Consider the following 144,179-nt stretch of genomic DNA (forward strand, 5'->3'; position numbering starts at 1 on the left):
GTTTACAGAGCTTTGAGCTGATAGAGTAATGTGGAGAGGTGGTTTACACATGTTTGATACGCTTCACACTGAACCAAGTTGCACTCTGGGATCAAAGACCACCATATTGAAAGAAAGACACAAAAACAGTAAAACCAGTGTTTGCAAAAACCTCTTAAAGTCACACAGTTCCTGGACACCAACAAAAGGAATGCACATCAGCTGTAGGAGACATAACATTTAACAAAAATACACCCAAGGAAACACAGAAGAGGCTCTGTCTTAGCTTTGCTACCTCTGGTGCTGATCAATTAAGAGATAAAAATGTAAAGATAAACATGACAGTTTAGGATGTGATGTGTTTCCCAGTGACAGAAAATTTGGTTTTAAGTTAATTTCTTTGATTGTTTTTCAGTACAGTGACCCACAATTCACAAAGATACCATTAAGGCACAGATGAAAAGGAAAAGATAGACTGCATCAAGCAGCAGAAATGGTAAATAGACAACATTCCAGCATTAAAAATGCTTTTCAACCATAATATTGCTATCCAGGCTGAAAATTACCACCAGTGTGTGTTAAATGTCTTAACCAAGGGAACTTCAGCACATGGACTGGGGTGACCAGAGATTGACCCACCAAAATTCTGATTGGCTCCACCTCCTAAACCCCAATTTAACGAGTCCAGAGAGAGCTGAAATCTGCTTTTACAAAGGGGAAATTTTGTAGACAAAAAGTCTGAACACATATGTCATTTTTCTATTGTGTTACAGTTCATCTGTACAGAGTCAACTCTTCTCCGCTTTGTTTGTCCACTGCAGATAGTATCCTTCTTGATGTGCAGGATCAGCAGTTTACCACTGTTCAGTGTTCATTTCACTGTTCTGAGACACTGCAGTGCTGTAGAAATGGGACACTAAATACTGTTTCTTTGAAAGTGTGCAGAGGGTGTTTGACATATTTTTAAAAATTCACCTCTGGTCTGAGGAGAAACAAAGCATCATGTGTTAGTTTGTCTAGCACATGATGCAGCCCATTTATGGAGGTTTGATTATTTACAACTGAGAGAGCAGACCCATTTTTCTGCTCTTGCTGCTGTCAAGAAAGGTCACTGGATACCATAAAATATTTTAAATATATATTCTTGGTTTATAAATGGTACCAGGACTTGTAATTTACGTAAACGGACATTCTTTTGGTGAAATGTGAACACATATGATAATATCTGTATCTTATGTTTTATCATTTTTGCAATCTATAATTGCAGTTTTGTAAACTGTGGGTGCAGATTTCCAGATTTGTGTGTGGGTGTGTTGTGTTGTGTTGTGGGTGTGTGTGTGTGTGTGTGTTTGCAACAACATCATAAATCTATTCCTTATTTCAGCAGCTCTGCACCTTCCTCATCTCTGTTAAAATGATTTGCTGGAGAGATCCAGAGGCAAGGCCAGAGGGGGAACACAGACCCACTCTTAATCTATTTGGCCACCCTTGCATAATAAAGTTATCAAACTCCCATCTGCTCCAGGTGTTCAGACTCTGACAAAAGATTCAAATTAAGCAGCCAAAACCAGGTCATCGCTGCTCTGATACAGACAGGATACTGTATGTTTGGTGATGTGTAGTTATCATCACATGCGGTAGCAGGTCGTTTCATCCCTCTCGCCGTCTCACTGATATCCCTTAGCACAGCCTCTTTAAGTGGGCTGCAAGAAGAAATCAAACAATCTTTAAGGATGGATGATCAGTCTTTACATCTGGGTGCTTTTCTTAACTATCTTTCACAATAATGAGACTCCACTTTCCTCCTCATCTGACAGAGCTATCCTCCACTGCAGTTGGTGTTGAAGCCCAGCTCAGACTATTCCAGTCTGCGAACAGCCTGCTGCAGATTCCTCCAATCCCTCTTCATAGTCATCTTATCCCAGTCCTCCTCACCATCCCAAAGCTCTGGCAGTCACCGGCTGCACAGCAAATGTCCACTGAATCCAGAGCGTCTCCAGTAATGTGTTTAGCAAGCTGATCGCAAATATCACGGTTCACTGGGGAAGCCTTTTCTCACCTGGTTTTCAGGGAGCGTTCCTCTGAAAGTAAAGAACTTATTTTTGCAAAACTTCTGATTCATTTTCTCATTTTCTCTTTTTGAGGTGAACTCTGCCCTTTTTAAAGCATCTCTTTCTTTAGTTATCTCTTTCACTCTCATTTCAAACATTAGTGTTCACACTTCATATATGAGGGCTTTGATCAGTTCTGTGTAATACACATCATCATGCAAGTCGTTTCACAGAGCCGGGGGCCACCATCATTACTATCAATCAAAATACAGTCCAGAGGAATGCAACATGCCAACACCCATCTGCATTTTTTTTCAATTATACATCAAAAACAAAGTCCTGTAGGCTTCAAAAGACGAGTGTGATTCTTTGGATAATTTGCTGTATCTGGACTCTAGCACTTAGGTGTCTCCCTGACGGCATTTGAGAGCTTAAGCTTAAACTCCAAACCTCCATATTCTGCTCCATCAGTCGCCCTCGTCCTGCTCTCCGTTGTGATGTGTTATGCCTGCCTGTGTTTGACGTCTTTCTTTCTTCTCATTTATTCTTTTGAAGTCAGGCTTTGTCAACAGTTTGAGCTCTCCTACACTTGTCATTAAGAGCAATGCTCCCCACCCCCTCCCCTGCAAGTCTTGTCTTCTCACCCAGGGGGAATATAAAACCTCACCCAGTGATTAGAGGCCTAAAAAGTGATATAGTGATGTGATGCAAGCTTATATTGTCATTGAGAAGGAAGGAAAACAGCAAGGTTTTCTTTTTCTTCTTCATTAGTGTCTAATACCATTTCCTGCTTATAGAAAGAGACTGCTCCTTTCATGTTACACTAATTAAAAGAGATTTCTAAATGAAAAAAAAGGAAAATACTGTAGCTTTGGAAAAGGATTAGCAAAAGCACCAAAGTTATTACGGTTGTGATTATCTGTTCTCTAAAATTGTATTTTAGCAATTAAGGTAATTAGACAAAACAAGAACAATGACTATCAATAATGATTACACAACATTTCAGTCTTGGAGGATTTATAATGCTGCTGGAGAAATGCACCACATTCTGCAAACTGGCAGAAACCTGTCTGAGAGCAGGAATAGCAGGGCCCAGAAGGGCAATAACTGCAGTTCACAGCAAGGTCACGACTAGCTCTAGATAAAGTATAGTCCAGCAGGTCACCACCACATATTACCAAACCCTTTCTGCATCTATTCACCAAACCTCACAGCCTTCAGCAACAAATAGAAGTTGTTCATTGCCAATAAACAGACTTGATGCAAGGTGCTAGCAGACAAGGTGCAACTCTTGACATTCAGATCACAGCCTGCAGGAGCTTCAATCAGTCACTCTGAAACTGTTTTGAGCTGACCGAACAAATGCAGAGAGTGGGCTCCTTCTCCTTGATTTCATCAAACAGCTGTAGGTGTCGTACAGCAGCAGGATCGATTTGCATTTTAAAATCAAGAGAGAGGCTGTGCTCAAATTGTGCATGTGGCAGGGAATTAATTATTTAAACCATCTGATGTGCCACTGTGATCTTACAGGGGTCTTATTAACCTAAATGCTGCTCTGCACAACAAATAGGTGATCGGTTGCACACAGAGCCTGTGTTAACACATTGAAACCGATGGGAAAAAAGCTGTTTGTCCATCACTACTGGAGTTATTGCTAAGATTAAAATTCTTCTTTTTCTGTTGTGTAAAAGAAAGATTATTTGAAGAAGTTTTCAGCTTTGCAGCTTGAATGTTTGTTGTGTCAAAACATTTCAGTTCATAGAGACGGGTGTTGGAACAGTTAACTGATGAGATTAAATGAGAAAGAAAGAGGGGAAGAGTGAGAGAATTACAATGAAATTATAAAAAAGGAGAACTATGGGCTGATTAGCCCAAGGGAAACAGACAAAAAGATCACTGGAAGAGAGCAGTGGTGTAGAAACTGAGGATGGAATTATTTTGGCAGTGTGTGAAAGCTGAAATTACAGAGGGAATAGACCTGCAGAAATAACTGTTACACTGTTACACTGCAACGTTTTTCCTGCCTGTTATTTTGTGTAACCAAAATTATTTTTATTATCATTATTATTTCCAAACTCTATTGTTCAGTATCAGACCCTAACCAAGTCTAAACCCAGAGTTCTAGTTGTGCCTAGAATGATGGGTAAACTCTTTATTTCTGCCCCATTTTTAAGCAGCCCAGCAAACAGACTTTGTGATAAACGGCACACTGTGACAAGTCAGTGCTCTTTTATAGTTGACTGACCCACAAATGGGCGTATTGTATGTCTTGTTAAATCCTCTTTTGCTTTACATATGGGAGGAAGGATCAGTATAACATGCATGCAAGGTTTATGCTCATTGAAACAAATGAAGCACTCAACACTGAGTCTAACTCAGCAGAATAACTGGGGCACACAGTTGTAGGAGGTTTAGTAACCTTTGAAAAAGGCTGAGAAAGAGATACCCGAATACCCTCAAAGCTTTTGCACTAGAATTTCTCTTGTACTTGCAAATTCTGAACCCTTTGATTGTCTTTGAAGCCAACAGGTTTGATTATTGCTGTATGGCTTTTGTTTAGTTTTATTTTTCTTTCTGTACAACTCACAGTGTAATCACTTTCACCTCAGCAACAGCAATCTTAGCTGATTTTTTTTTTTTATCTTTGCTGCTCTGGGTCTGTGAAGTTGTTAGCTGCAGGGAAGGATGTCAGAATTACATATCCAACATGCTTCTAATTTATCAACCCAACTGCTTCCCAGGTCACTGGACAGATGTCTCTTTCCAACTCCCAGAGCTCCCTCTAAATCTGGATAAAGACATCAATGCTGACACAACCTAAGCTCAGAGCAAACTGCATACTCATCCAAGATTTACATTAATTTTATCAACCTAGATTTTATTTATAGATTACATTGACTGTGTTAGTATTTATTACTTTTATCGCCTTGCAAAGCACTTTTGATGATTAGATGTCAAATATGCTGCAACTACTTCACTGCTGTTGCTTTTGATAAAAAAAATAATAATAATATTATTCAAATCAAACTAAATCAAACTTTATTTATAAAACACTTTTCATTCATAACAACAGCACAAAGTGTTTTACATAATATAAATACATAATGAAACATTATTATAGTATAGCACTTAACAGAAGCTAATTGCAGACTTATATTAGTCCTATGTTAGACTGAAAAGTTTCCTCCTGGGAGACAGCATGATCATCATGAAAGTATAAAAACAAGGTGGCTTTGGGAATCCCTGCTATGCAATATTTTGCAGATGGGGGGTATAATTAGTAGCCTTGTCTCAAGATATTGTTTAACCTAGATAAAGTTTTGTTTTTACTCTTGATTTGAGAATCCTGCTCGGTCTACAATCAGGCTTTACCCTCTACGACTGAAAGAATGATCCCACATTATTTGTTTTTAACTTTTATATAATTTTCATTGTTTTGGTTTTTTCTTAATAATGATAGCACAACCCCAGTTTAACTGTTGAAATCTGCCGATCCAGCTGTCTGTAAACAGAGACTGGACTGTTGTAAAAAAACAGAAATCACAAGCAGAGGGACTATGGTAAAGGTTGAAATGAAATAAACAGAAAGATCCAAATCAAATGTTTGTTTGCTTTTTTATTTATTTACCTTTTTTAAGAATTCAGCTGCTCAGCTAATATCGAGTAATTTCACTTGAAAACCAGCTATCATTCAATTCTAATTTGTAACTGATAAGAGCATGCACATATTGTTTCCAGTTATTTTTTGCTTTTTAATACCAGTGTGTGTATATGTAGAAAAAGTCAAGTGCATATTTTATGTGTGCATGTGTGTGTGTGTGTGTGTGTGTGTGTGTGTGTGTGTGTGTGTGTGTGTGTGTGTGTGTGTGTGTGTGTGTGTGTGTGTGTGTGCATCATTTATGTATTTGGCCCCAGGCTGGTTGTCCAGCTCTGCAGGAACCTGTCGCTTTCCTTTTTCTGTGGCAGCTCAATGGCTCTGCATCTTCTGAAAGTCAAATATTTTTCTTCATTGCCTGTAACTTGCATTTTATTTTTAGCCTGAAAAAGGATTTAGACAAAATAATGATAAAAAAATATATAAAATAATTACAACAGGTAGTGTTAGACACAGCTTCTCTAGTTGGAACTCAATCACCACCTTGTCCTTCTCTGTTTGGTTTAGAATGTCTCTACACCTGAAACCACCCGCCTGCAAAATTAGCAAGAAAAAAAGGCTGTTTTCACACTTTGCTGGGGTTTAATAACATCATAATTAATAACAATAATGGCCTAATTGACACAAGTTTTATAAACAGGAATTATCTTTTTAACGGTTAAAATATTTTCAGGTTGTAACTCTGTGTTTCGTGAATCATTCGGGAGGTCAGGGAATCAGGGATTCAAACTTTTTTTTTATACTTTTTCTGTGCGTGCTCCAGCAGGAATTGTCAAGCCTGAGCTCTGCCTGCAGCTCTCTCTCTCTCTCTCTCTCTCTCTCTCTATCTCTCTCTCTCGCCCAGTGGCTGTCAGCAGCAGTGTCTCCCTGCCAAGCCACAGCACGCTGAAGCAGGCGCATGAGCGTACCAGTTACAACCTCCACACACACAAACAGGATCACTTAACTACTTAAACCAGAAAAGAAAAGGGTTGGATACGATCGCGTTCATCTGACACTGAATCAACTAAATCCTTAAAACGTCTGCTTCATTTTAAAGCATAACATGAACATAATAGATCCCTCTCTTAAAACACTCATACATTCTGTCCTTTGTTGCGGAAAATTGACCGTATAATTATCACCTGAGGTGGATTTGCTTACTCATCTCCTCTGCGGATAAATGAGAGCACACACCGTTGCACACCTTGTGCTCATCAGTTACCCGAGTGAGGCAGGTGGTGCTGGATAGTCAGTGTGCGTGCCCTCCCCATAGCAGTATGTTCTGGCATCCTCCCCTGCCATACTTCTGCTGCCTACGCACACAAGTGTTGCAGATGGGCTCTGGGGTGGCATGAAGCCGAATACTCCTTTACAGTCTTCCGCTGAATGAAAACACACTTTCACTGTGAAACATTTAAAACCTACAGTGACAAGGTCAAAGAACAGAGAGGTGAAGTTACTGTCCTGTCAACCATTCCTTTGACTGACATAAACTACTGATTTATCAAACAAACATTTCTCCTAAATGAGTGGACTTGCAGCTTTTCTCTGTTATATCATTGTTTAATACACTCGGGAGCTCAACTGTTGTCTCAGTACTGGCTTTTTTAAATTAAATTTATTTTTGCTATTTTCTGAAAAAACTATTCTATAAAATCATCAGTAGTTTATTTAATGATGACAATCACCACGAACCTCCACCTTTCAGTGTGTAAAGCCACCATTTTAACATTATGGAAATGGAAACTAAGACCTAGGCCTCATACAAGGTTGTAAATTTTCAACTTCAGTTTTTACAGGATCAATCAGGTCCAGTTAATCTTTCTCTAGATTGAAACAGCAATAATTTATTAACCCATTAAGACCTGTTGTGAGTATTTCTGTCTGTGGTTGTTGTGGGTTGGGAGGATTTGAATTATTTACCAATTATTTACCTCGATTAATATGTAGGTATGCAGAAAACCGCTTAGAATGACAACAGAAAGGGGAAAGTCATGTTTTTTTCTGAAAACTGAAGGCGATATTAGGAAAAAATTAAGAGGATACAGAATAATTATTTTAAGTGTGTAATAACTAATAACATAGAGAGAAAACTGGCACTGAGAGCCCAGAGTTCAAACCAACATGAGTAAATGGCCTGAATGTTTTCAAACCAAAACTGTGCTGTTGTTGTTTTCTGTGTGTGAAACTAAAAGAGAAACTTTCTCTTTTTTGCCACTTATTTAAATTAGTGACACTTCAGTTTATCTTTTATTGATTTATTTTATAAATTCAGATTTTTATTTGCCTGTATTTTTTCCACCCCCTCTCTCCTGTCAAATTAGTGACTTTTATTTCCTTCAAATGAAGTGCCACATAGATCTTTTAAAAAGTGTGGAGTTTATGAAGTTAGTTTAAGTGAAAATTTCAGCAAGTAAAGCATCTCCATGGCTACAAAGGGAACAGGTTGAGTAAAATGTTGTGTTTTGTAATCTAAATGAGCTCACCCATTAAACTGTGTCTACAACTATTTCCATAGCCTGTGCACACAATTACTATATTATCTGGAGACCACACTGTGAATTCTTTTTACAATCTGTGCAAGACAGCACAATTTCAGCTTTATGCAAGCACCAATAGACAGAGAATAACATGTGACAAAAGTCTGTATTAGAATCAGGAGATCAGTGAGAAGGAAAGATGCAGTTCATGGTGGTTGCCCTTAGACCCCTGGAAAACCCAGGAACCCTGAGGAGATACATCATTATTGCTGTGTTTATTAGGTCTACAGTCCTCTAGGTCACAGGACATTTAGATATGGCATCACTTACACTGTGATGTCTCCCTCCATCCTGACAGTTCCTAAGGTTTCATACAGTAAGTTATGTGAGTAGTGAGACATGACTACCATGTGATCTCAGGAATTATATGACACTAATGACACCTTTACAGTATTTAGGCTAAATTTACCATATAAATACACATTCCGTTTTGCAATGTAGTACATTCGTCTTTGCTCCTGCAATTCTCCAAAATACTTGAAAACTAGAGGCTGCACAGTGGTGTGGTGGTCAGCACTCCGGCCTCAGCTGGAGGAAGGTTTGAATAGTGGCGTTTTTCTGTGTGGGGTTTGCATGTTCTCATCGTCTGATTGATCACTCTAAATTCTCCTTAGGAGTGAGTGTGAATGGTTGCTTGTCTTTTCTGTGTTGGCCCTGTGATGGACTGGCGACCTGTCTGGTCTGTACCCTGCCGCTCACCTGCTAAATGCTGGGTCGCGGGTTAGGCTCCAGCTTCCCCAAGACCCTTAATTGGACAAAGCAGTATAGATAAATGGATGGACGTATAGATGGATGGATGGATGAAAAATATTTCCAGACAGAATAAACAATTAACAAAATAAAGTAAAAAAAAAAAAGTCAATACATATTCAGCACAGACAGATCAACATCTATGGAATTAATCAACTTAATGGAAGAAATCACAGATTGTAAAGACATAAAAAAAAAAAAAAAAAAGCAGTAGGAGTATTCTTGGACCTTAAAAAGCCTTTGAAAAGTTCAATTATAGCACACTGTTAACTAAACTTGAATGGTATGGGATAAGGTTAGGGATAAGGCTGTTTAAAGAACAGGCAACAGTGTTTGCAAATAGGTGAATATAAATCAGAAAACACAGAAATCATGGGGGTCAGTAATAGTCCAAAGTTATTTATAATATATATCAATGACATGCAGAGTATCAAAATTACTGAAATTTGTGTTGGTCTGGGGAGAATTTGCAGCAGATTTTGAAAATGGTGACAGAAATAAACAAACTGAAAATGTGGTTTGATATAAATAAATTATCATTAAATCTAAGCAAAACAAAACTTATACTGTCTGAGAGGAATAATAGAATCACATGTATAATTAATAACTGATAATACACAAACAGAAAGAGTACATGCGATGACATTTCTTGGTGTGATCCTGGACCGTAACATCTACTGGAAACCTGAGCCGTGTAAGAGCAAAGCTGGAAGAATGCACTGCAATTCTTGGAAAAATAAGTCACATTATGGATATGCAGCTGCATGAATGAGCCATGCAGCTTTTCCTTGTTCCACTGCCCTGCACGTTTTAGTGGTAACTAGGGCTGTGGATCTTCACTTGTCTCATGATTCAATTCGATTATGATCATCTTGTCAACAATTGAATTCAACAAAGCATCACTATGTGACATGTTGCATCCTCAGTTTTCTTTATCACTGCTCAATGATTCTTTCTTAATGAATACACGCAGTCAGATAAATATGAACTCTGTTTATTATTAATCATTTCATAAATCAATTTGAATGTCCTGATATTGACAAATATCTTAGACATGTAAACAATGATGTTACTTTCAACTTCATTATTGAATCTTATTTTTCCAACTGTCTGAAAATTTAGAAATATCATTATAATGTGACGTTTTTTTCAAAAATTGTAAAGCAGCCATCCAATGGCGAGAGTTGGTGCAGTAAATCAGTGTGTTTTGTCCCTACAGTGTATCCGTAGTCAGATGTTTTTCATGTTCTTCATTGTGGCCAGAAAACGTTTGCCTGTAAGTTTTCTAGACAGTTTATAATTGAACACAGAGAATATTGTTGACGTAAACAATTTTGTTGATGGACAAAGTTGTTTTAATCCCTTTAGTCCATTCACGCATGACATTGCTAGCTTGCCAATGATATTTTCCACAGACGTTAGCCTTAAGCTAACTTAAGTTTTTTGTACATTTTCATGTGAAATGTTACGTTATTTTCCTGAGACAATGAATGTATGTCCAGTGAGATACTGATGTATTTTTTGTTTGTTTGCAAAGTTTTACAGTTTTCCTAAATGAAGGTTTCAGAACGGATTCAGCCTCGGATGTGCTGAGCTGTTGCAGCAGGCTAGATCACACCACACACACACCAGCGGCGGCAGAATAAATACATTAGATTATTTAAAATCGATTATGTTTTGTTGCTGCATTGATGCAGAATCGTCCGCATTGCCATGCATTGTAGAAAAGATTAAATTCAACACCCCTAGTGGTAACCCTACTTTAACACACCTTAAAGAAATGAATGGCTCCTTAACAGACTTGTAAAGAACTTGATGAGAAAGTTCATTAAAGGCTGAATAATTAGGATTTCTTTCCTTAAAAATAATTTAAAATGTTCTCAATTGCTGCGAGGGATGAGAGGAAGCTTCCCTATAAACAATCTGTCTCCTACATCCACAATGTCTTTGTCAAGTTTTTATCCTTTTAGGAAAAATGCTCTGTGTTTTTCTCTTTCAACTGCAGTTCTGATTTGAAACACTTGGTGTCAATGCTACTTATTTTGCCTTTAATCTGAATCAGGTGTATTGGGGTAGAAACACATCAGTGGGTCCTAAGCATCCGAATTGAGAAACACTGACTTAAAAAATAAAATAGCAAACACTGAAGTTCTACCCTTTATTGTATGTACTAACTAAAATATCAATGCTCTAATTGCAATATTTGTTTGGCTGCATCAGTAGCTAAAACTGAATTTATTTGGAAGGTTTTTATACTTTACATTTGTCTATAATTCACCGACAGGTTTGTAAATGACAGAGATGGTAATCTGCACTAGAATTGGAAATATAAATGCACTGAGTCTTAGAGGATTGATGATGATATGAATGAATGACCCCTGCAGCTTTGCCTCTTGCAGTCAGGTTCTTGATAAAGGAGAAGTGGCAGTCGGGCATGAATGCCATCAGGACAGAGCTTCAGCTGATCTGATCTGGCTCATATTCATTCACCTGGGTGTTATTAACTGTGCCAGATTTATGAAGAGAAAAAGGAGAATGAACCTTTTTACCTCTGGTTCTCTCAAAGATTTTAGTACTCAAGAATGACTCTGACAGTTCTCATTATGACACTAACTGTGATTTGGTGCACTGCTGAGCCTTGATCAAACAGAAATTCACTCAAAAAGCCAGTTTTGTAAATTACGAGTCTAGCACTTCAGTTGTATTTTCAAGACCAGCAGCTTTATATTTTGTGCATGACAAGTGCAAAGTAGGTAAAGGTCAGACTTGTCAAATTCACACAACACACAGTTTGAGAACGAAGAGATGAGTTACATAGACCCATTGACCTGTCAGCCTTAAATGTGTTTATCCACAGGGCAAGTGTCAGGATGAACCAATATCAACATTAGCTCTCTAAAGGACAGAAAGGTGTTTCAGATTCAGATCAGTGATGCCCCAGTACTTTAACTCCATTCAGCATCATCTACCAACAGGCCATGTTATGGCGATTTAGTGCTCCTTTATCAGTTCTTCTGCTTCAGCAAACGTCTAAAACGGGATTAAGCAGAGATGTGGAACCTACAACTGCTAATGCTACGGTCCTTTGGGAATATGCTGGCAATGAGAGGAGCAGCATTGCTGCAGGGTAGGATTACTGAACAAAGAGATGGAGGGATATGGCATGAAGTGTAAGAGCCCCCCTCCACCTCTTTTATCTTGACATCCAAACCTTTAAATGCCTCCCATTGCATCAAATTTATCATGGTTGGGAAGCATCCCTCACTTGTTTCCATCTCTCATGTCGGTGGCGTATTGTTTGCAGCTGGATGAGTTAGTGCTGAGGGCTGCAGCAGATCTACTTCGGTTGAGCAGTGAGAGGAGAAAGAGGTGCTTTCATTCATCAATGGGGAGCACAGTGCAGTTGAGGCAGTAAGGGTAAAGTAGATAAATGGCTAATAACCTCAAGGAATGAGATGATTCATCACTTCCTCATATTAAGTTCATTTAAGGACTGCCTGTGGAGATACATCAGTGTCTCCTATATACCCAGATCATCTTGTTTGTTGCAATATGGACTGTAAAGTGTTGTCATAGGAAACATAGTGAAATAAAGATTAAGAAAAGAAAGGCTTCAGTTTGCAATCAGCCAGAAAAACTATGGCCTTGAGCTGTAAGCACCATTGCTATTTGAAGTTTTGAAGAATTTTACCTAACAGCTATAAGCATGGTTTGCTTTTCAGAAAAAGATTAAATGTAAAAGAGGAAAACCTTTAGGCTGCTTGTGTGCTGCTTTCATGGCATCGCCCCTGGATTCCCTCACCTCTCTGAAAACTGCACGGAGGACTATAACTCAGACTGAAAAATAGAAACCGAATGCTATGAGAACATACAATAAATCCACTGAAGTGTAAAGCTCACAGTATAAACTTCTGATTTGTGATCTTTTTGGCAAGAAATGTAAAACCATGTGTTGTCCAGCTGTGCAACCCTTTTTACCTGTTTTCTCCTTTTCTTTTTAAGGCTATTTTGAAGACACAAAGCCAATGACTAGCTGTGATGTTGTTGTTAATAACGCTCTGATAAATAGATTGATCACTTAATATCCACCCTATTTGATTATCAGGTGCCACAGCAACCTGTTGTATGACACGCGACTGAATCCAAGGAACAAACAATTGCATAGAGTCTCTCCTAACCACGGCTTAAGCTCCCCCACGCATCCATTCATGTGAGGACGTGTAGTCCTGACTGCTTCCACACAATGCTGTTTCTACTGCCAGTGGACACCGAGCTGTGAGGCTGGGCCAGAGACGAGCCATCGCTAGGCAACAGGCAGGAGGGAATCTGCAGCACAGCACAGACTCTGTTACTGCTGCTGCTCGGGCTGCATGGCCTCATGACAGATAACGGTCTTTGGAGGGGAAAAAAAAAGAGGAAAAAAACAAAGGGTCACATTCAGATTATTCCTCCACCACCTTCATGGCGCTGTAAATAAAGCAGAATTAATGCAGTGTGTTTACAGCATGCCACTGCATTCAGTTCTCACAGGATGAAAGCAGGAATTAAACGAGTTGGATGAAAATGTCAGAGGTGTCACAGTTCTGATAAAATTCTACCAGGATTAAACTTAATTCTTTATGTGAAATTTTCTGTTTTTTCTGGCTGTGTAAACGCAGTTTTTGAGCATTGCTTTAAGGACTCCAGTGAGTTATTTTAACATTATCCATCTTATGTTGTTTAATAAAAACATCCAAAACAAATTGACAATGAAGGGCTCTTTTACTTATGACTTTCTAATGTTATAAATCACCGGTTTGTGATTTAACTTGGATGCAGGGAAGGACTGGACATTGGCATACTAGGCATTTTTCAGGTGGGCTGACAGATTATTTATTGGTATGACTGGTCCATAAAATTCACTAGAAAAGCAGCCCAACTAACACTGGGCCGGCTCGCTTCAATTTTTTTAACATCTTCCCCTCTTCTGGTCGACCCTGCAGATGAATTACAGATTAATCTGGTTTGTGTTGCTGTCCTTCTGTCAAGTCCTTGTCTGGAAAGTTTATTTTTTATTGATTAGCAGTTTTTATTTGATCTCATCTAATATTATCCTTGTTTGTTATGATGAAATTTTTGTTACTTTTGTTTTTCCTGTAGGTCTGGATTTTCATGTTTTAATACTACTCAATGCTTTTATATCAGAATAATTTTACAGAAGGCACTTTGAGTCAACTTCTTGTTTTAACTTGACTATATAATAAAGGGGATTTGATTTATGCATTGGAAACTGTTATCAAAGGACAACTGGTGTTTTCTCCCAGTCAACAAATTTTCATACAAAAACTTGATCCTCACACTGGTCCCAGGTCCTCGTGTGCATCAGCTCCTACATAGCCCAGCAAGCATTAAGAACAAGAAGACAGGACGTTTGTTTAGTCGTTACATGAACATGAGGACTGTAGTTTCTTTTGTTGCCCTCAACATTCAGTAAAGCTGAAATTAATTACCAACAAATGCACTATTTGCTTCTCCAGTAGAGTTTCTCAGTGGCAGGTAGAAATCATTTAAGGTTTCTTAACATATTAATACAATATCAATAACGAATGTAGCTTCAGTGACGTTACCACCTGGTTTGTGGACTGCAGTACTGATTTCTTAATCCATGCTAGGGATGTATTTGTGGAACCTGAGGACACTGCACAATGGTTTAGTGATGACACCTTACCACTTGGTTCAAGTTCGCTGAGTCATAATGGTGCCTGACATGAATTCTTACTTAACATTAATAGTAAAGATTTGCAAACAAGGAGCCACTTTGGAAGTCAGCATCAAGGTGGTCATTCCAAGGAATTGCAGCTTCTGGCACACAGATGTCTGGTTGGAAATATGAGTCACATTTTTGTGCATTCATTCAAGAAACTTTACTGGTCTGTCAAAATCTGATGGGATGTTTCAAGAGCTTTGCTCGAGGCATCCGATTTCCAGTTTGTCCAGTCTTGTACATTTGATATTAAAAAGGTTTTAACTGTTTCATCATAAATGGACGTAGCAACCTCAGTGTCACCCACTGGTTTATAAAATGACATTTTAAGGCCTCAAATTCTTTGAAGCTGTTTGTTTAGATCTTATTGAAATAAACAACCGTGCTTAAACAGCAGGGTGGAGCTGCAAAGACATTTGGTGGACAAACATCTGTCAGTTAATTTACTAAAAGATAACCAGCACATGGGCCAGAATGAGTGAATTCAGCTTTTGCTACCTTGAGAAAAATAAACTTGAGTTTTTGAATGGCAGTGTAATATAAAAAGAGATGCTTAGTCACTTTGCACTTTTAGATCATGCTTTAATACAGTCTGTGCCTTGGACTCAAGGATGGACTGATTAGATTTTAGAGGTTAAATGCTCATGTACCCTCAAAAACATGCTGTAAGCCATAACTCCTGAATCTATTCTCCATGACAGCATCTCACATAAAAGTCTGAAATGAAAAATATTAACAGATGACTTCACTGTGATGTCTTGATGTTCAGAAAACACGTCTCTGACCCTTTAACACCTTAATTCAGAATCAAAAGGTAACAATGTGAAAGCCACTGTCATGGAATTAAAATGATCTTGCAAAGTGTGGTGACTGTGAATAATTTAAATGACTTTTCTGCAGCATCCCAGTTTGAACAACCGTCTTCTGTCATGACTGTTCTTCCAACTTAACTTTACAATCCAAGTTTGAATTTTATTTAATTCATTTAAAGTCTTCAGTGGGATATGAATGAGTCTGGACAGGCATGGATGTAAAGAATGGCAGAGGCAAACAACCTCAAGGCCGTTATCTGCAGATTTTCTGTCTTGGTGACAGGTGCCATGTCATGGTTATGATGGTGTCGTGTCAGTCTTCCATCTCTTCAAATACCACACAAACATACAATCTGTTGACTGGAGCGTAACAGCATGAGAGTCTTTTAAAGGAAGCTGTGATAACTTTGGAGGAGGAAACCTGCACCATGATTGATGCTAAAATTATTCCTCTGCGGACGTATTAAACCAAATACTTTGCTTTATTGAACATATATGATGCCTTCACAGAGGTAACAAAAACAGACAACTGATATGCTTGAAATGAAAAAAGAAAAACCCACATTTTATTGCACTTAAGTTATAAGAAAATAAAATTCTAAGTGAATCAAACAAATACACAATCCCTTTCAGGTTTTTTTTTTTTTTTTTTTTTTGTCTGTTTTCTTTTTTTGCCAGGCAGTTTTACATGAACTGAACAAAAGAAAACACCTGCAACAAATCTGATTTCTCAAACCAGATCATAAATTAAAACAGACGAAAACAACAGGAGGAGATAGAGCAAGATTGTTTTCTTTTCTCTCTTTTTTTTAATATACAGTGTTATACCACTTTCACAGTTCAGCTTGAGTTGTGACTCTTGGAGATTGAGACGATTTTTGTTTTGGCTACAATGTTTCTGTTCACATTTGTTGCCTATGTGTTAATATTTTCTTCCCACTCGTGAGGCTGCAGTTGCCCCCCGGTGATTTTAACAGCAACACATGTAACACTAAGACTCTGCAGCTCGACCTGTCAGGTGATGATGGTCTCCTCTGTTGCTTTAGACATCTTTGAATGGAACAACAATCACACACAGATACGGACAGTTCTTTCATTCACGTGTTAAAATTGATACATCTGCTAGTTTGATTTTTTTCTTTCTTCCTTTTTTTTTTTTTTCGCCAGTCCACACAGCATTTGTACATTTCCCCAAAGAACAGCCTGAAAAAGCTTTGTCTCAAGGAATGTGTTTACAAGTTGCCCATTAACACGCTAACACACGCACTCATGCATTCACGCACACACACCAACAGTGTACATCCCCTTGTTTCCTCTCTGCAGGCGATCCCATCAGTATCTGTCGGACACACTTCCGCCTCTCAGCCTCGTAGAGGCACGTTTGGCTCAAGTTTCAGTGGCAAAAAATAAACCAAAACAAAAAAAAAAAAGAAAAAGAAGGAAATTATCTTGTCATGTTTTGTTACTTTAAGTCCAAACAAAGAGTTCAATTCGGAATTTCGCCTGGGACTAAAACGTCACAGCAAATATAAGTTCCATCTCTCTCTTTCTCTTTTTTTCCCCCATTCATCTAGCAGCATGAATACGGTTTGGCCACTCAGGAAAAACAATGGAGGGGAAGGGGAAGAGGGTATTAATCCGCAGCGCTTAGAGCAAAGAACCTTCCTCTTATCACAGCACTGGTATTGAGGAAACCACCTGAGCTGGACAGCACTGATGCTCATGTGAAGAAACAAATCCAAACCCAGGTTTAGAAAATGCAGGGAGGAACTAATAACTAATGTAAAAACAGCAAAACTAAACAAAAACAAACAAACAAAAAAAACCCATTGTGACAAAGACAGCATACCTAAACAGGGTGGGTTTCTAATACTGGAAAAGGAGAAAAAAACAAACAAAAAGAAAACCCCTTTCATATGATAAATCACAAAGATATTGAAATTCACAGTTGCGTTTGTGTGCGATGCTGTGGAGAAATCAAACCGAGTGAAGAACAATAAGAACGGAAATGGAGTGAAAAGAAATGAGCCTGATTACAGGCTGAACCCTCCAAACACTTCCTTTCTCTCCACTACATCGAGCAGCTCTTTAGGAGTAACTGTGTGTGAAAATTCACCTCTAACATCTCCAGCCTTCCCCAGTCTTTACCTACGCTCAATGTTTTTCCATTTTTGAGTTGGCTGCTTGAGTATTTATGTGTGTGTGTGTGTGTCTGTGGGTGCACACTGATGGGAAGGTGTGTGTGGGGGGGAGGGGTGGGGGACCTTTAAAAAATAATATATCTCTGTACATCTCGTAATCTGTCAGGCTTGAGCGAAAACAAGTCTCTGTGCGAAGATGACCCTGGACCAAAAAAAAGGGAGAGTCACTTCAGCAGAGTTCAGTCCCCCAACCAATCTAGGGATTGACCGGTTCTGCCCCCACCCGCCCCTATTACCATCCTGACCCCCCATGGCTCCACCTGACTCAGGTGGAAAGGGGTCAAAAGCAGGGGCTGAAGACATGAGGATCTGTGTCTTTGTCAGTAACATCTGCCCAAACAGGAGGACATGGGTGATACTAGCAGAGGACAGCAAAGCCCACTGTTTGTTGTTGTGGCCGTTGATTTTGCAAGTTTGGGTGAAGAGTTATGGGTGTTAGCCTTCTGGTTTCCAGGCACCTCATCTCCCATTCCCTCTCTTTTCCTTCCTCTCATCGGTTCGCTCACTTCGTCCTTTCCAAACATGTCTGCTTCTCACTTCATGTCCACGTCAAAGTCCAGCACCAGCAGCTTGGTTTCCTCTGTGCCGTTGCGGCTGCCTACTGCGCATACTAGTTTGGTGTTGGAGGCCCGGATGCGCCACACCACACCGCCACTGCCACCACTCTCCAGAGTCACCAGATTACGGATGAACTCGCCCGTCTTCAGGTCCCACAATTTAACAGTGCCATCGTCCGAGCTGGTGATGACAAAGTTCTTGTTGAACTGGAGGCACGTCACGGCACTCTGGTGCTTGTGGGGACCTGTAACAAGAAGAATCAGACAGAGGGATGATAATGATCCTGTTTCAGACCTTTTTTTCCAGACCTAGGCCACAGTTCCAGCAGATATTAGAGGTCAAGTAGGCCTAAGTGACACTAACTCACCAAATATAAGCATTGAGGCTTTAAAAGCTTTTGTGATAAAAGATTTCACTTCAATCACAAATAGAAAAAAAATAATTGAGTAGTAAACAGCAATGATATCCATGAAGCTCTACATTTAGTTCTTGGTTGGTTCTGAAGCAGATGTATATAACAAGCCTTTGCTGGGATCATGGAACAGTGCCTTTTTAGGAAGGAAGGTAGGAAAGAAAGAAAGAAAAAAGAAAGAAAGAAAGAAAGAAAAAGAGGCTTGTTTACACCAGAGTTATCTCTGTTTCCAGTGCAATTTAAAACCTCTTATCCCTCAAGCTTTTGTGACATGGTGAGTTTTCTGTTTTCTCCAGGCAGGCTTTAGGACGAGTAGCGGTACAATTAGCAGTCTCAGCTACACCTCCGTCAGGTCTGTTTGAGGGCAGATGTGGCTGTTTCTGCCTTTATTTGTGCCTTTAAATGAGCGTGTAATTGAGATTTCTTTAAATCTTAAATCCAACATCCAAATCACTTAGTCCTACACAAAACACAAGCAAAAAACCCAGTTTGGGCAAGTGAACTGTTTTGTTTTTTTTTACTATTTAGGTAGACAAAACAACAACAACAACAACAACAAAAAAAAAAAAAATTAATGTCTTTCAGAGAAAGATTTTACAATTTTATTTCTGTCTAGCATTAGTTCAAAGGCTGAGTTATTTACCCATGTATACAACAGTGAACTGCACCAACCCCCAACATGCCTGCCTCCCGTCTCCCTCGGCTCTCTGTTACCACAACAAAGAGCTCCATCATTACCTATACTCTCTTCAGATGACAGCTATGGCCTTGTTGTTGGACCATTGTCTTATCAAAACACACTAATGAATGGAAGAAATGTCCGCTGACCTAATTATATGACCTACAAAGTCCCCGACCCCCAGTCTACAAAACTCTCTCTTCAATGAGACAGACGCTCGCCCCCCCACCCGCCATGGCCCTCCCTCTCTCTTCAGGCTCTCACTGGGGCATCCTTTTGTTCAGCTGCTGTTTGTGTTGCTGTTTGAAGAACCAGCATGGAGGGATGTAGTTTGCTAATGAGCACATTTAGGGGTGGGGTACTAGTGGCTGCCTCTCCTATTCAGTAAAGGATTTCCAACTTCCTGTGAAACACTAAGCAGCACTAATGGAGTTGGAATTATTTAGACAAAGACAAAGGAAGTGAGACTGTAATCAGGACCAGCAAGCTGGCAAAACACTGTCTCCAAACGAACTCACACACACATGCACACTGACAGGTCATTAGCATGGCTTTTAACTGGCCCGTCACTATCAAACTAAGTGACAACTTCTGTACTTTGTTGTTGGCATTGCACTACAAATTTATACTTCAATATTCATGCATCTGCAGCACAATTGCACTATTACGACTATTATTCCAAGTGCTTTTTAAGCAGCACATTTCTTTCCACTAATGTAATAACAATTGGATGTGTTCAAGTGGAGGCAGAAGTTGGAAACTTTGGTATATGATCTGCTTTCAGAGGAAGCAATATGATTGCACTGTTAATAATTTTCAAACTATCCTATTCAACTTCTCTGCTGCAACCTCTCCTCTATGTCTGCCACACAAACACTGGACAACAAGTAAGATTGGAGGGGGTGAAACCAGATGACACTGATGAAAACCAAGAAGAATCCATCAACCAGTTCAACAAGGTGGACCTTGTAGAAAAAGTATATTTTGAGCTGCTTTTATCTTTCTGTTCTGCACTGAGCTTAAGTTTATATGGAATGAAACAGAAATATGGTATGTTTTTTTAAGTAAACTGACTATAAGAACCACTTCAACTGATTTTCTGCCCATGTGTGAAAAGTTGATTTTAATTTTGTATTTTTTTTTCATCAGCCATGAATAATTCAGACTTCATCTGTCAATAATTTCGGTTCAATTTCATTGTGTCTACAAAGGTGAGCATAAGGGTCATGCATATATGGCCATAAATAATAGAAACACCTCTAAAAAAAAAAAAAACTAAAGATTCTCCTTAAGATACTAAACTACTGTTCCCATTATAAGTTAATGTAACACAGAATCATACCTTCTACGATATTCCAACATCGATGTCATATAATGCCCCTGGCGCAAATGCCAAATAAAGGTTTTCTCTGATTTGTTGGAACTACCTATCATTGACATATAATGCAATTATCACTACATTCAAACCAATGTCCTCACCTTGCAATGTTTGCAGGCACTGGCCCGTCTTGATGTCCCAGATCTTGACAGTAGAGTCTGCGTTGCCTGAGACCAGAATGTTGTCTTTGAGCTCCATGCCGCTGGTGAGGGACTGATGCCCCGTTAGCGTGTGGATGCAGTTGCCCGTCTCCACATCCCACACCCTTATAGACGTGTCCAGCGAACCGCTCACCACATGGATCCCATCAAACTACAGACAGAAAACAAGCTTTAACAGGCTGATGTTCAACTCATCAGTTTAAGACAACTGCAGCTGTCACCCAAACTTGCATCTTACCAACGGTAAGCATTTCCACTAACAAACTTAAGATTAAACTGGTGAAATTAATTAATTGTATCAATCTGTGAAAGCTCATCTTTTGTCCCAACATCCAGTAAGAGAGCATCAAAGCTGAAGTGCTCCATCATGTGTGTGAGGAGGACATTTTAGAGGACACACAGGAATTAAGATCTTTCACCAAATTAATAACAATTAACAAATACACATTTGGAACAAGTCAAAACATAATCTGCAACTAAAAATGAGCAAAGACAACATCATTATGCAAGAGCAATCACACTGAGTAAACCTGTTAATACGGTTTTGGGTGTGTGCCACACTAGCAAACCAACTTCATGAGCACAGGGATATATTACATTGTGCATATCAGTGAAGCTCATTCTCCTACAGTTTAGGACAGAAAAATACAGCTCTCAGGCCAGTTCACCACCTTTTCCACAGTTAAAATGTAAGTATTTCATAAAATGCATGAAGTAACATGCTGCATATGCATGCAAGCACACAGCAGGTATATAAGAGGCTGCTCACCTGTAATGAGTACACTCTGTTGGTGTGGCCCTGCAGTGTGTGGAGGCAGGTCTCTGTTTCCGGGTCCCACACTTTGACCATGAAATCATAGGCACCGCTGACCACCCGTCGCCCATCGTACTGGACGCAGCGCACCGCCGCCACATGGCCCATGAGGACATGTAAACACTGACCTGTCTCAATGTTCCAAACACGAAGTGTAGCATCACGAGAGCCACTGACCACCCTGGAAAGCCAGCACAAAGACGAGTCAGACATTTGTTGTAGAAATCAAGTCAAGGATAGGGGCAAGTGGGTCCAGGACAAATAGTTCCATCCATTGTGAATCTATGTGTTCATGTGGGACTGCACTTTTCTGCATAGGTAAAATATTTCAAAGTGGTCGTTCTGCAAGATTAAACTCAAAAGTCTAAACATGTCTGCATTCATACTGTGGCAGCTGCACTGACAGAATAATGAGGCTGTTATGAACATTTCCTTCTTCTATAGCACCCCGTTCATGTTCCCTCATGAATGTACAGAAAGTCCTATTTAAGTCAAACAATTGCCTCGAGACAAGTCTTTAAGACAGAAAGATGTATCATAGGTTACAAGAAAAAGGAAATTCCATTTAAGAGTCACTGGTACTCAGGTTTTACTTTTTTTTTCAACTATTGTGAGAAGACAGTTGTACTGAATGGATTCTAGACACAGTTTAAAAAAACAAAGTTCCGATGTTTAAAAAAATAAAAAGAAAGAAAAATAGTGGACAAAATGTTGTAGCTACATGTAGCTCACACTCTTCATTTAGTAAATGCCTTGAAGCACTACATGGATGGAAATCACCAACATGTTATTCATTGTCTGCAGCTCACAGCCTTTCCGCTGAGTGAGTAATCAAATGCTACACAAAAATCTTGGGCCCCCTAAGGCTAGAAGAGCACTTTGAATCTCCAGTGTGTGATACCGAGTGAATGAGTGAGTAGTAGTTCACTTAAGATGGCTCACAGGGTCTAAAATCACTATGAAATCACATGCTCACTTTCATAGATGCAGTCTTCTGATATCCTGCAGCTGCTCTTTTTGCCTGATTAAGTCATATCTTATCAATCAAGAGGTGCACTAAAGGAACTGTTCACTTTTTACCCTTCTTTTCTGAAGCTTTCTTTTCTTTTGACTGATTGCAAACAAACTGGTTAATTTTAAATGTCTACAAGTATGAGCTTTAGTGATATCCTTACTGTTTTTTTTTTTGTTTTTTTTTTTTAACATCAGTGTGTATGTCTAGCTAAGTGGCTGCTAGGTTAAGCTTTATGTTTAGGAATGTAACACATTCATAATAATATACAAGTATAAGACACAGGCTTTTATTTAACAAATATATCTACTTAAGTGAGCAACTACCATAATTATTTTTTATATTTATTTGTCTGACCATTTTTTCATTATTTGTTGGTTTATAAAATATAACTGCTTAAATGGTTTTAAAAAAAGATTTTCATTACACAAAGAACGACAGCAAATGTTCACAATAAATATGCTGCAATAAGCAGTGCTTGAACATTTTTCTAAAAAAAAAAAAAAAAAAAAACAAGGAAGAAAGAGTAAACCTACTCTAATAAACAGTCCTACCAAAAGCTGCTTGAAAAGTGTTGATTTTAAAGATATGTAACATGAAGCAATGAGACTGCACCTTACCTTTTCTCGTGTAGGTGCATGCAGCGCACTGTTGAGGTATGCCCATAGAGGGTGTGGATACATTCTCCCGTCTCTGCGTTCCAGACCTTGAGTGTGCGATCAGTGGAGCCGCTGATGATAATGTTGTCTCGCATCTGGGATGACCACACACCCCCTGTGTGGCCCACCAACGTCCGCAGACACTGTAAGAACAACAAGAGGAGCAATGACTAGTGTGTTTATCTCTGCTACTTTCAACAATGAAACTTGGTTTCAAAGGCATCTGGGATGATTACATTCACACATATCAAACCTCTCTTTAAGAACACAGAATCTCATTTGGGGTTTTATTCCAGTTTGACCTCGTGTAGCCTTCAGGCAGGAAGAAGTCAAATTAAATTCATTTAACCTTATATTATAAGACAAAGTTCCTGCATGCTGCTGTTGTTCCAGGGTAAAATATCTCTGAGCCCTCCATGAGCTTTTGTAATTACTTTTACTTATCTTATGGAAAAGAGGCCAATTTATTCTTGTTGCAGAAAGTGTTGACAGCCATCCTCAGTAAAATGCATCTATTCATCCTCATTAGAGATGGTTGATTAGCTATTGATTGCAGTAGTTATGGAAATCTTTCTGATCAACTGAATTTGCGTCCCTGCAGTTTGTCCCACTAGTGGCCTGATTTAATTATCTCAAAAGCATTAAATTGAAATTCTTTAGGGAGAGGAGCAAACGGTGGCGGTGGCTCTGAGTCTGAGGGGTTCAGAGTAAAGCGTCTCTGAAGTGTACAACATGTGACCCTTCACTGCAGCTGATAAGCGACTGAGCAGGGGGAAAAGTTCTCCTCCCGCAGACTCCTCCTATCCTGCGATGAACAGAATCATTTCACCGTGGTTCAAAGTTTCAAGACCTTACAATCAACTTCACTTCGGTGCTAAAACTGTTATTTTAATAACTTGTTCTTTGCATAACAAATTAAGCTGCATCAGTGAACGGGAAAACAGTGCAAAGTAAACTGAGTGCACTAAGGATACAACAACAAAAAAAAAGCTTTCACTTGAATCCAAGACTTAGAAAAGAGCTCCATGAACAAGAATAAGTGTGATTAGAGCCTACTCAAACACTGGGAAGAGACAATATCTGAAATGAAGGGCTTAGGCATCTTTATCTGTCTGCTCAAGAAACATAGAATAAGCTTGTCCCTGAGAATGAAGGAAGATTAGCAGTCCTTTACTCAACCTGCGAAAGCCTTTTCTGAACACACGAGGCTTTTCATACAATGCTTTACATTTCAAACTAAATCCTCTCTTTGTTTCAGCAAAAACATGTGGAAGTGCATATGGTTTAGCACTCAAAGAGATGGACATTGTATGAAGCAGATTTCCCTTTGTATCAAAGACATGCCTCTGCTGACATTAATGGGAAATATCAGAAAAAAAGGATCAATGGGGCTAAATTTGCACAAAGCTAATGCTTTGCAAGGTTAAATTAAATAACCTCAGGTAACACTATCGGGTAATTATGGACGAACACCACGTAATTAAAAGATGAATGTGGCTGCAGTCTCATATCAAAAGAAAATACGAAAATAAGTGATTACAAATGTCATACGATATTCTTGAAGAATGTCCTCTGCTTAAATCACAGGCAGTTTAATGACAGATGTTTTAGTTCTTACTCTGTCTCTAGGATAATGACATATTTAAAAATGTAAACTAGGTTGTGCTGAAAGACAAAGTAAAGATGTTGGCTGGAAAAAACAAAAAACAAACTGCTTGCATCCTATTTAATTTTCCGTCAAGACATCTGAGCCAGCTGAAGCACCAAAACATCAGGGGTAACAGTGGATAATTGGAGCGTTGACAATGAAGTTTATCCCTTGTGTTGCTGATTTGATGACATTTAATCATTTATTCGTTGACTTCTTGTACTGACAGGTCGATATATATGTGCCACATAAATATGATCACCCTACACTTTTTCTCTACAGAGAAAACCATGATCCCAGGAATGGGTCATATCATAGCAGCAGGGAAACATAGCTCTTTTGATATAAGGACATTTTCATGAACCCAAACAGAAATTATGATTCCTTTAATTAAAATGTAACACTATTCATTACTCGATCTTGAAACAATCTGTTAGCCGTTCCAGATGCAACTCTGGATCTTGTTGCTTAAGGAAAGAAGGTGAAGCGTGTATTGATGCAGCTACGGCATCTGGCAGGGAACATCTCCCCCTAGATACGATGGCAGACCTGTGGTCTGCAATCTTAAATCTACATGACAGCTGAGGCTGCCGCTGACAGGCACCACCAAGGACACGCGCTGCTCTGTTAAACACCAGACAGCCACCTTTGAAGCAGTGAGATTTGCGTGGCTGTTGGTGTGCCTGGATGGAAAATTGACAACTCTGGCTGACACTAGAGACATGTAAAGACAAAAAGGTCCATTCAATAAAGACAAGGGCTTTACAAATTATCTGAACCAACAGTTTCTTTAGAAGAAAAACAAACTTTAGAAAATCTCTGGAATTTGCTCATTGCATTACGTTAACCACAAACAAACTGCCATTGTCTTACCTGAATAATTAAGACAGTGGCCTAGTTTTTGCAGAGGTGTGATGCATTTACATAAATGTGCTCATTTAATAATTCCCAGATTGCCTCACAGCATGGGCCCAATTCAATGTGTATTATATAACAAGATGAAACAAGGACAGGACAAAAGTAGCTACATAGATGAAACATAGAAAAGATTTGGCTGCACTGATAAAAATTTGCTGAACACTTAAAAATTTAGGCTAAGCTCATGCAAATCTGTTAATGTGCTGCAAAACCGCTAAAACACCACTAAAAATGCCCAGTAAGTTTGAAAGATAAATTAATCCTTAAGGTGAAAAATATAGAAATATCTGTAATGAGCCTGTCTGCATTATATCTGATACAATATTTAGAGTCGGGTTGAGGACACTGTGTGCTCAAGCTAACTTGAAAACATTGACTCATGCAACATTTGATTCACCCCATCACAGGGGGGAAACTCTGATCTTAAATTGTTCAACAAGGCGTCTGATGAAAATGAGGCTAGCAGAAACACTGCTGCCCTACCCCTGGCAAAATTTGTCTACCATGTGACCAATTTCTTTCCCCAATTTATCAATTTAAAATCCTTAATGTACAGTGCAAGCTACTGGAGCAGGATTTTAAATGAAAGGAAGACACACATTCAGTCTAATGGACTTAGACTTCAAAAGGAGAGAGAATAAAGTAAAAGAATCTTTATCCTGATGATCATCATGCTGCCATTTCTTCTCTTATTGATCCACTTGTAGGAAGGACTTGAGGTCCAACATAAAATGCACAGCTAGGGAGAGGGAGACTACAGCTTTTGTTTAAGTTTGAAAGTTTGTCAGGGAGGTAAAAGGTGCACTAAAATGAATCCTTGCCACTTACAGTACTGAGAGGAACAGGAAAAAGATGGACACAGGAAGCAAAAAGAAGCATCACAAACTGATTTTAACTTAAATAAAAATAAACAGCAATAATCTGCAAAAACTCAAAAGAACGTTGACAGTAGAGAGGAAATATAAATGCAAGTGCTGGTAAATCTTATTGTATTTTTATTTTAGTTCTATTGGCATCGACAGACATTTCACCGAAATGGTTGACTCGGTTTAATTGCCTGTTCCTCTCCAGTGAGGGATTTTCTGTGGTGTTGAGGGCTAAGGAAGCAAAGAGATGAAATGCAAAGAGGGGATGTGTGCTCAGAATCCAGCATCCAGATAAAAGGATTCAAGCTCATCACTTCCTCACGACTAAAGTAAACAAGCTATTCCCCGGCAGATAAGCATTGTAGAAACCACAGACAGGACACGGTGTGTCTGTGACGTCAGTCTGATACAGGTAGCTTTAGGCAAAATCAGCAGAGCCTGCTGGTAATGTGACTCACTGCAGACATCTGCCACCAATATGGAGCCTCAGAGGCTGTAACTCACCAACCTGTCAACAAGATATTAGTCTTTGGGTGAAGGAGAGCCAAACTGAGCTTCGCGCCTATTGGATGACCTTGGTGAAATCTGTTCAGTTCAGCAAATGCTGTGAGTGATATGCATGTAATCACAGGTTGGTTGAGAGCCAACTTAACTTTGTGTTCAAGGCAGAGTCTTTGCATGGATTGAAAGCAAAATTTCTGGTCCATTATGTCCATAAGAAAGAAAAAAAAAAACTCCTGCCGAGTGCTGCAAAATATAAATTTCTTTAAGGGATTTTCTTTAAATTTTTTAATTAGTAAAATCAAAGGGAAAGCGTAATTCCAACCACTAATTTAGTAATTGTAAAAAGAGAAATGTGCAATATGGATGTACAGAAAATTTTTAGGAAAAAGCCCCTCTGAAAACACTGAGGCAGGAAAGTGCTGTGATATACAACAAATAGTGAACCTCTCTCTAACACTACAGTACTACCACTGCATTTTTAATATACTGCACAAAGCTATAGAACACTGCTACTCAATTTGATCCTAAGAGGGCCACTGTTCTGCAGGTTTTCAATATAACCCTGCTCTGACACACCTGACTCAAATTAAATGGATCCAACAGCCTATGATGTTCTGCACAATGACTCAGGTGTGTTGAAGCATCATTAAGGTCCCACTAAGTATCAGTGCAGAGGAAACGAAAGCCACTGAGACATAAGGAGAATTAAGTAAATAGAAACTTAGTTAACCCCTTACCTTTCCTGTGATAGCTGACCAGACTTTCAGCGTGTTGTCGTCAGAGCCACTGACAATGCGGTTGCCACAGAACTGGAGGCAAGTGATCACATGGTCATCATGTCCTTTCAGCACCTGAAGATGGGACAGATGAGGCAAGATGCAACGAGAGGGACATGAAGATGGGTAGGTGTGAGATGACAAAGTAAATAACAAGAACTGACACCAGCAGTGGCATGTCTCTGGGCATTCTACATCAAAGTGAAAATGAGATAAAGAGAAAAATGTCAGAAAGTGCTGCAGGTGAACATAGTTTTTTCAGAAGTGCTGTATGCATCTGTGTTTATGTGCAGTGTATGGTACTGGGCCACAGGACTGCCAGCTCAGCAAATGACAAAACTCACTGTATATGCAGAACAGTACAAAGAGCACAGGACTCTAATTTATGTCAGTAGTGGCCCAAAATGACCTATGGCTGTTTCAAAAACTCACAAATCTTTCATGGAGCATTAGGGATTTGCTTTACCATGCAGGTAATGTATTATGGGAAACTTCTAACTAGGGAAAAAAAAAAAACTGACTGAAGGAGATCCTGTGCCCTACTACACAAATGTTGCAAACCTGGCACATCATTATCTCTCCATCAATTCTACACTTCAGACCTTTATTGAACCATCTTTCTGTGATTCAAAGCCATTAGATATCAGATCTTTATGATCAGCTAAGCAGTGGGGAATTTAAGTTGGAAGAAAACGCTACCTTGGGTGATTTGAGATCCCCTCTCCTCCAGTTAGTGTCTATTCTGTGCTGCCTGATGTAGGCACTCTTCCAGGGGCTGTGAGTGAAACCGGGCTTGACAATTTTCCTTTTCTTCAGGAGAAGAGGCTCATCGATACCTGTTAGGAGAGATAAAGTAGATGATTGAACTAATAGGCTCCTGGCTTTCTAACTAAAGTTTTTTTTTCTCTTTTTAAAACAGGTGTAACTTTAGTTCAGCACAGACAGCAGTAGCTACATACTGGTCCCACAGGGCGACAGCACAGTGTTGCTCAGCCAGAATCTGCTTGAAAAACTTAAGACTCACCCTCTTCTCTGCATTTCTCCTTCCACAGCAGGTTGTCTTCTGCTAGGATGCGCCAGTAGCGACACGTCTGTGCCGCTTGGAGGAGGTCCTTCGGTTCCAGGAATGACAGCACATACAAAGCCAGCTGTTGATAGACGAGAAATATGCAAGTGATGTAAAGACACAAATGATAAAGAAGATATAAAACTATACTTTCTGGACCTGGTGTATTTAAAAGTAAAAACTTGTGAAAGAAAGAGATTATAAGTTTATTAAATTACAATGGAAGAAACAGCAAGATACAGCCACAAACTTAAATATATGCCCAACATTAACAGAACTGATACCACCCAGATCAATCACTTTTTCTGTTTGACCTACAGATAGTACACAACACACTCTTCTACCAGCAGGTAACAATCCAGTGATTACAGTTTAAGGTAAATCCAGTGGACAAATACATAAAGCTCCTGGTAAAAAGCATTACTCCATGTTTTATCAATTTTTCATCACTAATAAAATAAAATGGGTATATATTTGTTCAATCCTTGCTAGACCTGCCCGGGCTATAACTGTGGAGGACCCACTGTTTGATCAAGTGACTGTGCTGCATCATGAAGTGTAAGCTGCTTTGCAAATATTTTTCTTTAATTAATCTATATTAATCTGAAGGACTATTCACATATGCTTTCAGGCTGGGACTCATCCTCAGTTTGAAATGTGAATTATTGAGGCAGAACAATAGCAGGTTAATGAGATTGCCTTTTGGTTTTTGACAATATGAGGCACAACATGTAGCTATGTGAAGGGCTTAAGAAGACACTGACCCACACCCAGCAATCACTGCATTTCAGGTTAGACTACTAAACACCATCCATTTTAGTAAAACAACCCAGTGTCTTGAAATCACTACACAGTCATAAAAAATAAAGCAAAGCATTCTTTCTTATTCTTTAGTCTTTACATGACAGCTAAAACTTAACTTTGTTAAGCACGCTGTTATGAGTCTGGCCGTAAAGGTTGAAGGATTTGAAACTGGACGACCAGATTAATAATGTGGTTAAGTCCAGTTTCCTTCAGCTTAGGCAGCTAGCAAAAAAAAAAAAAGGATTTTGAAAGATGTTTCTAACAAGGTTGGAACACTGTAATACTTTATATGTTGGGTTTAGCCATGTTTCTCTCTCCGGTCTGCAGATCATTGTAAAATTCTTCTTTTAACTTATAAAGCTAAAAAAGTTATTACCACGTTAACTTTGGCACTATTCAGCACTTTGGTTGACATTGTTGTGTTTAAAGTGCTCTATAAATATATTGGACTGGATTTTTTAATCTATGTTTTAGACTTCATGGGCTGTTTTTTTTTTACATTGTTGCAGTTGCTCACTTGTTGTCGTCTTTAAGCCATGACCAAAAAAAGTGCCATCAAAAGTCCATAGAAGGCATAATTCAATCACCTAAAAGCCGGTCTGGGCCAGCAATTCATTACCTGCTTGAAGATATATCAGAGCTTTTATAGTGATAGCTTTTAAAAATCAGCAGAAAATATTTGCAGTTCCAGGTATAACTCTACCTTTACCTCCTAAAAATGACCCAGAGTGAAGCCCCAAAGATTTCCAGCAAGGGGAATAGGAAAATCAAAATCGGGGGGGCATCATAGTGTCAACATAGCTAAGGTTGTTTGTATATTTACTTGTGGATCAAATAGATCTGACACCTTGAAATCTTGCAGCCTATTGCCTCACTCTCTATGCTACCACACACCCTACCCCACCTGCCAGAAACAGTGATATGCACTTGATCTGCAACACAACATACAGCAGATAGAAACTGCTTTACAGGAATCTCTTGTGCAATCTAATCACATAAAAGAATTAGTGTGGCATTTCAAACTATTTGTATTTGTCAGTTATAATATAAAAGAAACCCAGGTCCTCTACTGTAGATGTCTTAAAATAATGTGGGAAGAAGACTGCGGCAGGACAAAGGCTGAGGTGGATGCTTTGCTTATGTCAGGTACGTTCACTCTAGAACAAGCTATAAGGATTCCTGTTGCAGTTCAGGTCAGGGGAAAGAGGAAACGTCCAGGGACAGAAGATAAGGGCTACAGAGGAACTCACCTCTTTGGGCAGCAGGGAGATGAAGTCTCGCTGAAACTGCGGCTCAATCACCTGCATCATATGCTTGACTTGTGTGGGCTCACAGCTGTCAATCAACTCATCCAGCGCCAGCAGCTTCTCTGGGCCAGTCCAGCTCTGCAATGCACACACCACAGAGAATTGGGTTTCAAATTATTTATAAGCTCGTGTTTGATGAATACAGCATGAAACATGGTTGCTCTAAAGCTGGAGATGATTTAATGGAAAATGCAGAACTATTGGTTGTCAGTCATGTACAACTACTCAACTGCATATGCTATCTGATATCACTACAGCTTTATGCTGGTGAGATGTGTGAAGCTTCATGTTCATTCAAGTCTTGTTTATATTACATGGTTTTATATTACAATTAGGATTTTAAAGTAGTATATTTTAAAGTAGGGAATAAAAGTGGCAGAAACTTTAAAAATGTGATTTGTCTTGTAACACACGCAAATTATATTAGTGTACTAGTGTATTAGAAGTCCAATGCATGAGGTGAATGTCTTTGGTTTCTTATTAAATAGGTGCAAGGTTTTTTTTAAGACATAGAAATGTGTATAAAGTGTGCTGATGAAGACCAGTGATGCTTTTCTAAAAACACTGCTTTGCAGCAGTACTGGCAGACAAAACTCAATTTGTCCAGTTTGAGATACGCCGAAGGAACTGAACTATCATCATTCAATAGTTTCTATGAATAAAATAATTAAAAAGATAAATCAAACTATGCAACAGCAACTTTACAACTGTAGTGACTAAAAATGGGTAAAATATTTTTGCCACTAGTGTAGCACTGCAATCAGAATATCTGCTGCATATCTGAGCCTGCACTGCTGCTCACAACGTAGTTGTAAACATGTAAAAGTGAACCGATAACAGCACTGGCTTGTTGTAGGATGATTGTTCCTGTTCACTGCCGTCTTTGACTGGAGCACCTTGGAAACCTCCTGTCTTGTGCAGTGTGAGTAACATACTAATGTTCCCTATGTGGCTTCCACAGTAGCAGAGATGCTTGAGGCGTCCGAACACTTGAAGCAACGCATTAGTGGAAAAGTTGAAAATCAGGATTCAGCCTCCATCAGTACAATCAGAAAACCTTAGATGGCTTATGTCTTCAGCCTCAACATTTTAGTTGAATACTACTCAAACTGCATGCTGATTCTAACAGCTGATAAGTTCCGAACTGTAGAAGTGATTACAGGCTACAACACACATAAACCATGTAAAATATTTATACAGCGGTGCTGGTTGACAAGTTAATAGGAAGAATGAGTCTTTCTCCCTAACAGAGGACCACACAGTAGTTACTTATGTACTACATCAGCACCCTGGCATTGATTATTTGTACTTTTGTTCAAACAAAATCTCTACCACCTCAGGTTCACAGCACCCAATCCAAGCGGAGATATTTCTAGTTTGTAAAACACTTAGCCTTAAAAAAACAAAAACAAAAACACCAAAAAAAACACAGTGCCTGAACCTGGGAAATTCCAACATGCGGTGTATACACACTTCTGATGTAACTCTTGCAAATTCATTCATCTATCAGCACATAAAACTTTTAAATTAAAGTTAAGCCATTTCTTCTTCGCTTTCATGTCATCAGTGCCTTGGGCCAAAACATCTTCACTCTACTATTTACATACATTTTTACAGGACACTGTACTCAGTAGGTGCCAACTTTTCATCTCAAAACATATGGATTTATTTTACTTAAAACATTTTTCTCCATAGGGGTACAACTTTCAACAACTGTGACAGTTTTCTGTTTTAACTCTTCTTATTGATTCCTATATGAGTGTAATCATTGCAGAATATTGCATAAGTTCTCTGTGTCTCTAAGAAGGTTTAACTGGGAAATCTTTAACACAACCCATCAGTTACAAAAACAGATGTGAGCTTCATGTTTCTGCTTAGACATGCAGAGTATCCATGCTAAGCTTACTGAAGGACAAGTGTTAAGGTCCTGGCATGGTGGTAGGCTCATTCTGCACTGGAGTTTTGCACTTCTAACTGTTGTCATTGCCAGCTAGCACTGGTGGAAATGTCAGAGATACATGTGGAATAATGAAAAATGAAGACTTTTCTTACATAAATGCAAGAAAAGTCTTCACTTTACTGTGGAGAATGAAAATCTTGTACTAGGTTAATTCCTTATGACTATTACAATCATTCCCTGAGCTTCTATACTGAGTCTTTGTTTTTTTTTATATCCAAATGACCAATTAGCAACATATCCATTCATCAATAAGTGATTATGCATGCTCAAGGATTAAACATAAGTCCATGTCAATTGGTTTGGCATTAGTTCAATCAATTAATAATCCACTTTCTGTAAACAAAAACAATGTTAACATAAAAATGTAAAAGAATAAACCATATTTGTTTGATTAACCGATCATTGTGTCAGGCTGCTTACAAAACAATTATGAAAGGTATACACTGTGAAACTGAATTTCATTATGGAAAAAAAACAAAAAAAACACGAAAGTACAAAACAAGTCCAATGTGCAGGATTTACTATCAGCTACACATTCACAAAAATCATAGTTATTATATCTTATACAGCAGACGTATGTTGTTTAGATTAAATTAAATGGGATTCAACTTTAAACAATTGAACATTCATATAACAATTAAGGCTTGTTCATAAATTTTTGTCCAAATTAAATCATATAGCCATTAGTGAGCTCTACATAGATTTTGCAAACATTACAATTGGTTAGGAGTTTGGTTAACTTTTGATAATACGCTTTAATATTAAGCTATAATGACTGGCGGCCAGCTGTACTGATATTTAATCTAAAGGACTCTGGAGGGCATGAATTTTCTTATTAAATCCTCAGCTAAAAAGAAAAAGGACTAAACTGTCCAACTAATCTTTTAATGCAACACAACATTTAAATCGTGTATGTCCTTTTTTTTGATCCCAGAGCACAAAACCCCAAAATATTTTGTGTAGGTACAGTACACTGTCTTCTAGCTGCACTGCAGGAGCTGCATACAGGCTGGGACTGGACTAGGGAATGTACAGAATGTAGGCTCAAGGTTTAGCTGCCTGTAGCCTGTGCTTTAAGATTAAAGACTGAGGCAGCTCAGGCCTCAGGACTATTACACGTAGAACAAACACGGAGGTGTCAGAGGTTCAACCAGGCATTCAGAGATAATAAGTTTAAACTCTCTTAGATAATGAAATCCATGGCAACTCATTACATGGAAATCAGGGGGACCATCATAGCTAATATGTTTAAATTACATCTTATTTCCTTAAGGTCAGAAGTCATTAGTGCTCGAGACTAACAAGACAGAAATTTCTATTGCATGACATAAGCAGAGACAACAATAATCAAGAAAATATTGTTACATTATTCTTGCATAACTTTTTATCTATATAAGTCAATGGACTGTACAGTTACGAAAAACTGATTTAATTTGGCTTAATAGAAGGAGAAAGAAAGTACATTTGTACCATCTCATCACTGAGATTTCGCACATCAATAACTAGTCAGTATTTATAGGATCACAGAAGACAGCCATTAACACAAAGCATGGCTCTACATCAGACTTGTGTGATCATATAACCATGTTTTTTTTTACTCAACAGGTACAGCTAATCCTAATTCCATGCTACAGTGCCTGTGGTTATGTGTTGGGCCACAACAACAAGGCAGCAATTATCACTGAGACCAAGTGAACAGTGATTGTTCACCATCTGCTTTTTGATGAGCTTTTACTCATGAGGTTTACAACTGCCCAGAAAAAGAATAAAACGCATGTGCTCACCTGAAATGTTCGGAGCCATTCTTGGAGACCCGTAGGTGGCTGAATTGAGGTGATTCGTCGTCTCTGTTGCCCCTGACTATTGGCTGTTCTAATGTGGCCAAATGTGGTGGGTGTAGCTGGACATGGAACAATTCCTGTTGGGCTGCAATTTTCAGAAAAAAAAACAACAAACAAACAAAGCAATTAAAAAAAAAATCAACATTCATATAAACATTTAGAAATGAAAAGCCCACACTTAGCTTTACTTGACTTTTGCAAAGATTTAAAAAGAAATGTTGAGAGACATATCACAAAAGGTTGCAGCAAAGTAGCTATTAAACCAAGTGCACATGTGTTTGCAATTTATTTGACTTTAAATAAAAACCCAGCTTCTGTTTTACTAAAATAAATTTTCTATATTGTATTTTGTCTTATTATTATACAGCACTCTCCTTGTTTATCTCTGTTCTGTTCAAATTTTACTATGAATGTGTAAAATCTCATGCACCACAAAGTCTAAATTCACAGCCAAAAACAAAATACTGACTTCAGACTACAGCCTCCAAAATGGTCACTGGATCAAATGAACATCCGAGGTATGAAAACATTTATGAAGACACGATTTACTGCAGAGTTGCAAGCATTTAACAAAGTATACATTTCTAAATCTGCAAAGTTGTAGACATTTTGTTCGGGCCCTCACACTTTTCTAGTGTCTAGATGAAGAGAGAAAAAGAAGTGCTGCAGGACTTCAAAAAAGGACCTTCTATACCTTTGTAATATTAGGGCAGCAGGAAAAATCATCCAGTGAGCACCCTCAATGCTTTGGATTTTGCTTGCTGACAGCAGAATGGGGAGCTGGGAGTCAATTTTATTATTGATTCATTTTTAATGGGAGAGGAAACTGAGAAGGAGCCAGTTACATAGCAACATTTACAGTTAAGTGGCTTTGTTCGGTTTGAATTTTAATGTAGCTACATGTGAACATACACATTAAATATTCAACACAAGAGAAACATCTGGGACTGCTGGCTGGATGCTGCCGATACAATGAAGCATCCTTCTGTTTAAGGACATATTCAGCATCTTTAGTTACAACACTTGACAGTGTTTATTTATCTTCACAATAGGCTCAGTTATTATATGTGTGCCAGATGGGAAACAAAGGCAGGACACTGCAGCAAACCAGGTAAAAAGTAGTATATTTTACTGTACCTCGGATACTCTGGACCTTTGCAGGGTTTTTTTCCTGAAGGGAAAGATCGGACCTCGGGACCATGGTCCAACTTTCTCTTCATCTGGGAAAAGAGAGAAAAATGAAAACATTAGAAAAAAATGACAGCATAACATTGGAGAAGGAAACATAAAAAACAAACACTTTTCTTAAAAAAATCTTTAAATATTCCTCTTTTGATAGCTATTCTTTGGATCTAGAGGCCAAGTCTGATCCCTGTTAAAAAGCTAGTGCTCGAAAAGAAAATGTAATATGGGAACAGATCATGGTGGTCTTTAAAGTCAGTGACAGAGGCAGAAAATGTCTTTTGCAAGTTACAGACTTCCTCAATATTAAGTCAGAAAATCTGCATATTCTTATACTAACAACCCAGTCTAGCAACTATTATATGCAAATAGGAAATTTAACTTTAATGCACCGGTTAGATCCAATTTATAAAGACGTTCCACAACAAAACATGAAGATATGACTCGGTCTGGAGATAAAACAGCTCAACATTATGAAACAGCAGCATACAAAGAAGGTGACTGTTTGACATTGTTGTCTTTAACTTTGTGTTCCATCTTGAACATGATAACCAGACAAAAAATCCCTGGGCAACCAAACATACAATAATATCCAGAGGCAAACAAACCCATTCACCTCCAGACTCTGAAGGTACAACATGTTCATGCACATACGATAACCACAAAATATGAAGACTCTTGGAGGGAAGGTACAAGGTACATTTTTGTGACAGTGTGACTCACCCAACAAGAAGCAAGTCAGTTCTTTGTTATTCTCCATCACCTGTGTGTGTGTGTGTGTGTGTGTGCACACCACCCAGTCCCTGTTACCACCTACCCTACTGTGCAAACAAAGGAGCCTGTGTAAAGGCCTGGGCAAGCCAATTTTCTTCATCCTATGCCTGCCACTCTCTCTGGCAGGACTTCTCAGCATCTCCTTGCCAGGCTCTGATGAATAAACAAACTACCTGAATAAGTGAACACTGATTTTTAGTGTGTAGCCAAAAAAAGATAGTCTGGCCTTGCTGTTTTATTCTTTAATTATGGTCATTATAAAGTTTTTTAAAGTAAAAAGCTCTGCAGAATATGTGGCTTTAGTTCCAAATCTAGCAGAGATGGGACTTGGAAGAACACTTAAATGGTGTATTGGCTTCCGAAATAACAAGGGAAAGCCAGTTATGTTGACTGTTTTATTTGATCAACAGTCCAAGACATAAAAATAATTTATCACGTAAGAAGACAAAGACGGGCAACAAGTCAAATCTTACAAACATGTGGCATTTATACATCAATTAATTACTATAAAAACAATCTTTACATTTCAAATATGATTTATTCTCTTATTATGGCTCATGACATTTTTTCCAGACCATCACGGTGTAGTAGTATAATTAGATGATGGTTTATAGAACCCAGAAACCAGATTTAAATTAGACTTACTTCCCCCTTTGAGACAAACAAAGCTCTGTTGATGCAGGTTTGTTATTGTAGTATTGTGTGCTGCACTGGACATTCGACTCCATACTGTCTGGCTCTACAGTGGCATGATTACACGTCTACCTCAAGATGTGTACTTTTTGTTGTTTATCACAGTAATTTAGTGAAAGTGCGGGTGTGCCTGTGTCCGTTTGGTCCTCTGTGGTTTCAACATCATAAGTTCATGAGAATCTTGAGAACAGCAAGTCATGATATAAAAAAAAAATATCTCAACCTCAGAAATGCTGAATAATGTGCAGGATATCAGCATAGGCATTTGTGAACTAATAATCAATACTGGATCTCTACATCAATATTTAATGAGGGTTATTAAGGATACCATACCAAATGACAGACAACCAAAGCCTTAGCTTCTACAGATATGTACACGATTACCACATTGACATGTCCTGCAGATTGAGTGCACCCTGGATATTAGAAATTGTGATCTGATTTGTGATGATTTCCTCACAATTCAGTTCATGTGTGAAGCTGCTGAAAGCTTTGAAGGAAATCATTTAAACCTCAACCGACTCATGAGGAAATTGTGTAGAAATGGCACAAAGAAATTATTCATAAACCATGTAAACAATTCATATGTTTAAAAAGTTTGTTAGGTAGCTTGTGATGTACTTGCCCAAATCTAAATATTTGCTTGATTAGAGGGAGTTAAGTGATAGCTAAGATTTGGCTACTAAACCCGACTGCCTTGTTCTTAAGTTGGTGATCTCACTACATTGGCAGTTAAGTAGCCAAGGAGAACCTGGGTGTGTGTATGCATGCAGTGGGTGTGTGCATATCTTTTGTGTGTGTGTTTCTGAGTGAGAGAGAAGAAAAAAGGGGGAGTAGTGGCTTGCTTTATGCTTTCAAGTGTGTGTGTGTGTGTGCATATGTAAGAAAAGCTCAAACTGAACATGGGCATGGGGAAGGAGGAAAAAACAGCATGTAACCAGCTTCTTCTTGTGTTTCAGCCTGGGAAAAGGTAACCAGAGAACGCAGTGTTTGTAAATCACTACCAATGAATTGTCTCTCCTCCCCCCTCGGCTTCCCCTTCCCTATCTGGCCAAAAGCACGACAGATGGAGACGAAGAGAGTTAATGATATCTTAAAGATTACAATCATTCTTACATAATGTGTTGATTCAGTTCAACTGAAACAGCACCTAAAAAAACCTCAAGACAAAAACCTCTAATTTTTCAAACTGTTTTAAACAGTCATTACATAGTCTCCTAATAACATACACTTGCAACCTCTAACTGGTTGTTTTTAGAAAGAATCAGCAAGTTGTAGGATTTCTAAGAACTAAAACTGCAATTAAACCTAAAAAAAAACATAGGTTAGACTGCCCCCTTAAAATAACAGCCCTGTTCAGTTACTGGATGCAAATATAAAGATGCAAATAGAAGCACTAAAATATTAAAGCTCTGTCGGACAACTTCAAATCCTTATTTCTTAGTGCATGCACAAAATGAAGGGTGAATACAAATGCACAAACATTTAATTAACTCACAAAACAACCCACTACCCATCGACTGACAATGATATTCTACGTTGATTAACTAAGTCCCCCACCACAGATTTTAAGAAATTACATGATTAACTACTTTGCTTGCATTACACCATGTTAATTTTAACTCCACAAACATATTTTGTTTGCACCATGCATTTCCATGTTAAGGAGCATTGCTGTATGGGTGACACCCTGCATAACACACCCAACATCCTTGAAGAGAATCTACCTCACGCAGTCTGACACAGTGACCCATTATCTGTGGTTGGAGCCTGAGGCGAGTGCAAAATGTCAGGGAATAGGCTACTCCAACAGGCAGAGGCAGACTGATCACATGCACACATCTAAAGCAGTCACTTTGGTCAGTTGAAGATAACCAGTGCTGCATAACGTAGAATTATAATAAGCCTGCAAGCCGGACAGGACTGCAGAGGAACCTGGCTGTTCATGAGCTGGTATTTTCAACAACTGAAGTATATTATGTTATGAATAGAGGTACATGCAGGGGAAAGTCGTATTTATGTAGAATGTATTTTATGGAAAAAGCATTCAGTTGGTAATGTTAAAGGGAGGACCACAGCTGATACAGGTGCAGAGCGCTGTACACTGATGAGACAAAAATGAGGTCCTTTGCCTTCCACAAACAGCTAATTCAACAGACATATGAGCATTCATTCATTCATCCATTCATTCATATTATATATATATATGTGTAAGAACGACAAGAACCAAAGCAGAAAGTCATTAACAGAGAAAACACAAATAGCCGATATGCGGCGGTGGCGCTTATTTACACAGCTGAAGTTACTATGAAGGAAAGGATGGCCAATCGCACTGTTGTATTACAACATTTAACGGTGTGCTAATATAACATTAAGGCCCAGGCAATTAGAGAGGCGTCTCTGGGGGTCTGCTACGCCGCTGTTCATCCTCCGCAGTGGCCGCACAATCTGCCGCGAGAGGCGCGTCAAAGATAATGTGGGCGACAGAGCGAGTCAAACATTCAATAATAAGAGATGGGGACGTGGTGGAGGTGACACGGTAATTTGTGCAAGCAGAAACCCTACTCACTTTATAGAAAATCATCTTTAAAGTGCCGTAGAACCCCATCCTTGTAATCCGGTGTTTTCCTTTTTCCTCCTCAGTGACAATCGGTGAAGTCCAAATGTGTGTGTGTGGTGAGGAGATCGCTCCGATGGTGCGAGGGCAGTGTACTCTCAGGTAAATCCGACGCCGTCTCTGATGTGAACATGCTCGGGTACGTCACCGGACTGGCGAGCGTGCAGTAGATTCCCACGGTAAAGGCATTTGGAAACGGATGGAAAAAGAGCTCCGCGGTATCACCTCGACTTGACAGGGGAGGGGGGGCTAGGTCGATGGGTGAACAATGCGATGCGACGATCCCGGAGGCTTCTGCACCGCCGACCAGTCGAGCCGTGCAAAGGGAGTGATCAGATGAGAGAGGGAGAGGGTGACACTCGGCAGAAAGGGGAGGAGTGGCCGGGGAGAGCGTCAGAGCGCAAAGCAGTGCCCTCTTCCTCTTCAGAGGCTGCACGACGGCTCCTCCAAACAGGATCGGATTACAGCCTCCCCGGTGGAGACGGCAGGAATGGTGCAATCTTACATTCAGCACTGTGTGCAGGGCATCCTCTGCAATCAGGGAACTGGAGGACATACATGCGTGGCAGCGGACAAGGCAGCACACAGAGACTGGGTGGGGTGCGCACCTGTCGTGTCTTCCGCATCAACAGTGGACCCCACTTGTTGCAAAACCAAAGCACATCATGCACCAACTAAACGCCCTATTTTCATTCAAGATACGTTCACTTTATTATATATTATGCATGCAACTACCACACACACTATACAACTATTTATTGCTTTGTGAATATATGCGACAAAATAGTGGCTGTAACTTGCCTATTATTGCTTGTTTTGAGAATAAATTTAATGGCAATCCTCAAATTAGCAAAATCTGGCAGCTTCTGCTTGAAACAGAACGTCAAAAGTTTATCATTTCCATGCAAAAGTTGATCAAAAGCAGCATAAATGTTACCAGCAAAAATTTGAGTGTCACTAATAATGATTCAATAACAAATTCCTTTAATAGTAAGAAATAAATGTAGCTGCAAACTATTTCTCTTTGCTTTAACTTTAGGTCTTGTAAAAATGTATTTTGTAGTGTGTGCTTGCAATTTTTACTAAAACGATGCAAGTTATTTTAATATTTTTCCAGCACATTTATCCATATAAAACACACTGCATGAAAGACCACCAACATCCAAGAAAACAGATCACATGGGTGAAAAGATGTGAATCGATCCATGTTTGCACCTGCTTTTTTACAGGCCAATATTTGCATTTCCATGGCTGACTGCACCTGCCCACTCAAGAACACTGGTGGCTTCACACGCCTTATTACAGCTAGAGAAATTCACAACCTCAAGATGGCAGCTTTAGTTTAAAAATAAATTAACACTGTGTAGGTGAATGTAAACTGTCACAACCCTTAAATGTCTGTTCAAACAAAAAATCCCCAGTGATTGTGATGCGTTAACCATATAAAATTAAAACACCAAACGCCACTTGTTTGATCAACTTGGGGAAATGGAGAACAAACAGAAACATGTTATTTTCCATTAGAAAACCTGAGCTTCTTTTTTATAATCACCAAACACTGATGTAATTTAAACCTTGCTGGTGCCTCAGTGCTTGCCACAATATTTTCTTCTCTATAAAATGTTTTGGACTACTGATGCATAACTGTTTGACACACCAATAGTTTCAGATGACATTCAATATTTGCTTCTGCTGACCTCACTCAATATCAGCATTAAGCCATCGAAACATGGGACACAATGAAAGGTCATGGGAAGGGCTGCATTCACAGGTAATGGAGCATTAAGACTTGGCGGCCATTCAGACACTCCTGGCTCACACCTGTAATTGATGTGTAACCTGGCACATGAGGAGAAGAGGACTGATAAAATCTGCCATCTGAGAATTGAGAGTTTACTGTAAGATAAAGAGACTGGTATAACAAGAGAAAATCCAAAGGCTGTCTGCATGGTGATTTACCTAAACTGTGTAAACAAAAGTTAGAAATTAACTGGAAGATGCAGAAATTAATATTAAATCAAGATTTCTTGTGCTGAGACAAAAGGTGTGGTAGGATTTTAGCTTAATTGTCATTTTGTTGCACCAGTAATAAATGTACAGAAACTTTAAAAAAGAAATTAAGTGGGCATCAAGACAGAGCAGCTGGAGCTTTGTGTGTTGAAGGTGGTTCTCAAGAGGAAAGATCCTCTTGATGGTCCATGCTGGTGCAACCTTTACACAACCCGTTGGAATGCTTGGCATGCGAGGGAGGTTGCACTGTGGCCTTACAAAGGGCCGTGGCCTCCTTTGTCGCTCTCCTTCTGCTGGTTGGTAAAGCATTAACAGGCCTCACCCCCCCTCACTCACTGCTGACCTCCTGATTATCAAAACCAAAATCCTGCTGATGAGACACAAAGCTAACAAAAGCAGGTGCCCTCTTCTAAAAGCAACCTCCTTTTTGTAGCATTGTTAGTTTTAATCGAGGAAAATATTAAAGTAACATTACCTTCAGAAAATGCCTCCTTTTGCTGCAGTTTCTGAACAGTTAAGTATGCATTAAAACACACATTACATCGCAGTATGGTAGATAGCTGGTGGAAAAATGCAAATGATCTGTCTTTGAGCTGTGTACAAACAGGCAACTTCAATGTCGAAGTTTCAGGGTTCTGACTCTAATTCTGTCTAAACCAGGGGTGTCCAAAGTTGGTCCTATGACGGCCATTGTCCTGCAGGCTTTCAAAATGAAAATAAAATGGGAAAAAAGTCGATTAACAGAAGATTAATAGAAGCCTTTTCTGATCATAGAACTTGTCACAGTAAGTTACGCTCAGTGACTATCTGAGAAATCCTATCCACAAGTGAAATATTTAACAGCCGTTTAAGTGGGACAGAGGAGGTGTGACTGGAGCAATTTCCAAGATGTTGGTGGGAAAAAAGCCAAACAAGTGAAAGGGGCCTTTCTTGAGCAAATGTTTAATGTGAAGTGTTGAACTTGAAGAAGGCAAATACTTGTTGGGCAGCGATGCATCACTAAACAGGCATGTGTCATTGTGCGATTATCCTCTCTGCAGAGGAAAAAAAAAACCCAAAAACTTGGGGGTCTGCCCTGAATAGATTTTTCTGAAACGGTGAAGTGTGATCTCCGTTCCAGGCTGCACAGATGCAGTGTCTGTGGGGGAGGCTTGATGAATAAGATAACCATGGATCATGGCATTCTATGAAGGATATTAACGGCATCATCTGTATGGAGTTAAATTAACATAACCTACAGCCACCCACGCGACAGACATTCAAGTTTGAAGGGGTCAGGCCAAAAAGAAATTAAAGCAATAAGCAGAGGTTTCTCCCATGTGACATCAATGGGGTTCATTGAAAACAAATGAGAACAGAGGTCAGAATTTGCAATTATTGGCAATTATTTAGAGATTGGATATACAAGCAGATGTTGCATTTTAAACGATATAGAAGAGGAGAGGCATTGAGATAATACTTAGACAGCAGTGGTCTACAAATGAATAGGCGGAAAAATTTATCACAGCTTCAATACAATGGAGAGGAGAACAAATCCAAAGGGTTTGTGACACGGTACTTTTTTTTCCTTACAATGAATTAAGAAAATACTGGGTTGTGTGTAATTTATCATGTAACTAGCTCTAAATGAAAAGTTTTTCCATGTGGCAGTGGTGAAGGCCACATTTTATCATGTAACAAAAGGCAATGCTGTGGAGCTCGATTATACAGCCAGTTTGCCTTGAGAAGGAACAAACTGGCAAAACAAAATACATGTAAACTTTGAAAACATGTTTGCCCTCAAGTACTCTCAGGGATGCAATATTACTGTTTGTAATGACAATAAGCAGAAGTGGGGAGACATCTAATACACGTGTCACTGCTTATATTTTAAACTCCACAGTTTCCAGGCTTTGGAGAAATACATTTTTCTTTACAGTCTCCTTACATATTTATGATTCTAACCAAATCCCTCCTATTGCATCTACTGCTTGTTACACCTTTATAATTATAGCTTTTGAAACATGATAACCAATCTCAAACTGTAATGGGACTTAAAACTTAAATCTTAAGTAAGGCAACAGATGTGCTGTCAACTGCTTGCAGATTTAGTGACAGGGCAACACCAAACAGCAAGGTTTTGTATCTGAACAGGTGTGCCTTTGCAATCATAATTTCACTGTGGCTGAAAACTTGGTGCCGACCTCTGTAGATTCACCAATGGTTGGCCCAGTTCTATTCATAGTAACTTGAGGGTCTGCTGTTTTTTAAATGGTAAGCATGGGTATGTCATTAGTCTACGCTACATTGAGGCCGTTTACATGACCAACAAAACCCGATGTCTGGGAATAATGAGATAATTGTAGTCATCTAATCTGACGTGTCTACATTCACGTCTGAAATACAATAATTGAAAAATATGTTTGCATTCACCAGTCCATTATCGGATTTATTCCTTAGTACGTACACGTACATGCGTGGTGACATAATTTCCTGTTATTTTCAAAACATGCTGGCACTCGCTGTCTTTGTGTTAGCTGCTAATGTGAGAGGTAATGAGCTGCTAAATAGTCTACAGGTAAATGTTTTACTTTGTTTATACCTCGATGTTCCGCTGCTGCCCAACATCGTGTTTTTTCTGTTTTGATCTGTTCACATTGTGACTACACTGCTTCCATCTTTTTAATGGAAGACAGTGAAAAGAGAGAAGCAACACTGCTCTTGGCACATGCGCAGATGTAAAAAGAGTAAATAAATCAGATATACGGGTCTGCATGCACAAAGACATCTGAGTATTGGGGAGAAAAATTTTGTGTTAATTTGATATCTCATCATCCGATAATAGTAGTTTTGAATAAAGGATATCAAATTTTACTGTCTACATGACCACTTGAATTATCTGCTAACTCCATAAATCAGGTAATGATCAGATTTAAGGTGCGCTTGTAAACAGGGTCATTGTAAAGGTGAGCATTCTATGTCAAGTCTCAAGTCTTCATCTGGTATGGTCATCTGAATGAAGACTGATTCAGGCCCAGACATGGTCAGTGTGCTCAGTCTTTGTGGTAACAAATATATGAATTTCCTGCAGTGAAACTGGTACAAATGGTCAAAGTTGCTTCAAACAGGCCTGGTGAATGAGTGGACTCAAACTGTAGCGGTTAGTGCTCAGACAGCAAAGTGGCTTCACACAGTCTTGGAATATACGTCTTCACTTTTTCAGCAATCATAATTTCTGCTGACCTGAGCTGTTGCTCGCCTTTCCAAGGAAAATACATCTCAATTTAATTTCAATAAACTAATTGTAGGTCAAATCAATAATGTAAACAAACAGTAGCTTGACATGCAAGGACATCCACATCCTAGAGAAGAAAAAAACAAAGTTGTTCCCAGCAGGACTACAAGGACACTAGGTTATAAATAATCTAGATGTCCTTGTAGTCCTGCTGGGGAAAGAGAGTAAAAAAAAAACACTGTAGAAGAGGTACACTGCCTCGTTGGTTTTCTCACAGTGGTCATTTTTTTAAATGTCTGAAGTAATGAAATAGTTAATCAAGGACTAAGTTTGTGTCGCTTTGCACTTTAATGCTGCTCTCAGCCATTACACTGATCTGACGCAAGCGTCATATTGAAGTAATGAAAAAACATCTCTTCCACTTGAACAGACATGTATTATGTGCTGTATGTCTGGTGTAGATAACAGTAGCAGTAGAGCATATAAACTTCTAAACTGGTCAAAAACTAAACATCAGTCAGGGCAGTGTAAAACTTTTAAAACATCAGGAAAGATAAACTAAGCAACGCAAAAGTTTGGTTATGTTCTGGCCTCTAGTTTACACGCTAACAAAATTTTGGGTGCCCCAGAGTTTTGGTAACGATGACGTCTTTCGCATCGTCTTGCACTTGTCCACTCAAACCCTGTTTAGTCCGCGAAAAGCACAACAACAATAATGGCAGAGCTCCATGTCATGTTTGTGCTGCTGCATCTTTTTAATTTTTTTGGTCTGCTGAAGCTAAACCTGTTTCTGGTAGAATATTTATGCCGTCAGCGAAGACACATAGGTTACATGCACCAGATAATTAGCAGTTGGCCTGCAAGTCGCAACGCTTCTGTTGTGTTTTCCAGTCTTATGAGGATGCAGTGCACAACTGGGTATGTCATTGGAAAGTTGCACTGCCCACTAGAGGCCTGGCATGCACACTACATGGTTTTGCATCCTATTTGCATCTTCTCCTGCACAAAGGTAGTTTTTATTCCATTGTTGTGTAAATACTTTTCTTTCTCCCCCAAATACGCGAAGGAAAAGGTTCTTTGGCGTGAAAATGTGATGTAAACAAGGTCTAATACACTGAAAGATTTCAAGTAAAGGATGAGGTAACAAACATACACTAACTGCTGTGTAAGAAAAGGGTTGGTAGAGGTATTTCTGTTTTTCTTAGTTCTAATCCCTCATATTTGATAGGCCTGTCTGGTTTTCCATTTGGATAGTCAGGGCTTTTGCATCTCATTCAGAAATGAAAGAGGTCTGGATATGTGTGATGAGCCAGGTGAAACTCAGTCAGGCTGCCAACAATATTTACACATAAATAAATAAACCTCTTAAATCATCCAGAATTACACACTGCAGTGGAGTGAGCCACTCTGTGCCAGCTAGATGTTATTCATCATCTGTGGATCCTTAAGTGTTTTTGTAGGCTTTGGGAAAGGTGGGAACATTGTGAAGTGGTTTGATTACTTGCCTTGATAAAAACTCAAAATAGAAACTTGCTGATCACCTTTCCTTAGGTATTCTTCCATCCCCTGATGCTGATCGCATCTGGAACATAATCTTCACATGTTATCCTTTATCTCTCCCAAAGAGAAGTAATTTGCATGTTTACTGTTCTGAATAAAGGGTTTCAAAGGTCTATAAGCATGAGCAACCTCAGAAAGGAGACACTGACCTTTAACTGAGTGGATCAAAGATAATTTAACAGTGTGGTGGGAGCAGTGAAATATACTGACATATTAATCATGCACCTTTTTGGCATTCACCCTAGTTTTTTTTTTTTTTAGGTCAAACTACTGAAGGAACATGTCTCTTTGAAACAAAATGAGTTTAACACTACACATGTAATGAAAATTCATACATGTGAAAATGTTACCAGCCCCAGTGGGTCAAGCATGTAAGATATCCAGTTAAATCAGTCATTTCCAAAATGGTCAAATGGGAGTTTTCTATATAGTCCACAACAGTTTTGAGGGATCCTCTGTTAGATGGCCACATGCAGACATAAATTTCAAACTGCATGGACGGTATGGACTACAACTGCTGACTACTTTGGGTATAGAAAAATACAAACAGCAGATTATGAATAATAAGATATTGCATGAGAAGAAGAGCAAATGTTTTTACGAGTGGCCCTGCGAGTGCATTAATATTTTGCAACTCTTCTACGGTTGTGAATTTGTCATTAAAGCCACACACTACAGACCAACTCATACCTAAATGACAACATGAAAGAGACTACATGAAAATATATAAAATCCCAAATTGGTCTGGAAAAGTGGATACGGAACTATTTGCTGTCCCACAATATCTGCTGAACTAGTAGCAGTCATTATGAACATGATAATAATTTAAGAGTTAAAATGCCTTTAATTAAAAGAAAATTAACCAAAAGCAATTGATTAAATATAGAGGAAATTTACTGACCCACTGACAAGTCAAAATGAGAGAAACTGCACCATAAACAACTGAAGTTGAGCACAATTCACTTGATAAAGGTTAAAGGTCTCGCAGCAGCCATGTGATGGTGGTTTTCCAAGTGAGATGCTTTACATTAAGAGAATGTTATTATTTCAGCAGACTTATTTCTGGTGCTTACAAGCCAGAGGCAGCAATGTTTCATCAACTAGTTGTCTAATTACACACATTTTCCTAAATTGTTCCCTTAATTGTGACACTGATTATTTAACAGTACTGCAGTTCAGTACATATTTAAAACAGCATTTTTCATTTGTTTAAAAAGAAGGTCTGAAAAAAGTGATGAAACAAACCATTTAAAGACGTGAACCAGTGACACTACAGAACACCATTTTCATTAAGCCCCCTCTAGAAGAGACTAAGGAGGCAGAGGAAGACGAAGTTTAAGAGAGAACGATGTCATTTCATTGGTTAATCTTTCTGGAGGTTGCCATAAAAAGTCAGCTAGAACAACCGTCATTACAGTACAAACTTTATTATCTTCCTCAGTGTAACAAACAAGATAAGTAGGAAGAAGACAAGACAAGGATTATGCAGAGGGGAAAAAAAGAAGAATATTTAAGGTCTGTTATTGTAGCTGCTCCCTCTGCCTACTCTGAGTCAAACTGGCAGGTAAGCCTGACTGATGAGATAATCTGGAAAGAATGCAGGTGGAACATCATGTTGGGCCACTGAGCCAAAAGTTGAATACACAGCACTTACTTTGACAATCCTATTTCATATGGCCGAGTTACTAAACTACCAACGAGGGGGGGCATGATAGGAGTGAAATACGTGATTCCCATGATAACTCACGTCGCAATTTCCTGAAAGTGAAGGGCACATTTGATCTCGTTTAGATATGTCCATCGGCCATGCTGTGAAAGCCAAAGCTCTTGTCTCAAGTGTCTGTTTGGGATTATTGTTATCTCTGATGGACCAACAGGAGAGTCAGTGATAGCGACCTTTTTAGTACCCGACACTGGTATCAACTGCTATGTCTGATGGCACAAAGAGAGTGTTGAATAATAGCTTTATTTTGAAACAGAGACCACAAAGGCAGCAGATGAAAGTTCATACTTTTTTACATTTGGATGTTTGTTGTTGTAGATGACTAATGCAACATGCACGCAATGCAACTTGCAAGTAGATAATCAAGAGGACACTGCCAGATTTGACTTCAGTGTATGCAAAATGTTTAAAAGCACTGAATCCCAACTCTAGCCCATTGAGCCAGATTTTTTTTAAATAAATACTTACACACAGTGTATATCACATGGTCTGAATTATTGTGCACATTTGAATGTATTGTTTATAAATGACAGAATCAAGTTAAGTGTGGCCTGGTGCAAAAACAATTACATGATGTAAACATACACATTCACATCATAATGCTGATAATGTTCAAGTATAGGACACAATTAAGATCATTTTGATTGTTTTCTAAGTATCTAATTGATGCATTTCTACATAACTTTAATGAATACACAATTAATTACAACTTTATTAAATGTAACCTTTATCACTTTAACATAAGTAGCAAATATCAAGACGTAAAGAAAACCAAAACAATAGACTCTTTGCTATTGCAACAGGCTACAAAATGTAAAGCAATCACAAAGACTGTAGATTTTTTTATTTTTTTTTTTTTATCTGTTAGAGGGATATATTCCTCTGCATTATTTTACTATTGTTTAAATTTTACCAAAAGATGTATTGCAATTAAGAAACTGAATTGCGAAGGAAGACAATGCAATTCAGGCCCATTTGTACAAACAAATTCAGCTCAAGAAGCAGTGTGTACTGAACACAAAGCATGAAGGGCTGTTACTTAACAAAACAGCCTGAGGCAAACTTAATTGCTTGTGGTTAAAGAATGCATGAGAAGAGGATCATCAAGTAATGCAGTGGTTCACTTCATGATGCAGAAAGAGCAACTGGATCATTTTCATATTCTTTAAGATGTTGTGCTAATCAGACTCTTGATCAAATAGGCCACCGTTTTTTGGCTGGGTTGATGTAGAACTTTTATACATTATGAGAGAAACAATAGATCCTTCTGTTAGAATGACACACCATAATACAGTAAATGTAAAAGTGTTGAGGGAAGTGAGATGGATTTTTTGAGAATTGCTGATCTGATGGATCACAGTACTCATAATAAGAAAGATGTGACTCCTAAGATTAAAAAGGCTTTATAGAATGACTGGGGTCAAAGGTCAGAAATGTTTAATTTCAGGAAGGGCAAAGAATCATTGACCCAAAGATGGCCTGAAAGCATGTTTGCTTCCCCCTTCACTCTCTCTCTTACACACAGAGATAATTTATTCTACTGCAGCAGTAAAGGATATTCACTGTACTTATTTACTGAGATGTGAGAAGAGCATGAATGAGGTTGTAGTCTTTATCAGTATTGTTTTTCTTTAAATGAACATTTAAGTCACCTTTACAATGAAGACAAAGATGAAATCTAACCACAGAGAATCACAAGAGAACCATCCAAACCAAAACACCCATAAACTAGAATTTGAAGTTTAAAACAAAAGCCTTGCCTTTGGTGTTTACAGAACATATGGAGGATGAAGCACAAAGCTGCTAAAGTTAAAACATATACCAACCACGTCTACAATAATCATTAGTAAGGTTGTACCACTAAAATGTCTGAGAGGACTGGCAGCATAGAGTCCAGTAGATACATCATTTGCTAACCAATATGGAAACAATGCGAGCACATTTAGGAAAACAGCCTGGAATGGAAAGATGTGCATTACAAACTTAAAAGTCAAACTCAGTTTGTAAAAAACAGAAAAAAAAGAAAAAAAAAGCATTTGTTAAATCTCTGAATTGTCTCAGGCTCTACTTGTTTTTTTTTTTCTTCCTCACTGCCTCCAACTCATGCAGCTTATGACACATACTCCGAGAGCCCTCCTACACATCACAACTACACAAACCTCCTCTCTCCTGCTTCCTGTCTTGCAGAGAATGGATAAGACTAAGCACAGAATATTGGATCATCTGGAAAAGCACCTTTAGAGGCTGTAAAATGTTTGCTGACTTTTTCCTAAGTTCATGTTTGGGGTTTTAAAACATAATGACTACCCCATGAATTTCTCAAGAACCCAACAACAGGTTAAATATTAAGCCTTGTCACACACTCATATACCAGGCACTGCATTTCTAGTCCTGGGTGTGGGTTGATCAATACACAAAAAAGTGGCTGAAAGACTGAAAACTGAAAGTGCATGTTCATCCATTCAACAACATGTAGGGGTGAACGAGGGTGTGTGGGATTGTTACAGTTTGGTTTTAGTATCAACACAGTGCAGACAATTTGCCAACCATCTCTGTTCCTGCTCTGAGGACAGTAAAGCAACTGAGAATACAATTTTCCAATGATAAACCAAATCAAATAAAGCAGATGAAATGACAATGAGCTTGTGAGCAGTTTCAGCTTAAGCTCGGGGGTGCTGCACTAACCTGAAAATGCCTCCATTTAATGCAGAGGTCAAGCTATAAAATGCTTTAACATGCAAATTAAAACCTTGTGACAGGAAGTGTTTTGTTGGTTTAATCAGTTGCACCCCTCCTTTCTCAAAACGGTTTTAACTTGATTAGCTGTTTACCTTGAAAATAACATCTAGCCTGGGGGTGAGCTAATAGAGCCAATGCAGAAACCACAGCAGCAGATGGCATCAGAAAAGTAAACACACCTTGCTATTTTAACTGTACACATACTCCTGGAGCCAGCTAGTTGCTTAAACCTTCACATTTTGATCTTTAATTTTGGCTATCAATAATGGGATTGTTAGAAGTTAAATCTTGATGGATGGAATGGATTAGAATCACACTACAACAGTAGACATTAATATCACTTGAAATATGTTTTATTGACACATTAGTGCTTTTATTCCCTTCAAGGCTGTGAACTTAGCAAATCTGAAAGTTGCTTTGCCTCCTACGTATGTTGCGTGGATGGTTGCCATTTATTTTAGAAGACAGAGTTATTTGACTTCTCATGCTGTCACTCCTCTTCCCCCGCAAAAAAAAAAGAATATAAATAAATAAATAAAAAACAGGAGTCCACAGCCAACTGGCCAGTCAATGGAAACTAGTGCAAGAGTGAAAAGAGGAAGTGAGGATGGAACAACATCCCAAAAATAGGCCTCGCTCCACACACGCTCATGCTCCTATGCCACAAATCACATGGGCAGCTACGATGGTTTCTGCATAGAAACCACACTTTTTGAGTGGATGTCAGCCTGGATTTCTAAAATAGTGGCACACAGCTTGTCGGTAAATACCGCACAGAGGGAGGAAAGCAAAGTAAACTGAACCAGCACATCTACCCCAAGCTGCTTATCCAAACCTCTGCAGCTGCACACTCCTACAATTCTACACACGAGCAGACACTTGAGTGGGTGTTGCCCAAAGTGATTTAATTTTTCATAGTGGCTGAAATGTATATTTGATGGAATTTTAAAGTGATGAGGTACAGTATTTTCTGACCGCACATGAACTCTCAGCTTCACTCAGCATCCTCAGCAAAGGATGTTTAAGGTCAAAAGGCAACTTTACTTTCAGTCACTTTCTTTTCTCTGCTGTGTTTCTGAACTTTTAAGTAAAACTCTACCTGCAGTTCAAATGTCAGGTACATTAGGAACCTATTTAAAACTATTTTCCAAGACATTTAATTAATTTACTTCATCTTTGACAGTGTTTGTAGTAATCCACATGACTGTATTTGCTTTAAGTCAACAGGTGGACATGTTGAATGATAAAAACGATGGTTATTGTGAACGATGCGTTTTGTTTTACCTCAACATGACATCACAACAAAGTGCACAAGAAGTGCTTTAAAGGTAAACAAATAACAAATAACAATAACTGTAGTTTATCACCAACAATTTCTGGTGTATGTGTTTTATCTATTTTTTTCTTTTCATTTTTTCATCAGAAAAACAAACATGTGACCTGTGGCCATCTTTTTTTGCTCCAATGACAAAATCTTTAATAAAATGCAACTTGTACACCCAGATGCTATTTTGCCATTAATGCCAAATGAAGTTGGAGCCAATTAAAACCTGGATCTATTCCAGAGTCATTTGATGAAGGACTGAACCCGGATTAAACACTTTCACATTGCACTGAAGAATGTTAGTGGATTCATTGGCCAGTCTAAAAAGGGTGTTGAATAGTTTGTTCAGATTAAGGAGAATACAACCTCAGGATACTGTTCAACAAATAAAATGTGCACTAACTATATCTGCTTTCTAGCTAAATTGCTCAATATTTCCGACACATAAAAAAAGGATATCATTAGCAAAACCCTCGCCAGCAGAGTTCATGGACAGGAGAAAGGGCTCACCACACCAATTCAGCCTTGACCCTACAGATGACCTTTGAATTTCACAATGAGCAGAGCACAATAGCTGCCATGTGCCTGGTGGTTTAATCTCCACAGCCCATCTGCTGCGACTGCTGCCTGTGAGTTGAATCTGGGAGAGGAGAGGGAGTGCCCAGCTTCTCTCTGAAGCTCCTGGGTGCCTGTCTCACTACATCCTGTGGGACAGCTGTATGTAAATGTGCACAAGAGGCTGGGGATAGCAACAGTCACTGGGATTGCCAGGCAGACACAGAACAAGGAACCCCTTCTCAGTGGGTAGCCAAAGGCATGAACTTGGCAGATTAGACATTCAGGAAACAAATAAGGCTCCACCACAGACGGGCCCCTCAAATCAACAACAACAACAACCAAACATAAAACTGTGGAAACAACTCAAAATAAAAATGAAATGAAATGGGAGAAAAACTAAATTAAATCAAACATATATAGAAATTAAATTGATAATATGCAGCCTTGTGGTTTTCTTTCTTCTGGATGTAAATATATGCAGTAGTTACAATAGACAACATCAAGTATAGAAAACTAAATTCCACGCAGAAGTAATCCTACATACTGCAAAGAGCAATGTTTTGGAAAAATATAAAATTAATTCAAGGCCAGACGTGTTGCAGACCTAATCGTGACGTGACAATGACGAAGGACAGGCAGGACTGTGGGCAGCTTTGAAGGACCCCACTACTAGCCTGTCTGTAAACTGTTGCTAGGCAACAGGCTTTGCTCTCCCTGGCCTCCAGTCTGCAGTGTGCTGCCTCTGGCCTTGTCTAGAGATAGTGCTCTTGTTTGCCATTAGAACCCACATCCTCCATTTCTAAGGAGTGTGACAAAAGTCACAATTAAGGCATTAGTATATATCAGCAATTTCTTGACATGAGCATGGTAACAATTTGTTGCTGACTTCAGCTATATAAACAATAAACACCAGTTCTCAGCGACGCAAAGCTGGAAAGAATAATCCTTGTAAAGAGAACATCCCAACACCCCATATATCTCAGTCAGTGATGATGCTGTTTAATTGTTATGCAGGGGGGACACACTTGCAGCATATGGATTGTTACCAAACATTCAGCCATTATCATCCGTCTATGTTTTCTGGCACATGCTTATAAACGGTCCATCATAATAAGAGAAAGATTGATCAAACAGTAAAAAGGGAGAATTCAGAGAAAAATTAGAACCATTGTTTTTCAATAGAGAGCTATAATATGCACCAGGAAAGACAACATTTTTATTGGTGCTGAAAGAGGAAGCAGTGCTCTGAGTTTTTAATTTACATGTGACTCAGGACCTCCAGTGTATGTATCTACATGTGTATCTTACTAGACAGACTGCTTAACGTCTAACTTCTTTGAAGTTCTGTAGTGAAAGAACAAGCTCTTTGCCAAGAAAGAAAGAACTGATACCAAAACAACACCAGCTGATACAAATCACAGTAAACTTTTATCTTAAGCAAGCACTTCTGGATGGATACTTGTCTCCTGATTCGGTTTCTATTTGGTTAAATGCATAATATGAGGTTTAGGCTGGACAGAGCAACCTAGTTGTTTATGTATCAAGATAGTGTCTAATTCTTTGACGGGCCCTCAAGATCACTTAGATTCCTGGCTGTGTGGATTGAATACTTCATTGCTCTTTGTATAGCTAAACAACTAAAATATCAAAGGAGCATCAAGCCCTGCTCAACCAATTCTCCTTATAAATGACATTAGGCTATTTTTTATGCTTCTTAAACAGTGTTAATTTAAGGTTATCAAAGTCAACCTTCTGCTTAACTGCTCCTACAGAAAAAAAGCATATTGTGTAATAGATTTCCCTGTCTTTACTTTTGAGAGTTTATGAAAGGTCCACTCATCATATAAAACACCTGGCAGTTTTAGAGATACAGAAATCCTCAATTATAAATCTTACACACAGAATGCAAGAATAGCTAAGGGATAGAAAAGTAACCCTCAAAGTCAATACAGATCCACCGATGTGCACCAGTTATACATTAAAGAATTATGTGACTTACAGTGCCCAAAGAAGAAGTGACATTTTTAAATCTTTCCGTGGACATAAAAGGGTCCATTTTAAGCTTGCAAATTCTGCTTTTTTTGTAAGGATGTGAGAACACGAAAATGAACTTTGTTGCTGGTGCTGACTTGACAGGTGTATCTGCAGCTGGCTAGGGGATTGGTGCAGCAGTACAACCTGGCCATGAGGCTCTCTGACAGCCCCGTGGGGGTCCCAGTCTCCCACGCTCATCACAAATTAAAGCCAGTCGTACCAAATCAGCACTTTCTCGCGGTTGTGTAAGAGAAGCCCTGAGAAGACCAGAGGGAGATGAAGCTTAAAGTTCACATGTAGGTACTGTGGGCCTTAAGCAACTCCATTATATCCAACTTCTCTTCCACTGACTTGAGTAAATCTGATGTGAATGAGAACATCATGGCCTTCAGAGTATATCCTTTGCAGATGAAGAAATTTAAAAGGAAAGCAGAAAACAAAATTCAACTGTACATGGATTCAGTTTCTTGGAATAAAGGGATGTGTGAAAACAACACCATCTCATCCTGCAAAACCAAGGTCATTAAATAGGTTATTAAATAAGACCACATATTTCAAAAGAGCCAATAAGAAATTAAGTTTTTTTTTGTTGTTGTTTGTTTTCTTTTCTTTTCTTTTTTGTAAAGGATTTTGCACAGGTGGGGAAATGATCAATGGCAGATGCTATGGGAAACCAAAATTGTTGACTGGTTGGGTCTAAATATTTAATCAGCAAAAACTTCCAGATGGTAGAGAAATTATCAAGCAAATAAGGGACAGATTTTCAGTATAATTTTACAGGATTGGCCTTTCAATTTTCATGTTAGCATAACTTAAAGAGGTTCCCTTTAACAGATCAACAATAAATGAAGATGAATAACTATCAGTTTAATTTCTTTAAAAAATAATAATAATAATACAAAAATCATTTTAGATTCATTTAAGGAGGAGGTCATGAAAATTTTAGTTTGTTTGATTCAAAGTAGGGCTGGGGGATGTATTGTATATACTCGATATATCCTGAGAAGTTTTACGTGCAATATATAAAATGTCTACATCACGAACATCGAGGGCAAACTGACACGGCAGCATTTAAAGCGTCTACATATGGGCTCACCCGCCCATCCAGAAAGTTCTCCTGAGCACATGCGCGTTGTTGTTTATGGGGAGACGGGAAAAAAGCATGCAGCTAGCTACAATCGTTAAGAGATGGAAGCTGAATGCAAGACATCTATTTTAACTAGTAATACACCTCAGAAATGACGGCATGTTTCCCAGCTGCTTTAATTATGAAATAAGAGCTGATCATAAACCAGATATTTCTGTCTGTTTTACAGGTGGTTGTTGCGACAATTTCCAACATGCGCGCTCTCTCTCTGGTGGTGGGAGTGTAGCTTGTGTGAAAGCAGCACGCCATGTACAGACATAACGTGACTTAATTACATGTCAACATGAGAATAAGAAAACCAGGCTGTTTAGTTTTTATAATAAAAGGACATAATATATACCTGTTCTAGAGAAAAGTGGATCTTAGATTACTGCTGTTGACATCTGGTGGAAAATTAAAATAAGATATTTAGTAACAAAATAAATTAATGAAAATATATCAGATATTACTTAAGTAATTATAGAAAATAAAATTAACTTGAATAATCTCTCAGCGCTGCCCACTAGTGGAGGAATTGACTTAAGGACCATGGCAACGTAAAAGAGGCATGGAAGTACGAGGATAGTGACATGTGACATTTGAGACCGACGTCCCTGTTTATGTACATAAGGGAGCATAAATGGGCCTTAGGTTGTGGGTCAGTGGGGAGTATTAGCTGAAAAAATCTAATGTAGGCATGGAATATCCTTCATTGTCATGCATCACAGTATTATAATAGAATACAAACACAGAGAACATCCAGCTGGTAAGTCTTTTGTATATGCATTTATGTCAGAAGCATATGATTGATTTTAATCCTTACAATGTACCCCCTCTTATTCTGAGCAGAAAGGATATTGATTGCTTTGTTATACCACCTTAAGAAGGCCATGAATTACTAATCAAAATCCACATTCAGCAGGGGAAATATTTATTGCTGGGCGGGCAAAACAAAAAGGCTGAGTGCTCTAGAGGAAAAACAGCAAAGCCACGATTATGACATTGCAAAATTTCTTTTCACAATTTCGTAAGCAAAGAATGACAGGGTGGATTTTTACAGATCTAACATCAACTTTTAAAGGGATGAAAATAAAACAAAAAATAGACTATAAGAACATAAAACTACTCACAAGCTGAACTAAAAAAAAATGCTTACAATAGACATGTTAGACATGTCTGTATATTTGATGCAGATTTATTCAAAATGTTTATAATGATTTACAAAGTAAATTAAACAGCAATGGCTTAAATCCTGTTCTGAAGCTATGACATCTTGTCCTTTCCCCATACTGACAAAACTATTCTGTTCAACAATCCCTGGCCATCAACTAATGACTATGGGATAACTGCTGCAGCAAGTATTTCTGGGCTTTAAGTGATACAGGTAGATATCCAGCCAAAGCTTCCTGTTTTGAGTACTGATCTTTGAATAAAGACACATTTCTAAAGAACTAATAAAATGTGTGAATTTTTGTGCATATCATTGTGTGCATGTGTCTTGTATGAGAGAAAATAGACCGAGTCTAATAATGTAATAACACCACATGGGGAAAAAGCTTCATGTGCCGTCATCAGCCTGTGTCTTCTCGATAAACTGTCACTTCAGTTATAATCGTCCCTCTAAGCTAAAAAGTTCTAAAATCTTTAGGAAAAAAAAGTCATTAAGTCCTTCTTTCAGTCACTTTTTGATAAAAATTGTCAGGACCATTTTGAAGGCAAGAACAATCCAGGGATGTCCAAGTCTGGTTCTCAAAGGCCACTCTCTTTCCCTGCTCCAACACACTAGGGCTGCAACTAATGACTATTCTAAGAGTCGATTAGTCATCGACTATTAAATTAATCAAATTATGTATCTCATAATTATTAAAAGGCTCATACTTCACTTTCAGCTTTGAAATCTTGCATGAGGTTGTTATGGAAGTCTGAAGTGCCTCGTCTTTGAATGTTCGAGCATTGCAGACGTACTTCCATGGTAAGCAAGGCCCGCTTTACAAATCTCACATGTATTTAATTTATTTTTTAAGTTTAATGTCAAGTGGTCCCAGACTTCTGTCGCTGTTTTGTTGCCTGGTCAGCCGCCATATTGTTCCCCTGGCAGACTTTATTGCGCATGTGCGACTCTTTTTTTTGTTTGTTTTTTTCGCTGACAATAGTCGACGGTTAAATTTGTTGTTGACTATTTTTATTGTAGACTACTGTCAACAATATCGACTAATCGTTGCAGCCCTACGACACACCTTTTTCAAATTAAACTCATTCTCAAAAATGTCTTATTGTCAAGTTCTGCAAAGTGCCCCCATTAATTTGAGTAAAGGGTATTGAAGCACGAAAACATCCCAAACCTGCAGGACAGTGGCCCTTGAGGAACAAAACTTGACTATGCTGTAGAGCAAGCACTGCTGCTAACCACATTCTTAAAAAAAACTTAGTTAAAATATCTGACCTTTAAAGACACAGCTCATGTGCAGTACAGTGAAAGTGACACTGATGTTCAGCCACATAATTGACATCAACTTCCAATTCAACATATAATTGTTCCATTTTTACATCATTATTTATAAATGCTTTAGTAATGTAATTTAATTTAAGACTGCAGACATACCAATTTTTTTATTATTTATTTCAAAGAAGTGGATTAAAATTAAGGAATTAATCTATTAAATCTACATAAAACTAGAGAAAACTGTAATTTAATGACTTGTCCTCATAAAGCACTAATACACTCTGTCACATTTTTCCTTTAAAGTAGGTCCCCTGCTGTAATATCAGTTCAGAGCACCAGTGCCACAAAGTTGAAAAGTTTAGCCGGGGGCCATGAAATATTCATTCAAGAAATTATGTAGGCAATACTTGAATTTTTGTTTGTACTTAGTAAACATTGTTAGTATATATAGAACATAAAGGCATATACACTTCATAAATGTGACTTGCAACTGAACATGACATGAACATTTAAAGAAATTATAAATTATAATATAAAATATAAATTATAAAAATGAAACATAGACGGAGGAGAACTGGCTATAATGTCAACCTTCTGTAATATGTGGTGGTGATAACACTGAAGAGAACACTGTAGGGTTTGAAATACTGCTTTCACACACATCTCTTTTAAAATGATACTCTACCATTATTATATCCTTTAGCTGATAAATAGTTTCCCCTAAGGTTGGGATCAAGTGTGTATAGACATATGCAGTCAGGCAGCTGGAAGAATCCTAGAATTTATGTAAAAAGATTCAATTTAGTTCTTTTCTACACTGATAATGTTTTATTTATTTAAGGCCACAGCTGTCGTTGGCGGCAAAAATATGCATGTAAATACATATTGTCGAAGGAATTAGATTTTCTTCAGTTAGGAACTCGTACATAATAGAAGATGAACAAGAATATTTCTGCTTCATGCTCTCAGCATCACTTCATGTGACCTCAACTTGAATGCAAATGAGCTGCCTGGTGCTTCGTTACTAATGTTCGCAGATTGCAACAGAAAATCTCAACATTTTCAGCACAAAAGTGAGTTGCTAATGTTATCTGTTGTATGCTGCATGTGGCACATTGCAGGTTTCCCTAAAGAGCCTGAAGGCACAGACGTTTCAGCACACAAATGAAGAAAAACCTATGTAGTTGGTGGCTGCTGATAACAGCCATGCAAAACTAAACTTTAAAATATATTGCATGAACTTACAAATAAACAGCTAATTAACTAAGAAATATTATTTTTTCTAAGCATAAATATTACATTTATATTCAAACAGATAGTTAAAGATTTTTTTTTTTTTTTGCCAGCCAAAATATGCTTGTGAAAAAATTGAAACCATCAGCCAAACACTTTAACACACTGAAAATGTGCCAAAGAAGACCTGTGGCAATTCTATAACCTGAAGAAGTCTTCACTGAGTCAATGCTTAAATGTATCTGTGGACTGCACTGCTGCTGCATAAGATCCTCAATCATATCTGTGCTGTTTCACGTCATAGCCAGTTGCAGCACTGACAGCTAACATGCTTTACACACATCCCACTAAACTGCACGACACCCAAGGTTGATATTAGAGCCGCTTCCCCATGCAGCCTCCAGCCAAAGTGAGAAAATACAACATTATTTCAAAGACTAAAGGAGCTTCTGTGCAAAAGATTTGAACTGCAAATACCTAAACAATAAAAATACAGCTAACCAAACTTGTGTTAAGTTAAGACAAATTTAATCTGCACTTGGCAAAAGTTTTAAAAAACAACTGTACTCATGAAAAAATGCATTGCTGTATTTTTCACTCAAATCAGAAGAATCCTATTAGACAACTTTGCTTTCAAGAGTATTAATTTAACATATATTTGAACAGACTGTTGCCATTTTTTTTCTACTTGCTGACATATCAAGATGTTATTTAAACAGCAAATTAAAATGAAATGCTTTTAGCACAAACCTTGGTGGGAAATACTGTCCAAGGTCTTTTTGAAAAATTACAATGGCATTAATTATGCAGAGATATGCAACATTATAAGAGCTTCTTCGGACTCTTAATGAAGTGTAGAGTGCTGCAATCACAGTCCTGGCAACCTGAACATTTATTGAACTCTTAGGAAAGATTGACTGGAAGTAGAAAAGAAGTTAGGAGAGAGGAGCGCTGGTTCTTGAAAGACAGGAGGTATGTGTCTGGGACGATGACAACTGGTTTTCCATATTAATAGCTGATTGAGTCTGAGAACAAAACCCGTCACAAAAGAGGTGTCAGGTAAGTGCAGATGATTTCCCAACTTAGGCAAGTTCGCATGGAGTCACAAGATGACTGCTAAAACAGAACCAACTCCAGCAGCAAGAGTAAAATGTACCCAAGCAATACAAATCATGTATGACACACATACAGATGTGGCTGCAATGTATAAACAGTACAGTGGAGGTTCAGTTTGGCAAAGCTCCAAACTTCCCCCAACCTTTAGCAGATGCTGCCCCCTAGAGGTGACAACAGAATTTAGCAGAGTTACAGACCCATAAAGGAGGCCTCAGAAAAATCATAAAGGATTGTAAGTTTTTTCTAATGTTTGTGATGAAAAGGAAAGATTGATAGTCCTATTTTAAATAAAATAAAAAGGTTTTCTTACCTGTGAATTTACAGCAAGCCACGATCAGATCAGACAGGAGATAAAAAGACAAAAAAAAAAAAATCAGTTAGCAAAAGTTCTTTTAAATAACAGCTAAACAGCAGAAGTATATAAATTACTTTAAAGGTAAAAGGCCAAAAGATGTCTTTACATCACAGTGTAAACTCCCAGTAGACGTATTTGTGACTTGGGATCTTTATAAATACAACAACCATGATTTCCAATACAACTAAGCTCAATGGGCTGCTATATGATCCAGTTACAGACGTCAGCACTGTAAGATCTTAGTAGCAACAGCTCATGGCAGCAGAGCTTTTTGTGCAATAAACTAAACAGTAAGAGCTGGGGACTGTTTTTGGAAAGGAATGCTTCATTTGAATCTTTCAAATCTATTTTCAGTTTTTGGAGCTGCAGAGGGGAGAATAAGTTCAGCTCAACTGAAATGCAGATTTTGAGACATCTCAAAATCTGAGCAGGTCGCGCCAGAACGTTTGATTTGCTTAAACAAACAAACAAAAAAAAAAAAAGCTCTGGATAACAGAAAATTCTGTTTGTTAGAAGTAATTAGGGTGAACTGATCCTTTAATAATACTGTCACAATAAATGTATACCCTTTACAGGATGAGACATGAACCCCCTTTATGAACCTACACAAAGTTGACATGGTAAACAGAGCAGACGGATCGCTTTTCAGATGCTGAGTTGCAAATGATACAGGAGGGCAGAGCTCTAATGACGTTGCTTGTTATAGATGCCAGATGTAATGCTGTTCTGTAGGTAATGAAGTAGTTCTCCTATGGGTCATAGGAATCAGTCTTTTCTTTTATTTCCTTCACCAGTTCTACAGAAAAAAAAAAGGTGGCGTAGTCTGAAAACAAATCTAAAAAACTACAACTCCCACACAGAACTCAAAAATCCACATGAAGAGGGGCGGCCTGCATCACGGGAACCAACGTGCAGTTATTCGCCACTTACTCCCCACTTTCACATATTCATTTACATTTTACTGTTTGTTTACTAATACATTTAAAAGTTTACACTCTATGCACTGAAAGCACATAAGAATGCTTCACTGTAAATGAAAAAAGATTAACATTTTGTAAAAAAACAAAGTCTTATCATAAACATAAGTCTGATAAGTCTGATAAGACTCTGATTTAAGATTTAAGAAAAATAAGATGTGAAGAAGGACAAGTGTGTGCTCTTTCTCAGGCAGACGTGAGTGTAGGGCTGCACTGAGACTTTGCAAGAGAAACTGGCAGCATCGGATTATATCAGTAATTGCCATGCAAGATTGTATGCTACTTTTAAATAAATACAGACATAAATCAACATCTTGGTGTATTGCCAAGCCTTGGCTGAGAGACCAAAATTATAATGGACGTGTTACAATGGATTTCTTATTTGTTTTTTTAAATCCTACATTTGTTGGAAAAATGCTCAGTTATGAGGAGTCATCTGCAGTGAGAACAAATGGCTTAATTTATCTGGGCCATAGTCAATAAACTCAGTGGGCACCTGAGTGTTGGTTTGGCCACTCAGATGTAAAACCAGGAAATCACTTTTCCTGCTGTAAGGGATATCTGAATGAACGAACAGACAAAAAGACTGCAGCAAGAGAATTAGAAAATTGATATAAAATGCTGGTTATGCCGGCCAAGAGTTATAATTTAGTGAAACATGAGTCAATAGTCTGCCAGGCAGACATCCACCCTTCTCGTGTTCTGTGCCTGCAGGGGGCAAACAGAAAGGGAGCTGTAATATCCACTTTGCAGTACCATTAATGGCAAAAAGGGGAGGATTATCCTTCAAAGAATAGACAGACTTTTTCACGCACTGATTTTATTTTAATCTGATGAAAGATGACAGTTTTGAAGTGGTGATGTGTGAGGCTGCATTAAAACAGACAATAGCAGAGTAAGAAAAAATATAAATATTAAAATATGCAACCTTCACATCCGTTGTAAGTCCTCTGCTAACAGGGCTGTGCTGAACACTCCAGAACAGGGGAGTGCATATTTCCTGTTGGATTACTTTGTAATGCGAGTGCTGATGCTATTGTTTACCTCAGGAACCCTGTGACCTACGATCAAATGATTGCCGCCATCATAGCACTAGGTTCCTCCACATTCACATTTTGGGATGTGATAAGCCACCAAACTCATTGATGTACATTGATCCTGGAACTAAACCCCTTGGATCATATTTCGTTTCATCATTGGTACCTGTAGCGATGTGGCCCCTTGGGGGTTTTTAACAGATAGCTATTTTTGGTCTGAACACGGCCCTTCTCGTCACACCTAGAGGTACAATACATCCCAGAAAGGTCATTTATAATATGAGCAAATTATAAACATGGATGTCAGGGCCTGAACTTGGCAGCCACCCCATCATCTTTCACACTTTACATACTGCTAATCAATGTCAGATGATTAATTAGATCACGCAGAGTAAATCTGGTTTATTTTCCATCAACAGCTGCAAAAGGAGCTACTGTTTATCTGTATACGGTTTACTCAGTAGCTGTTTTCCTGCTAGAACCAGAGGATTTGGGCACATCCTCCTACATTTTTTCAAGGTCCATTTTCAACTTGTATCCTTAGTCCTTTCCTTTGGAAAACGCTGGCTTTTCATCTGACTCTGTGAGAGTCCTTGAATTCTTTACAGGGTACAATCCTCTCGATGAACAAGTATTCAAATTTCTTCTCAGCTTGTGTGCAACAGATCTGAGGCAGCTGCTTAAGTTTGCACATATATACGCTCACTAACAAAACCCTGCCATTGTTTTTGGTGCTGAACTAATAAAGACACTTTATGCTGAAATGACTGCAGCACACCAGAAGTGCACATTAGGAAGGGAGGAACCACACACCGACTCCGACTGCAGGGTTCATACACAGATTAGACAAACTATGCAGACGGTCGCATCAGTTACAGACAGCTGAATATCCATTCACATGCCGCCTGAATTGACGGCCAGATTATAGCAATCAGGGCAATGTGAAAGGGAAAGTTCTGGCATATAGAAGGTCTGCAATGAAAAAGCTGTTAGATGAGAAAAAGCAATGGACAGATCACATTTCTAGAGGCAATATCACAACTGACTGTAGAGTCGTAGCATTTTATATAGTCAGTGTGAACACTGACTATGGCAAAAAAATACAGCTAACGTGACTGCCCCATCAACTCAAAGACTATTAAGATTGTTTATCCATTCGGTTTGTCTTCTCCAGTCATCAAATAAATGTAAAGAGACAATGAGTTATGAGAGTGTTAAGATGTGACATGTCAGTGGCATATCTGTGCACATCACTGAATACAATGAATAACTTAAATGAACCTGCCAGATTCTAGTGTGTTTTTTTCTTTCTGCATCAGTGAGCATGCATCTATGCAGACATCTGTAATGTGTAATAACTGTAAACTAAAGCTACAAAAGCAATATCAGCATTCAGTGTAAATTGAATATTCCTTTAACTGCCCCTTGGAGAGAAATAAAGTTGTTTGAATTGTAGTAAACTCAGGTCAACATCCAGTGAGGTAGAAGAGGTAACTAGATCTGTAGCTCAACAATAGCTTTATTTGGAAGAAATATAAAGGACCTAACGATAAGTGTGTGATCACAGTTTGCAGCTTAGACAATTAAAAGCAAACATATTTCAAATATCCGTAAGCTGCTTAAAATCTGTCTAATGACAGGTAAGTTACAGTTTTTACAGTTAAAAATACAAAAGCTTTTAGAGAAAATGCCTCTGACCTGCTGCAGAAGATAAAGGCCAAAACTAATTCTGACTGTGAAACCAGGCAGTTTATTCAGATTCAGTATATTATGCACTGAGTAGTGCTTGATCATGAAATAATGTATTCTTCTGCAAAACCAAGATGAATTATTCTGCCAGGAAAAAAAAAAAGTATAAGTATTTTTCAATGTTTTATTTTGCTTTAAGTATTTGGTGAAAAAACAATGTTTAAGAGCTGTGGCACTTCTCTAAAGTAGTATTTATTCTTTTCTCGACTCCTTTCTGACACCGTGGGAACTCTAAGTGCCTTTAAGCAACCCTGTGGCAGGTGGGAGCACATTGCCCTCAAGTATGTGCTGTATGTGAAGCACCACAACACTATTTCCCTATACTGTGCACCACCAGCTTGAACTCAAGCAGTATTTAGATCAGGCTTAAGTTCACTGATCAAGTGTCTGCTCCATCACCATTGACAGTTCGACACTTGTGATTACTGACAACAGAAAAATCTGCATGTGCAGCACATGACGTGCAAAATAAACACATGCAGATGGTTATTGTGAGAATCATTATGCTTCATTTTTTAGTTTTTTGCTTTTTCACAAAACATAGGCTACAGTAGATGTGATCTATACAGCTGAGCATCATTTCCATGGAAACTACAGAGGTTGTTTATCTGTGATATTTGTGCATCCATGGTTAAATCAGGGGTAAACAGGAGTGTTTGGCTGATCTGGGTAGCTGCCTGAGTGGATCTGTATGCTCCCTGGAATGGGACTGCTTCTCAGAATAGCCAATGGCAGATGCCTTCTCTGTGTTATTTGCAGCCCAAGGGCAATGGAATCCACCTTCCTGCAGTGAACTGTGGTGTGGTCCTTACTTCCCGACAGACAGGGGTTTAAGTTGAGAGGACAAAAATTAGTTGACTTTTCAGATACAAACTATCGTGAGGAGGCCGTTGCATAATGGGATCAGATAGACCAAACTAACATTAACTAGAAAAAAATATACCCAGCTTGAAATGTGGACAAACTGCAGGATGTTTGCTAAATACTGTGTTAGTTTATACTGAGCATCTTTTATAATTATATAAGAACCCATTGTTTTTCATTATTTATTATTACCCAATGACACTCATGAATAACATGTCAACCTTAAAGAAAAACAATGATTCCAATATATATATATATATATATATATATATATATATATATATATATATATATATATATATATATATATATATATATATATATATATATATATATATATATAAAATGCATCAACAAAACTGACTACTCAACTAAACCAACTAAACTTCATAAATAAATAAATAAACTAAACTAAACTAAGAAAACTAAGATTCCTAACAAAGTATACCAGTTGAAACTCTGCGCCTGCTTATATCAAGTCCTTCAGCAGCACTGTGCCAACCTCCCTCTGGTGTGTTTCAATACATTGCATCAGTAATTGAGGAGGGAAAAAAGAACTTTCAAAGATTAATTACCAAAAAAAAAAAAAAAAAAAAAAAAAAATAGTATATCTGCCAACACAGAATAATAGAACAGTTGACCTGGATCCATTTGTGGAACTGCATGATGCCGACATGGACACTTTAGATTTGTTAGAACAAATCCTGTTGGACAAAAGTGACGGTAGCTGCTCCTCCAGGACTTTAGTAGAACAATGAAGGAGTCAGAGACAAAGCAGTAAGTAAGTAAGTAAATAAATAAATAAGGGACAAAGCAGACATAAACGTTAAAAATAAAAATTTTATACCTACAATGTAAACTCAGTTTGAGATATATAAATCAGCAGTGTGTCCTGCGTCGGCAGTTTTAATGTGTTATTGCTGTGCCCTTGTTTTTGCTTTGTTTAAAATTCAACCCCCCGAGGATCTCTTTCACACCATTTATGTAACATGGTAAAATGTCTGTTTTTTGGAAAGCTGTGACAGAGTTTACTAGTTTACAGATTAAAGTATGTCCTGCTAACATAATTTTTACCATTTCATTTCACAACCAGCTACAGTCTGTCAAAGACACTGTAAACTATCTGAATACAATATGAAAATAAAATATAAATAAAAATTCTAATAAGATAAGGAAAAGAAAAAACAGAGTAGCAGAGATGTGGTGACTAATGTTAAGAAAACCTAAAACAACTTCGAAGCAACAAACTTGGCCGAGATGAAATCAAGGTTTAAGTATTGGTAAAGTTGGTTTTTAAGTGTGAATAGTGAAGACAAATGACACTTTTATCAGATCATCTGACCTCACGTCCCAGTCAGAAATGCATAACTAGATGTTAAGTATGACTCTCCTCAGTGTATCCAGCCATATGCTGTCAAAAATAAGCAGTAAGAAAATATAAAAAATGTTAAGCATTTTGAATTGAATCACATTTTTTTTAAAGTTGTATTTTTTTTTATAAAGTATAATTGATTATTTGCAGATTTCTTAATGGATGCGTCATAAAAGCTAAATTAAAAACTAGAAGGGAAATATAAACTAGATAGCAGTTTTGTTGGAAGACTGTATCTGTCCTTTATTGCTTTTCCATATTAACTCTGGGAGTGGAAAACAGAAAATTGTATGCGTAAAAAGTCCAAAAGAACAGGTAACAGAACTATTATAGTATTATTATAGTTTTATAGTAGTTGCATGCATTTAATGAACGTGTCTGTTGACAGCAAAAAGGAAACTCAGAAGCTGCAGGGAAGTTGCAACACACCCAGAGCACCTGCTCAAACAGCAAATGCATCTTGCTGATAGCTGTTGATGCAGACATAGCTACAAAGGGCAAGTCCAGATTGCCTTACTCAACAGACCAGCAGTGCAGGGTGTGGTGGCTGAGAAAGTGGAAACGCAGCTAAAATGTCCTGCTGTTAATGTTCTCTATCTTGATTGCAATCTCCAGCAGCAGCTGGACACCCGTTCTGGCTACTGGAAATACAGTATGGATTTCTTAGTCACCTTTTAATAGATAAAAGTTATCCCAGGACTATTTCAAATTAAAACTCATTGACAGGTTTTAAGGTCAATGTTGTTTCTTCCAAATTTCCGAGAAACCATAAGAGATGCAAGAAGAAGCATTTTGAAAAGATTCAATAACCACTTCACTGGAATCGGATTATTTGGGAAATAGAGTCCAATGAAGTGGGTTATAAATCTCCTTTCAGTATCAACCAGCAAAGTTTAGTCACTATCAAGGCAAAGAGAAGAAGCGAAAAAAGTTTTTTTTTTGTTTGGTATACCTGTTAGGTTTTAGGATATATGCTCTAATTAAATTGCACTATACAAGTGACACCCTGAAAAAATTCCAGCTATGCCTTTCATTGACAGCTGCCACATGCGCCCACAAGGCTTTAGCTCTGTAAGGCTCAACCAGAGCAAGAAGTCCACGGACTGGCCTTGTGGGACCTTGAGCTTAGTTCACTCAGGAACACAGAGCTCTAAATATTGCCAACATTTTATTAAAACGGTAAAAAATGAGAAAATAAAGAGATTTTTTTCTAGAGCAGACAGAAATGCTTAGATTGATATTGAAATAAATTTAGAGGTTGTGAGCTGAACAATGAACTAGCATCCACATATACAATAATCTTCAGATGAATACTGACAACATGCGTGCATGTTTAACATGTCACTGCTGAATGAGTTATGGAGCAAAGTTTTCACTCTTTGCTCTAACACAAGGCTGCACCGATTAAAAAGAAAGTGTTTAGCAAATGTTTTACAATTTAAAAAAAAAAAAAATAGAAACTGGGAAAAAACCTTTTGCCTCATTACACTCTATATGAATTTTGGTGACAGTTTGAAGATTTTGTACCTTAAAGTCAAAACAAACAAACACTTAAAATAGGAGTAGACATGCAGCTATGCAAAAGCAGCTAGCAAGCCTTCTTCCTATCTTTTATATTTAAATGAACATGCAACGTCTTTAAAAGTGTTTGTTAAATTTGGGAGACCAGTGGGAGACCAGAAGAATACACACAGGAAAAATATTAAGATAGAAAGATTGAACAAGTCTTCTAACACTGAGTAAACAGACTGGTATCTTAAAATGGAAACAGCAGTCCAGGTGTAATGTTGCACCTCTTAGAGTTGTCCAGGACTGAAGACGATTAAGTGTCATATATGTTCAGCAATAAACAGAAATATAAAAATACAAACATATTTATGCACAAGTTTTTTAAAAAGTCATTTCCTGCTTAAGTCTAATTAAGCAATTCAGCTTTTAACACTTTTATTAAATACATGTTCCTAATTTATAATTGCCTAAAAATACAATAATAAAACAAATAACAGGTTGTTAGATGTTTAGATGCTTTCATATGTGTAAGTATACTTACTCTTTAAATTCAGCTTTGTAAGATATGAATGTGAAATAAATATTATTAATGTCTTCATGTCTCGACATGCAGCCGGTGATGCAGAACTTTAAAAACTGCGCAGGATTCATTTGGAAGGCAGCTTCCTCGACACAATGGTCTTATTTATTTCAAGTCACCATTATGCTGAATTAATTTAACTCAAATGTAAAGCAGACTTTTAGTTCAAGCTGTGTCAGTGTTACAGCTCCTGGTAGGAAACCTAATTTGCTTAAGTAATTCTAAAATTATGGAGCACTAACGTTTGGAACTGCTTCAACCTTAAATATCCCAAGACAAATTATAAGATTTTTTTATTCTAATCTATCTATATTTACCCATACTTTAATTATATAAATCTGTTAAGTAAATACTAATACAGGCACAATTAGTTTCAGAAGCTATCCTAGCCATGTACTGTCAAAGTTTGAGTAATCACAAATACATTTAACTATATATTTTATTCTTTATCCCGGGACAATCATCCAAAAAAATACCCTAAAAATAGGTTCATTGGTTATAACCTTGTTAAGGTTACATCTTGGTGTGTGTCCCGTCATGGGCGGAGCCGTGGCATGCAAAGCTCGGGTTTATATGCGAATGGTGATGCCCGACTAAAGGACAAATCCACCTTCAAAATACCTTCTTTTATTCTCATCCACTCACATTTTTAAAAACTTTATCATTATTATTTTCTCTGGGGAAAAATAATTACAATGAGCAAAAACATTGATGAGGCTGTAACTAATGTAAATAAAATGTTAGTCATCATAAATTATTTAATTTAAATGTGAAAAAGTAAATGTTTACCAAAGAAAGAAAAAAATAACTAAGAAATCATCTTTGATTTATTTTTTAATTTACTACTTTTAGAAAACAAAGCAAATGACCTCCAGAGAGCATTAGGATAAACGTGCACTATGACCTTTGACATTTTGGGACCAGCGATTAAACTGAAACCAAACTGCGTGACTAGCTGATGATGTGCAATACTCACCCGTCTGCGACAGAAAGGTAAACCTTGCGCAATGATGTTGATGCTAAATATCTTAAGCACTTTATGAGGGGGTAACGATTCGGTGGCGATGTCCTTGGGGTCTGCCAGGTTGAGCGCCTGGCTCTCCATCGGGACACGCAAGGCCTTCTCTTTCCCACAGGCAACATTTGGCATCTTTCTCTGAGCAGTTGACGACGAGAAGCGGGGAATAGGGCAATGCCGCAGCATTGCGATACGAGCTGTCTAATGGATCATGTCTCAGAAAGAGTCTGAAAGTTGACTAGCTAAACTTGCAAGCAGACAACTTTCCTTAAATGACTGTAGAACCTTCCCTGGACCTCCAAACCATGGTGCAGGAGTATTAAAACTGCACTTACTGAGCTCCTACTTTCTCAGAGCTCATCCCCCCACCGACTGGCACCCTTTAAATTATCTCTAGGCTGTGACGTCACTGTTGTGCTCAAGCCAGGCGGAGCAGCTGATGTCAGGGCTTGAAAAGCGGATGGACCAGCTCAGCCTCTCCCCCCTCAGACAGGCACTGTGGAATCTGCTCTAATGACCCCTCCATGGTGGAATGTGCACAAGGTCTCATCCAACACAGCACATATGTGCCCAGGGGGCTTCCTCATTGTGGTCTTTCTGTGACCCTCCCGGCCTCCCAACTTGGTGACATGCATCACTGAGTACAGTTAAGTTTATTCTATGAAAACTGACATCATACGACAAAACAACAAAGCTACAACCCCATCTGAAGTATTTAAGCAAGGATTTGTAATATTCCAACTTTCTCCAGCTCTTCAATGAATCAAGGTGTTATGGACTGTATAGGTCAGCAACGACACATAGGATATTTCAGTAGTAGATGACAGTTGTCCAAGGTTAGTATGTGTGACACATATACTAAAAAGAGGATTCGCTTGACAGGAGTCAAGAGGGATGGGCCTTTAATTCTACTGAAGTGTTTCATATTAAGCTACAAAGACAGTAAAAGCAGCAGGATGTATTTCCTGTTTAATTAAATCTTGCTTCACAAGACATTATTGGTAGAAATGTAAATTTAGTAACACTTATGCCCTGTAGGCCCACCTACCACCCAATAAAAAAGACTATATGTATGAACTTGCAGACTAAGAGGTAAAAGACAACTATTTGTGTGCATGTTTTAATGTTCAAGCACAAACAAGTAAAGGATTAAAGTCTGGTCTATTCTCGAATCCACCATTGTTTGACAATTACGGCACCCGAACAGGGAACACTGCGGGGCGCTGACCACCCAGTCCAGCCAGTCAGCTGTTAGACGCCACTAACAGTGTCGGACCAGCACCCAGTCTGTTGATCACAGTGAGATCCAGCTAGTATGTTATCAACAGCTGTTCAGTCAATTGAAAATTCTGGACTGAAAGCAGAGGCAGCGAGCAAGCAAACAAATTCTTATTAAACATTTATCAAAGTAAAACTTTTACCCATTTAAGAAAGTTATTACCATGTTATAGTTTTCTGCCTTTGCACATGCAAAATATAATGAAAAACAGGCATCACTTTTGTGAACCAAGGGAGAATTTTACCTTAAAGCTCTACTTTCTAAAAAGCTGTCTGATGCTTGTGGTCTGCTCTAAAACTAGACGTTTCCACAACAATACAGTGTGTAATAACCAATGAGGCAGCACTGAGCACCGGCTTGTTTCTTGTAGAGGTTATTTGAGCTTTCAGACTAATCTTAGGCCATCAAGCCATGTGAAAGACACACTATTCCAGTCTGCTACTACATGATCGCCCTAATGTTTCTTGTTAAACCAAAAGGCTATTCAAGCGTATGCTACATTTTGCAAAGCTCATCCTCCATCCTTGATATTGCACTTTTCTTAGGATTTACGCTTTTTTTCCATCGAATAATCTTAGAAATTCAAAAGTTCTTTTTCCCATTGTCTGTTTGTTTTCCCATGACCAATAACTCTAAACCAAACCCAGATTCCTCTGAGATGGGAAGGTTTTTGAGTTCCCATAGTGTTTCCAAATTTGTGCTCTGGAAAAGGAAATAGGATCATGTCCTTTCATGACAAAGCAAAATTTCTCCTTATAAACAGGGAAAATTATACAACCCTGTTCAGCTTCACAAAGATAAAAACAATTACTCTAACATAGAGGGCAAATTATGGGATTTATTCATTGACAAACAATCAATGATTCAGCACAAAGTGTTTCAGCTCTTTAAAGTTACCCATGTACCAGCACCCTCATTACCACTGCAATACAATAAGACTGCATTTAAAACTATATTTACAACAATTCAATTATTAAACTGATTTAATACTCACTTCTTGATTTAATAATCACTAATTTGGTCAGTCACTTTGCAACTACACATAAAACACATCATTAGTCCTGGAGGCAATAAGTCAAGAAGCTTCTGGTAAAACATTACACTATCCAATTACTCCCTGCTCTGAAATGAAGGGTATAAATTCAGTTGCAGGTTGTGTAAAAGAAACAAATTGGATCATCTTGCACGTTTGATGATGTATATAGTTACAGTATTCATTTAGGATGGTTTCATAATTTCATAAACACTGTCAAATGTGGTCACATTCCACAATTCAGGTTCTAAAGAACATAAATAAATATAGTTTTTCTGCTTAACTTGATTTATAGAATGATTATAAAGGTGTTTTCTGTACAACTGTAACACCAAGTGCAGAGTCAATGCTGCACCTTGCCTGCAACAACGTTATTATATTATTAGTTATTGTTATCGTGTATCACCTCCATGATAAATATGACCATTCAGTGTTCAATGCCATACAGCAGAAGCTTAAAAAAGTTCAATTATTGCCCATGACAACAGCAACAAGAGTCTTCAATAAAGCCCATGACGCAGTCTGGGCTAAGCTGTAAAAATCAACCAGAAACTGTGAGCCACGCAAGTTCATGATTTTTCAGACTACTGTCTCCCTCTGGTGTCAGAGACTAGAACAACCGTGCTGCACAGCAGACGGATCATTTCAAACTTCTACTGTGGTCCCCCCAACACATTATAAGAATTTTAAGTGATAGAAACATTATTAAAAACAAACTTTTGCAGCAAAACCTTATCATTATTAAAGATAAATCATTAGGTCAGTCATATCCACATTAAGCAATAAATTTAAAAAAGCAATAAGCTCCTAAAAAAGGGGAAACAAAATATTTTTGGCCCACTTATTATTATTTTCCTAATGAGAAATAAAAATAATAGTGCTCTTTTAACCATATTTGCAATTATGTGCCAATTTGGAAAAGTTGTTTTAGGAAAGGTTCCCATGTTCAAAAAAATTATTTCCATTCTTAGCAAGCAAGGACTTTGATATATAATGTAGTGAAAATGATATGTATTGTCTTCAGGTTGATTAGGTGCATCAAGTAGAGGGCTAGTGGGAGCCAGGGCCTTCCTAGGATTTTGTATGCAGGTGTACATATACGAAAATAAGCCGGTAAAATCTTTAAATTTAAATTTAATGATCATATACATTATAGTAGTGACTAATTGCTTCCATGTTTGAGGCCACTGTGTAGGGGAAGTCACCTACATTAACAGGCCACTTTTTCTTTTTATTTAACTGGTGCCAATGAACACAGCATGCGTCAAAATTATACCTTTACTCAGTGGTGACTATGTTTATTTATTTATTACAAATCCTGCCCAACTTCCTAACCACACAGCTTAACTGATGTGCTGTACAGGTAGTTTTATCACTGTGCTTCACTCCTCCGTGTTTATGTCCGTGCATTCCGACCTCATGCCGCAAAATACCCCCACCCACTTTGCCTTTTCATAGCTCTGCAGATCCATTTGTTTTCAAAGGTCTCTGATGAGTCATACTGAGCCACCAAATCCAGAGAGATCACATAATGCCTTTCTTTATTAGTTATATTAAAATTAACTCCAAGGTGGACAAGCAGAGATATACCGTAGGGAGCCTAAAGTTGGCATATTTACTTCAGTTTAGCGTCGTCGCAAAATTAAAAAAATATTACTATTATTATTACTACGTCTTAAACAGACTGAAACTGCAGATTTCACTTAGATTTAGAGGGAATACCAAAGGTGCACCATTATTTCTGTCCTATTGTGTTTTAACATTTGATCAGTTTCTGGATTTAAAATGATTTACAAAGCAACTGCAAAGTCTTTTTACGCTCGATTCACTACTTCACAGGCTCACTATTTGCCAGGTTACTGAAACAAGAATACTGGGATACAAAGCTGTGATTAAAAATCTAAAACACACCAATATCACTTTCAAACTTTGTCTTTAGAGCTACAAAGTATAAGAATGTAAAATCCAATTAGTTCTAGTAGTTAAAATCTTACATTAAGATAAACTAAATTATTTCCATCATGGTATACTGACATTTCAGAGGGAATAACACGTTGTCATTGGGTGTGGTAGCATTGAGATTTTTCTCTTAAAAAATGTTGACGTACTGCATTCTTATGCATATCCTTAAATGGAGCATTAATTAAGAAATATTACAGATTTATAAAATCCTCTCTGTAAGTCAAGTCTGCAAGCTCACAGAAGTGAGTTTAAGTCCATTTCCCTGCAGTGGCACAGTCTTTAGATGGTTAATCTCTCATTAGGCCCGAGCACCGACGGCGGTGTGAAGGTCTGCTGAAATGCAAATGTTTATTATATTTCCAAATTCTTCTTCCTATTCTTCTCCTGAATTAATTGCCTTTTTGGAGGCCCTAACATGTCCCTAAACACACTAAATTTTGCCTACCATTTTGGTGTTTTACTTACGTTGCTTTTGAACAAACTCCTAGAGATTTCATCGTACTGCCATCCCATCAATGGGTCAGTATGTTCAGAAGGATCAAAGGAGTACGCATTCAGTGGGGGCGGGACCTCAAAGTTAGATGTTTTGCCATGAAAAATTAAACTGATATAACTCCCACATAAAAGAAGATATCTGCACCAAACTTCACAGGCATTATGTCATCTACATGTGAATTTTGATTCAATTATATAGCCACGCCCCCTGGGGACAGGAAGTCATATTTTTTACTTGAAGACCCATTTCTTTGAAGTTTTGGACACAACCAAGTCCAAATTTAGTCAGAGAGGAGAAAAAAAGTGGATGATGGTTTTTGGTAAAAACCTGTTGCTGCAGGGCGTGATAGTGGTGGCACAGCCATCTTCGATATGGCGCCGTGACATCATAAATCAATATAAACTAACATTGTACCATTAAGTATTATACAAAATGAAAACAAAAATATTGGATTTAATTCCATAGGAAGTTCCTTAATTAAGTTTGCTATCAATCTCATGCAGCTTTGGTCTGGCAAGTTCTTTGGTATCAGATTTAAATACACCAAAATTGCAAAATTACCTATGCAATAGCTTAAGTAACCAGCGTACATCACTGACAGTTGAAAATATATACACTCAACAAAGTCAGCCGTTTTCCCACAGTAGCTAAAACTTTCTCAAACACATCATGCAGCTGTGTTGGATTGTTTGAGAAACATCAGAGCCAACTGTAACTTCTTCCTATATTAAAAACAATGTAAGCAAGAACAAAATGTACCACCAATGCATGAAATCACACTACCCTGACTCACAGGAAGGACACAATACAGAAAACAAGTGTGACAGTTACAGAGAAACATGCCCTTCAACAGCAACAACAAATCCTCTTTACAGTGAAGGATTTTAGTGTAAGAAGAAAGCTGGAGGTAGAGAAGTCCACCAATAATAATGAGAAATTTAAGATTGTCGCATACTCAGCGAGAAGTGAGAACTTTATTCTTGTTCTCAAGGGTGAAAGAAGAAAAAAAAGTTTGTTTTGGTCTGCTAAGTGCAAACTCCACTGGATTGTGGGGGGTATCTTCTGCATTTGTTATTTCACACTTAATAAAAGGCAGGGTGGGGTTGTGCATGCAGCAGAGTCATGTCTTCATATGTCATATGCGTTGTATTCATTTTCATACGTTCTCACCACCTTGATCAGCTGTTTATTAAAGCTATCCGTACAGCCTTGCATTGGAAGTGAATGTTCTGCTATACACTTTTCTGCATTAAATACGCCCACCTCAAATTTCTGACCAATCACACAATACATCTTGTAGCCCCGCGAGAAGAAAGTTCTTCTTGGCTGATGAGTTGAGAACAAGCAGCAAGATGTCCCCAACCATATCCAAGACAACAAAATGATGTCATTTTGGTATTGAGGCCTAGAGAAAGCCTTCAGCTGCCATCAATGACACAACAAACCATTAACCTGAAAACACTGATGATATGGTACATAGCTTCTTTTTTAATGTTTTTTTTTTTTATGTCCTGCTTTGATACGCATACAATCATTACTTATCTCTAGGGGGTATAATAATTAATGGATAAGAACTGGATTTTAATGTTAAATATGTAATTAAACAAGCCAACTTTTTAGTTTAAAATCTGCTGACTGAGATTTAGCTGTAGATCCAGAGTCAATGCAACCTTTAAACAAACCCCATGACTTAGTCTGCACCATTGCCTCACAGCACTGTGCCAAGCAAGAGGAGTCTAAAGCTTTTGAGAGTGGTGATGCATATATTGTGATATGTTGTGGTGGGTTTTTTGTTGTTTTTTTTTTTTTTTTTATATATATCTTTGTCTCTTCACAGTTACATCTCCCTTCAATTGCCTACTAACTTATGAGATTTTTGTTTTTGATTTATGTGAAAAACAGGTGTTTGCTATCTTCCTTAATTTGCTAAATGGAGGAAACTGTGTGAAGGGAACCACAATCTGAAAAAATGCTATGCAGCTACACAAGTTTTTATCCATCTCCACTTCCTGATATATTACCCTGGCTCTTCCTTTTTTTTTTTTTCCACCTGCCAGAAATGCCTGAAAACAGTGCAGTTACAATGAGTTTGTGGACTTTGAAAGATTAATTTAATTCTAGCATTTTAATTCCACCTTGTCTAATAATGCAGTTTCAAATTCATTAAAACTTCCACACTGCCTGTTGTACTGTGAAGGAACCTTTAGGCCACAAGGTGGTGCTCCTGTCATAAATACAGACCATGCATACCCAGAGTAACATGGTTAGGAGTTTTAAATTGTGATCTATGTACAGCCTTAAAATTGGTTTTAGGTTTTTTCCTAACTTTAATGCCATTAGGGTTAGTTCACCTTAATTACATTTCAAGTGTAATTAATGCTCAGTGGTGAAAAACAACCCTCACATTTTAAATTCTTGCAGAAATTATCTTCAGGACAGTTCACACAGTGACAACTTGACTACCGAGTAACACCAATGAAAACTGGCCAGCTCAAGTGGTTGTGCTTACCTTCTTGTTGGAAGAGCTTTGGTGTGTACATCCCGAGTCCTGATTATTATTGGGGGCAGACACATTGTTCCTGAGAGAGGGAGAGTGAGACCCTTCGTTCCCTTCTCCCTCCTCCTCCTCGTCCTCCTCCCTCCCACTCTCTCCTGAATGTTCAAATTCATCACTCTCTTGGTCCATTTCCTCGTCCTCTTCCTCTACGTCCTCCTCACCCTCTTCCCTCTCCTCTTCCTCCCTTCCTTGCTCCTCCCCTCCCTCTGTCCTTTCCTCTGTCTCCTCTTCCCCTTGGTGGCTACTGCTGTTGTTGTTCTCCTCTTCCTCCTCATCCTCCTCCTCTTCCTCTTCAAGCGGAGCCTGGCCTCTCAATTGTCTCTGATCTGCTCCCCACATCCATCGGGCTCCTTTCTCTTCCCCGTTCACTTCATTTTGTGGGCCTCTTTCGTCTTCCTCTTGCTGCTCTTCTCCCTGAGGGCCATTGCTGGCTCCTGACTCGCTGGGTGCCCATGACTGCTCCCCATCCACCTGTGATTCCTCTGGCTGTAAAAAGTCAACAAAATATATTGGTGATGGGTAAAAAAAAAATCAATCCATTGTACTTTGACTTATAGCTTTTCTGCTGAAGATGAAAAAAAAAAAACATAACTAGAACTAAAACTAGTTATTAGCTGGGGGTCATTCACTCTAAAATCTGCTGCAAAGTTTCCCAGACACCCCCCATCCATTTTATGCTTCAAGAACTTTCACATCCAAACAATTTCTTTGGTGTCAGTTGGCCTTACCCTCTGCTGCAGCTGCTCATCATCCTCAACTACCCGGTTAATGTGTTCATCCTCATCGCCCTCCTCTGCTGCCTGCGGGGTTGCCCGGGCCGTAGAGGAGGCGTTACCTCGCACCGCCGGACCCCCAGGCCCCCGACTCCGCCTGCTGCTGCTGCCCCCCGACAGCAGATCCTGGTTCATTTCCAAAAGCCAGCTTGCTACCTCCTGGACCTTCGCTAGGCTGTCTGAGGAGGAGAAGGGCTTGACATTCTGCAAAGACACACAGAGAGAAACACACTTAACACAGACTATCAACTCTCAATAAATGCGTTCACCCGCCTTCTGTTTTAAAGAAAATAAACTGTTCACGTCTAAGACTTTTGGATATGATTCCTTACTCTTGCTGCATGTTTTATCTCAAGTAAATATTACTGACAAGGAAATTTCACTCTTTAATATATATTTGTGCTGCTCATCAGCAGACTGGGGGGAAAAAGTGTGGGAGTGTTTGGCTTCAGATCATAGCACTGAATGCTCTGCCTGAAACGTGAATTGATGAGCAGAACAGTCTCGAGAGCTACTCAAATTCCTGCAAAGCCAATAAACAAAGTCTAGTCTGTCAGATACAAATGAGAAACATTGCATAAATGTACCAGGAACTTATAAACTGTAAGTTTACCAGTTCTACTGCCAAGCAATTTTAGTAGCCACAAAGGTAAACAAAATTTCTGAAATATCACAAGGTATATAAGGAATTAAAGAACAGACACCAGAGCTTATCTTCAATTAGACACCTTTTCCCTGAGCTGAGTTACACACAGCACATCAGATAGGAACTCTACTCCCAATGGTTCTAATCTGCCACCATTAAAACCAAAAGTTTTTCAATTAATTGTCTCATTTACAAGAGGGAGACTCTACATAAAAGGCTGAAAGGCACGACTGCCACATACTTCAACAAAAGTGAGCACACCCTTGTGCAATTTCAGTAGAACTTTAAATTATTCAAATAGGTTCTACATGGCCTCAGATACAACTTTAATTTAAACTCAGCATTTATTGATTTAGGATAACAGTATGAACAAAGTTAAATGAGATAAAGCTCAACATAACATTTTATTAGTTTTGGTCATATTTTGGTTATGTCTTAAGCAGCATGGCTCTGTGGGTTAAGGAATTTCCATATCAAGTTATAAACTGTCTTACAGTCTCAATGCCTCTTGCTTGTTTTTACACCTGTACGTGAATCTGTCTGCTTTGAATGAGATCACACAAAACACTTGTCACAAGCTACAATAGAAATTGGACTTCTTTTTGGTTCTTGTAAAGGTTTTGCCTTCAAGCTCTGAAAAAACTGAGAATTTTCTTTAAAATAAAACACATAAGACTAACAAAGATAACACTATAAACACAATCTGATCAGTGTTGTAGAGCTACTCCAGTGCATTGGGGATATTCCTAAATATAGGGGTGACCACTGAACCCTTATACAAGGCTCAACATAGTCTTCTTGGGTTAGGACTCAGTAGTTCGCTTGCATCTATCTAGAGGATAAGAAAAAATACTATCTTAGTAAAACAGTTATCCACTCAATAGGTGTGGCAGGGAAGTTTGTGGGACTAAACAGAAAATTGCAAGTTAGCAACAGATCTTTATGGAGGACATCAATTTAGCAGGCAAAAATAAATTTATTTATAAGAAAGTGTAATGAAGGCAGTATTATACACCCTTTTTTAACAGCTCTGGACATTAAATTAAATCCATACAACCAGTTTCCTGTTAAACAAATCAACTGTAAATAACTTCCACTGAAGTCCTAAATAAAGATCAAAGGGTTCCTTCCAAACAGTCATTTTATATTCTCAGCAACAGAGAGGGGAACGGTGGCACATACTTTTCAGCTCAACCTTTCACTGATAAACATTTCTTGTGGGTTTTCAGCTTTGTTTACTAGTCATGTGTTAGCTGGCTATAGGACAAACGAGGTCAATGGTTCCATACTGGTTACTTTGTCTGAAAATACCATTTTTGTCTATTAGACTGCACATGATATTTGTTACTGTAGCTTTAAGGGTGCTAATGGACATTTTAAATGCCAATAAGAGGTCCCTATCTAATCTTCAATGTGACAAATTAAGATTCAGCATTCAGACTGCAGTTCACAATCTCCAAAACCACTACAAAGATAAGATTTTGAGGAGTACCACATACATTATCTACTTCACTTCATACCAAGTTCCTTGACCTTGAAGAAAAAGTCACTGGTCCTTTTGTAGGGCTTCTCTTCCTCTTTGGTGTATAGTCCCAGTGCTGCTGGGATGGGAAGCATTAGACCTATCTCAGATTGCACAGCCTTCCCTCCAGGGACTACCAGTCCATTGCTGTGAGCCTAGAAAAGGAAAGCTATGAATAGCTAAAATTTCCCAGCCTTTTACTGGAACAACCAGGATTCTGTAATTAGTGTCCTTAACACATCTTGAGATGTGCTTGGTAATATTGCTGACATTTGTGAGCTGTTCAAACACAGAGACAGACAGAATAAAACCGCTGCATTAATAAAACTGTTAATGCACTTCAGCGCTAATATCTTTTTTTAGAACTAACAATTTAATGGTTAGCTAAATGACAGACAGGAGTTTTAAGAAACGCAAATATTATAATTACACAAACCATTCGTCTCCTCAAGTTGACAAAGTGACTAAAATGGTCTTTTGATCCAGGCCGCACGATTAAATTCCAGCTACAAATGGTCCTTGTCATGAATACACAAGTTTCATTCATCAGTCTCTATTCTTAGTCCAGGAGGAACAGCGAAGTGGGCAAAAATAGCTTTGGGAAACTGGGGAGGGCAGGTGTGAATTTGTGTCTACTAACAGAAAGCTTTTCAGAACAAACATAGTAACCAATATTACAGATGATGTGAAATCAGGAACATAGACACATACTTTGTATAGAGCCATGTTTACCATTGGGAGGAGAAAACAAATGAACATGTTGGAGATTGCCATATAGCTAGTTGGTTTGGCTCTAGCACTACATGGGTTCAACTGGACGCACAGCAGTCTGACTATCACTTAATTATGACGTCCCATCTTGTTTGAATTCTTGATTGTGTAGTTCTTACTCTCAAATGTAAGTCGCTTTAGATAAAAGCATCTGCTAAATGACTGTAGAATAGAATAGAATAGAATAGAATAGAATAGAATAGAATAGAATAGCTAGTCTAACACTGTATTAACTACAGCCCGGCCAATTATAGCCCTTTTCAAAATAATCATAATCAGCCGGAGTTTTGCCGATTAAACACTAATATATTCTTAATTACTCATAAAACAGTAAATGCTGTGAAGTGTTGGTTCTCAGTCCTTACCACTGTCAGTAACTACAGCAGTAGCTATAGCCAGGCAGCACTACAGAGGTGGGCAGAGCAGAACCTGATGACAGGTACGTTTATAACAATGTTGTGAAATAAAGAATGAAACAGCATGTCTCTAGTTTTAGTTTAACTCCGTTTGACATGTGTCATGATAGTGGCCCGTGTTTTGTTGTGTTGGTCATGCTTTTTGTTTATGTTGCATTGCTGTTAGCAATAACATTGCTGTGGTTATCCCAACCTAGCAAAGCGTTAGCTAGCAGCTTGAAAGACAGTGAGTAACTGCAGAAATAACCTAAGTGTACAAAATATTTTAGAGTGCAGAACAAGCGTTCAGAACTCCATCAGCTGCATGTTGAGACCCATTTGAGGAGGAGCGATGTGAATACAGAAAGGAGGGGGAAAAGTTAAAATGATGAATATTATTGTCTGTCTTCAGCAACTGTCATGATGTCTTCTCACTTTTAGGTGTACTTTTACATAAAATACTATAATGTGACTCAGGCTGTAACAGCAACTCACTGTGTTGTTGTGGAGTAACATAAGTGCCAGACTATTTGTGACAATTATATGTTTGAAATGCAACTCTGTTAAAGATGACATTTTCTGACATCTGAGAAAAATGTCTCTGGTTTTTATTTTGGTTCATGAGTCATGACTTCAGGGCAAATAAAATAATCGACTAGAGAAAACTGATTTAACAGAGGGCTGCATAAATATTGTTTTGCCAATAACTTCACTTATTATAAGCAATATAATGAGTGAAGTTATTAGAATATATCTATGGTCTATATCTAAAGAAATTCATCAGTACAACTGATAGTTATATATTAATGCACGCTCCATAGAAAGAAAAATACACAAAGCAAATTTGAAATACAATAAATGAAATAAGTTTTTTTTTTCATTCATATGTATTTTTTAAATTAATTGGCTGATTAATTGTTTATTGGATTTTTTTCCTTCCAAATGTTGGAATCAGCATAAAAAATCCCTATAATATGGTATAACAGTTGACAAAAGCAGCCATCTGACTTGCAGACAATACAATAAGTTATTCTATTAAGTAGGAAATATATCATTTTTACAATTAACAGTAATACATAACACATATACCTATAATATATTTTTTAAATCAAACATAACTGTAAGAGCATTGCATATTACTCAATACTTGAAGTCTGCACAATCCAAATAAAAGAAAAACAAGCAACTCCTGACTGTATTTGGCCCCATTACCAACCAGTATTTGGAATGCTAAGTAAGACAGTGTCTCCTTAATCATGGCCTTAAGCTTTCTACTTCAAAACGGCTCACCGAGGAAATGATTTTTGATAAATGAAATGAATACATATACCATGCGTGCCCACTGCAGGCAACGTGTCAGTGAAATGCATACAGATCTCTTTATAGCTGTTGTTGAGTAAGGGCGGGGATTTCTTTAGGGTGCCTTGCCAAGTTGGCACTTCAAGATAAAGCCACAGCTGTGGCACACACAGACTACTTAAGCCTTGTGCACAGGCTCAGCATGGAGCACTTTAGCAAGTATAAGCAGACTTCTTTCAGATGGGTTTGGACAGTGGTCTATTTTAGTGGTTCTCAACCTATTATCCTTGAGGACTCCATTCATGCAAATGCTGAAAAGACATTGACCCCCTGCTCTTCACCGTGCTGAAACCATGCCATGTTTAATGCTGTCAAAAGTGAGATTCTTACCATAATTGATGTATTCTGGCTGAGTCCTGTCATTTGATAAAGCCAAAGTTAACATATAGCCTGTGTGGACATTAATTACAATGGCAGAGGACACCCTGTGCTCTTTGGGGGACCCCCTTAGGGGATCCTAGATCCCAGGTTGGGAACCACTGTCCTATACTACCTGTGGTGGGCGTTAAAAAGGTATGCAAGACATTAACTTCCTATGAACAGCCTCAGAGAAACATGAACGTGCCTGCTCCATCTCACAGCTGCCGTGAAACTGTAAGAGTTGAGTGCTTTGTGTTAAAGAAGCTATAGCATGTACTCACTACCAACTCAAACTAAACCCACAATCTAAGATGCAATTTAATCATAGCTCCAATATTTTTGTAGTGCAAGGTAGCAATTTTATATTAGCTGTAAATTTCTTTTCTCAGGGCATCCTAAGTCAATGGGGAGAATCAGGCTGAGAAAGATATTATAATTATGTAATATAAATCAGTTGCTCTTGATATATTTTTGCTTTGAGCGACATCAGCCTCAATAACCCCTTTAAAAACTTACAGAAGAGAGCTGCACATTTTTTTTAACTGTGAAGTGTTCATAACAATGATAAAATAGCCAGCAAATAAAACCTTCATTTAAATCATTTAAGATCTAAAAATATTGCAAACACAAAATAGATCAAATTTGATCTCAGAAGGTTTAATCATCTCAAAACCTTGAACCTTTATGAGGTTAAGCAAAAATAAATAAATTAGAAGAATAAAATGAACATCCAATGACAATGACAAATCCCATCACTGTGACCTGAAAAACACAGCTGGAGACTGGAGAAAATATTAGGTGTTTTCAAAGTACTCAGCACACAGCAATATATTAAGCAGCCAATGTGTACAAATTCCACAGTAGTGGAATACAGTATTCCGGTAATAACAGTGGGAGACACAAATTGCTTCTTAGTGCTTGCAACATGTGTCACTAACTGAAGCAAGCTTTATAAGGTGTTTCAACTTTTGCAGTTATTACTTCCTTCAACAAAAAAAAGGAAATGCTAGTGATGAGTGTCTAGGTTTTATTTCAAAATGTAGGAAGCCTATAAATACACAGTGTTTAAGGAAACATCTGTGCTTTTAGTCCTGCGTCGAAGCTATTAATCGATGGTTCTATTTTGAGCTGGTGCCCTGTTATGTCTCAAAGGAAGAAAGTGAGAAAAGGAGGAGGGAGGGCAACATACAACATTTTTCTACATTTACATTTACAGACTCAGACAATCGATTATTTCTATGCTACATAAAAGTGACATGAAGGTTTTGTGTATAAACAATACACATTCTCTTAAACTGTCACTCATCTCCTTTCCTCTCAATTGTTGCCATGCAACAGCTCAATAATACCACAACATTTTCCTTTGTGAATATCTATCATTACTCGAGAGAGAATAAATCTAGGAAACCAAGAGAATCAATCAGCTCTGCTGTGAGAACGGCCAGCTGCCAGGAAGAGTCTGGAAGGGACCGAAAACCACTGAAAGTGCCAAACACTGCTAAAACAGTTGTGTACAATAAGCAAAAAAGCAGAGGCAACACTAGAAACTACGGAAGCCTGTGGTAAAGCTAAGTCTACACTAATACTCATACACACAAACCATCTTGTCGGGCTTTTATTTGCTCCATTAGGAAATGCTTTTTCTTCAATTGAGGTGGAGCAGCAATCACTGTAAACCACATGCAGACTGATGGTATCCATTTAAATAACTGCAAACTGAAAGCAGTTGTCATGGCCCTGTTGTCAAGGCAGCCAAACTGCCACAAAATCACCCTGTTCCGTTAAAAGATCAATTTCTGCATTTCTCTTATTGGTGTACAGTTTTTGGACCTGAAAAATCACTTCAGACAAATAAGAACTCTACACTTTACAAGCAGTGCTTTCTGGAACATGCTGTCAGGCCCCATATAATTCTTGCATTGCATCCTACTAGGATTTCTGCTTGATCAAGAAGCACAACACTGGGATCTTCACAATGTTACCTTTGGTCGAGGGGGGCAGCCAGTGGCCAGGCGCTGCAGCTGTTCTGTAGTATGGCTGCAGGAAAGGAGATCTGAGCAGCAAGCTGTGCGGCCCAGTCTCTTCATCAGGGATGAGATGATGCTGCAGCCACAGCCACACATCGACTTGCTCATTAGTAGCCTAGCTGCGCTGATGTGGTAAGACGTCGGAGAAAAAGAGACTCGCTGCAAGCCGAAGCCACTTCCTGGTCTTTACCGAGTACCCTCACTTGTCCTTATGGCTGATACCTTTACTGTAATGTATTCCACATGGTGCTGATCCACAGGTATTCCATCAGAGATCAGGATGCTTTATCTACAGTGAGCGTAATACAAATGCTGATGCTCATCTTAATCCATAGACAAGGTACTTAAGAGCAGTTTGTCAGTCCATTTCCCTTGTGATTGCTTCCCACTTTTTTCCACTCCGTCTGCTACACTTGTGTCTCTGAACAGATACGCCTCCTGCTGAAATACTCCTTTGGCCAAATTCACTTCAATCCATAAAACACCTTTCTTTGGTAGTAGAAAATGCACAGATCGCAGGGTCTGCAACTACTCTCTTCCATCTCTGACTATTTCTATCCGTTTTTTTTCCCCTCCACTCCCTCCGGCTGCTGTGCAATAAGGATGCTATCCCTGTGAGTGCTGCTGCCACCAGCAGCAGCTGCAGTGGTAAACTACTCAGACTGAGCTCCTTCAACCTGTCGATAAAAGTGCTTTTCCCATTTGAAATTTGATCTCCTAGTTGTTCCATTAATTGAGGAAGCAGTGGACACAATAATATATGAAATCCTAACTACTCTGTGTACATCAGAAGGACTGTTAAGGATACAGTGAGAAAACGGTGGGGGAGGGGTCTTAATAATTATTTAGATGACAGTAAGAGGGCAGACAGATTATTATGGTAATAATCTGTTCCCTGTGGTCAAAACATTGCTGTTGATCACAATAATATTTTTTTAAAATGAGTGTTTTAAAAGTTGAAAAAGGGTAACAATTTACCTGACAACTTATCACAGTAATTCTGTCTTAAGTATTTTTTATCTACTAGCCTTTAACAGAGCATATATTTAGCTCAAGAAATTATTTGGCACACACACATTGCATATATGGGATGTGCTCATTTAAACATATGTAATATATTATATCATTTGCAGTAACCTCATGTGTCTACATCAGTACCAAAATCAGTTATACTACACATTCCCTTCTCACTTCATCAAATATATTTAAACTGACAAACCTTTCACACAGGGACAACACACCTTACTCAGCATAAAAGCTAATAGTTACCAGAGATGATGTGACCTGGGAGCCTCAGGAGGGACAGAAAACATGTGGGAGGGGCAGTTATTATAAAGATAGGTTGACAATAAACTGACAATGGCCCGTCCATTAAAGGAACAGCAACAGCTTGCTAAAAATAGTACACACATAATGTTAAAAGACAATTTTAAAAAATCCTTCATCAACATAACAAAATATGAACACCAAATAATATACTGATGTATTAATTGTAAGTAGGAAGTTATAGTATTTCTTTAGAAAGTCATTTAATATGCGAGTCAGTTTCAGGTAAATATCAGCCACTGACCCAACTTTTCTCAATGAGTGACTGTCTTTATCTTTAATATATGGTTTATGTAAACACACAAGATTTTAGTTTGAATCCATCAAAATACCAAGACTGCAACAGATGGACGATATCTGCAATATTAGAAAAAAAACTTTACATTTTGGAACCACAGGAGCTGCAGAGTAACAAGACATTCTGGATAGAAATGAATGGCAGCCGATGGTGCAGGCGCAACAACAGTTTGCTGCAACTGAAAAATGTTGTGGTGGGACCCAACCTGGATTTAAATTTCATGAGCAGCTTGAAGCAATTTAAAAAAAGCTAATACACAAATGGTGTCAAAGATCAAATTTAAACAAGGAGATCCTTAAACCATCCACATATCTTCAATACTGAATGATTATACATGTATGTATATGTATGTTTTTTGGTGTGTCAGTTTGTATGTCTGTCTGTTAGCAACGTAACTCAAAACCTTACAGACAGATTTTGACCAAATTTTTAATAAATCTCCAAAATGGAATAATGAACAAGTGATTAAATGTTGGGAGTGATCCGGATCACCGCCTGGATCCAGGAAATTTTTTGAGGATTGTTTACAGGCGCAGAGCAGGCACAAACATCCAAGATTATCAGTAAACTTTGTCACATCTGGGACTTTCTTCAGTAAAAACAAAAGGTTGCTAAAGCGTAACACCACTGGATTTTTAGCATCAATCTTGATAGATTTTTCTTAGATTTTTTTTAGTTTTCTTTAAATATCTTGAAAGGCTGTGTTGTGGTTGGTTGCCATAAACATAGTTGTTACAAAGACAACAACATATTGTTCTTCAAACTAATGAAAAGACACAAAAGCCCAAAAAGATTTGGTAACTAGCTAGCGGCTTTACAGCGTGTTAATGCTGGCGACATACGAGTCCTTTGAAAAATTCAACAATTTGTTCGGATCATTTTGTGACTGGTGAGTAAAACATTTATTATGATGCCAAAAATACCATGAACAATAGCAAACGTCTGTTGGTGGTTTTTATGAAGTTTTCAATGCTCCTTCTTAGCAGTTCTTTCACAATGTGAGGGCGGACAGACATGAGGGCATTCATTCAGTCCTGCTGCCACTAGCTTCACATCATATCTTTTTCTAGCCTTGACACTGAGGGTATCAATATAACTGTATGACATAATTTTCTTTTAAAAACAGATGGAGAAAACTAAAAAGTATGAGAACAAGTTGCACACTTGCGGGGTTTGGTTTTATCGGCAAGCTGTTCGTGGTCATGTGACGTAAGTGTGTGCCTGCTCTTGGGGAGATAGGGATCATTTTGCCATTAGAGTTTCAAACTCTAAAACTAATGGCCACAAACACTAGCAAAAAAATGAATAAAAAAAAAATAAAACAAAAATGACTAAAATATGTCAATGATTTGTACATAAATTAATTATTTTCTGGTTATCTTATAGTCTGCAGAAACAAAAACTAAAATCTGTTGAACAAAAAGGTAAAAAATTATCAATTAAAACTCTGCAAAGATATCTGATATTCCATTAAATCCAGCAAAGAAAATTAAATATCATTAATTTTTTGCTTCATTAAACAGAAGTTAGGGCCATTTCTGGTGAGACTGTAGTTGTGTAGAGTGTAGCTGAAATACAACATGAAGTTTCTTGTTTTCAGGAGTTTAAAATAAAGCATAGCCAACAGGTGTTGCTTTTAAAAGTGATGTAGTCCTTCAGTCAGTCCTTATTTGTGTTTTTATGCAGTGACAGCTGAACTGCGTCTCTTGATTCTGACTGTTTATTTACACAGTGACTGTAATTCAGTTTATATGTGCAGTCACACCCACAGTTATGCATTAGCTACGTTACACAGAGGAGGAAATAAATCTTATCTGCTTCTACATTAACTGGGGGGGGGGGGAAATGTGTCCTCCACCTTATCTACCCTCACCTGCATCCAAAAAAAACACAACAACTGAGCTATAACTCAAAGTCAATAATGACCAGCCCGGTGTGCTCTCTGAAACGGAAAGTTGTCTTGGGTGTTGTAAGGCTGCAGCTCTGGATGCTTAGCGTTATCTTCAAGCAATTTAACGTAAATCAGATGCTGCTTCTACAGCAGGAAGGCTTGTATAGAGGGGAGCGTCAAGCATGTTTAACAGGGTAATGTTCACTTCTGTCTTGCAGCTTTTGTGTTTTCTTCCTGCATTCTGCACCTCTGCCTGTGATGACTGAACACTATTAAATAATATCCCAGTAAATGTGTGAAATTGTGCATAATACACACAATCTAACACTAAATTGCAGTTGACAATGTGTGGATAAAAGTAGTTAAAAAAATAAATAAATAAAAAATCATTATTTAAATAAACAGTCAAATTAGTCTGTTTTAAACAACAACAATGCCTTACTCCTCCAGTTTCTTGGCATGTTTTAAGTATTCTGCTTTTACTCAACTCATGATTTTGCATGGACATGTTTTACTTTAAATGTGATCAATGCTACAACTTGCTTTGCGTTTCACTTCCATACTCTACATAGTCTACATAACGGAAATGAAAAGTCTGCTAACTGAAAGTAAAATATTTTCTGCACATGGACTGACAAACCTAAGAGGTTCACCAGACTGGCTTGAATTAAATACAGCAAATCATCTGCCATCATCTGCCATTACTCTCCTTTTAGAGCAACAATGCAAAAGTGACAAACCTTTCTTCCTCCATCTAATCATGTTTGTTGGGAAGCTCTGACCAACTGACAGTTGTGATCGATATAAAAAGTGGTGAAAAGAACAATGCAGCACTTAAATCTATTCTCCATGTTCACTGGCACATCTCTGCTGTTGATGGGAAAAATACTAAAGGAGGCAGCTCACTGTGATTCGGTGCCACAGACATTTCCTGAAACACCAGGAGTGCCATCTCGTCAGAACAAACACCACATCAGGGGAGAAATGAAAAACAACAAAAATAGAGACCACCATCAATGATCTTCCGAAATAAAAAGAAAATATGGTATACTAGTGCGAAACAGAACAGGAGACAAGATGGCGTTTCAAAAGTCATTCTCGCATCTAATAGGTGAGATATTTACACTCCAGCAGCAAGTCACTGAATGTTTTCTATCAAATCAGAATGCAACACAGGCAAAGGAAGGCATGTTCAGTTTTGTTCTTTTCTAGCCCAGGACTGAAAGTCAGAGCAGGGTGAAAGGGTGTCCCATTCATTATTTATGAATATTGCTTTTCACTGTGTCAGCTCACTGCTTCAGTATTGATCCATAAAGCAGGGACTCGCTGCACTATGGCTCAGAGCCTCACAGGAAGACATAATAAAAATCTAACATGCTGCCGCTACAGGGAGCAACAAAATCCAACTTCAGTGGGTCAAACATCTTAATAACTGGCATAGCATGGATTTCTTTATCTTACAAATAGCTTTCTCTGCAAAAGTCCTACACTCTACAGAGCATTAATCTATTAATACTGTTCTCCATTACAGTTAGTTTACTTTGATCTTATAGACTAACATACTGGATCTTACTGCTGATTACAGACAATTCACAGTTACAGATTCACAGTACCAATCTATAAAGATCCACTGATTCCATCTGCAGCCAACCTAAGCATCCAAATAGCCATGTGGACTGAGTGTGACTACGCATAAGACTGAAGCAATATACAGTCAGGGTAAAAAAAAAAAGAAAAGAAAAAGAAAGATGAGGTTCACAACAATGTAGACGGCTATCTTGAAAAAAGACAATGCAGAGAATAAAATCTATCCAAACGTCATACAACACCCTGTAGACCAATGGCTACACTTGCTTTACCTGACCAATAGTCCAATTTGGGAGGAAAAAAAGGAAAGAAAAAAGAAAAAATTAATCTACTCCACCGTTATCAGATCAGACACAGGTGCTGGTATTTTAACACTGGTATCTCTGAACTTCAATACCTCAAACAATACTACTATTGCACTGTTACATGTACGTCACTTAATTTTTTAAGCAAGACTCCGATTTTATCCTTTAAGAGTCTGTTAAGCCTTGTACAATTACTCTTCATTACTGACAGTTAATACTTTAAAACATGGCTGAAAAGCCATGAAAGATGACACCTGGGCCACTCAAGACTGCATGGGCTGCATTAAGCCATTTTCTCTCCTTCTATTGATTCTAACACAGACACCAAATGCTAATCTGACATTATCCCTCATCTCCATTTTTAATGGGGGAAAAAAAGAATACAGACAAAGGAGAGGAAAAAAAAGTGGAAATTTAGTCACAAAACTGCATTGCACACCTTTATGTCCATGTTAAGTCTTTAAAAGCCCACTTCCTTCTCTAATATTTTACTTATTTGTACAGTCATCTCAAAGCTAAAGTATTCATCTATCACTAACCAATATGGTCTATTTAAATCTCTTAAGTAGTAAAAACACACTCAGCTTTAAATTAAGTGTAAAGTTTGTAATAACACAATGCTACTGATGTCCTAAAAAATCACTAAGGGGTTGGAACATTTAAGAAGGCTTTCCATTTATATCCTTAATAATTTTAAAATACCCAAATGTTGCATTTATAAGATTAATAATACTGAAGCCAAACGTGTAGAGTACATAACCTTGAAGTTTATGCTGAATTTGATGTTGTTTATCTTTTTTTTCATAATCATTTAAATGCTCTACACGAGCACATGTGACTGGGTTGAAATTTCAACCTATTATCTCTGAGTAGGCTGCACTCTAGTGGGCAAAGACTAAAAAAACACCAGCAAGGTAAAAGCAAACATCTACCACTGAACAAGAGGTTAACGTGAGATTAATCTCAGAACTTTTGCTATGAAAAACGTCTTTGTGAACTATTGGTTTAAAGCTGACTTCACCGTGTAAATCTGGAATTCTTAAAATGCATAAAGACACATAGATGAGGTCAAATATATACATATAAAAATAAAAGAAAGAAAGAAAAAGAAAATAAATAAATATGACCATAAACAGATGTCCTTGACTGGCAAAACCTACATGACCAGTGAAGTTGCAGCTTCTTGTTTTCCCCAGTACTGGGACAAAGTTGAGCTTCCTGTCAGTAAGGTCTCCAAAGCAGGCATGGCCATCTAATTTAATAACATTAGTCCCTGATCAACTACGTAAATCAGTATATAACAAGCCAGCTATCTCTTACTTCTTGGCTTTTTCTTTCTAAATCATAACGCATAGTTGGCACCCTTACATGAAATTATTAAAAACTAGCAAATCATTTCAAGGCAGTTGTTTGTTTACTGAACTTAAAGGATGGCAGACGAGGTCACATCCTGTAATGATAACCATTATGTGTTACATAGGATGTATCTGCAATTTTGCATGAGTGAGAAGCACAAACAAGAAATAAAGAGTAACTGAAAGAACTTATATTTGCTAACAATAATACTCTAACCTAATTAAGACTTATAGTCTAGAGTCTAGACCATATACAAGAGGGAAGCGAGTTTCATGTGTGCATATGATAATTTACATTATCATCTGTTTTTTAAGCCATATATAGCCAGATTAGAGAAGGTACATAGAGATAATTACACAAAACAACAGATAATTGCTATCAACCCACTTCATGTCTTTCGCTGCCTTGTGTCATCTAAAGAAAACACAGAAATATGAGCGAGAAAAAATATGTTACCAACTTCTTTTTATAGTAAATGATCACTTTTCTGAAGCGTCTTCATACACCCAAGTCAGGAAAAAAAAGGAGAAGATACAAGTTGCACTTGAAGAAAAATTAAATCCCAAACACTCATACTAAATTATTCAAACCATATATCAAATGTCCCTGTTTTTCGAGACAAGACAGTGTTTGCATTTTGACATCTGAGTGCCAGGCCACACTTTAAAAATGCAGCAGCGAGCCAACTAAGGCAATGATGTGTGCTATCACATTACATTTAATTCACCTGCGCGTGCCTAGAATGAATTATTCAGGACTTGTACCACACACTTGGCTTTAAGGAGGAGACCTGCTTTCAGCCGAACACAGAGAATACAGAAAAGACATCAAGTGCACTCAATCTGCTGAACAGTTATTTTTGACAACCAGACATGTATCAACATTTACAACTCAAATGTTGTTTTGTCATAAAAATTGTGCACATAGTAGTTATCTGAAAAGTTAACTAAAATGTATAGAATAGAATTTATATAGAATATTTTTACTTAATTTTTCAACCCTGACATGTCTTTTCATATTTCACACCTTTCTACAAATGACTTGATAGAACTAGAATGTCTAAGATAAAAATTCACCCATTTGTTCAGAAACACTCCCACTTTGTCTCATGCGTAAGTGTGAAAAGTCGGCATCCTGCCTGAGATGTTGGCAATAAAACACAGGGTGCAGCTTTCTGGACAGGCACCAAAGCAATATTTTTTCTTTCTTCATCTCTCTTCATGCCTGACCTTTTTACCTCCAATCAATAAAAACGCATTGTTTATGCAGCAGTCCGTCTAATTTATAGATGACACACAATTACAACTTTTGCTGCAATCTAACTTTTATCTTTTGCTTCTCGAGTTGAACCAATTGCTCAAATAAAATCAATTCCTTTCTCTCAACTGCAAACTAAAAGTAAAAAGGTGATAAATGAAATGAAAAGCAAGCATAATGTGTCTGAAGTGCAAACACTGGCTGCCAGAACAGCTCCCGTACATATTAGTGTTGATTATACAAATGTATTTAAGGGACCAAAGACTAGGGATGCACCAATAACAGTATCGGGTATCGGTCCGATACCATGTGCGTGTACTCGTACTCTGTATTTCTGAAAGTGCTCCAATACTATAAAACCAATACAAATGTGAAAAAACTAGTGCTGTCAAACTTAACACGTTAACGCTAAGACATTAATCTGTGGGATTGACGCACATTTTTCAAAAAATGTACTAACATATAAACTACTAAACCAGGTGAAAGGTCCGAGGCTGACACCCATGTTAGCAAAGGCCACAGATCAGCCCTGCTCTCTGAGCTCAAGACGTCTTACCAAGAACTTAATGACAAACTGGACGGGGTCCAAACAACCATCACTTGCCACCACAACAGTCTGTCGTCATGGGAAGAAAATGTTGACACTATTTACTAGGGGCTGGAGGGTAAGAAACTTTATGCACTCAGCTTTTAACTGATAACAAGAAGCTAAAGACTAAGCTAACTGACCTGGAGGAGAGAAGCAGATGCTGCAATATTCGACTGATTGGGCTCCCGGAGGGAACTCAAGGTCGACAACCTACACAGTCTTTTTCTAAATTTCTGCAAGAGGCCATGAGGAAATCTTATATTTTGCACCAGAGCTGGACTGGGATCCCCACTGCGCGACTCTCAAACCAACGCCCAGGGAAAACCACAACTTATCCTCTTGCTTCCACCACTTCCAGAGAAGAGAACAGCTAGTCAGGGAGGCTCAGAGGAGCGGTGCGCTGCTTTACCAGGGTCACTTATTCAACGTTTATGAAGACTACTCTTCGAAGGTGCTCAATCAGAGGAAGAATATAACAAAATGATGTCCTTCCTTTACAAGATGGGATTGAAGCCATCTCTCCTGTACCCCACCAGACTTCACATCACCGAGGATGACTCCCGTGTCAGTGACTGAGGAGGAGCAGCTTATCCAAGCATTTGGTAAACCCTCTTGACTGTTTTATTAGTTCTGGGGTTTACAATATAATTGGACATGAAGATGAACAGTGTTTGCTTTGCACAATTAAAGCTAACTTAAATTTAAGTATTAATATTCTGCTTTTTTTTCTCCTCTACCTAACATTTTTATTTATTTTGTTTAATTTAACAAATTTATTGTTAAATGTCGGCAGGTAGGTGCTTTGTCACAGCAGTGAACAAAATCCACCAAAAACCCCTTTATCCTCCTTATTTATGAAGATTCTGACAGTTTTTCAGCCTTACATTTTGAGGATGCTGCAGGATGTCTCGTATGATATATCACACGATTAACCACTCAGTCGTCACATCTGGTTCACACTCCTTACCAGTGAACTGTAACAGAATTTATTTGCGCTCATATTAGTAGTCGGTATCAGCAACAACTCAAATGTAAGTACTTGTACTCAGTTTGTAAAAATGTGGTATCGATGCATTCCTACCAAAGACCTTTAAAAGTTCAATACAAATAAAGTTTCTAAAGTTTTTGTGAATCAGCAGCCAGAAGACAAAATTTTAGTTAAGTCAGCCATAACATGGATATGCTCAAACTAGCTGCCCTTAAAGAGTTTTGGAATTTTGACCTTTACAGTAAATGCATTGACGCTGCATTATTCTTCTCTGTGAGGAGTCCATTTTCCACAGAAAGTAGCTAAAAGTTAGTTGAAAAGGTTGCTAGATTGTTTTGAAAGGTGCTGTCTTAAAAAAGTGGCAAATGTATTGCTTGGCAATCAGCTTTAAGACTATATTCTCTCAGTTTAAAATAAAACAAATTGACATGTCAAACGTCTGCTTTGAAGCATTTGTGAAAATGTAAAACTGCGAAACAGTCAATACATGGAGCGAAAGGACACTTCTTGGAAATATTATCATACCTTTTCCAGCAACAGTCAATAGAATGCAGTTCACTTGAAAGAAAACTAAACATAAATGGGAGGGTGTAAAGAATATACTAAACCTGATCAATTTTAATAACATTAAACATTATAGTGCATTCATTACTTTAACAGATGAATGACAGATTTGTCAGTCAGCCACATGTTTTGACATAATTAGAAATATTCTTTTGCAGCACAGACACAAAGTAGATATCTTGAAAGCACAAGTAATCTACTGGATTAATGAAGTGGTCAACCAGTAGCTGATTTGTCATCAACAAACAAACAATAAATACAGTATAATTTTGCCCATTTAAAACCACAAATCTCACTTGACTTGTATATAAACCTGAGCCATAAGCACTTCACTTAGTACAAGTTAAAATGTCCTGATCCCTCAGAAGTTCATACAGCTGTGATGTTTACTTACAGATCGTTTTTCTGTCTATTTTCAGGCCACAATTAGTCTTCTCCGCTCCAGGTCTTACTCCAAGGCTCGATTCTTTCTGTGGACAAAGAGAAAAAACAGTGTAGCAATCTCAGGGCTCATCAGTGAGTTAACAAGCAACAAGCAACAGGGCTGTATTGAACATGAGGAGAAAGCAGGAGGGTCAGAGCAGTGAGATAAGGTTGATGGGATTTCAGAGTTTATCCTTCTGGCCACAGACAGATAAACTTTTTGGTATCTTAAAAAAATAATTGAATAATTGAACAACCTGACACACCATACCACACCTGAAACAGCATGTAGTAGTGAGTAACCATCACAGATTATTCAGTTCTTCGTCTGCATCATCTAATGGGAAGTGAACAATGGACAACTGATGGCAAATAAAAACATGGCGCTAAACTCCTTACGTTTAATGTTAAACTTGCAATTTTTCAATCTGATCAACAAACTGGGCCCACTGGGACTGAACACCCCCCTTAAGAACTGGATCCTGGATTTTTGGACAAACAGGCCTCAGTTTGTAAGGGGAGGAAACAACAGGTAAGACACCATCAGATTGAACACCGGCTTTCCTCAGGAGTGCATTCTCAGCCCTCTGCTCTACACCTTGATGACCTCATCGCTGCTATCGACTGTTGTCTGTCCTGCCCTCAGGCAGAAGGTACTGCAGTCTGACATGCAGAACTGGAAGGTTGCAGGGCAATTTTTTATCAAACTGTCATCAGACTGCTAAACAGTTTAAACACTCACTAACACAGTAACACATAGCAACATGAGGCAACATTGGGTACTGGCACTTTGATTCAGCATTTGCACTATATTTATATTAATTTAAAGTTTAAATTGCATTTATATTTTTATAACTATTGTTGATTACTTAGCTTTCAATTTTTATTATGTTTATCTATGTTGTTTTTGGAGGGCAATTGCAACATAATTTCATTCTGCAGTACATCTCTGGTGTACTGTTTTTGAATAACAATAAAGTAATCTATTTCTCTTACAAACTACTAGAGCTGTGCATCTTCACTGGTCTCACGATTCAATTTGATTACAATTACCTTGTCAACATTTCGACTTGATTCAACAATGCATCACGACGCATCACTATGTGTTGCATCCTCAGTTTTCTTTATCACTGCACATCGCCACCTTCTTCAGAAATTAATACAAGCAGTCAGAAAATTATGAACTTCCTGTTTATTTCTAATTATTTCAGAAATCAATCTGAATGTCCTGATATTGACAAACATACACATGAGGAAATTTTTTTTAATTAATTTTAGTCTTCCATTACCAGAAAATAAAAAAAAAAACATTACTATAACGTGACATTGCTATCAAAATTTCTTCCAGTAAGGCAGTGTGTTTTGTTGCTTCAGTCTTTCTGTAGTAAGTTCAGACAATATATGGAAGATTTTATTCATGCTCTCCTATATGACCAGAAAACATTTTCCTGTAAGCATTCTAGCCAATTTGTAACTGAACACAGAGAATATTGTTGAGGTAAACATTTATTGATACAGTTCTTTAAATCCTTTTAGTCCATTTGCGCATGCTAATCGCTAGCTTGCCAATGGTATTTTTCATAGAGGTTAGCCTTAAGCTAACTTTTCGGCTGCATGCTAACTGCTAGCTTGCCAATTGTATTTTCCATAGACGTTAGCCTTAAGCCAAAGTATCGGTTTTTATACATCATCATGTGTAGAGATTTTCCAGAGAAAATGAATGTATTTGTTTGGTTTTACAGTTTTCCTAGATGAGGTCTCAAAACGGATTTAGCCTCGGATCTGCCGAGATGTTGCAACGCAAGCAATGGCAGAATGTATACTTTTACATTATTATAATAAATTATGTTCTGTTACTGCAAATCATCCACGTCCACATCTCGATGCATGATGATGATGATGAAACGATTAAATCCAAAACACCTGCAAACTACACTTATCAATATTTTACATATGTGCAAGGAAAAGAAGTAGTAGTAGTTTGTTGTGCAAAACACTGGACTAATCAGTCATTATAAAAATACAGGGTTATCAAAAAGTCACACACCACCGAGAACAACTATGTCAACAGCACTATCAGTGTAAAAGAAGGCAATAAACTTAGTACAACTTTAAATCTATACAAGCATAGATGCTAGCACCCCAGAGTCAAGAGCCCCTGTGATCCCTCTGCATATGCTCTACTGCTGAACTTCTCAACCTTATGTCAACATCACACTAATCATCCAGTTTTGATTAGTTTTCTTCTGCCCCAATGGTTAAATTGTTTAATAAAAAGGTCAAAACACTTCTATGCTAAAAATGCAGCAGCTGGTTTAAAAAAAAAAAACAAAAAAAACAATTAGGACCACTTGACACTCAGCAGCTTAAAGGAGCAGCCTTGTGTAGAAAAAAAAGGGATAGTTGGAGTAAACAAAACTAAGCATCGACATAGTGTTATGGGAAATGAACAGATGTCCAGACGGGCTTCCAGCTGTTAAACATTTGATAACTGTGAGAAAAATAGCAAACAGATTTCGGAATCTTATGGGCCTTATTTGTGATTAAGTGCAGCACTGAGGTTACAACAAAGAAATTCATTGTCAAAGTGTTGCATACAGAAGCTGCTAGATGTTTCCAGATGTAGTGAAAGGTTGAAAACTGCAAGGGTGGATATCATTTTTGGCAAACTTTCAATAGTCGGTGCAAACTGTCAGTGAAAAGTCAGCAGTTATAGTTAAAATAATAATGTTCAGTCATTTTACAAAACCTAAGAAGAGCGGATTGGACCTAAAAAAAAAAGATTAATCACATGAAAACAATGCTACATGGGGAGAATAACTGCTTTTTTTCTGTGATCCATTTTTTCTTCTGTTTGTTACATGGTATAGCAGGGTTTCCCACACATAGATCAATGTGTGGCCTATGTGTGATTTCCTGGCATCCATGAGTCATATGCATTTAAACAAAGTATTAGGCTACAATTTTGATGCATAGCAGTTTAATGTGAGGAATCTGCATTATTGCATTGGCTTATTTTATCCCACTTCAGCATTCATGCAAAAGTTATTAATAATGGCTTAATATTTACAATGAATAAGGATTTTCCACTAGACTACATAAAACGTTTGAGCAGTTACTCATGGGGATGCCTATGCAGTTTCAAGCATAAAATCTTAATATTTTAAGAAACATCTTTATTCGCTTTATTGGTGATTGGCAACTGTTCAATGTGCACCTGTTCACTCCACGCATTACTTATACATAGGGCTGAGTATTTGCATCACTATGTGTTGCATGCTCACATTTTTTTTTTATTACTGCACAATACTACTTTCTTAATCAACGAAGACATGCAGTCTAATAATTATAAACTCCTGTTTTTTTTTTTGTTTTTTTTTTAACTTTATATTTATTTCAGAAATCAATTGGAATGTCCTGATATTGAAAAACAACATAAACATGTAAACAGTGATGTTATTTTCAACTTAATTGTTAAATTTAATTTTTTTTAAGTTCTGTTATCAAAAACGGTTAAGCAGCTCTCTAGTGGTTCAGACCTAAGTTTTAGCAATTACCGAATTTTCCAGACTATAAGTAGCTTAAGTAGTGTAAGTCGCATCAGTCATAAAATGTGTCATGAAGAGAAAAAAACCATGTAAGTCACACTGGACTGTCACAATTATTTATTAAACTGTGAGGGAGAACTAGTCTGTTTATTACACTTAATGAACAGCTGATTAAGGTACGGAGTATTTACAAAAATGTATCATATTTGTCATTTAAAGATGCTGACATCGCCACGTAAACAACCCCACCCTGCCACAGACGAAATTTCACATTAAATATGAAATAACCGGGTCAGTTGCTCATTGCACATAAATGCACATTTCCTTGTCTTTCTGTCTGGTCTTTTTGCTCCTGAAGCAACATTTCTGAGAGGGTTTAGTAATTGTACTGCTCTGGTCTGTTGCCTCCACTATTGGTGAAAACTCTGACAGAAACAGCTATTAAATTTTCCTGCTTCAGGAAGCAGAGGCAAGGGGATTACTCCTGGGTCAAGCTGCAGCTAGCTTCGGGGTTAGCCTCTTTTGACTATAGCCAGCAGTGGTGAAGCAAACGCCAGACTCTGCTGGACCTAGAGGAGCTGTGTGGTGTTTATTGCTAAAGCTTGTACAAAAGAAATTCACAGCTAAACAGGTAGTTTATCACAGCTAACTTTCTCTGTTCCAATGTCCCCCCAACCGCTCTGACCTGTTTTATGCTTCAAACCAGCTTACGACATGCTGTATGCCAAACCAATACAGATACTCTTTCAGCCATCTGGGTCTCTCTCTATAAGCGCCCTCAAATATTTCAGCTGAACTCTCAACAGCAGGGACAAGACAATGTAATGACAATGTAATTTACATAAGTTTTAACAACACAGATAACTTATAGTCCACACATAGAAAGGGGACCGAATTATTTATATTATGCAGAGGGCATTTTGGATTTCACATCTAGGCAGTGTGTTTCAATTAAAAGGGCCTCCAGTCTGTTGTGTGTGTTTTGTGTTAAGTGTTTCATTTAAGCTGATCTAAGGTTTGTAAACCAGGGTGTTGCTCTCAGCAACTCAAGAGCAGAGAACACTGCTTAATTTCTTATGATTTTTTGGGCTTAATTAGGTTACTTAATTTGATCATTTATTTTGATAGGTGGTTAGCATCACTATGTTGTGACAAAAATTGATACTTCTTTACTCAGACTTTAAGTTAATAGCATAATAACATCAATAAATAGCTAATGTAGGGGAGGGTGATATATCAAGTATACTTGATGTAACCTGAGACTTTTTACATAGGATATATAAAATGGCTACATTGGTTTTTTCTTCACAGCACTCTGTCACCGCAAACGGCACAGCTTCTCTGTCACAGCAGACAAACAGCTCACTCCCCCGTCTGACCACAGAAATGACACTGATGAGGAAACTGATTGTTCAGCTGTACGTGTTTCCCAATGGACATAAAGTTCTTAGTACACCGGAGCTGGAAAACTCCTCCACCTGTTTCTCCTCCTCATCAGCTGCTCTTATTAATAAATTAGAGCTGACATTATTAAACCAGATATTTCTGTCTAATTTACAGGTGGTTGATGTGACTATTTCTAACGTGTGCTCTCTCTCTGCTGATGGGAGTCCGGCTTACCTGTGTGTGTTCGCAAGTAGAGACATGACGCGACATAATTATATTTCAACATGAGAACAAGACAAAGAAGACCAGGCTGTTTAGTTTTTATAATAAAAGGAAAAAAACATGCAGTTTATTTAAATCCTACTGGTGTCTTTTTATGCATGATAATGTTGAATTCAATATTTACACAGGAGATTTCAAAACTTGATATACATCATGTACAAGGAATAATGCCCGACGAGGTGGCCATTATCATAAATTAATGGATGACGTGGTGGCCACCTCGGAGGGCATTATTTCGCTTTTACCATGGTCCATTAAGAAAGAAAAATATATTAAATACATTATTAATGCGTTAATGTTGTTTTTACTGGTAAAATCGTACATTTTTCTCGAGAAGTGGCTGAGTGGACTATTCCATTGTGACGCGTTGCCAAGGTAACCGGCTCTGACACAGAACCTGCAGCTCAGTCGGCCCAGTTATGTTACGTGACACAAACATTTCAGAGGGCGGGTGCAGCTCTTGCTGCTTGTGTGTATCCAGAGGATGATACGACTTTTTGTTTCAAACTGTCAAAGTCCACAGATAGTTTCCTACATGTATAATAAGCCTGCAGGCTGCTCTGATCTGGCGCGTCTGCAGCCCAGCGTCTGAGTTTCTGTTGCCACGGTTACCAACTACAGTTTAGTCAGCGCAATAATTTACAGCAATAAGGCTGTTGGGCCGGAACTTTTTTATAGATGTCCATTATCCCTTTTTAATGGACACCCTCCCGCCAATCAGAATTGAGTATTCACCCAAACCATGGTAGAAATACATTATGTATGTATATATATATATATATATATACATATATACATACATATATATATATATATATGCAAGGCAAGTTTATTTGTATAGCACATTACAAGTACAAGACAATTCAGTTCTTTACACAAATATTAAAAGCATGTATCGGCATCAGCCTTCACTATATTGTTAATGTATAATATTGCTGTTGGCAAATCGAGATGCGTATCGAGTGGTGGGGCTTAATATTCCTAATATACAGAGAAGGGCAGAAATAAGTTTTTCTTCCATCTTTGGTACAAACAGCCTTTAAATTAATTCTGCAATATATGGAGGATAAATTAATGACTTTTTCAGTACAGCACTTAAGCATCTGCTGCTTAAACTACATAGATCACAATTAGAGATCACTTATTATGTGAGGTCACCAGACTGAAAGTCAAGTTTAAACTGAGTGTAACATTCAACAGCACACTGATCGTCAGATCACCAACAAACTAGTTGGGGATGTCACAATGTTATTTAGTTTTACAATTAATCGCAGTTTTAAACACTACAATTATTTAGGTATAAACAACCCTTAAAATCGTCACGTTCCATAAAAGATTGTATCCAAACCACAACAGCAGATTAGCACAATGTCCGCACAAAATGAAAACCAAAATGCATCTTTTTAAGGCTAATGTTGCTGTTCAAACAAAATCAACTTGAAGTGAGTTCAATGAACATAAAACCAGGGGAAAATTATCAAGAAAGAGAGTAAGAAACTGTTTTCTATAAGACAGAAAGGTTGACATACCTGTCAGTCAAGGGATGGCAAAAGGATTCTGGAAAACCTCGTCAGTGTTTGAGGGGGGAGCTAGAAGTGTTTTCTACAGCACTGCACACCTTCCACTTTGAAGTGCTGCTGTGCCGCAAACTGAGTCAGGAACAGTGATGGTGGAAGGCTGGAGGCTAGAGAAAATGTAAACACAACATAAGTGAGAAAACAACTGAGGTAAAGAACGCAGCAAAGTAGGATGTTAAAAAGACATATCAAAAGGCGTTTGCAAAAATTTGTTTTGAATAAAGCTAATATGTTTGGGTTACTCAACACATTTTATTGTCTTGCTTTTCAAATGCTTTGTTCAGTGCAACCATCTTTCTTCATATGGCAGCCACATGTCTGCCATATTTGGAATGAAAAGCTACAAGGTCTGAGAATGGAGGGAGACATGGGGCACTGGATGGAAAGGAAAGTGAAAGATTGTTTTACCTGCACCCTCTGTTCTCTAAAACTCTCCCTCAAGGATTATCCTCTCTAATAGACTTAAAGGCACTTTAACTGAGCTGCCAGCTGCCTACACCCACAGCAGAAAGCCACCCAGGTCAAGTCTGAGGGAAGATAATCCACCATTACAAACACATTCCTACAGTGCTTCTAAATCACAATGAGATAATGTCTTTCCAAATGTTACCCTCTTATTTTCCCTGTCTGAATTTAAATATATCCCCAGTGTTATGTTTTATTTCAGTAAAAGAGAAAAAGATACATAAGTCAATTTATTAAATTTATTTGGAAAGAGGAATTCATCAAATAAATTTAAGATAGATAACTATTAGCACTCAGACAGCCAAAAAAATCTACTACTGAAATCTTTTCCTTTTTAAAAACACATTTGGCATTAATTTGACCAGTTGCTGAATGAATAATATGTTTCTTTTTCCCCCCTTCTTCCTGAAAACAAATAGTAAACTAATAAAAATAACTTTTTAAAAGCAGTATGATTAAATTTGTAGATGTGTGGAAAGCAGACACACTTTCATAACATAACTTATAGCAGACATTGCAGTTTTCCTCAGTGGTTAATAAAGTATTTTCATTCATTTTCATTTAATTAATTTCTAATGTATTTTATAGCAATTAACACATAGTGTGACTAGAGCAGGGCAAAGATATGAACTCCACAACTACTTTAATTTTGATAAACAGTCAATAATTTATTCATGAGGAAAAGAAAGTGGGCCAGAGAACTAATCTGCATAACTTTGAATTGCTCAATTTTAAACAGGTTTCTATGTCAAGCAGTACTATATGAAAAAAACATTTTCATTCCAGTGTACTGGGTCCAACAAAACCCTTTAAAACTTTTCCAGTGTGTGTTTCTGCAAACAAAGACGCTTCAAATTTTAAAAAGAAAACAATCTACCACAAAGTACACATTTATGAGCAAAACTACCCACTGGACACCATATCAAAAACAGCACCTGGGTGACAGGAAAAGACAAGCACAGGAAGTGACCCTGGTTTTAATTTAATAAGAAATTTTAATTTGAAACTGGAAAAGTAGATCACATTTTCTCAGTCTTGTTCCTTTGTTGGTGCCTTATTCCTTTTATTTACAGTGATGAAGCTATTTTAACCTGGATTTTGTTAAATGTTTTTCCTCTCCAAGAAGTCTGAAAAGCTGTGTGACAGTCTAGACACAAAACTAAACATTCTTTGTTTTGTAAATATGCAATGACTTCCACTAGTTAAAAAATCTTTTTGATCAGTACCAATGAATTATTGAAATAGAGAAATCCTGACCTCAAATGACTGTGATGAACAAAGAAAAGTGAGAAAAAGACACAAACCTTAAGCCAGCAACTTTTTAGAGTAAATTTTTCTAACTTTAAATCTAACAATGTAAGAATTCTACTTGACACAATGTAAACCTCTAAAAACTAAAGTAACAAACACCACCAACAAGTAAGGAAAACTATGTGACATGAACTAAAATAATCAAACTTAAGTCCAAGTTTATTGAACCTTAAAAGAGATGTACAGGGTTCTATTTGACCAGATCTCTATGCACGACCAGGCACGTAAGACAAGCCTTCATTCGCAAACAATAGTTTCCAACAGGACCTCTGCTGGGAGGGGCCTCCTTTTGAACCACTTTAGTGCTACACCTCAGTGGCTCATCTCACATCTCACTGACGGACTGATAAACATTTAAGGGGAGTGAGTTGTGGATGTCAGGGAGGAGATGCAATGTGTAAAGGCAAGAAGGAAAATGTCCCCAACCCTGAATGTAAACTGTAACTGTAAGAGTGCACAGTCAGGCTGGGTGGTTGTGTGTAATGGGAACTCTAACACATCCCGTGTTATTCAACATTTTGACACAAAATTTTAAAAGGTTCACAAACTTTAGGTTAAGAAATTAACCCCAGTTCTCTGAAACATGACTGAGGTATCTCGCTATGGGACACACCCCAAGACACTGTCCCCAGAAGCCCTTTTATATTACACCATTCCTGACTGGATGACAGGCTGCTCTGGAAGGGAGAGACCTTCTCCCCCTATGAGAGCCTAACATGACCATCTCTCTAGTCTAGGTCTAGGTAAACACACCTCTTCCTCACTCCAGGCAAGGAGGGTGGTCTGTTGAGACACCTCACTCATGTTTCAGAGAACCGGGGTGATTTCTTAACCTCAAGATCTTTTTTTTAACATCTGTTTCATTATCTCACAATGGCACATAGACTGTCGTACTGCTAGACAAGCTTACCTTAAAGACCTTTTTCAAGTTTGGAATTCATACAGGCACGATGCTTACACCCAGCACCGCGTGAGACAGTGAAGGTGCAAAAACACCTAATCTGTCAAATCTGGTGAAAGTGTGTGGTGTTGCCCAGTTGGCAGCCGCATAGATGCCTTCCACAGAAGTACCTCCAAAGAGTGCCCAAGATGCAGCCATCCCACAAGTGGAATGAGCACGCAAACCTGCAGGGGGCTGTAACCCTTTTACTAGTATACCCAATTGCAATAGCCTCCATAATTCAGTCAGACAATCTCTGCTCAGTGAGGGGCTTCCCTCTGTGGGGTGGAGCCCACAACACAAACAGCTCCTCCTATTTCCTGAATCCAGCTGTGAAAGTCGACAATTCGATGGGGCGGTATGGCAGGACCAAGTTAAAAACCTTCAGCACAAAAGCAGGGTTCTACTTTAGCAGAACCTTAGGATTCCCCATCAGAAACTGCATACAGGATGGGTTAACCAAAAACACCTGGATGTCACCCACGTGCTTAGCAGAAAGGACAGCACCTTCAGCTCAGCTTGCTCCAGCTGTTAAAAAGGTGGGTGTGACAGTGCATTAAGCAAAAAGCCAACGACCGGTTAAGTTCCTTGAGACTGGCCGGAGATGATGAGCGCCTTTCAGCACTTCACCGCAGACTGCTGGATGAATAAGAGCCGGTACAAAGAACTGTCTGTTTTGTTTTGACAGTGTGTGAGCAACAGTCAAATTAAAGAAATTAACACACACTTACTTCACCTGATCGCTACCAGCTGGTAACACACATGTAATGAGGACCAGAAAGTTAGCAATCAACACTAGATGGAAATGCTATAAAAGAAACAACCAGGCTAAAAGCACCCAGCTGATTAGCCAAATGAAGGAATAGATGTACATGGAGTGGTTGAAAAACAGCTAACTATAGTGTAACAATATATGAAGGTGTTAGCAAATAGCATCATTATTTTTTATTTTATGTATTTCTTGGCAGCAGATGTTTTCCACCTCTCATAACATTGTGGTACATTTGTCACATGTACACCTATTAACAAGGGCAAACAAAGTTATATCGGACTATAGCAGATACGTCAGTGGGTTGTTGAGTTGTTCACTCTCGTTTTCGGGCTCTGATTCGGCTTGAATATGTACGGCTGCATGTTTTGTGTTGACATTGCTTACTTATTATTTATATTACTTTGGTTTGTTTATGAGTTCTGCCGGTATTTCTATGACGAAAACAGCGCGCGCTCCAAACAACTACTCCCGGCAGTTGACCAATCAGAGGCAGCTTGCATCAGGGGGAGGCGGGGCTTCGGGGGGAAGAGTCTCATTCTTCTTGTTTGTGGCAGAGGAGGATCTGAGATTTATCAATATAATAAAGAGGTTTGTGAAAAATGCTGGATTAATTCCTGCCTTTGTGGACTCACATTAAAATAAATTAGCCTGAAATGAGCATAATAGAGCCACTATAAGCCCTGCATACACACTGCTGCTGAAAGTCAGGTAATTCCTTAGTGTAATTTTAGTGTTTATATATTTATTCATAATAAAGCATATTAATAGGGCACAAGAGGAAAATACTATGAAATGATTGAAGAACTCAAAATAGGAAATGCAACATTAGAAACTGAATATAGCAAGATCATTTAGCTTTTACTGTCCTCAGATTATACTGTATCCTCTTTGTTTTTAGTGTTTATATTCATTCTTTCGGTCTTGTTTTCTCTGTTGTGCAGCACTTTGGTCTGCCATGTGTTGTATTTTTAAAGTGCTATTTGAATAATTATGGTATGGTGAAGTCAATAGTTTTGTTATTCTCTTTTAGTTTAAAAAATTGTCTCAGAAAGTGACATAAAATCACTCACAAGACTCAAATTTAATTTTACATGCTCTGAAACATGAACAAATTCTGTTACAATAGTTCTTTAGGTTCCAAAGAAAGTGCACCGTGGAAAATATGCCAGCCACTTGTTTCAGTTTGCATTTTGGCACAAAATCATCACATAATATAGACTGAAACAGCAGAACGGAACATGTCAAGGTGTGTGTGTCATGGGTGACTGACAAGAGAATACGGAATGAACACGAGGCTTTCATCTTAGTCACAACACAAGGGTGGGAACCACACAGTGCAAGCTGTCACCTGTCTCACTAGTGTTCCTGTCACACTCATGCATCACACAGCCACTGGTTTTTTTTTTGTTTGTTTTTTCAAAGATCAGTGACGCTGCTGCTCTACATTTCTGATAAGAATATAACTAATTTCATGTTAACATGAAAAACTCAAGTTAATAAGAAAAACATACTGAAAAGAAAGTTCTATCTTACATTTTAAGTTCTGTGTGGCTCAAAGTTTACACAAAACAAGTCTACTGATTGAACAATGAACTTCAAACATAAAAATCACACAAAAACATGCATGACAAACTATCAAAGAGCAGATGCACTGACTGAACTGCAGCATTTTTATATCAATGTACTAATCATCGTCTACATAATACACTGAAATGACTAATTCAGTGCAAATTACTGCAATGCAAACATACATGATTCTGCATATTCTATTTACTACATTTTGTGTCAAATTCAGGTCTAGATGTAATGTACACAGCTGACAGTAGTTTAAAGAAAAATATTACTGAATTTTTCCACTTACAATTTTCATTGCTTAAAATTGGCTACGATGAAACTAAGATTATGCTTTTGAAAGAAAATGTTCAGATTAGTATGCCTGACATTCCTGTTTCAATGTGGTTTGCAACAGTTAACTCAAAGACCCAGGCATGACACCAGTAGAAGACCAGAGAGCATTTGAAAGTAGGCAGTCAAAAAACAGCATGATTATCAGCTCGCTAAGAAGCTAGATCTCAAGCTGGCTGAGTCAGATAGCCTAATGGAGATATAACGCCATAGTATGGGTTGTAATATCAAAGTGTGTGAATTAATCATAGCCCAACCCTTATTTCAGTTCCATCCTGTTGTTTGTGCTGCCATAAAGTCCACTCAATGGCCACGTTTACATGAGTTTTAATTCCACTTTAAATCAGATAAAAATTAAATCCTCTTTAAAAGATCAAGGTGACCTTGTAAACACCTATTTCTGAATGAAATGGCCAATCTGAATGGCTGGTTTATTCAGATTTTAATTCCAAACTGAATAATTCCTCGAACATGTATACGTTCATTCCGGTTGTTCTGCGCATTCTTGTTCCCTCGTCCTGTCACGGTGACACACATACGGTACTCTATCTCCCTTTACCTCCTCAGCTGACGAAAGTGAAGTAGTATGCTAGCGTGAAGTTTATTTCCGGTAGACATAAATCCATCACGTCCACCCCCTGTCCAATCAGAACCCTTCCCAATCTGAAGTGGAATTGAACAAAGATGATTAAACATGTTTTCCCTTTTAAACCTCAATTCGGAATTACTATTTCCATGTAAACGTGAAGGAGAATACTCTAATTCCGAATTATTTAATTCTGCATGATTAATTCCGAATTAATCGTGGCCATTAAGGGAGTTGCTTTAGACAGTAGATCCCTGTTGGACCTTCCCACAGAAGAGCTCTTTGATTTTCTCTTTCCTTGATCTCACTTTCTCTCTAGTGTTGCTGCCCACACACAAGTGGCAAGTTCACTTCCCCACCCAGTTTCTTTTCTTCATGCTTATAACAGCTTCTAACCCTTTCATTTTCTACTCTGTTCCCGTTTACTTACACCTCTAAATACTTACACCTCTATGCTAAGACATCTTCCTAATGCTCACTCCTGCTGTCTCTTACTACTTTCCACCACATCTAACTTTTAATTTCATCTATGACTCCCTTTGCCATCTGTCCTCTCTCAAGATATGTCCAACTGGTTGCAACAACCTAATGCTTGTCTGAATTTGTTTCCTTGGATGTAAATAGCTTAACCAACTTCACTTAATACCAATTTTACTAATAAATTTTAAATCAGCAACTACAAAATTGGCAGCTCTCCACTGGAAACCTAACAGAAAAATAAATCAATGGGAGTGATTTTATTGAAAATTCAGCTGTATTAATTACTTATGCCTCATTGTTTTTTACTAAAGGATGCAAAATGGCACATAATATAGAACTCTGGGCATGTCCAAACCATTTAAGCTCATTTCAGTTTAGCTGAGCATGTTGGTCGGGTTTTCATACAGTTCTTTAGGTCTTTAAGTATCAATTTGAGTAACCTGACAAACACTTTAGGCTCATATTTAGCCAACACAGGTCAACTCTCCCTTTCTTCCCATCTAAAAATCAGAACTGACAGCATGCCCAAAAATTTCTGCAACTCTTCTTTAAAGGTCCCATATTATGCAAAATTCACTTTTTAATGGTTTTGGAACAGTCATACTGGTCCCCCCGCATTTGTAGGAGACCCGTAAGTGTGAAACTCTTTCAGGCGCTCTCTCTCCCCCCTGCTCCACCTCTAGGGAAGTAAGCGCTGAAATGAGCTTGTTTGAAAGCGTGTACGTTATGACGTCATAAGGGACAATAACCACTCCCCACAGAGCGATGGACCCGTCTACCGGCTCTCAAAGCCCGCCCTCTAAAAATCACCTAGCGCCCAGTGTTTTTCCCTCTTCGGCAACCCTCGTTAGCGGACATGGCTAAGCGACAGAAGCACTGTTCTGTTTGTGGCTGCATAAATGAACACGAAAACGTTTTTTTACTTCCATCCACTGAACCCACGAGGACTGAGTGGATTAATTTTATTTTTGGAGGAAATGTACCCGGAAAACTTCCAAAGGTTTTGCATGTCTGTGGCCAGCATTTCAAAGAGGACTGTTTCCACAACATGGGGGCATGGAAAGCAGGCTTCGCCAACCGTTTGAAGCTGAAGCCAGGTTCAATACCAACTGTCCGTGACACAGCTGGAGAGGTAAGAGCTGGCAGTTATTTTATCGTTTCAGCCTTATTAGTCTGATAGCTTGAAAATATATTAACCTGTCAATCACCTCATGACGGGCGATGCGATGGGCGGAGCCAACAGCTGAGCTGCTCCACCAGGGTTCCGCCCACCATAAACGGCACATTTCTGAAGCTGCTAAAAAGAGGGAGGTGAAGAGAAGCCGCTGCACTCAAACTGAGGGTCGATTTGTCCATACCATGGCGGAAATATTTCATTTAGATATTAATGAATGGTCTCAGATTGGGAATAAAGTGTATAATATGGGACCTTTAAAAGGGGGAAAAAAAACACTGTATGAACATCTCTACAAAGCAGCAACACGAAACGTGTAAACTTCTTAAAAAAATCCCTGCTTCAGACATTTCAACAAATGTCAAGTAAACCTAGAGTTTAGGCTACAAAATAACTGATTAATGTATTCTTCAGTGTCTTTATGCATTTAATTGACTGCTGCAGTGCACAGTTGGACTGTGCATCAACTTGCTTTGATGCAAATGTTAACATCAGTGTCACAAACCTTACTTTTCTTTTGTTTTGTTTTACAAAAGCGGCCATTAAATTGATTCCATACAGCAGTGCTCTTCAACCCCAGACCTCAAGGGCCACTGTCCTGCAGGTTTTAAATGCTTCCCTGCTACAACACACCTGATTCAAATGAAATTGATCCAACAGCTTGTTGTCAAGTCCTGCACAGTGACCCATTATTTTGAGTCAGGGGTATTGAAGCAGGGAAATATAGGGCTGGGTATCGTCACTTATTTCCTGAACCGATTTGAATTGATTCACAACAGCCTATTTCTATTTAATTTTAATTATTTCCAATTCGATATTGATCCATCTGGAGCCAATTGTGTAACAAAACTTGTTTTTCTTGAATATTGAACACATTGTCAGATAACTATTTTATAAAACATTGAGACCATTAACATTACAATCAAAATCAGTTATCTGAGATTATTCAGATAAATGTAATAATCTGATGACACATCTACATGCATTTCTGAAATACCACAATAGTGTTTCCCCCAACTCACAACCAGAAAGGCTTTGATGGAAGAAAAAAAAAACAAAAAAACAAACAGAGCATAAAAATAGTTTAACTTTTGAAATGTCCCGATGAAAGCATTTCAGTGTGGAGTCACTAAATATTCTTAAGGTTCAGATCTCAGATAACGTGTTGATTTTAATAAAAACCTACAAATATTGGATCTATTTTAAGCCGTAAACTTCCCGTAACAACCTTGAAGCTTGAACACCGGAGCAGGACAGATACTCCATCTGCCCCTCACTGGAGAAAGACACTTCCATCTTCACCTCCTGAAGAGAATTTTAAAAGCTCTCAGATTTTTGTCCGATTTTTTGACATGTTTTCTGCTGCGTGCACTCTGTCCGCTGACACCTGTGTGAGCGCACACGTGTCGAAGTGTGTGTGCTCCCCACCATGGACACACGGAGCAGCTACGACATGCCGTCATGTCAGATAAATAATACCTGATTGTTTATTTTTTTGATAAAAGAACGAAGTGTAAACCTGTTTTAGAGGAAATGTGACATTAAATGACCATATTGGCTTTATTTGAAAGTATATATGTGAGTGGTGATATCACTTCCCGTGTTGTTGAATGTGGCGGTGCCCACGGTTTTAGCGTCAGCTGCTAATGTAAACGATGACAAGCTGCAAAATAGTTTCAGGGTAAATGTAATCCATACTTGAGAATAAAAACATCTGAATTTGACATAATCCCGGCAAGAGAAGCTGATTTTAGACGGAGGGCTATACCGGAAACAGTTGTTTGTATATAAGCTAAGTTCGTTTTTTTTTTGTTTTTGTTTTTTTTTTAAACCTGTCCTGTCCAGCATCATTGTGCCGAACAAATTTGCTTTGCCAGGGGGAGGTTTATGGGTATAAGGCTCCTCTTGATAATCTGATTTATTTATTTATTTACTTTGAATCATAGAATCTATGTAATCTTGCTGGACCTGACCAGAGGGGACAGAAAAAGAAGGAAGACAGCAAAAAGAAGCAAAAGGAAAAGCAGAAAGAAGAAAGAGGAGACAAAAACAACACAGACAAAAGGCAACGACCCTGTTCAAAAACACAGTTGCCAGTGCTTAAGCGCTCTTAAATAATAATCAAATCAAAAAGACATATAACAAATGTATCACAACAACCAGATACACACTAACAGAAAAAAATAAAAAATGATCTCTTAGAGTATAAACCCACTGGACAACTCAGTGACTGTGTCAGCATGCAGAGGATGAGGAATGAGGAGTGATCAGTGATGAGGAGTGGTGAGTGAGATCATGCAAATACGACCACACCACTACGGAGGCTAGAGGCAGACCAGGGCAGCCCAGGGCAGCCCAGAGGCCTGGGCCTTCAGCAGTAGGCCTGTTGCGATATGCAATAAGTCAATTAATTGCACAGATTAAAAAAAAAATGAGCATGATGAGTTTGCCAGGTAGAATAATTTTCGTTTTTTTTTTTTTTCTATCTTACTTTCCCATAGGCTGTGTATGACAACAGGTTTCGCTATGGATTATCTCGACTAAACGCTCTCGTTTCTTTAAGTGATCTCTCTCGTGTCATACTTGACAGCAGCATGTTGCAGCACGAGACCGGGGTAAAGCACTTAACCTGTGCGAGCTGGTATGCCGCATTTGTTTAACAGGGCTACGCACTCTTACGCATTGGCCGTGAGATTTGCGCAACTGAGTGGCTTCTCACACTCTCACACTAAACCTCCGTTTTCTCACGCTGAAATAGACATTAAGAGCAATGCCGGCTAATCGAGAGGTTATAATAAAAATGGGGTTATAATAAAATGGTACTAACTGGCAGTTTTACAGGTTTTTCCTGTCTGAGCCCCATGTTTAATATTTTTTATGTATTTTTTTTAAGGGCAATTTTGTTTACAGCACAGATTTTATTATCATTCATATTGTTTTTGGTTGTGTTCATTGTTATTCATTGTTAATGAGACTGAGAGTCCATTCTAATTATTGTTTTTGTTTTAAATTTCTTCCAGTTCCAGTGTAAAATGTTCTTTAGAAATTAAAGTTTATTGATCTTTGAAAGGGTGTATTTGCCTTATTATGGCATTGTCATTATATTTGTTGAAAATGGTCTCAAAATGACAACACATGACAGCTTTGCACAATATTGTCACTTATCACAATAATTTCTGAGAAAATTTAATCGAAAAGAAAAATTTGTTATCGCGACAGGCCTATTCAGCAGCATCCCCAGAGCACGAACCCAAGCTACCCCACCCCAAAGATGACCCAGCTCCACCTGGAGGGTGGCAGAGGAGAGCCCCAGCCAGAGACCCCCGCGGTCTTGGGGCACAGGCCACAGAGGGCCAAGATCAGCAGCCGCCGGCCCCACCAGGTACCGGCCATCCAGGGCGGCCCGAGCGAAGGGTCCAGGGCCCCAGGCAGCCCCCTACCCCCCAAAGGTAGAGGGCCCGCACCATGCCTAGGAAAACCGGGCCCCCCCAGACAACCACCCAGCATGGGCCAGCACCCACCCCGATGTTCCAGCCACACACCCCGGGAACCAGGGCACCACAGACCCCCTTCCCCCACCCTCCACCTACTCCAACCTCATACATGTTAAGATCTTGCCGAGCCTCTGTAAGTCACGCGAGAGTAGGGTCTCGTCACTGAAAAAAATTGATCCCCAAGTTTAATGGATCAATGTCGGATTTACAAAATTTTGACTGACTGAAATTGATTAATCGACCTTTTAAACTCAGCCTGAGGAAAATATCTAAAACCTGCAGGACCCTAGAGGGCTGGAGCTGAATGGCCATGCCCTAAAGCTTATCAATTATCTACATTTATGTTTTGCTTCCTGTCAACTACATTTCACTGACAGTTATTGTCAAAATACCCGAATTCTACACAAAAAAATATTTGGAAAATAAAATAAAAAAAAAATTAAAAAAAATACAACCGCAAGAAAGCTTCAACTTTTTGTGCAATGCATTTCAGAGACACAGGATTTAATTTACAGTGTCAACTAGGACAGATTTCAGAAAAAGTATAGACAGTTTTGGTTCCCTCTTTTCCCCAGTATTCCAAGATTACAAAATATATTTAATTAATATATACGTATTCATGGGGATAATGTGGTTGACAACTACAATAAATGGTGACAACTAAAATCGTATATTACGTTATTATATAAGACTTCTATTAAGTGCGTACTTACTAAAACTGGTGTTGCCTCCAAGAGCATAATGCCACTTGAACACTGCCCACTACCTTCATGTTTTGTCAACACAGGCTTCAAAAGACAGGAAATCTTACTGTCCACAAGAAAATGGGTTTAGGAAAGCCCTGGGGTCTGTAATACAGCAGAAGTCTGGAGTGTGGGAATGTAAGGCTTTGTGCAAACAAAGTCTAAGATACCCTTCGTCTCTCACTTCTCAAAGCCTTGCAGCAACAATCAGCCAGAAAATCGCATTTCATCATCATGATTCCCATGTGAACTGAAAGCATGCCATTCTTGTCTTGATACTGTTGGCTTATCTTTCGATCTGGCTTTAACAACCAAGTTACACTGCCTCAAACATAATATATATCATGAAGACATATATCCCATACAATGCCACACCGAAGTAAATGGTTGAGCAAAGGACTTGATGTATTGACAAACCAATCATTAAACTTTTTTGAAAATGTAATTGTTCCAGATAGGCAATATATTTTATAGTTATCACTTTAAAATTCTATTGTTTTCCTTTTTTTAAGCAACTCATTATTAGTGAAAGAAAATAACCAGCTTATTTGTCATAGATCAAATCAGTTAGTTGCAGCTTTAGAGAAAAGTGACAAAGACACACATACAAACTGAAAAACCACCAAATTTAGATCAGAGATGTGCATGTGGCCATGTTCTTGGATGCCTAATAGCTGCTGGGATAGACTCCAGTCTCTGCAATGCTGCATTGGATTAAGCAGGTATATAAAATGGATGGATAGATGGAAAATACACAAACAGGTCTATGTTTTATACAGTTTTTTCAATAAAGTTCATATGTTAAAATAAAATACACCAACAAATTAATTGTACGTCATCTAATATAAAAAAAATAACATTGGCTGTTGGATTTTGACTAGCTCTGTACCCTTACTAGCTGTAAAACTAATTTGACCCAGCAAAACATCATCACCTGTTGTTAATGACACCATAGTTAAGATGAATGATGATTAGGGATGTCACAGTTACTTAAGTCCACAATTAATTGCAGTATTAAATGCCACGATTAATTAATTGTAGAGATTCCTCAATTTTATCATATTCCATAAAATATCATGTCTGAACCATAATGGCAGATCAGCTTTTCTTTTGACAAAAGTTGTACCAAGAAAATCTGTAATCGTGACATCCCTGATGGTGACTGGAAGAAAGTTGGCTTAAACTATAAATGGGACAACTAAACAGAGAAGCACAAACAGGATACACAAACAAACACTCCAGTAGCAAAACCTCAGTTTCACTCTTCCAAAAAGCTCTTTGTCCCCTTTGATTTTTGAGAAGCAAAAACAACACAAACAAGAAAACATTTACATTGCAACAGGTCACAAGGCCAGAAATTAATTGGGGATAAGAATTCCCCAATTTGAGATCTAAAAAAATCATCTTACAAAAATACAAGGGAGTGCCTTGGAAATCCTTGTTTTCATAAAATGTGCACAAAAAGAAAAAAAGATGAGAACCACATAGTTGGCCTAGCTATCTGAAAGTTGCCTCCGTCACCAAACTGAGCTTGCAGATGAAGCAGACGCACTCTCGTCTCATTTGCTGCTACAGTAACAGAATACGTCTTCCACCTCATTTTCACCCTCACTTGCACCTTATTGCCTTTGAATCCATAAGTCAAACTACAGTCAAACTACCACCCCATGCCAACAATAACCAGCCATGTGTGCTGTCTCAGTCATGCAAAGTAAAACATATGCATGGCACACATAGGCATTCTTGGTACTTGGCAAAAAAAAAAAAGTATGTTATTTGTACGAACCACAGAGAAACAAAAGCAAACGCAATATGACTAGTGTTGGCCACCTGCCTTTACCAGTTTCTTCAAATTGGACAAATACATTGACGCATGATAAAGTTCATTGTTCTGTAGACTTTTTATGATTGCTCATCCACAACTTATTTTGAACATTTTTCTAGCATCCATGCCGCATCTATCTCACAGTCAGCTGCACATAAATGCTTAAAGGACAGCTCCTTTAGCGTAAAACTAGGATGTGGGTCACTGATTAGCTTACTATAGCTGGAAAGAGTTGCTTGTCTCTTAAAGACGTTTCAGCTGGAAGTTGTTCTAAATGGGCTGTTGGAATCTCGGAACAGCTTAAAGCAGGTGCCGACATTACAGAAAACTGACTGCCAGCTTTGAGACTTCTTTACTCATAAAAAAAGAGCATCTGATGTTTTTATTGTTGTATTTATGTTTGGGGTTTTTACCAGCTTGTCTATCTTTTTATAGGTGCTCCCGATGATTGTCACCTTTGTTTGCAGATGGTTTTCTGATTCCTTACAGATGTAGCAGCTGGTTGTCTATTTTTGCCGGTTTAGACTGAACAGCTCATGCCGTTATATTCTGTCTCATTTTTCTTCTCTTCACTATCTTCTTCTCTTCTATGTACTCTCTCTTTTCTTTTTCCCTACACCCTTCTTGTCAGGTCCAGAATTTATATGTAAACAATAGACAAATTTAAAAATAAATAATAAATTATCAAGAGTGGCTATATCCATAAAGCTCCTCTTGGCAAAACAAACTTGTCTGGTACAACACAGCAGCCAAACCACCATTCTGCTTGCTATAATGCTGGACAGGACAAGTTTAGGGAGGGGAATAAAAAAAAGAAAGAAGAGCATCCATGCCAACATGTGTGCTTATGGTAATACTGTATTACTTATGTGTCTGTATATAATTAGAAAAATCCGTGTTTTATCAACATTTATTTTGACTTCAACTTCAAAAACCGAGTTTTCTATAGGATGAACGCTGACGTCTTTTATATTAAAAATGGTTGTTTATTCAGAGACTGATAAAACAGCTTAAGAGAAGTGGATCATATGTTCAAATATGAGAAAAGAGTGGTAAAAAAAAATCAACTGAATCGCCATAAGGTATTTAAATAGTGTCTTGCAATTCTGTTGTTTGGTGAAGTGCAAGAGATATGCACCCAAAGGTTTGGCTATTCTTTCACAAGATGAGAAGAGGTTAAACTCCAGTAGAATTAGGAGTTAAATCGGCTCTCTGCTAGATCCATCACTAGCCCAGAAAAAACAGAGGGATGAAAAAGATTAAAAGACATCCCTACTAAACTGGTAACCTATTCTGATTTTGGTCAGTGCAATTTTCGTTTCGCACACAAACACGTTCTTACTTTCATTTAGTAAATAAATTCAACAATAATCATAAAAAAATTAATTTAGAACAAAATAAAAAGGATTACTGGCCTATTTAGATCAGTGCTACCCTGTGAGCATGAACACACATAAAGCCACATGTTGTATGGGTGAAATACCTTCATATAAGAGAAAAGATAAACAGAGACTGCTGGTCTTTTGAGTACTTCAGTAATAGTTCTTACATACTCGCATAGTACTAACAGTAGTAGCAGTATTCATCCAGTTCAAAAGACAACTTGTTGATGTGGACAGTCAGCTTGCAGCTCATAGATTATTCCAAATACAAGCTATCAGTTTGTGCTTCTTTAAAGACTCCACTTTCACATATAACTAAGCCATTTTACAAGTCATATACACATATGCATACAAAAAGAATATCAACTGGTACAGACACATAAGACATTTCTTTTTTTCTCTAAATACTGGGATATGCAGTAGACCCAAAAATGCTGTGCAAGTTCTGCTTTACTCTGCATGAGGTCTGATAATATTATGGACATACAAGCCTATTACAGTAGAGGAAAGCCACAATTTAATGGCTTATTCGCACCAGCATATGAATAAGTGCATTTTACCTTTGCTGTGTTTATGTAAACTAACAGACAGATGGTGGGGAGATTGTGTGACTCAGGTGTTGTGTGTCTGATGGTTTAGGGTCAATCTACTAACATGTGTTTATAATCCATAAGTAATTATGACATGTTTAAGTCCATATAGTAAGTAAACTAAGATGATCTGTTCTGCACAAACACAGCTCGTTTGGCATGCCTATCTGCAGTAATGCTCCTTTTATTCCAAGACAGAAAGCTTTAAGAGGTCTTTTTCTTAAGCCTGATCGAGGCATGATCTGTACTAGACTAAGAACAGAGGATGTTCTATGCTGTATACGCAGTAAAACACCTCCAAAGAAATTTCCAAATTCTGATATTGAACAAAATAATTACCTTGACTTCAAGCATGAAGCATATAGAGTTAATATACTACGTGTAGGTAGCGATTTGTATTAATAATAAACTGCCTGCACTTTGCAGCTTTTGGCTCAGTGTGTGCAGTCTGTTCAGAGAGCTCAGTGTTGGTGAATGAGTTTACGAAACGAATAAAAAAAACTTTACAAAAATAAGGACTGTGCAGTTCGTAAATCCAATGCGAAATAACTACCAACTTTAACATCTTTCAGAATGCTAACCATCTCTTTTTCCCACAAGTGTTTGTTAATTTAGCTAACGTTAGCAATGCTAACAGATAGCAAACGAGTTATGCGTTAGCTGGCTAATGCTAGGCCCCTCTATAGTGGACCACTGCTGCAAAATTGTACAGTTGGGGTCTTGCACTAAACTGTATTTACCTTGGAAATATGGACATAAAGGAAGCAGGCCTCTCTGATGATTCCGTCCGGTCGGGTATCAAAAGTTAAATATCCTTCTGGGATAGGACAAATTAATTCTGGAGGTAAAAGCCCCTTCTTCGCTTCTTGATTTCCCACCAGCAGCAGTCAGTTTGCACCTGACTAAAAGAAGCTAATACGTTAGCGCAAACAGCTAACTAGCCTCTACATGCCAAGTTCGTATATGTTAGCTGGCTAGTGAAACACCGCTAACGCTAGTTGCTCTGTCAAACTAAGTGTATTAATCGAACCATTAACTCAGTTCTTTTACTATCCGCCATATTACGGCCTCTGGTTATTACAAGATTAAAAGGACACCCGCTGAGAACAAACTGCGTGTCACTTTGACTGATTTGCCGTTAACTGGCTCCTCAACAAGCTTCACGTTTGCTCGACTCCTGGGCTCTCTACCGACTAGACCGAATGGTTGTCGCAACGTGATGACGCTTTTTTTTCTCTTTTTTTTTTTTTTTTTTTTTTTTTTTTTTTTTTTTAGTTCGTACGCGCTTGAAAAAGACGTATGAACGTGTACCATTCAGATGAGACGGTGTTAATGTCAATCGTGATTATATTTCATATAGACATTGATTTAGTTGGTAGTTATAGTATAGTATAAAAATTAAAAAAGGCTAATCTTTATGTTATGTTCAAACAATATTAACATGGAAGGCTAAAATTCTTGGTTTATGTCAATCAGCAAGTTTATTTATTCTTCTGAGTATTATTATTTTTTATTATTATTGTTGTTGTTGTTATTGTTGTTGTTGTTGTTGTTTAATCTCAGTTTCGATTAGCACATGTTTTGATCAATAAAGTTTTGATTGAAAAAAAATAGCTAAGTTGAAAGAGGCTCCAATTCAAATTTCCAAACAAATGTGCCATTTTTGTCCTCTGTGGTGGTTACAGACCTTGGTACAGTACATAATGCTGTCCAAATGGTGTGAGAAAAAAATCTTCATAAACCTTAATTCAAAACTAAAATAGAAGAGGAATGACACAAACAGACACCAATTCCCTGATGTGTTTGGTGTGTTTTATGGTGTTTCCCTCTCAAACATTGCCTAAGCGTGATGATTGCAACAGACAATGCTCTGTAACATCACAGCTCTTGAAAGCAAACAAACAGAGACACTGGCGTGGCTGTGAAATGGAGCTGACAGAATGTGACAGGAGCAACAGTGCCTGCTGGGTAGTCTCTGCTTCAGTCAGCAAAACTTGGTAAATTCAGGAAGATCAGTCACTGGAGATATTGTGTTATGAGCAGGTCCTGTGGGGGATTGTATCACTTTTCCATTCAGTGTGGCAGATGTGCCTTCAAATACCTGTCCTCTTACATTCAAGAAAGTATATGCAGCTATGTGAAATTCCTTTTCTAATCTATAAGTGGAAGTTGGATGACTGAGCTTCAAGTTTAGGTTCAGTTTCCACAGTCAATCATTGCATTCTGTTTGCTAAAGTCATGTTTGCTGTTTCATTTACATGTAAACCAGTTTAACCATAATCTGATGCTGCCGTCACACACAGACAATCAGACAATACAACTGCTGTTGCAGCACTATCATCTCAGACCCAAAATAAAAGTGTCTTTTAAAACTGTCAACAAGTTAAGGACTTAGGCATGATGATCATATTTTTAAAAATGAAGTTAGAAAGTGTTGCACAAAGGTGGTTGTTTGTCTGGTCTAAAGATACATCACTCAGTGTATGATCATCTGAGACAAATTAAAGTGTTATATTGTCACATCTGAAAAGCTTGAACTGTGAGATGTTTTCTTTAAAAAAAAACATTTCATTAATCAGCTGTGTCAGTGAATCAATAGATTTCTTTTAACCCATTGTCATCTACATAAAATAAAAAATATTTTTTTAAAAAAAGTTAAACTGGAGCTAAATAAAGTAATGTTTGTGAAATGAACAATGAAAAACAACAATGACTACAACTCAGGCAATGATGTTGTCTTTTATTTGAGTAAAAAAAAAGTACAGTAAACCAAATGATTATGCATATTTAAACTAAATCATTCCTTCATCCAGAGTAAGCAGAACTTCATCTAAGATTGTTTGAAACCTGATAAAAACAAAAACTCAACTATATATTGGGAATCATCTTACCTGCCTCATAAAAGTCAGAAACAGAGGAAATGGAGCAACCTCAAAGAGCCTCATCGCTAGTAGTGCTGCTATAGTTCCATAAAGATACAGGACTTAGGAAAAATGACTGTTAATGATCCACCAGGAGTTATTCAATGATCAAATTCTGAAGGCTGCAAATCCAAAGTATCCCAGAATTAAAATGAATCATAGTGCACGTTTCTGGTCCTTCAAGCACATGCTCATTCAGAACCACAGAAAATATATTTTTACACTAAAACAGAACAACTGTTTAATGATAGAAGTTGTGGTAATCACTGTAAAAACACTAAACAGGTGTATTTTGGTTACATGTCCCTTTCTTTAAAGTCCCAGAAGTGAACTTTGGCAGATTTATGCATTTCGGTGCACTCAAAGACTAATTTGGCATCCATCTAGCATCCTGTCTTTTCTCTGAGCTCTCTCCAGCTAATAAAAGTCAGTTTGATGTCGACTTTTATCTTGTCTCTTGATTTAGTCATTTTCTTCAATGATGTGCTCTTGGGGTTCTTTGCTAAATCAGCCACAGTGCACCTCAAAAACAACCAGTGTGTTGGTATCTGGTTGCTGGTGTATGATGCGATGCCGTAAAGCAAAATGTAGCTGCCATATGATGATCTGGGCTGGGACATAAAGTTGTGAAATGTGGTTTCTCAGTCCTGAGATGCTGCAGGGCAATGAAGGCTCCAGGAATGTGCATAATGAATGTCAGTGTGCCTCTAAAATGAGTCAGAAGCACAGAGTTTTAATGTCAGAAACACATGTGGTGTTGCTTTTAAGGTCTGCACAGTTTGCAACCAGTCAAGTGGTTTACTCATTGGAAGCAGTACCAACGATGAAGCCTTACACTCGAGCCTGTAAGGTAAGATGGCACCTGTTTTGCTCACATTTGAAAGAAATGTTAATTCAAAGGTTAAAAATAAAACTGGATGGGCTTTTTAGTAAGATGCTTCAAATTTTCATCACCATAAAATCAAAGGTGAGGATGCTGCAACAGTCTTGAAAAATCTCTCTAAATTAAAATGAAGTATGTCTCGTGGTGTATTTGGGAAATTTATGTACAGATTATGTGCAGAACTGCTGCTTGGAAATCAAATGGAAAAGAGAATAAAAAAAGAGCAGAAAAACGCAGCCAGATCTTCATTTCTCATTTTTATTCATTGCTTTGGATTGTCTGTCCTTGCTCCTTCAGACCTTCTTCTGGTATAAATCTAATCAGCTTTCCACAAATGTGCATCAGACTTTCAGAGCTCAAAGAGGGATGCAAGTGAGGCTCAGCTGGGAATTCAGGGCAGTATACGGTAAAAGCTAAAGCACAGTGAGCAGTGACAGAAACATGTCATATCACACCTTAACCTTACAGCTTTAAACTTTTTTCTCTTAATTTGATATGATAATTTTAAAACTAATTATAATTATTACTTAGAGGTTTTATGCTAAATGCTCCTGATCCAAACTATTATGATTAAGGTAGACACTGAAATTATGCTAGATGTTTTATTTATTACTAATTTGCTGGAAAATGTTGATTAATCACACTGAATCTTTTACATATTGTGGAAAATTCAGCAGTGCCCTAGAAAGATACAAATTTGAGCTGCAGGTGGTACAACATGATGCTGCAATAGTTATCTACCAAACTTTGGGGGATTAATCCTTCAAAGTTACTAAATAAGAGCAAAAATGTTAATTAATGAAACAGTAGTTTCTGATCTAAACTCAAGCCAGTTTTTTTGTGTATATGTGTATAATAATTATTTAGTTATTAAAGAAATAAAAGACATAGGAAATGAGCATCATTTCATTGGGTTTTATTTACTAAAATTTTATTTAAAGGTCGTTAGCAAAAAAGAAAAACACCCTGATATTACATTTTTACAGAAGTCAATAAAATATTTTGATAATCTGAAATTTACAATTAAACAACACTGATTGACACTGAAAAAAAAGCCTCACAGTTTAAATCCAGCAGTTTAAAGCCAAAACTGGAAACAAAACATCTGAACAGCAACAGTAGATACCAGGTATTCAGAGTTGTGAGTTATGTGCAGTGAAAAAAATATTCCCAGAAACAGCTTTCAGAAGGCTGCTTCAGCAAAAGGTAATAATTTATCAAAAACCTCAGAAGCATCCATAAAGCAGCAGCTCCATGTCATGTATGCTTACTATGTATAAAAACCATCTGGAGCCATGAAATGTAAAAGGAAATCACACACTTACAAACAGGGTGATATTACAGAAATCAGACAGCATTTGGGATCTACAGGTCTGTATTTTTAGTATGTTTAATTGTGACATGTTCAGTCCTGGATGCATGTACCAAAAAGCAAAAAGATGACAGAAAACATCAATGCTACACTAATGATTGTTCATACTGAGAGAGACAATGTTGAACTAGTGCAGTTGTTGCATGTTGCTGTCCACTGAAGACAGTCAGGAGGTTTTACTCAAAGAAAGATGAGATTTTAAAACTCGTTATTTTACTGTAAAAATGTCTCCTAGAGTCGTTGCCTCCTGATGGTTGACAAGCTCCTCTGATGGCACATGTTGCTAGGCTTTTGCAGAAAGATCAAAGCATCGGGGGCTGGCGACTGTGCTTTGTTTACTGTGTCTGTGGACATCAGAGCATTCTTTAACTTGCAGTGGGGGAATCTTGAGAGAAAGATGAGAATATGTTAAAGTTTGAGGACAGACATGCATGATAAACAGATTGAAAATGTGACAATGGGCATTTTTAGGGTTAACTATTTAAAGAAAAGAAAGTCAGTGAGAAGTTTGTTTTTTATATATAAAATATGTTTAGTTTAAAAGGTTTGAATTTCAGCCTCATTCAGACAGTAAATCTCTGTATGTTCTCATCCTCATGGTAGAGAAATATGTCCATACACTTCTATTCACACACAGTTTGTAAAATATCCCATATTACATATCTGTGAGCAGTTAAAAGTATGTGTGCTTTTGTTTTCAGAGAATGGCTATAACTCTTTTTTTTGCAGCACTACCTCCTTCTATAGTTTTTCATGTTGACTGAAAGAATTTTAGCCCATTCCCTCTGAATAGAGGAGACATGACATCTGTCTAAACTCACTTAAGGTCTTCCTGCAATATTTCTGTTGGATTGAAGTCAAGACTTTGACTTAGCTACTTTAAAACATGAACTTTATTCTCCTTTAATAAAGCCGTCTTAATATGCAAATTCATCGATTTATTTATTAGATTTTACACAAATTCTTAGTTTTAATGAGATGGAACTAAAATCTAATGAAGATGAATATACCAGGATACCTGGCTTTATCTCCTTTCACACGGTTACTGTTGTGTTTATTTATGTTTTTTTTTACTTTTATGGGTGTGCAACTGTTAAAACTGCTGAATCCTTGAAGCTGCAATAATCCACATTTTTAATGAGCAGGGAAAAAACATATAGTGGAAAAAAAGTACATGTATTTCTGATACTACTGGAGTACTGCTCCATTTTGTTATGAAGACTTCAAAACCTGCTCTAAAACTAGCTTTAGCAACAGTTTTTAATAAGTGTTTTATCTCCCTCTTTGGCTTGGGTTCCTGTGGAATTTCACAGGTCTAATAAACAGTGCACAGCTGCTGCAGAAGATGGCATCACATTGTGCAACTTCAGCAGCAATAACATCATATTTACTCATGTTCTGAGATCTCTTGTGTAACCTGATGTGTGCAAAGTGCCTCCCTGCTGAATGAAAGTAACCTCTAGCCTTTGCACAGCTTTGGAAATGAAACCCTGAGAAAAAGAATTTTGTAAATGACGTTAGTCAACAGTCAGTGAGGTGGACCTTGACCTCGCCCTCTCAACCTTTCCAGTAAAGGAGGCTTTTCCAGGGTTAAGTTGCACCACACTTCCATGAATGCCTGTCGTAATCACCAGCAGATGTTGGGCGAGTTTGTTCTTTCAGACAATATCATGTGTGATGATGAAAGGTTCCACCACTCGTCAGTCACGGCTACACAGAAAGCAGCTGGTGCATCACAACAAACAGAGGCTGGCAGGAAAAAGGAAGCTGTTTGGAAAGACAGCTTATTGCCCAAGTCAAGTGTTAATGTTTGCTGTGTTGACATTGTTGAGTAAGACACCTCCTGTAACTTGTCAGATGGAATAACTTAGGGAGACCACTGGCACATCAATATTTATGTTTCTCTAATCTTTTGAGTGATTAAAGGGAGACAACATTTAAATAGTTGAAAGCATTTTCTTTTCTTTTGGATTAATATATAAGTTATCAGGTTCACAAAACCAAAAACTCCTAAAAACAGGAGCACAAAACATTTTTAAAGAGTAAATATCTTTGTCAATACATTTATATTTTCTAATTCCTTTATGCATTTGTGTTGATATCTTACACTTAAATAAATAAATGTATTACAAATTTAATAGGGTACAAATAAACTGGGCTGTACAAATTTATGTTAATCATAAGAACAGCTAGAGATGTTTAAAGTCCTTTGAGGTTTCACCAACAACAAACCAGGCAGGAAATCATTTAATTTTTCCTTGAACCATCATCAGGCTATCCAGTTTTTTCTCAGGAAATCTAAAGATATAGTTCAACAAGTAATGAAGTAAACTAGACTATACTGAAGCAGCCGGACAGGAGCCGTTAGATGCTCTGTGTGTGTTTTTAAAGAACAACAGAGACCTCTGCTGGATGAATTGTCAAGGTGTCACGGAGGAAAAAATTACTTCTACTGATCACTATTACAGTCATGTGAGAGAGAAACTACAGAAAAAAGAACATAGCAGCATGGTTTAGGTTTGTAAAGTTGTATCTGAACAAACCACAAGACTTATGAAACAATGTCCTTCTGACAGATGGGATTAAAGTCAAGATGTTTGGTTGTAAAATATGGCACCATGTTTAGTGAAAACCGAACACAGCATATGAACAATTAGCAGGCGAGAGGCAGGGTACACACTGGACAGAGCGTCAGTCCATTGCAGGGCCAACACAGAGATAAAAACAACTAATCACACTCACACCAGAGATGACTTAGAGTGACCCCCAGCTGTGACTTTTTCGCTATAAGGCAACAAATCCAACTAAATGATAACAAAGCCAAAGAATAAGGTCTGTTGCACATAAACAAATGCCCTCAAACCTCAATGAGCTGAAGCAACATTGTAAAAGTAAAAAAAGGAAAAAAGGGAACCAAAATGCTTTCAATTTAATGTGACAGGCTGATAAGAAAATACAGAAGATGATTATTTTATGTAATTGCTGCTCAGTGTGATTCTACAAACTACCAAATCATGGCGTCTGCTTAGTTTTACTACACACTGCTTTGGCTTAGTTGTAGTTTAATTCAAAATGGTATGGCGTAATATGCTGTTTTATTGTTCAGCTGAAGTTGGATTAACTAATTTTAAACCTAGTTTTTTCTATGTCACAATCCCACAACTTTCTAAACAACATTAATTTCTATGCATTTTTAAAGTGAGGTAAATAGCATGCACCTGTATTTCTCAAGGTTTTTAACAAATGGTCGTGTTGTGTGTTTTCCTGATTATTAATTAAGCATATCTCCTGATTTCCATTCAAACTGACACACACACTCTGGATTATTATTACTATTATTTGTTATTGCTTGCTGATGGACACCTACTGTCTTTTTTCATCCACTGGTCCAATTCCTCCATTTCGAGCTCCTGTACAGAAGGCACATCTTCCTCAAACATCGGCCTGAAACACACACACACACACACACACACACACACACACACACACACACACACACACACACACACACACACACACACACACACACACACACACACACACACAAAGTCTTAAGAAGAAGTCAGACAATGCAATGTGGTCATGAGATTGTGAGAAATGTTTCAGCTGTTGTTTCTATGATGAGTTGCAAAGCAGACTGAATAATAAGACATGACACCACAAACTCCGACGTGACCACAGCTTGAGTTTTTAAGCAGGAAATTGCCATAAGAGTAAACTCTTAAACATTAAAACTTACATTGGCACCTTCTCTGTGCTGGATCCGTCCAAATATGGATCTTCTTTACTCAAAGACAACAGAACAAGCTTCAGTCATGTTAAACATAATTAACATATCACAACATAACAGTTGGGTGTCATTAGACTTGCTGAAGTTCATTACATGTTCACTAACACACCATCACAGCAACCAGGATTTCAAAAAGGAAATTTAAATTTTGATTAATCAGACCACAAGATAGTTTTCAGTTTTACTTCAGGCCGTTTGTCAGGCAGTGTTTCTGGAACTTCTTTACATGTTTTCTTCTATTTATTTATTTCTGTTTGCACAATTCAGTCTTCTTTTTTTTAACAAGATTTTTTGGGCTATATTTGACAAAGGAATGCTAGGAATGGGCAGTGGCAGCTTTATGTATGCATATTTAATTTTCTGTCTGGGAACAGCGCAGAGATAAACATCTGCTCTGACTGCAGCTGGAAGGAAAAAGGTTGCTATTTGTTGCTTTATAAAAGAGTCACTATAGAGGGGTCTGTATACTCACTAAATATACAGAATCACTAATTTGGCAACACTGCAAGTTACCGGCTTTTTCCTCACTTACACAGGTGCACTTGCAGTCAAAAATTAAGTGCACCACTAAAATTTTTCATGCACAAACTTGCACATGCACGTGGTTCACATGCTTGATCTGCAAAGGGTCCCAGTGATGTGGAAGAAGTCATGCATGAATCACATACGATGAGGAGGAGGAGTACAGAACTGTGGTGGCCAGCTTTGTCATGTGGAGCAAGCAGGACCATCTGCAGCTCAGTGACGCAAAAACAAAAGAACTGGCTGTAGACATGCGGAGGTCAAGACCACCAGTGACCCCAATTTCCATCTGTGGTGCAAATGTGGACACTTTGGAGGATTATAAATACCTTGGAGTGGCCATTGACAATAAATTGGACTTCACTAAAAACATTGATGCCATCTACAGGAAGGGCCAGAGCTGTCTCCATTTTCTGAGGCAGCTGAGGTCCTTCAACATCTGCTGGATGATGCTCAGGATATTTTAAGAATATGTGGTGGCCAGTGCCCTTCTTTATGCTGTTGTGTGCTGGGGCAGCAGACTAAAGGTGGCGAACACCAGTCATGTTGTTGGAGTGGAGCTGGAGTCTCTGAGGGTGGTGCAGAGAGAAGGATGCTGTCCAAGCTAAGAACTACATGGACAGACCTTACCAACAACATGCTGAACAACCTCAAGAGCACGTTCATGCAACAGATTCATTCCACCCTGGTGCAATACGGAGCGCCACAGGAAATCTTTCCTTCCTCTGGCCATCAAACTCCATACCTCTGCACTGAACCAGAAGTCTGAGCCATAACCTTTTGTAATTATTGTAAAAAATGTAAATATATATCTGTGTATCACTGTCTTTGTTGTATTATTTCTCTTTTATATTTTTTTATTTAATTTGAGTGAATTATTCTAATTTCACTTGGATTCTTATTTTTCTGTTTTCTATGTCCTTTTTTCTCACACTGTCATAAATTATTCCTGATTCTAAATCTGTATTTCAAGCCCTGCTATGTAATTATTTTCACCACTGAACTGTGTCAGATTATGGTAAATTACTGCCTGAAAGTTAAAAAGTCACAGAATTATAACAAACTCTTCTGAATCCTAACTTCTACATGACTCACGGATGCTCTATAAATAACCAGCCTTTTTACTGACCTGTTGCAAGTTAACTCAACATTTATGAAATGTTGAACCATGCTTTGACTTTACACAAACATAATAATTAATTTCAAACCACAATTGAGATTAAATATGTTTTGTTGTTGTTTTCAATATATTGGAAAACTAACCTGATAAAAAGTCACCTTTTTGGACATACCTTGATTTATCGCTTTCTTGTTGCGCTGGCAGAAAAATGAAATCCCACCGACTATCATGCCAAGAATTACGACTGCAAGAACTACAATAATCAGGGTAATGGTGGAACTCCCATCATCCTGTTCGTTTGCTGAATCTGTACTCGTTTCATTTTCTGGAGTGCCTGCAGAAGTGCAGCAGTAGATTAGTGATAAAAAAAAAAAGCTAAACTTAACTTAGATTTAAGATTAACATTTTGAAATTATCTTTCAGTCAGTTGAATGAGCTTTAAAGGTGACAAGTTACAGCAATATGTATCAATATTAAACAGCTGGACTGATTTAATATTATAAGAATTAAAGGAACTACCTCCATCATAAACTCCTGAACCGGAGCCTTCAGTCTCGTCACCTGAAACGGAATAAACATTTACTTTGAAAGCGTAGTGGTGGAGCAAATCGTTCTCCGTGAAGAAGAGAACGATTGTGGATTTACCTGGCTCTGGGGGGGGGGGGGGGGGGGGCACTGTAACATTACATTTGAAGAGACATCTGAAACAACCAAAATTTACTTTTACAAATTTGATTCATGCTGCAAAACATTAGCGGACACCAAAACACTTACAGGAGGGCTTAAAAGTCTAGTTTTGGTTGATTTGCAATAACTCTGTTTTTCTAAAGTTATGGAAACGTGTGCTCCAAAAGCCATTTAATTAAACACTATATTATTTAATGTTATAAAGCATCTGAATGATTTTATACTGTTTGAGATTATATACTTTTCTAGCATGTAACAGACTTGGACTGGATGTGTCATGTTGATTTTAATTAATTTTTTTTTTTTCTTTTTAAAAAGCAGTAAATGGAGGAATGAAACATTTACACACGAGGTAATTAGATGATTTATTGAAAAGTAAAGGTTATTATATTGACCCTATTTATTTATTTACTAATATCTTTCCCTACAGCTTACAAACCACAAAGCATTCAAAAAGAAAAATGTCGATCTGATCTTGCTGGGGGTGGAATTCTTGGAGTGACAGGTTTGTGCCACATCTGCCGTTTTCCTTGATGGCCAGAAAGTTCTGTTTTAGTTGCATCTTACTTTTGCAGTGTCTGATACTTTAACTATATTTGGTTGCAGCTGTAGTGGTTTGCCATTTGCTAAGAGTCAGTGAATTCTAGACTCCATATACAGCGTCTTGTGTTTCCATACGCAAGTCTCAGGAGTGGTTCCAGATGTCAGCTTAGGAATGTTCTTTGTAAACTCCTATATAAGGCCACTAGTACACATGGTCGGTGGGATTCTCTACAATTGGCCCAGAGACCTCACAGATTCTGCAGATTTGTTTAAGATGTCACTTTCTGTAATAAATATTTTTTGTATTATAATTATTATTCATCAAGCTGGTGTCCAAAGCTCTTTTTACCACCAAACTATTTTTTGTCACATCACCTGGTTCAAGAAATTCACATCAAAATGGCATCACCTCACAATCACCACACTTTTCAGCATTTAAATGTTGTTATTCTTGTTCTTTTTATTCCACTTCATCAGTTTGGGCTATTTAATCATTTTATCTATTTCATTAATAATTTTTATCTGCTTTATTAGTATCAAAAACTTACATAAAAGCTTAGAACACATCCATTAAAATTACAGGTTGCAATGCAATGCAACAAAAAAAAGATATGTTTAAGGTGAAATACTTTGTAATGGATTTTTATGTCATATTTTCAGCCTTTCACAACATATTTTTCTTAGAATTAATTTATTGACTTTTAAACAAAATTTTCACCTGGGATATTAGTATTATGTCGTGCTTCTCTGATTTGCTCTTACCACTGTTCCCCCCCCTCTTGGTTAGATACTGCAAAACACCTCTCCATTACTTTTGGGCACGGTTAAACTATTCAAAATCATAGGGTAAAGCTTTAAAGAACAAAAAGTGCAGCACTCCATGAAAACTGAAATCGAACTGAAAAGTCTGCATAATGAATATTACAAATGTAAAAGAGTACAGAAATATGTTTCGATATGCAATAGCTAGCCAGGTTTAATACTGTATAAATATTAAAGCAACAACCTCCTGAATCAGTTTCACCTGTGGTGTCCACAGCTGGACCTAAACAATCGTTGACAAACAGTTTTCCATGAAGAAGAGACGGATTGTGAAATTACCTTTTTCTGAAGAATGACTTTCTGTGGAGGAAGGTTGAAGTGTTGAAATGGGATCTGAAACAGCAGGAATTTGGTTTTACAAATCACTTTGTATCACACTGCAAAACGTTGGCTGTTAAACAGCTATTAAATAACATGCCAAAACTAACTTGAACTACTGAGTTCAAGTTAGAGTTAGAGCCTCTTGATTGGACCACCGTCCTTGTCCCAGTATTCATTGATGGAGGGGAATTAAAGTCATTGACTAAAATATGTCCAACAATGTGGACTGTGTGGAAAAAACATTCAAGACACTGATGCTTTTAACCTTTTATGTTGAGGATAAATCCTACGTTAAGTGCAGGTAAATTCTCGGCACAAACGTCTTGATATAACAGAAATGCTTATTTTCTCAGATGATGTTACAGTTATAAAATCAGGATTTGAGTAAAGCAGAGCGATAGTCTGCAAATGTTTTATGGGACCGCAAATTGACATCAGTCTTTCAACCACAATGTTTATAATGATTGCTGTCAAATCAACACAGAAAAAAAGTTTATGTTAAAGTAGATTTATTGGGAATTATATAAAGGGAATAGTAATATTACACACATACAATTCCCTAATTTTCAGCATTTACATACAGGAGCATGTCTTCAATTCAGTTTTAGTCAAATGAACATATTTACAACTTCAAACAATGGAAGAAATACGTTTCAGTAATGAGACAAATATGGCATAATAGGAATAAACAAACTTGGGTGGCACGATTAGTCAGGCCTTGAAGGTCAATACTTTACCGTGCTCTCTTTCTTGAATAATTACAACTGCATGTTTCTTGTCACATTTTCGTGTTGTGGTCTATTCTCCTGAAGGGTGGCACACCGTTTTTATTAAGAATGTGCTTATATTTAGCACCATCCATCATTTCTTCAGTTCTGATAAATTCCCCAAACCCTACTGAGAAAAAACATCACTATAACATCATGCTGCCAACAACTTACGGGGGTGGCAACGTGCGGGGGTGGCATTTTCAGAGGGACAGGTTGGTGCCACATGTGGTGTTTTCCATGATCTATTTTTGTTTAATCTGACCTGAAAATACTTTTTAAAGCACTTTACGTAATTCAGCCTTCCTGACAAAACTGACAACTCCTACAGACTTGATCATAAAAAGTAGCCAACTATATATATAATAACACTCCACCTACGTCTGGCCAACATAATGTATTAATGCTACTGGAATGCAGTAGTGCAGTAGTGCTTACCTGGGTCACCTGCAGCCCCATTTGTTTCTGGTGGATCTCCTGTTGTGTCGCTAAGGTCCTCCTCTGTGAAAAAATAATGCAATACAACACATCTGTTAGTTTGGGTACAGTTAAACCATTAACAAATATTGTGAAGCTTAAGGAACATGTGGACAACTCATTCTGAAACTGAAACACACATATGAATAAAGATTATTAACTCTTAAAGTGATTAAATATGACATTTTTTAGTTTTTTTTTTAATAACAACACCATCAGAGTAGCAACCTGAGTTAGATCACACAGAAACTGTAGACGTCCTTTAAACAGAAATCACATGTTGGAAAGACAAAAGAAGGTGGAGATGTTGAGCAATTAGTTCCCCTCAGAAGTTAGTGTAATTTCACACATTTCGCCACTGAGATAAGTTTCAACAAAACACAAACTGGAATTTGACTCATCAGAAATACTTTAATTTTACGTGTAGGTTATTCATCCCAAAGTTGTAACAACATTTTAAGAGTGAAAAACAGACCTTATTGAAATCCAGCAGGCTTTAAGTCATGTGTACATTACATCCGTACAGTTTTGACTGGAAGGAAAATATAACTGGAACAAATTCAGTCAAGTTTCAGTGTAGCTGATCTGCTCTGTCAGTTTCTAAATCTTCTAATTTTACAACAATAACACTTTTAGCGTTTCATTGAGAGGCGCTAATCACAGTCACAAAGTCAGAGGAGCACAGTAAGACAGAAAAAAGGGAGAACAGAGGAAAGACGGGAAGAGAGGAATGTTGCTTTGAGTGTAAAGAAAGTATCGCTCCTCGGCCTACCTGTCCTAGTGGAACTGGTCAGCAGCAGCAGCAGCAGCAGCAGCAGCAGACTGGTCTTCACCTGAGAGCCTCTCATGTTACCACACAAAGAGGCAGACATAGTGCCATTGTGAGCCAACTTCCTCCTGCACTGTCACAGCATCACACTTCCTGATCTGACTTAACATTTTAAAAAGGACAAAAAAAAAAAAAAAAAAAAAAAGCTGCAAGCACAGCACACACAGACTCACTCCGATGTGATGCAATCATCTGTGTGCTTGTAGCTACAAGTCTGACGACTCCTCAGCAGCAGTGCAGTCACATTCCTGCTGGTCAGGTATGCAGAGCAGTGGAGTGAAACGGCAGCTGAGCAAACGTTTTGTGAAAGAAAAAATGAAGAAAAAAAAAAAAAAAAGAAAAAAGAAATTATAGTTTCTAAAGACCTCACAGTGAGTGTCAGCTGCTCAGGTGCATTTTATCAATACATAGCAACCCACTCCAAGGCTGTGAAGTCACTCCGTTTTTGTTTGCATATCTGCTTCTTAACATGAGGTAAACTGGTGATCGTGCTGCTGATGATCTCTGTGCTGGCTGTTTTAAACCTGTGGCTGACTCTGACAAGGCTTAAATGAATAGTGGAGATGAGATGGGACTGTGTTTCAACATGTGGTGTGAATCAGTTGTGTCTCTTATCTGTTCATCAAAAGTGGCATTAAAGGATAAATTATACACCCTTTACTTTCAAGAGAAGGGAGTTGGGTAATGTTGGATGAGTCTTCTATGACAAATGTGAACCAATGATGACTAATGAACGTTAACTTTAAAAAAAGAGAAAAAAAAGATGTTTAAATGTGAATAAAGAAATATTGTGCTTCTCAGCCATTTACATGCTTTAAATGGAAAAAAACATTAATATAAACAAAAGAAAAACAGAATAATAGTGTTTATATTGTTTGGAAATAGATTTTTTTTAAACTAAAAAAATTAAACATATTTCTGGGGGTTCATATCTAAAATAAAAACAATGGTCAAGTTGTTTTCCATTTATGGAAAAAGTACCCCAAATACATAAAGTTATACATCATTTAGAATCATAATAACTATGAATAAAGCTGTTAGAAACTTTCATAACCTAATTTCATGCATGGTGTGAATTGTTTTGCAGAGACAAATTAAAATGAAAACTGTAATGAATAAACTAAATATTTTATCCTTCTGAAGAATCTGTTTTCACTGCACATTTGTGATGAAGGACATTTATCCATGACTACTTAATTATTTTTTAACTTGGTCATATGATCTGAATAAGCTGGCTATAAGGACAGCTTTGGCTTAGGAGGAAGAGCTTATTCCATCTTTAAAATTGGGCTTAAAACTCAGGATGCACCAACGCAGTCTCATAGAAAAACATGAAGTTGTCAGTCAACAGCTTTGTATGTATAAACACAATGTTGTACCACATTTAATACGGGAGGATGCGTCCATTTGGAGGGAGGATGCTGCTACACACCCGTCTGCCAAATGGGAGAAATATGATGATGTCCCATTCTGACCACCTGTGTTCAAGTAAGTAAGTAAATACTGTTTTCTAGCAACTGATGTTTCACCGTGAACAATCTAAGGAAAAGGACAAAATCAATCTGCAGAGCAGGTTTATTCCTACTGCGTTTCAGGCACAATGAGGCTCCTGTTCTCCTGCCTCATACTGTACATGATCTTTCAAACAAATGAACCAAGCAACACTGCAGTGCAGGAGGGGCCCAACTGGTCTCAACTGGTCCCACTGAACAAGTTTGAACTGAACTTGTCTAAATGCACATGCACATCTTTGAATAAACTGAGTGATGAATGAATAAAAATAAAATAAAAAAGTAGTTGCAACTCATAATTGCAACAGTCCTGTATTAGCTGGTATGTTTTTCTTGAAATAAGTGAATCTCATGTTTCTCTGCTGTAGGAGAACAGACAGAGTGAGGAGTCTCCATTGACATTTCTGTGCTCCTCGGCTCAGTCACAAACAATTCCCTCTGTGTTTGGAGAAGGTGCCATCTAGCAATGTTCTTGTGCGCACAAGATTTACTCGCCTTTGTAAAAGGGCAATAGAAGCTCTCGTCCTTTCTATTGTAAGTCACCATAACTCTGCCAAAACAACACAATGGGCAAACTTTGGGCTCATGAATTGAAAGACATATCAGGTCTCCAACTTCTAACAACAGTGACAATGGTGCATGAGCTTCATCTGCAGTTTTTTGCCTCATTTTGCAAATTGACACCATAGATTTCTTCAAAATACCCAATTTCAGCATTTCTTCAAGAACTTTGTGTTTTAGGGGTCCTTTGTTAGCAGTGCTGCTGAAACATTCCAGTGATGGGGCATGCTCACAAAGGCCGTGACTGAGGTTTTGCAGTGGAAGTGCCTGAAACTGGCTCAGTTTCTCCGATTCACATTTCTTCGCAGGTTGGTCATCCTGTGATTTGCTTTGGACACCTGCTGGTACACAGAAACCAGGACCTCTTGGGAGTGAAAATGGGCAGAGGTTGTTTTGAGCACCCTCGCTTTTAGGGTGAGGAGTGGCTTTATTATCATGTGGCTTTAGATGTTTTCTTTTGATATGTACAGGCAAGTTCCTCTTGTACAGAACAAGAGAGCAGTGAGGGCACTTTACTAACTTTGCATAGATAGAATATGAGGATGGCCGTTTAGTTCCACCTGCAGCCTCCTCGAGTGACTCCACCATCTCAGACTGTTTAGCTCCCCCTGCTGCCTCTTCGAGTGACTCCATCATGTCAGACTGTTCAGCTCCCCCTGCTGCCTCTTCGAGTGACTCCATCATGTCAGACTGTTCAGCTCCCCCTGCTGCCTCTTCGAGTGACTCCACCATCTCAGACTGTTTAGCTCCCCCTGCTGCCTCTTCGAGTGACTCCACCATGTCAGGCTGTTCAGCTCCTCCTGCTGCCTCCTTGAGTGACTCCACCATGTCAGACTGTTCAGCTCCCCCTGCTGCCTCCTTGAGTGACTCCACCATGTCAGACTGTTCAGCTCCCCCTGCTGCCTCTTCGAGTGACTCCACCATGTCAGACTGTTCAGCTCCCCCTGCTGCCTCCTTGAGTGACTCCACCATGTCAGACTGTTCAGCTCCCCCTGCTGCCTCTTCGAGTGACTCCACCATGTCAGACTGTTCAGCTCCCCCTGCTGCCTCCTTGAGTGACTCCACCATCTCAGACTGTTCGGCTCCCCTTGCTGCCTCCTCAAGTGACTCCACCATCTCAGACTGTTCAGATGCGCTAGCTGCTTCCTTGGGTGAGAAAGTGAGGGATTTGAAGGCCTCTAGAGGTGAGGCTGAGGGTGACATTCCTCCATGACAGGACTGTGGCGTGACTGCAGGTGACTCAGGCAAAGCTGAGGGAGGTAGTGTGTAAGAATGGTCAACACGTACTGCTGATGTAATAGCACAGGCAGACACTAGAGTAAGAAGCTCTGAGTGAGAATGTGCTAAAGTATCTGGGGAGGATGTGGGGATGAATAGAAATAACGGGAACGGGTCATTTTCAACTGATGACACTGCCTCATGTTTCTTTTGGCATCCAGTCACGTGTAAATACATGTCCTCCTTTTTCACAATGGTGTTTCCACAGAATGGACAGTGGTAATGACCTGTGTGTCGACATGGCAGGTTGCATCTACAAATGACGGTGTCTGCAAGAGAACAACAATCTAACTTTAGAAATGTATAACAACCCCAACAAAAGTAAGTATATTGTAAATGCAATATTATTTAAAATTTGGTTAAGTCCATCAGCAAATAATTTTACAAAGTTACATTACAGATTTCCAAAAAGGTCAAGCACTTAAAAGTAACTGCTGCTATTTACTGACAACATGCAGGTTTTTATTATCATTATTTCTCTCTAGGTGATGCCCGTCATACCTTCAAAATGCACTGCTGTTTTAATGTGGTTATCCAGGTGTCTTCCTATTGTTTTCTCACTTTTGGTATGAAATTTTGGACAAAGGGGACAACTCAGCCAATAGTTGTTTGAATATTTGCTCTCTAAGTGGGTTCCATTCTTTATTATGGATAGGTGCATCTGGAAAACAAAGTATATGTTTAATCAATTGACTCATGGCAAGTGTTTGAAAGTCAGCAAGACAGTTGCTAAATAATGAGAAATACAGATATGCATAATGGCTGCAAAGAAACCAGAATCTAATGCATGTGAATGCTTTGGTTTATAAACTGATGAATAACAAGCACTGATTTCAATCAGGGTTGGTACAGTCATTTAGGTGAGTTATCTGCTTGAGTTTCTGTCTTGGTGTCGCGTTATTGTTTACATTGCTAGTGTGGGGCTCTGTCGTTAGCACCTTCTCTCTACAACCATTTGAGGCCGTGAGGCGGGTCACACCCCTAGTGTACTGCTCAGGGCAAAGCAGACAGAGTCAGTTTCAGTCAGTTGCAATCAAGCAAACTGGGATCAGCTGTGTGAGCTCCAGGTACTTTACCACACATGGTGTGCTGAAGCGTCAGCCATTGTGTCAGCCCACATAGGGTAAAGACCTGCGAGTTTACCTGCACAAGTCCACCGAGCAAGGGCACAAGCTTACAGCTCCTCACCACTAAATCAACGCACAATGTGCTTCAAACCCATCCCTGTCAGACATGGGTACAGACCAAGACGTGTTAACCATAGACACCGCAATCAGCAAAACCTGTCCTTTCCAATGCCATGCACGTCTGCCACATTCTCTGCTACCTTCAGTTTCTGGAACTGTCAGTCTGCAGTGAACAAAACAAAATTTATCAGCTCACTGATAAATCTCAGACATTCAGGTCCTAGCCCTGACTGAGACCTGGATTTGTCCAGAAAACACAGCTACACCAGCTGCCCTTTCTGTCAATGCAGAATTTACCCAAACACCTCACTCAGCTGGACGAGGAAGTGGAACGGGCATTCTTATTTCTAAAAAGTGGAACTTTACCTCTCTCCGTCCTATGGCTAACTGCTCATCACTTGAGTATCACACAGCAAAGGTCTCTAGACCCATCACTGCATACATTCAAAATAAATAAAATTGAGTAAACTTTAGGAAAATGTAATGGAAAATTTACACAGAACCCTTATATTCTGTAGACTACACTTTGCATTGTTAAAGCTTGGCTTATGTTTTACTTAGGGAGGAGAATGACTGTGTACCCAGATAAGGATTTAGTGAGCTCCCCTTCCCCCTTTTCTTTTCATCCTTGTACCAGGCCATGAGGGGTTTACTACAATGACCTTCGACCTCGATGTTATCAGCTCAGACTCTGGCTCTATATTAACCAGAGCACACATGTATCTCTTCAGACTCACTTAGCAGATCTTTCTGACTGTGTGACTCTCATTGCTGATCAGCTCTTAATGAAATACTTTGTTTGATTCTCACTTAGTTTGTGATCTTTGATAAATAAAAATTCCACAACAAAAACCAACAAACTTGAACTGATCATGATCTTACCTTTTCCTTCATCGTCATGTTTTATGCCTGTTAGCATGGTAAGTGTTGCACTACTGCTACCCTTCTTATTTTTAAATTTCCTTTCAGTGTCCCTTCATTTTAAAGCCGTAATTACATTTAAATTTTTATTAAAGCAATAATTACATACTTCACTGCCTCTAAATCTTAATAATATAATAAATAAATATATATATATATATATATATATATATATATATATATATATATATATATATATATATATATATATATATATATATATATATATATGATAATAATATAATAACAAGACCTCAAGCATGTGCAGAGCACAGTTTCCAGTAAAAGAAAAGATTTCTGCTGTTAATGCAAAACATCATAGTCACCATTTTATCTGCATCCCGAGCCATAGATATATATAATAAAGGGTAGATGACACACTTGTGCTGCTGGTAAATGGAGTCAAACGTCCGCACTGGCAGCCATCCTGCCACAGTCAGCTTGCTCACTCATAACATTGTTTTAATGTTGCATCTAATTTACAAATAACTGATTCAATTTTATAGCGATTTTCAAAGAGTTTGGTTTGTATTAACTGTTTTGATGGTAAAGGTTGCTTACCCCTGGGTGTAATTTCAATGTTCCCATATGTTTGTTCATTCAAGTGTATGAGTGACAGAGCAAGTGAGATAGTTAGTGTTTCTCAAAATTTTTACAGAGTACCACCTCAAATAATATTGGCCTCTTAGACTAGTAACATCATCATAGACCTTTCTGGGTACCACTGAGACAAAAGGATTTAATAAAACAAGCCATATGATGCTCTTATTTGTTTGGGACATTCCACATGCAAATACTCACATCTGGTCGAGGTGCATCCTGAGGAAAGTCCATTGGCAAGTTGTCTTCCACTCTTCTAAATCAAATCAAATCCAATTTTATTTATATAGCACCTTTCATGCACGTGGCAACACAAAGTGCTGTGCATGATAAAAACAAATCATGCATATCCAATACAAGATTTAAAAGCCTTCATATCAAAATTATAACAAAAAAAAGAAAAAAAAAAAGGCACACCTCATAGTTGTACACACACACAGTCGCACACAAACTCACACACATTAAAAACAAACTTCATGCACACTCGCCCCGCCCATCCATACCCTATTTTGCACAAAGATGAACTCCCATCGCTAATAACTGTCTCTGAACTTAGAAGTATAAAAGTAATAATAAAATGAAAACATCTCACTCGACACTGCTGTGAGGAAACAATATCTTGGGGATCCAATCACACCGGAAGCCAGCCTACCCATGACCACAGAGGGCGCCACCACAGGAACCACCCAGGCCAGGACAGGACTGGATCCACACCACAGCCACAGGGCTGCATTGCGAGACCCCCAGCCACCCAGACAAGGGCAGTCACCATGGCAACAACCCTGCACGCCGAGCCATCGGTGTGAAGGATCCCCAGAAGGAAAACACTGGAGTTAAACAGTATAAACAGGAATAAACAAATTTAAAAACAATAAGAACTCATAAGGGCGGCAAGATAAAAATGCAGATAAAGGAGTTCCATGTAAATAGGTAGTAAAAATATATGAATATATGATTAAATAAGAAATATTCTAAACAATAGCAAATAAAATTCAGCTATAAGCTAGACTAAAAAGGAAGGTACTGACCCTTTTTTTTCATGAACAGTCTCTGCAGCCTTGAGGTTCTCTGGTAGGCTGTTCAGCAGTCGAGGCCCATAGCGGTGGAACGAAGCCTCGCTGTAAGTCTTGGTTCTGACTTTGGGAACAACTAAAAGCCAGTACCAGAAGACCTCAGGGTCCGCAACGGTTCACAATTTAAAAGCAGATCTGATAAATAAGAAGGCCCAAGACCATTAAGACATTTATAAACCACTAAAAGAACCTTAAAAACAATCCTGAAACGCACAGGGAGCCAATGCAGCGATTTTAAAACTGGTGTGATGTGTTCCCACCCCGTTCTGCTGAGTTCTGGAGTAATTGCAGGTTAGGGATAGACTTTTTTGGAAGACCAGAGATCAGGGCATTACAGTAATCTAATCTACTAGAAATAAAAGCATGCATCAGCACCTCAGTGCTGGCAAGAGAAAGAAATGGGCGGACTCTGGAGATGTTTTTAAGATGATAAAATTCTGTCTTTGTGACATTTCTAATGTGTGGAATAAAATCCAGCTCAGAGTCGAAAAGGTCGCCCAGATTTCTCACACACTGAGAATGTTTAAAGTTTTGTAATTTTGATAAAATGATCTCTTTCTTGTCTTCAGGACCGATAATTAAAATGTCAGTTTTGTCCTGATTAAGCTGTAAGAAGTTCTTTGCCATCCATGACTTTATATCTAAAATATAGCTTAAAAGAGTGTTAACTGGCTCTAGGTCATCAGGAGACACAGCGATGTAAAGCTGCATGTCATCAGCATAGCTGTGAAAATCAATGCAGTGTCTCCTGATGACATCCCCAAAAGGTAACATGTACAAATTAAAAAGAAGTGGGCCAAGAACTGATCCTTGGGAACCCCACATTGGATTTTATGGATCTGAAAATAGGAATAAAACCATTTAAAAAAAAGTACCTGATAGGCCCACCAGACTTCTAAGTCTGGTTAATAAAATCTGGTGATCTACTGTATCAAAGGCAGCATTTAGATCCAGTAGAACCAGGACAGAAAGTTTCTGTGCGTCAAAATTACATCTAAAGGTCATTAACAATCTTTAAAAGGGCGGTTTCGGTACTGTGGTTCCTCCTAAAACCAGATTGATATTTTTCCAAAATATTGTTTTCATCCAAGAAGTCATTTAACTGAATAAAAACAACTTTTTCAACGGTTTTACTTAAAAATCATTGGCTGGATACAGGTCGGTAATTATTAAGAACAGTGGGATCTAAATTACTCTTCTTCAGAAGGGGCCTCACCACCGCCCTTTTGAAGGCAGATGGGAAAACACCCGTCTGAAGAGAGTAATTAAATATATTTAAATGTTCATACTCAAAGAAACCATAAAATGTTTTTAAAAGTGATGTGGGAATTGGATCTAAAAGGCAGGTGGTTGGGTTAAGTTGGGAGAAAACTCGACCAAGCATCTTTGCATCAACCAGGACAAAACTCTCCAGTGTTTCCTCAGAAGTGATTGTGCTTCTGTCTAAAATGTGCTGCATTAAACAACACATTATATAATTAGCAAAAACAAAAACTAAAGTGTGACATTTTATAACATATTTATATATTGATATATCAATCTTTTACACCTTGAATTATTTTTGGTCAATGATACACATACCCTTTGAAGATGAGCTGGAAAATTGAAAATGGTTGGCACAACACTTTCTTTAAGCCGGACAGTCCTGTCAAAGTCCTCACACCTGAAGTGCAGAGCAGTGTACTGTCAGAGGCAACAAAACTGTTCCTTCTTAGGGCAAGTTCCCACTTCCTCCTCCTTTCTCGGGTTATGGGAAAACCTTAAAAGCATGAGAAATGCATTCAGATATTTAAAGTATTGTCAACATTTTCAATCCTCCTATCCTTTACATGTAGGGTGAGGACATTAATACACACCTAAATTATCATAACAGATTATTTGGTTGACTCTCCTGTACGTTGTTTGCCAACCGCCAATAAACTGCAGAAGAAGAAGGAGGCTGGCTCTCCTAAATACTCATTAGCATTAAGCAATATCAGAAGGGTATTCTTAAGATAGGGGTTTTTGTTTGTTTTTTAGTTTGCAGAGTACATATATGAATATAGGGGAATGCTAATTAGTCTTGCTTCTACTGAAATCCAGGATGAAGTAAAATCCCTCCCAAAATAAAACATTCCTGCTCTAATTTGGGCTGCCTAGTATACCACTCACGATTTGGTAATTGTAATCCACCTCGATCATGAGTAACAAAGATTATTTAAAACATAATCATAATATTGTCATATCTTAGAGGTGAAAGGTGATCCCACGGGTACTCGTTTCGAAACAACAGGGATTAAAAGCACCGTAGGCTGCACAAAAGTCTGGCATCGACTTCTATCTTCTGTCTATGTGAAATAGTATTGCATTATGTTAACAACTATGCTTTTGGGGAACGGACCCAGCTAATAACTACAATCACATCCACAAAGATTGGAATTTAGACAAAACATTAGCTTGTCATAAAATCGTTATAGGTGTGAATAAAACCTAGCTATATAATTGAAATTCTCAATTTTGGTCTCAGCCTTGATAACTTGCACAAGTAGGCTAGCTAGTAGCCGTGATACCCAACTTTGGTGCACAATAAGTCGTTTTTCAAAGACAAAAGCAGCAATTTCAACATGTTCAAGAATTATAGCCACGTTAATAACTTTGGTAAGAAACCGAACCGTTTCTTGTAAATCTGTCAAGATTTCAGTGAAATGAGAATATTTGCGTTTGTGCAGATGGCTCACCGTACCTCAGATAATTCAGATCCCACGAGAGAGCTTGCCCGTGGCAAGATGGCTACCGGTAATGACGTTCGAAACTTCGCCATAAAGCGTCAAGCCTTTATTTTATTTATGTCCCGCACAGACCATCCGTGTTGTGAACCTTTTTCTGATTTATACAGCTTGAACATTAT

General features: G+C 38.1%; 3 protein-coding genes across 5 annotated transcripts; all 3 read right to left on the reverse strand.

The window, feature by feature from the left end:
* Positions 1-15,973: 15,973 nt before the first annotated feature.
* Positions 15,974-120,305, reverse strand: fbxw7 (F-box and WD repeat domain containing 7). Of its 2 annotated transcripts, XM_041982861.1 has the most exons (15): positions 119,848-120,305; positions 103,393-103,547; positions 96,619-96,694; positions 78,939-79,187; positions 78,163-78,696; positions 36,214-36,296; positions 35,020-35,161; positions 31,219-31,353; positions 29,123-29,246; positions 28,798-28,934; positions 28,060-28,173; positions 23,348-23,529; positions 21,671-21,896; positions 20,842-21,052; positions 15,974-18,515 (listed from the first exon to the last, which is right to left on the reverse strand). In XM_041982861.1, exons 4-15 carry the CDS (start codon positions 79,116-79,118, stop codon positions 18,247-18,249), a joined length of 2,337 nt encoding a protein of 778 aa, XP_041838795.1. In that variant the 5' UTR covers positions 79,119-79,187; positions 96,619-96,694; positions 103,393-103,547; positions 119,848-120,305; the 3' UTR covers positions 15,974-18,246. The 2 variants fall into 2 exon arrangements, with proteins under 2 accessions (XP_041838795.1, XP_041838797.1); XM_041982863.1 differs by lacking the exons at positions 78,163-78,696; positions 78,939-79,187; positions 96,619-96,694; positions 103,393-103,547; positions 119,848-120,305 and adding an exon at positions 40,295-40,679.
* A 3,506-nt stretch (positions 120,306-123,811) lies between these two features.
* tmem154 (transmembrane protein 154) lies at positions 123,812-134,237 on the reverse strand. Of its 2 annotated transcripts, none has more exons than XM_041983889.1 (8): positions 134,105-134,237; positions 133,311-133,356; positions 132,047-132,105; positions 130,235-130,276; positions 129,888-130,049; positions 128,023-128,077; positions 127,651-127,727; positions 123,812-124,668 (listed from the first exon to the last, which is right to left on the reverse strand). In XM_041983889.1, the coding sequence occupies exons 1-8, from the start codon at positions 134,202-134,204 to the stop codon at positions 124,649-124,651; spliced, it is 561 nt and encodes a 186-aa protein (XP_041839823.1). In that variant the 5' UTR covers positions 134,205-134,237; the 3' UTR covers positions 123,812-124,648. The 2 variants fall into 2 exon arrangements, with proteins under 2 accessions (XP_041839823.1, XP_041839822.1); XM_041983888.1 differs by having other exon boundaries at positions 128,023-128,065; positions 132,047-132,100; positions 133,294-133,356.
* A 23-nt stretch (positions 134,238-134,260) lies between these two features.
* Positions 134,261-143,218, reverse strand: LOC121638850. Its single transcript, XM_041983881.1, has 6 exons — positions 143,149-143,218; positions 142,874-143,051; positions 140,421-140,475; positions 138,013-138,172; positions 137,329-137,780; positions 134,261-137,280 (listed from the first exon to the last, which is right to left on the reverse strand). The coding sequence occupies exons 3-6, from the start codon at positions 140,451-140,453 to the stop codon at positions 135,988-135,990; spliced, it is 1,938 nt and encodes a 645-aa protein (XP_041839815.1). The 5' UTR covers positions 140,454-140,475; positions 142,874-143,051; positions 143,149-143,218; the 3' UTR covers positions 134,261-135,987.
* Positions 143,219-144,179: the final 961 nt, after the last annotated feature.

Source organism: Melanotaenia boesemani, chromosome 4 (assembly GCF_017639745.1).
Source record: "Melanotaenia boesemani isolate fMelBoe1 chromosome 4, fMelBoe1.pri, whole genome shotgun sequence".
NCBI classification, from domain to species: Eukaryota; Metazoa; Chordata; class Actinopteri; order Atheriniformes; family Melanotaeniidae; genus Melanotaenia; species Melanotaenia boesemani.

Coding starts and splice junctions, on each gene's coding strand:
- LOC121638850 (XM_041983881.1), bottom strand. CDS start 140,453: ATGGACTTTCCTCAGGATGCACCTCGACCAGAT. Junction 138,173..140,420: donor AGGATGCACCTCGACCAGAT/GTGAGTATTTGC, acceptor TTTGTTTTCCAG/ATGCACCTATCCATAATAAA. Junction 137,281..137,328: donor TGGTGGAGTCACTTGAGGAG/GCAGCAAGGGGA, acceptor TCACTCAAGGAG/GCAGCAGGGGGAGCTGAACA.
- tmem154 (XM_041983889.1), bottom strand. CDS start 134,204: ATGTCTGCCTCTTTGTGTGGTAACATGAGAGGCTCTCAGGTGAAGACC. Junction 133,357..134,104: donor GACCAGTTCCACTAGGACAG/GTAGGCCGAGGA, acceptor ATTTTTTCACAG/AGGAGGACCTTAGCGACACA. Junction 127,728..128,022: donor AGCACAGAGAAGGTGCCAAT/GTAAGTTTTAAT, acceptor TGTGTGTTTCAG/GCCGATGTTTGAGGAAGATG.
- fbxw7 (XM_041982861.1), bottom strand. CDS start 79,118: ATGAACCAGGATCTGCTGTCGGGGGGCAGCAGCAGCAGGCGGAGTCGG. Junction 35,162..36,213: donor AAAGGTCCAGAGTATCCGAG/GTACAGTAAAAT, acceptor TGAAAATTGCAG/CCCAACAGGAATTGTTCCAT. Junction 28,174..28,797: donor GGGATCTCAAATCACCCAAG/GTAGCGTTTTCT, acceptor TCCCATCTTCAG/GTGCTGAAAGGACATGATGA.